General features: G+C 31.3%; 1 protein-coding gene across 2 annotated transcripts; it reads right to left on the reverse strand.

The window, feature by feature from the left end:
- Positions 1 to 29550: 29550 nt before the first annotated feature.
- Positions 29551 to 116389, reverse strand: LOC130443109 (homeobox protein Hox-C4a). 2 transcript variants are annotated; one of them, XM_056777578.1, is made up of 5 exons: positions 115097 to 116389; positions 83782 to 83814; positions 56363 to 56729; positions 49178 to 49408; positions 29551 to 29673 (listed from the first exon to the last, which is right to left on the reverse strand). In XM_056777578.1, the coding sequence occupies exons 1-4, from the start codon at positions 115818 to 115820 to the stop codon at positions 49180 to 49182; spliced, it is 1353 nt and encodes a 450-aa protein (XP_056633556.1). In that variant the 5' UTR covers positions 115821 to 116389; the 3' UTR covers positions 29551 to 29673; positions 49178 to 49179. The 2 variants fall into 2 exon arrangements, with proteins under 2 accessions (XP_056633556.1, XP_056633557.1); XM_056777579.1 differs by lacking the exon at positions 83782 to 83814.
- Between the last annotated feature and the right edge of the window lie 27790 nt (positions 116390 to 144179).

Consider the following 144179-nt stretch of genomic DNA (forward strand, 5'->3'; position numbering starts at 1 on the left):
CCTTCATTGTGTATCAGTTTTAATGCGACATTGAAAAACTATCCGTACAAAAGCCTATTTGTTCAACTGGTATTTTCAACCCTTACGTATTTAAAAGATCATGAAAAATGATCTGTTTCATAGAATCAGTAATTTCAAAAGGCCTACCTAAACCATTAAATTAGGTCATTGGGCATCACGTGCTCTTGAATATTTTTCGAATATTTTTTCAGAGCGTACCGATAAAATAATAAATTTAATGTTCATACTAAATATATGGTTTTGCAGACTATGTTATTTAGATATATATATATAGGAAATTAATAAAAATATTTAGATATACAGACAGAAGACGGGAAAATAGATGTAGTTTTATATAATTTTGAAGAAAATTAAAAAATAATAATCACTTGATGAACTAGTACTGATGAGAAAAAGAGTGACAAAAATACACAAAATAGATACTTAATAGATAAATACTTGAGATAAGAGCACAAACAAAAAAGGGACAGAATAAAAATTAAGGTGAAGCAAGCCGTAACCCTCAAAAAACAATTGAAAATATATATTGAAAAGAGAAGAGGGAAATTTAGATGGAATTTTTGTAATTTGAAATATGTGAAATTCGAAACTATTGAGCCCTATTTTTGGATATAGAGAGGATAGAAGTATTTAGTTAAAACCAATCGCATGAAATATATTTCAATCGTTGCATTTTGAGCCTAAAATGTTACATGTTATAAGATAAATTCTAACGTTTCGACTTTTCTTTAAGCCTCTATCAAAAGAAGTGACGTAAAATTAAGGACAGTCTGATGCATTTATATATCAAAAGGTCCAAGAAATAAAAAAAATTTATATACATATATATATATATATATGTATATATATATATATATATATATATATATATATATATATATATATATATATATATATATATATATTAAACTTGCCGGAGCTGCAATGGATATGTGTATTTATTATACTGAGGGGTACTGAACACACTGTTTACGCTACCACTACATCCACACTCACAATTAAATTGTGCGTTTAGATAACTAGTTATCGTCTTCATGGTTTTAAGGTACACCTTCAGTCTCTGAAATTGCGAGTAGTGATGTAATAGTAGTGAACTCAGTATGAATATCACCAACGGCTTCAAAAATTAGTAAACGCGGAGTAGGCTAACTTTAATTTTAATTTTATATTAACTGAAGATATACGGCGATCTTGGCTTCATTCTAATTGTTTTCTTTAATATATGAGTTTTAAGTGAACAAAAGTAAAAGAGAGTTATTTATTGAGTTTAGGTCTAACATTTTGGACATTTGTATTCAGTACTTCAATAGTAGTGCAACTGGTGTCGATATTGAGGAAAGGCATCGTAAGTGAATTTTCGGTCGTTCCAGTACAATATGGAAAATCTACAGGAGAAAAATATATTTTTTATAGAATAGATTCAAGAAAAAACTGAAGAAATTTAAATGTATTCCTTTTTCATCTATCACCATCAGGTACATTTATTAAATTTACATGAATGGGTAGGTATTGATTCTACGGAAGAATATTTTGTATCGATGTTGGTGATATATCTTCTTGTTCTTCTTCAACTGACCTTGGTGCTGTTTGGTTTTTCACTTCAGAAATGTTCCCTTTACGTCTGTTTTAAATACCACGATTCGTTTTAAGCCACGGTAATTGTTTCCTTTTGAGACATTTGAGAATTCACGAATTCAATGCTCATTAATTCCGACTACTTTTTTTTCTCATTATCAAAAAAGATTATATATTTGGTGGTCCAAGCAGGAAATATTTTTTGGATACCTGGTTGAATATATCAGGTATTATGAAAGAATTGGTCTGTTTTTGGTTTCATATGTATGAATTCAGAATTCATTATGAATCCAATAGGAGATTTTTAGTAAGTGACCACAACATACCCAAATTTGAAAAAATAATACAGAATGAATTGTTTTTAAAATAACTATTTATCATACAAATATCAATCATAAAAGGATAAGCGGTCAGCGAAGCTTGAAACAAATATATTTTATTCCTAAAAAATATGTACGTTAACATTTTTCTATTATATATTCATTGAAACATATTACTTAATAAAATACACAACATATAGAGACATCCATTTCTTCTAAGTGGGTGATGAGTTCTATCATTTGTAGTAATTACATTATTCTTGATCCGTTATTTTTACAGGAAGCTTTTTTTATTCCGAAGGCAATTTTTTTCAACTTTTTCGCAAACTGAAGGGATTGTTTGTTTTAGTTCTGTTTAGTTTTAAATAGACCTTTTTGGATCAAACATGAGAATATACGGTATCGGATCAATTGTGCGATAGAAACAGAATTTTCTTTTTCGCTGTTGTATCAGTTACAAATTATACATTAAGTTGTTTTACATGGATCTTCATGAGGAGCAATCGAAAAGTCATTTGTATGTTTGAGTACACAATATTTTCCAGTTTCCCACAATTAAATATGTTTCTAGGTATAAGGAGGACTCTACCGTTTTTCTTCCTCAACTAAATCAGTTTCACTTACAAGTCATCAATGTGAACAACTTTGACACCCTTTTTCAACTAAAAAAGATAATACGTTGTTCGAGATCCGTGTAAATGCTACAATCCATGAAGATATTATAATAGCAGATTGATAAGCCATAAGTTCAAACTTCTCACTTCTTGTCTCAATACATGCATGTATGAATATATCAGTAAAAATTAAATTGCCATTTTTTATCGCAACTTGTATACTTTATTTGCATTTTGGGCTACATTGAAAGGATAACGTTTTGTTTTTTATTTTGTATAAATATCAAAATCTTTTCGATGGTCGAAATTGATACAAAACGTAAGAATTTCGATAAAAATAATTAAAAAATCAAGAATATTTATTCAATATTAGTATTTAGTTTTTGATTTTATTTATTTCAGAAATGTTTATTTCAAAGATATCAAAATCCAGCTTTGATTTTTTGGTACGATGATCATCCTTTGTTATAATTGGTGCAATACTCATGACTATACAATGTTGAATAATGAAACTTGTATAAGTTACCAACAATAAGTAACATCTGAAATTGAGACCAAAGCGGCCACCGGAAATTAAAGCTCCGAAGTGACTTTCTGATTTCCGATTTATTTAACCCAGTCGAATAATCATTAAATGGAATTGATGTTTATTATACTATCATCGAACCAAATCTAAAATACTCGTCAATAATGTAATAACAAGAAGTAAACTTAGAAAATTTGCAGTACGTTCTTTAAATCATGTACATGAAAGATAATGAGAGTCTATTGAAGAATTATCAAATTATCTGATTGAAATATATCTGAAATGACAAAATGATTGTTTAACTATATATAGATATATGTAATACTAAAAAATCGATTTCATTATATATCAGTTATTTTAAGATCTCCAAATGGTACCAACAAAAAATCATCTTTTGTAATATTGATTATTTGGTAAGAACTCCATCCATGATGACATTTATGTTGTATATATTCATACGTCATTATAAAATATTCGATTTTACTGGCTGCACGCAGGAGTATCAGCCGATAGTTTCGTTTTACTGGGAATTTTATAGGGAAACAAGAAAATCTGAGAATCTGTGAAATTGTAATTGTTACTTCAAGCATATCTTTCCTAAGAGCTAAAGTAACTGGATTTGCTATTTAAGTATCCCCTAGAAGTATCGCTCATTGGACCACTGGACTAGATAAGCTTTAATTCTCGAAGATAAAGGGCTTCAGAATTTAGACAACTAATTTCAGAACGAACTAATTATTTATTTCTATATCCAGTCAAGTACCACGTTCTATACGCGATAACCCAGATATCCAATTAACGATGCCAATCATGATTTTGATTGCGTTAAGAATAAATTCACAAAAATGTGTTGATAATAAAGATAAGTTGATTATGTGTTATGTATCATCAGTGTCTTTTCACGGGTGGTGACTATAGGCACCAAGAAATCGCCCTGCAACAATTTTATACTATTACAACAAATTTCATTACACCATTACACCATTACACCATTATTGGTGTCATTTTTTAGGTATCATTATTATACGATTATAAGAGATTATGACATGAGAAACTATATTTTTTCTATGACCGTGCGCTTTAACCCACTTTTCCACATGCATTTTAGTTTTAAAAGTGTCACTTTCCCGCACTAGTGCGGAAAAGTGAAATTATGCAAATTTTGACCTACAACTATTGTTACTACAGGTAAATAAATATTTACGAAATAGTCCATCAAATAAAATTTAAACCTTCTCTAGCTTTTTGTAGCATTTTTAATTTTTTGAAAATATAAAATAATGAAGATATTTTTCATATAACCATGTACATTCTTCAAAGGAGTGTCACAAAAAAACTATCAAACCATCCGGGTTTGATATCAGTTGCTATGACAACCCAGGCGTGTAATTGTTACTAAAACGTCAAAGTTGTTCAAAACGTCTTGGAAGTGACCGAATAAGTACAACCTTCTTGTTAATTAAACCACATTAAACCGAATCCGATACAATAATATTAATGGATTCATCCGACGAAGAACTTCCCGAAGCCATTTTGAAGGCTGCAAATGAAGCTAGTTCCGAGCTGTTACCTGCCAAATCCAGACTAAGGTATGATAAGCAATACGACCATTTTGTTACATGGTGTAAGGGCCAAAACTTATAAGGAAGAGGTATTTCTGGCGTATTTTTCAGACCTAAGTAAGGTTTCGAAATCTAATACATTATGGTCCCGCTATTCGATGGTGAAAAGTTTAGTAAAAATAAAACAAAATTTGGATATAGGAAACTTCCATAAGCTAACGTCGTTTTTAAACAAAAAAATATTGATTCTCGAGCACAGAAAGCGCAAGTTTTTACCAAAGAAGAAATATCTTGGGTTATGCTAGCTCCCGATGAGGTATACCTGATGATTTTTGCACTGGCTGACGCTCTCCGCAGATCCGAGCTTATAAATATCACTGTCGACGACATTCAAAATAAAGGCAACCTAATTGTTGTGAAAGTTTCTGATTCCAAAAATCATTTGTCAAGATCATTTGTTTTATCTGAAGAAATAAATAATGGAACCTTTTTGACGCTGTACGCAGATTTGCGACCACCTACCACTCCACACCGCCGATTTTTTATTCATTATAAGAATGGAAAATGCTCAGTTGGCGTAAACACTTTTAGTAAGATGCCAGCAGAGATTGCTGCATATTTACGCCTACCTAATCCGGAACGTTATGAAGGACACAGTTTCAGACGTTCTTCGGCATCGTTCCTAACAGACTCCGGCGAAGAAATAACCAACCTAAAGCGCCTCGGTGGCTGGAAGTCTACTACAGTCGCTGAGGGCTATTTGGAGGACTCCGAGAATCAGAAGAAAAAAATATCAAATAAAATTCTCTGTACTAATCGAAGTCATCTACCTTCCAGTTGAAACCAAATAACTCCGCGTCGTTCGGAACAACTGCAGTCGCATGCGGGAAAGTATCACTTTCCGCACTTGTTATGAAAATAACTATTTTCCGACTTTTTCTACTCTCATATCTTATATATATATATATATATATATATATATATATATAGAACAGGTTTGACCTTGTAACAATTATTCATCCATCTGTCCATTCAGAAATTTAAATTCATGTTGTAGAAATTATTTTCGAATATATTAAATATCTAGTTGGAATAATAATATGTTGTGAGCAGAAGGTATAAGAAATTACTAACCGTGCGACAAGCTTGTTGGTGTTGTAGCAATCGCGTATAATTAATTATGTTTTAATGATCATGCCTTAGATTCCACGTTGCTGTAGTGTTATGCACCGTGTACGGTTCACAATTACGGCTACGAACATTATTTCATTAACAGAGTTAATTTATTCTGACTAATTTTTGAGAGACATGGAGTAGAATAGTTTTATACGCAGTATGGCTCAAATAATGGAAACTGTATGAAAGTAAGTGAAAAATGTATATTTGATTGAAGATATTCATTAACTATCTTCAGAAGGTATTTTAAATGAGAAGCTATTCTGCACTAGCAGACAAGATCATTCTATTTAAAAACTCCTGAAAATGGACAGGAACCAAGTAAAACAAAATCATTTACCAAAATTAATAGTACTACCAGATTAGATGCTTCAGTCAGTTGACAAAAATTGGATCAGAAATCACATAATACATAAAAAATTGTAAATAAGTTTTGTCTAAGGTATGCAAACGACAGGCCAAAATACGGTTGACAGATGATGTGAACATAATAATAATGAAACATGGAGCAGTTGATACTACTAGGTTTCTATTTACCAAAGATATGGAAAACCATGAGGTAAATTTGGTTTATAGGATTAAATGGAATATTCACGTTTTGAAAATCAGATAAATAGTGTCATGTATTTAACAAATGCAGAAAAATGTTTAACGATAATTGAATAATCAACCCTAAAATGGATATTTTATTGGACCAAGTTAAGTCAATTATAACCTACTGGTCCGTGCACGACAAGTGAGGTCTATAAGATTATTAACTACTACTCAAAGAGACCTTGCCTGTTTGTCACGATAGCAATAAAAATTATTATCACAACTCCAAGAAAGCCTTGCTTAATTTACCGCCTTCACTCATTTTTATATAATGTGAGGTCAAATATGCGATACAAAATCAACAACGCAACGTTTTGATTCAATAATAAATTCAGGTAAGCGAAAATGGCGGCGAGGAAAAAGAAACTTTTGATGTTACAATTTCCATCAGAGATTGTGATCCATCACTGAATATAGTTAATATATTACCAGCTCAATCATATGGTGTGCGACTGACTACCCGTCACAATATCTTTCAATTAGTAGCTTCATAAACAGGTAAACAGAACTAAATCCAGTAAATTTTTCAAACTCCAACTCCAAACTAGTATGGGATTCTGTGTCTACTTTTAACTCATTTGGTGACCTCATCGTGGTTGCCTAGATAGAGGGGCACGAGGATTATAGGGCCAAACACATAGTGTCAATAGCAGTCATTGGAACAGTAAATCACTAAAATCCTCAACTGAAGCGACCACTGATAGATGATTGGAGTATAGTTCTAGGTGAAGGTGGATGTGTTCACCAGGTCAAAGGCAGACTCAAAGTAAAGAGGTCAACATTGTTGTAAGTCTGTAAATATGGCGTTGTAAGTAGTTTACAATACGTGTGGTTTTCAATATAAGGCTTTGAAAATAGCAAGGAGCTATATGATATATTCTTTATTTAGATTGATATCCTTCATACGAAAAATAAATCTAGATCCAGTATACATAATACAACAACAACAGTATACATAATATAACAAATACGTTTCAAGTATTTACAAGATATACAAATAATGGTAAATCGATTTAATGGTGAATGCACCTGCTTTCGCCCACCATAATTTGTTATTGGTATGTATAAATCGATTATTTTAAATTGATAAGACATATTGATATAGTAGAAAAAACTGTCGCACATATTTTGTAATAATACGAAAGGTGCAGAATATATAGGTGTCAATATATTCACAGATCAATGACGATGATCTGACATAACACGTATTACAGTTTCTATGTACATGAGTAAAAGGATTACCAAGATTTGATGGAAACTACGTCGACATTACAGATAAAGTCCTAATTGTTTTAATAAGATGACAAATTGAAGTAAAATAGATGTTAGAAGTTAGAAGCAAGCAGATAAGTGGTATAGCGAGAAAACTTTTAACAATTGTGCTGGCAATATGATGTGTGGTGATTAAATAACCAAGCCGGTAGTGCTACAAAAGATTTGCTAATATGACAAATGTCAGCAACAAACCGCAAAACTTCTCTCTTCGGTAATATTTGTGGTTCAATTGTTGGAAAATTTTCCGTGAAAATTCTAAATATCAAAACAGAAATGAGTTGTTTCCTCAAATAAGTGTATGGTATTATTGCTGATACTGTAATAATTGATCGTACAATCCGAACCGTGGAAATGTGCGTTAACATTGAACTTTCAGAACATCTGCCCCAATTTTGTGCTGTGCGATTTCTATCCGCAAGGTAAAAGATGCATTGGAATGAATGAGATTTGAGTCTATTCAAACTGTAAGGGAAAAAGTGATCCGCGTTGTAAAAAAGCTAACAAAATAAGGCTTCCAGCACTGTTTAAACATTGGAGAGTTGTAGAGATATGGCATATATCGAATAAATGAATGAATGAATGGAAAGAAATAAAGTCAATATAGAAGATTTCTTAGAGTGTTTTATTATTTGCATAAGTACTATCTCAATGATAAAATATTCGGACTCTAAGAAAAACAGAACGTTTGGCGATGAGATTTATTAACAATATACACATACAATGGAAAGGAAAAAATTATTGGGAAAAAAATTCATGGTACGTGAAGTTCATCGATTTGGAAGAAAATAATAAACATTTTGATCCGTCTATTTCACATATGGGAAACCACCGGCCCGCGGGCCGGAGCCGGCCCCGTGTAAGATATGATCCGGCCCGCGAGACATTTTGGAAAAACCTAATTAAAAGAATATTACACTAAACTAAGTAATTATACTTATTACTAGTACATATATTTATACTAGTACATATCTTTAAAAGAAAACACTTGTTTGTGCTTTTTATCTTATCCGGCACCGGATATGATATGAATAGACAATAAAAATGTGGAGTCATCAATAGACTAATGAATCCCATAGCCTACACAAGTTTCCTTGTGTTTCCCTAGTTTACTCAAGGGAGTGACGGTGAGGCGGCAAACATCAAAACCTTCGATGTTTGCCGCCTCACTCTTTGATAATCACCGCCACTCGGCTTGCTCGATCAAATTCTTTGAAGTTTGCCGCCTCACGGGCTACACATCAAAAGATTTTATTTATTGCTTCTCGATTATTCTAAACTAGTTTATTCCATATTATTCCTTCATTTTGTCTATATAAGCGGGTGGATGGACCGAAAGTTAGTTCAGTTCTATTTGAGCTACCGAGGTGATAACTCAGACAAGCGATATCCTAGCGAACGGCTAGAGCCGTCAACTTGCTTTGTGAATTTGTGTGCATCTTGAGTGGTTACTAACTATAGTTTGTTATTAAGTTTATTGAACGAAAAGTAAAAAAAAATGATGTCTGGTGGAAAGAAACGAAAAGTAGATACAGAGGGTCGCCAGTTTCAAGAAAAATGGACTGAAGAATTCTTTTTTATCTTCCACAATGGTAAGCCTATTTGTTTGCTTTGTAATGAATCCATTTCAGTAATGAAAGAATTCAATATAAAGAGACATTACTCAACTAATCATGCTACACAGCACTCACTGACAGGACAATTAAGAACAGACAAAATCCAGAAGCTTAGAGCAAATATTGAAAAACAGCAACAAATGTTTCATAAACAAAGAACACAACTTGATAATGTTAACTTGATAATGCTAGTTTTATAGTTAGCTCAAAACTGGAAAAGGCATTAAAACCATTTGCCGAAGGAGAATTTATCAAGGAGTGTATGTTAGAAGCTTGCGGTGTTTTGTGTCCTGAAAAGAAAAATGAATTTGAAAAAATTAGTTTGTCAAGACTAACTGTTGTTCGACGTATAGAAATGATGGCTAATGATGTAAAAACAACATTGACTGACCGTATGGCTGGTTTTGAATCATTTTCCATAGCATTAGACGAGAGCACCAATTTGTCTGACACAGCTCAACTGGCTATATTTATACGAGGTGTTGATAAGGAGTTCACTGTTACTGAGGAATTGCTAGCTTTACAGCCGCTAAAAGCAACCACTACAGGAGAGGATATTTTTAATGAAGTTCAAAAGGTATTCTCAAGTTTTGGCCTGCCATGGTCAAAATTAATTGGAGTATACTCTGATGGTGCACCTTCTATGGTCGGCTTACGAAAAGGTTTCATCGGAATTTTGAATGAAAAAGCAACAGAATTAAATGTGCAAAAAGATGATTTGATAGATAGTCCTTCATTGCATTATCCACCAACAGAACTTGTGTTCTAAGTCCATTCGACTCCACAATGTTATGAATGTGGTAGTAAAAACCATCAATTTTATTCGATCCCGAGGGCTTAACCATCGTCAGTTCAAGACGTTTTTGGATGAAATATCAGCTGAATATAACGACGTAACATATTATTGTGAAGTCAGATGGATGAGCAAAGGAAAAATGTTGGTTTTACGAGCTTAGAAATGAGATAGCAGACTTTATGAAAATAAAAGATAAGCCACTATCTGAATTGAGTGACCCAAAATAGATATGTGATTTAGCATTTCTGGTCGATCTTACAGGCTATTTGAATGATTTAAATTTGAAACTTCAAAAAAACAAGGACAGTTAGTGAATGATTTGTACATTTGTAACAATTGCAAATGTAACTATTTAATTATAATGTTGTGCCATTTTTTAAAATTTCATTTTGTTATATTAATAAATACAATAATCACATTGTCAATATACACATACATGTCAATAATAAATACATAATACAATAATAACATTGTCGTATTATTTCATGTCTAATATCTATCGCAAAAAAATATTATCACTACTTTAAAATGCACTAAGTACTTTTAAACGCGGCCCGCGAATGTTTTGCACGCTAAAGTTTGGCCCTCAGCATGTCAAAGGTTGCCCATACCTGGTCTATTTGATATTCCATTATGGTTAGGTTAGGTTATTATTCTTTAGAGGCAGCAGCTTATCAAAAACAAAAACCATTTTCGCTCATTTCTAAAAGATTTCGGGTTGATTATAGAAAGAAATACCACTTGATTAAGTGGAAAAAGAAAGATAGAATTTGAGAAGGGTGCATATCCACGGATTGACAGGCAATCACCTCACAGACTCACTGGGGGTTAGATACGGACATTCGCTGAATTCTAATTCCCTGTAGAACGCAACTCCACTGCTCGTCGACCGAATCCAAATTTGCTACATTTATATGAAACAAAAAATGATTGTACAAGAGAGTCTCAGTAAGTACAAATGATAAAATTGTTTTTGTGTATCTTCATAATATAATTGAATTATATGTAAGTCATTACATGTGATTCCTCAGTACTCAATATTTAATAGTAGATGTCTACCCCTAAACAAGATTGGGATAAGACTATTCTGATTGGAGAAGAGATGGAAATTTATTGATAGAAATGGAGAAGGAGTATATGAGAAATTGGAAATGAATGAGGAACAGTGAAGTATACTTTTAAAATTGATACAAGTATTATCATATAATTATTAAGGGACCAGTTATTAAGATACCACTATACACTGCAGAATAAAATTGGGAATCATTTTCATTATCACTTAGATTATTTAAATTCGCAGAAACTTTTGATAAAGAGCTATCACGGATGTGAGTCCAGTAATTGGGAGTATTTCGTAAAATCACATTTAAATCGATGAATTAGTTGAGTAATAACGTATGAAATTAATACCTAGTATGCTTGATAAGATTCAGTTATTTGAAAATATTATATCAATTATGTTGTCCTCAATAGATGTAAGTGGGTATTTTCGTTACGTTATAATTTTTAACATCCGATACACTGTGATTTTTTTCTACGTAATTCCTGATACATTGCGTGATTTATATCCTTTGTTTTCTTATTTCTATTATAGTACAACATCTGGAGGCGAGTAAGGTGATTAATTTGTGAACAGTACTTATTGGTAATCAATACAATACAACAATACGTTTTATCCAAAAGTATGGAAACTGATATCAGTATTTTTGTGATGATAAAATATTAAATTCATATTGTTATCTAAGCTGTGAATGTTACCAAAATTTTCTCAGAAGTAACAATAATTAATAATATAAATAATAATTATTTCGAAAGATGAAAAATCTTCTGGAAAATAAGTCTATCTGGTACCAATGTTATAGAGCGGTACTCTTTACCGTTTATTAAATTTTATTTTCCACACACCTGACCTTAACGTGAGTTTGTGTTTCAAATAGAATATCATGTATGTTAACCAAACGTTAAAGTGGTTTCATTTTATTCATTTCATGAATATGATTAATACCAATATCATCTTTAGCTATTTTCAATGACTCCAAATACTACTAAGTATTGTTATAAATAATAAATATAATCCCTCTTCCTGGGAATATCATATTCCCGAAACGAATCTGATGCTGATAAAATTATCTAGAAGAACATCTAGTTCCTTACCTCAAAATTGCCTTGATAACTCCCCTCTACCTATTATGAGTCAGTGCAAAATCCTCGGTATGACTTTCCATTCTCGAATTATGGAATCACAATATCCATGATATGAAATGCATTTACCTAAAGAGGTTACGCATAATGAAAAATCTCAGCCAATTTCAATGAGTTCCAACGAAAATATAATGCCAAGAGTTATAGTTCTCCCACCCTTTCAGTTTGACTATGTTTGTTTTATCTATATGTCCGCTCCCAATTTTAAAACTGACTTATTGAACTCTGTTCACAACATTGCTCTTCGCCTTTGTATTGGTGCCTTCCACTTAAGTGAAGCTGCTAGTGTCAATGATAAAATTAATGAGCCACCACTATCCTTAAGACGTCAATATCTTCTCCTATCATATGTTGCTAAAGTATCTTCCAATCCTTCAAATCCTGTTCATCCGCTATTTACCACGTCCCTACCTACTAACTTCCAATCCATTATAAAAGTTTTCCTCTAATTGCTCACACATCTACTCAAAAATACCAACGTTACTTTGACCTTCTCTGAATCTTTGCCTTCTTTCATCCCTCCTCCCTCTTGGACCAAAAATAATCCCATAATAGACACATCATTTACCGTTTACAATAAACATAAATCCCCTATCGTAGAGAGAGCTTTTTTAGAAATTCTACGTAAATAATCCTTCGACTTAATTCTGTATACTGATGCCTCCAAAACTGAATCCGGTATTGGCTGCGCAGTCACTACAAACCACGGACTTATAAGTTCCTTCCGCGTAGCGACGTGTAGTGTTTACACTTGTGAACTATATAGTATACTTCAAGTTTTCAATCATTTATCTCTTCTCTCTTTCGTCTATAACAGGGATGGGGAAACTACGGCCCGCGGGCCATCTCCGGCCCGCAAAGCGTTGAAATCCGGCCCGCGACCAGCAAACAAAAATTGAGTACAATTTTATTTTTATCACAAATTACATTCTCATGAATTGGAAGTAAAGGCAGTACACGTTGGGCATGAAACCCGTAAGTCCGACTGTCGTCGAACGCACTACTCATTTGAGGCAACTATTTTGAACACCAGCAAATTGAAATTTTATAAGTCCTTATCTAGGACATAATACCCAAATATAGTTTCCCACGCCCAGAAAATAATGGCTATGTTTGGTACAAGCTATTTGTGCGAACAAACGTTTTCAATAATGAAAAAATTGTCTTCGTAATAGGCTTTCAGATGACCTCCTTTTTTCATTGTTAAACATTTCAGCATCACATATGGAGTCGGATTATGATGAAGTTATGCAGAAACAAAAACACTTCCACATGTCACAAAGACCAGCGCCCCTCAACCTTCTACTTCGCAGCTAATTAAAGTTCAATTAAATAAATGTATTTTTCAATATTGCACAATAAATTAGTATTTCAGAAAAATTATAGCCTTATTTTCATTTTAGTAAATAATGTAATTCCTCAACTTGGCCCGCCATATATTTCGTTAGCAAAAATTTGCACGCGAAGAAAAAAGTTTCCCCATCCCTGGTTTAACAGACAATTAAAACCATATTCACCGACCATCGCATAGTCCAAAGCATCTCATCTGGCTTCCATCGCACAGTGGAATCCCTGGAAATGAATCTGCAGATTGCCATACCAAAAAAGCCTCCTGAAAATCCAGTTCAGCTCGCCAATGATCTGAAAACTAACCTCAATAACCTTATCCAAGAATCTTGGAGAGCATTACACAACATCCACACATCTACTTTTCTCCTGCCCTTTAACTCTTTGAGGAGTAGAGAAATTGTGGCAATAAGACTCCGCATCAATCACACAAAACTTACTCACGACTATTTGATGTCGTCAGAAAGTCTTCCTATCTCTAAAGTTGTCACGTTCCTGTGTCTGTTGCATACCAACAGTTTGATCTAAAAACTAACCTTAAGGAGACACTCAACTGCCTGACAGAAATCGAAAAAGTATTATATTCGTATCTACTAACCAAAGATATAACTGATATTTTTATTTAAACTTAATTGAAAATTTGGAAATAATTATTATTATCTAAAAAGATTATCGGAAATTGATGATTACATAAGATAGAAAAAAGAATGTATTCATAAGAAATTTTAACACCATGTATTATTTAGTTTCTTTGCAGTGTTGCATTTCTTTCTGTTTATATAGATTGTTACTAACAGTTGGTCCGTTTTCATTATTTCGAAGTGTGCATTGAAAACATTTCAAGAAACGGCTGTGTATCAAAATATCTAAACTTTGAATGTCATCATATGTAACAAAAATTTAAACAGAATAAACATTAAGTAAGGAAAGTACTGTATTTTTATTAAGCTTGTCCAATTATATCAAAGTACGATTAAGTAAATCGAAACCATGGCTGGATTTCTGGTAGCTTATTTTGTAATGATTCTTCTTCTTCCTTTGCTCTAGATTGGCACCTCTTTCGTGGTGAACTTCTACTCTGTGTTCCAATTGCAGATTTATCCCTCCCTTTTTTCACAGGGCTTCATCGGTAATTCGAATTATATGTGTTGGTTACTTTGTTTCTTATACTGTGATACCCATTCGTTAATATTATCTACGGTACCTATATAATCGTATGATGTTTTCGCTTCCTTTTCGGTCTGGTAGTGTTTTTCCTATCTAAGAATTTTCATTTTTGTGGTCTCCAAATATTGTTTCTTTTTTGATGTTTCGTTGTATTATTTGACCTTTATGTGAGATTGAAGATATTTGATAATCTTTTGATTTTCATTTTCGACATAGCAAAAGATTTTGATCTGTCACCCATTTCGTAATCTTTGCCTAGCCGCACTTGTTTTGTGATTTCATCCATTATTATGTTAAATAATATGGTACCAATGAGTCTCCTTCCCTGATACCGCTATTGGATGGTATGGGTTTTAGTTTTATACCATTAACGTGAGTCTGAACTTGGATGTCTGAATATTTGTTTTCGATTATATTGATAGGTATGTTTCTATTGTTTACTAGGTGAATAACATCTTCCACTTTATTACGGTCAAAGGTTTTTGTAAGATCTATTAAGCATAGATATTCTGGTTTGTTATATTCTATGAATTTTCGTAGGATAAATAATGTATCTATGCAGGATTTTTCTAATCTAAATCCTTGCTCCTCATCTTCTAGTGTTGTGATCGAATTAATTTTGTTGGTGATAATTTTTTTAACGATTTTTCATGTTGTATCTACCAAACTTATCCCCCTGTAGATAGCTGGATCTTGTTTATTTCCATTTTTGAACATAAGTATAAGAGTATAATTTTCCTAAAAATAATTACTTACCAAGTATTTCATTTCTTGTCAGTTCTCGTGCATTACAAGTAACATCTTTTGTCTTGTTTTCGAAAGGATTACATGAGATGTCTGCTTCACCTAACCTCTCTTTCCTGTATTGCGCAATTTTTGTTCATTGTTGATCGCGATTTTCTTTAGAAATACGAAATTTTCTCACCTTTTCCGTGAGGTCGACGTTTTTCTTGTATTTTCCAGATTCTATTTCATTCATATGTTAGAAATTAAAACAAAGCACAAAACACGTGGTGGCACTGGTGATGGAGAGCACTCATCTGGACAGAAATTATTCATCATACTTATCAAGTTTTGGGAAACATTAAAATTTTTCCTACGCTTCAAAGTCTACAGTTGTCGCTGACTCCTAAATGTTACCGTACCAGCTAGTTGGGTATTGAATATCTTAATAGAATTCGTGATAACTCATTCATAAATGTTCTGATTGAGTTTTAATTCTTTAATTATAAACTTCTGTCTTATCATGTTAACTTAGAGCCTAACATTTATGGAGTGGAAAAAGATTCACACCAGTGAAACAAGAATAAAAATTTAGCTGAAAGAGTAAATTAATTGTCTGGCATATTTTATTTAGTCCACAATAACATTTAGAGATACTGTGGCGGTCAATAACAATTAGAAAATGTTATATATACATACTTTGAAAAATACTCATACCATGAAGAGAACTAGATCAAGCATCAGCTCTGACACCTCGAATAATATGAATAAAAATAACGAGCTTGCAGAATAATGTTTTGACTGTGTAAAAAATGATATCCTTAGACTTTCTTGACCACCCTATATGTTGCTTTCTTGTTTTGTTGTGAAATGTCGTTTCATATTATATTATTAAAAATAGAGAATGTTTGCATACAATCGATGAAATTAAAACAACTTTATTTATTCACAGTCAAGTTTCACAACACATTTGAAAAAGAGACTTAATTAGAAATTTTTTACACCCTTCAGAAATAAAAAATATTTAGTTCAGAGGACGAACATTTTTAAATGTTGATCAAACAAAAATTTTGAAAAATAAGGCAGCTACGCTGAAACCGTTGCGTCGTCCGGAAATTTGAAAAACCAACCCGACGTACTATGTAGAGATTTATTTTTTTATATCGATAATTTCATTTGAAAATCAAAATGGTTGTATTCTAAATACTCCAATACAATGTAAAAGTTCATTTTCGAATGAATAAAATATATATTCAAGTTTCAATAGTAAATAGCTGTGATGTGATTCCTTGACACGTTGATAATGCTTATTTTTAAGCTGGTCGGTGTCGGCCGTTAGCCGCCGGTCGGATTAGTCTTTGTATTCAATTTAGCGAAACCCCACTGTTCCGACCTGATTTTTGGGATTGAACGCATCGGTGAAATTCCTTGGTCAATCTTCGAAATTCCAAACGTCCAATCCCGAACTCCGTAAAATGGCTGATAACTGACAAGGAACCTATTAGGTGCAGAGTAAAAACAGGCCATGCCTCTCCTACCCGGCATGGCATATGTTATTATACCCACGTTCCTAACACTAAAGCAAAATATATCTTATACCTGGCTGTCAAAGTGGATGAGGATATTTCGACGTTTTCAGTTGATTTTTATTAAAGAGATCTAAAACGCCATTTCAAAGATAACGAAATACACTTCTTTTATATATAGGATTTCATAATTTAATCTCATCTTGATGAATGAGGATTATATATCAACCAATTTTTCATGTAAATTTCCGAAAAACTGTGAGTTATATATCTTATTGATGTGAATAGGGAAATTTTGATTCTAATGATTTCAACTATATAAATAATGATACATGAGTCCAATTATTAAAAACTTGATTGAATTATCTAGTTACAACTAATAATAATCAAAAAACGAGAAAAGTATAGATGATAGTGAAAATTAAATTAGTTATAGGATAGAGTTGTAAATATATTTTACCATTACTATAAAACAGGAAAAGTAGGCTTATTATTTTATTCAAAACTAAATTGGGACAGTAATATCTCGTTACTAATTTTGATATTTTCAAATTCAGTTAACAATCAATTATTGTAAATTTTCTACTGACAAAGATATTAGTGAAAATGGTGATGAATTATGTACACCTTTAGAAATAAGACAAGTAGCTAATCTTACTATACATAGTTTTTTGTCAGAAAATTCAGAAAGAAATGAAATATGAAGGTGAAAGAAACAATTCCAGGGGGATAATCCACAAAATTTTTATATGTTTATGGATATAATAATTAGGACTGACAGCGTGCTCCCAAATAACCGATTTCCATTGTGTTCCATATTTTTATAAGTTAGGTGCTCTTTAAAATGCATATTAACAAACCTCCTAGTCCGCTCAAAATTCTTCTTGTCACAATCATAACATCTACTTCCATAAAAGCCACCCTCATTAAAATCTATTACTTTATCATTGGGATTACCGAACTATTAATTTTATCTATGCAAACGTAAATTTGAAAATTGGATGTAGTATAGAGAATAAAAATATGCTTACTATTAAGAACACTGTTGACACTAGCATACTCACTGCTGATCTTGAGTTAACTTTTTGTTTTTGTTTCAGCTTTTCATTTAAATTCCAAGGAGTGGACAGATATGGGCATTGGAATCAACCAGGAAAAAGGAGGATTCGTTGCGTGGAGTAGGCAGATTGAGACCACGGAATCGGATCACTTTTTACCAATCAACGAATAACTTTACTCCTTCTCATCTCTTGATAATGGCTCCAAAATGGGAGTCGAAACGTCGAGAATTTTTAAAATTGTAGCGCGGTTTAACCCATGAACTTAGTTCTTTTGTTCATGGATACATGTGTTACAGCTAAAGCCGTATTGCTTTCGTATTCTCAGCTTCAGATTTGTAAGTTATAAAATGAATAAAACCAAAGAGCAATGGATTGAAACTCGTAAATTAATCGCAAGTTTTCTTTCTTCAATTCTTTGACTACAAAACGTCCATGGTGGCCTCTAAAACAAAACCACTGATAGTGTGAATTATCTTTGTCTAGACTTTTTTTTTACGATATAAAGTGAGGAAAACTATTGGAACAAGTTCAGTTGTGTCCAAAACGCAACACAGTAAGCTATAAAAATGTCACGCAGTTGCACAAATTCTCCTGATCAGTTTTGTTATGTGTGTGAAAAGTTCACAAGAGGTGGCCAAAAAAAGTCTATCACGTCGTAAATCGAATAATGTTAATTTAAATATTTCAAAATTAGAGTTTTAAATCAAGATAAATCGTGTACATATCTGCTGTACAAGTCTTCAAAATAGCCATTAACTGCCAACATCACCTCTTCATTGCTGGAAAATCTTTGACCACTGAGCAATTGTTTTGATTCTGGAAACTGAAAATAACTTGAGAGGGCTGAATTTGGTGAATAAAGTACGCAACTCTTCTATGTGCTTACCTTTTTCTGATTTTTTCTTCAAATGATTACAGTAGATTAGAACTTACCACTATAATATGTATTTAAAACCAAACACAAACAGACCTACTGTAACAGAAACTTTCAAGAATACGTTTTGATAAAAATATGATTACATAATGGTTTTAATACTTTGTATTCAAAATAAATATGTGAGTATTATTGTTAATATGCTAGAACGCATACGAAAGAATCCATAAATCCAACATAATGAAAAAGGTTTTCGGCTATTCCGGCTATTCGAACGAGTTGGAAAATATTTTTATCACCTACAATGTACACAGTTGTCCCTATTGATAATTTTTGCATTATTCAAAACAGTGAGTCGCTTTCTGTTATAAAAGAAACTTGAATTTTGTAGATTTTATCTCAAAGAATGGAAAAAAGTAGTTGTAGTGAAGAACACGACTTTAACTTCCTATAAGGCTGTTCCGTTCAGTTCGATAAAATGGAAGTGTCGAGCTTTTCGACCTGTTATTTATGAAACATTACATCAATGACTCTATATTTCATTCTTTTTACCGGAAGTTGACATAAATATGGTTTCAACATTTTGAGAGCGAAATACGATAATAAAATGATGAAAGTGGAAAGAATTATTGAAACGCGAGTCGATGGGTTTGATTTCTTCTCAGGTTCTTACTGTTCAACAGTTATTTATTATGTGTATATTCAGAATCAAACATGTAAGTGATATACATACAATTTTTCCCATTTATTAGCAAAATTAGTAATTCAATAATGACACTAATTTGAAAAAATATTTTCAAAAAATTTTTTATGTATATAACATACACATTGTGGGCGTTTGCTGTCGTCAATTATGTGCGCAAATTCGGGATTACTATGAAATACCAATCTATAGCTGAAGCTATATTAATTAGTAAGTAATTTGATATATCAGTAAAATTCTCTCAGCAAAAGCAAAATTTCTCTCCAATTCGACAAGCTGAACTCTCTATTTCTCAGCATATTAAAACTTAAAATGACGGATATACTCCGGGACGTGGAATACTGTCACTTCTACCAAGAAATTACTTATACAGCTTAATTCCTGCTTCGTCATTGTGAAGCTGACTAGTGATAGAGGTAGCACTCAGAAAAGAAAAGAGATTTATTGAGATTTTGGTGCTAGAATGGTGGTGCGGAATATCATAAGAGATATTCAGGTGGTAGAGGTATTTGGATAGCCTTATCACCCCTTATACAATCTCATTGATATTAGCAAGATTTTGAAGAAACCATTTCAGAATATACTCATTTTAACAATTCAAAACTACGTATACTGTCTTTCACTATTGATTTCCATGAATTAATAATTGACGACGTCTAGTCATGATAAATTCATTTCATCTCTTTAGTTTATTTATCAGATTTGTTTTGTAAATTTCTTTTTATATATATCAAGCGTTTAATACACAAGCAATTAATTTCATGCTTACTGTTGAATAATCAAATTATATGGACTATTATGTCTACATTAATTTCCAGCAACAACTGTTTAGAAGGACCGATTTACGATTTTCAACGTCTTCGTTGTTGGTATCTATAAAATAGTCATTTGTAATGATTACTAACATAATTATGTTCACAGTATCGTTTTTTTGGTGAATGACTATGCACAAAATCGTCCTGATGGATTCACTTTCAATATATAATATCTGCATAATTGTTTCAGAGTCGAGGATATTATCTTCTATGATTAATTCCATTTTAATGTGTTGTAAAAAACATTGTGTGTGCTACCAGTTATAGATTTGATTCATTGCGTTTATTTCACGAAGTAACGATAATGAATTCATCATACGAGTATGTTATATATTGTGAAGAATTTTGGGATTCTCTATATATTTTTGCGAAAATTATTTGACAAAAAAATGAGACATGGAGACCGTACTTTTGTTTTAATATCGTTAATATATTGAACTGACAGCTACACTTGTGGCGACCATACATTTAAAGTATATAATACAGGAACATTTTCATTCACGACACTTAATCCTTCGACACCTAGCTAACCGACACCGAATCCAGGAAATTCCAAGTTACCTTCTTTTGGGAATAACAAGTCACCATCTTTCATAATCTTCTTATTGTCCTGATAACATGCAATCAACTTAATCCTCTTCCATATACCAGGTACTTGGTTTAGTAAAAATGAACATACTTACACGTACGCAGAAGAGACGTTTTGAATTGAAGACGAGTTCACTTTCCCTCGAGACAGCGAAGCAAGCAGATCTCGAACACCTAGAGCGGAACTAAGCTGTTTCTAAAGATTCAACACGCGCGGCTTCGTTTAGTTTCTCGTTTTGTATATATTTTTGCGAATATTGTTTTTTTGGTATATTTGTATATATAGTAAGTTGTTATCTCAAAAATTTCAGATGCAATTTTAGATGAAGTTGGGTTAGAAAAAATGGGTAGTTTACTACTTCAATGGATATATTTAGACATTACATGATGCTGAAAATATGAAACTTCTTTCATATATTTTCCTGATTATTGTTTCCACAAAAACTTTCATCCTTAACGTGGAAAATAAAGGGACGAAAACTACGTTTAGTACTCTGGAGAACAAAGGATTATGAGCTTGCGACTATATTAAAGCACAGGTACCTGGAAGGGGTTCAAACTCTGTAATATTTTTGTCATTCCAACTAATACAATTTCTGTTTCTATGAAAGACTATCATGGAATATATAAACAACAATATAATTACAAACGAAGCTAGAGGATTTACAGCACCTATGCAGAAGAGAATTTTGTGTGTTGTGGGTTGTACCAAAGGGCTTTTACAAATAGAAAAGATTGTATAATGATATTCATATATACATCGTTGGAAAACTTACACTTACTTGTCTGTTTTTCAATATAGTTTTCATTTTTTTCGATACACAGTGCTCCAGCTTTTGTATTGTAGTTAGGAAAGTCTACCACCAATCTATTAAGAAAGCGTGTAACATCTACTCGGACTTCATCGTTGCTTTATCGAGAAGAAGCACCAGTCCCTCCCGTTAGTCGTCCTCTCCATTTTCATTTTGTTGTCATCCCATATTGCATGAGATCGATGACGAGTACCCCTTTCCGATCCCAAAATGCAGTCGGCTTAATTTTTGTTGCCGACTGCGTTGGTTTGAATCTGTTTGGTAGTAGTAAATCAGAGTGACACTAATGAAGGAATTTTTGTTTTGTTGCGGGGTTATAATGAAAGATCAACATTTTATCTCCTGTGACCTCATATTGTTGAAGGAACTTACGAGCCATTCAATGCGTTGCTACTTGTCTTCGTCAGTTGGCATCAAAGAATTTTGAACAGCGCCCTATTGATATGCACTTTTCACTATAAAATGTCGTACCTTCCTTACATGGAGAATACTTCTACCTCTGACGGCTTCCAAGCGAATACTGAGCGACGATCTGGAAACTGGACACAGCACTAATGTACGATTTAGCTTATCATCTTTCCTCGAGGTTGTAGCTAATTAGGAACCTTACTTTTTGTCATAACCCTTGTATTATTGACCCGAATATCGAACTAAATTGGGCTGGAAATTCCACTGGAATAAATGAGATTATTAGAAAATTTTATAAACAAACTTAAAATCCTTCATCATTTCAGGAAAATTGAATTCGCGTTCTGCCTAAATGAATCATTATTATCACTAAAAACGATCCCCTTTTGCAGTAATCTATGAATTTATCGATTTTTCCACTATATTTAAGATTTTGAGGAATCAAATTTATTGGAATGAAATAAAAAATAGCAATAAACCTATCACCTTTTTTATATATAATTGATATGTGGTTCAAAAATAGATCATTCATCTCTGAAACCTTTCGAATTAGGTACTTTCGAAAAAAATATTGGCAATCATCGGATCGTTTAGTTAAACTCAGAAAAAGGTAGTTTCGGTTTATAATGAGCAACAAGTCCATGAAATCACTTTGTATCAATTGAGAATCCGCAAAATTACAATATACGTACAAAATTTTAAACATTCAAATATTTATTTGATGTGAATATTAAATACTGAGTGCCTCAATAACCAAATTAAATCCCGCGGTTAAGAAAGATGACGGGCCTAATTTCATAAGCACAAATGTGTGCAAGATACAATTGGAAGCAGGTGTCTTTTTAAGCGACGAGTTGATAACAGAGGAGACTTCAGCAGGGATATATGCAATTGAGCCAGTGCTGGAAACAATCTTTAGATGACCATCCAAGGTACTGAAAGTCATTCCAATTCAAGACGAAATAAATCAGTTAAGGTTGATCATAGAGTTTATTACTAGCTACCTCAAGACATCATGCAAGATGCTGGATGTATAAAATAAAAAAGTGAAAAATAACTTTACGTATTGTTCAATTTCGCTCCTTTCCGGGATGTTCCGGAGAATATTCTGAGTAGTAGTACAGGAGACCACATCCAAACCAACGCCACAAATATAGTATATTGGCTTTTCAGAATTGTACATTATATCATGAACTATTCTTTAAAGGTAACCGACATAATGGTTGGATTGCTGAGCACCTAGCATAATCAAAATCAAATTCCAACTTGTCATCATCATTTTAACAACTTTATCCTTTACTTCTATTCAAAGCCAAATCTTTCAGATTCTTTCTTGTTATTTTAATTGAAATTGATTCATTTAAAGCATAGTTTTTTCCACTATAAAAACCTAATAGATCGTTTTCTGTTAGGTTAGGTTAGGTAAGGTTTCTGTTTTTCCTGTACTGTGGGATTCAGTGTATTGTATTGATTGATATAGCTTGGAATCGAATACATGGCAACTTAACTACATTGAATGTTCTGATTGGATAAATTAAACAAAAAAAAGATCATCAAATATGTCGTCTACGTAAAGTGGTAAAATTTATATGTATCAACCGTTATATCTGTCTACTGTTATCGTTGGTTAAAGTCTCTTCAATTGCAACTAAATTTTCAATAAGATATACAAGTAACGGTTCACTGAATAGATAACAAAACATACCCTTTGCTATTTAAACCATTTCGTTTCAAATCTCATTTGAACAAATTCCTGTCTATTCAATATTTCGCTACTTGTTTCTTTTAGAAGAAACCCCTTCGGACTTTTACCTATTCGCGAAAATAATCCTTTTAACTTCATCCTTTTTTCTCACAATAGCATTTTATTTGCGGTAGAAACTTCAAAAACCCAAAAACTTGTAATTTACATAGTTTACGGGACTTATATCTGTGAGTCGTCAAAAGCTGACTTCTGTGTCTCTGAGGGATCTTTCAACCCTTTCAGCGAAGTGGTCAGTACGGTCACTCCCCAATAATTGTGCAGACACAGTTGACTGTTGTGTTAATTGTTCTAAAGCCGAACTAAACCTCCCAAAGGATCACGATACTCGTCGTAAATTTGTCAAGTCGTTATTTACGATATTTTTTGTTATATGCCGTAAAATTATAATTTTGTATAGAAGCAAATATTTAGAATTTTATAGGTAGTACATAGATTTATCAAGTCAATTTTATATTCTACATTATGTCTATCTATATCTATAAAAAAATCAAGAAATATTCTAGGCTTATTATATATTACATAATACACTCTGTTCTTGATTTTTAACGCGCTCACTCCAATACCTGACAATATAAAATTAATATCCACCTCATTATGCATCGTCATAGTTTCGTAGGTGGAATATATAGATTTTATTTTGTTCTATATTTCAATTAATAAGCAAAAGCAGTATGTATACTTAACTCAAAGGTTCAATGTTCTGAACAAAATGAAATTTTGTGATTATTGATCATCATAGTTCTCTTTTATTCACATAGTTGCTCGCATCAGTTATTTTACCAATGAACTGAAATTTGATGAAAATGATTTAATAACCATATTGAGTTATCAAAATATACAGAGTGTTTCCGAATTATTCTATGTAATTATATAATGATTCTTTTCAATGGTATAATTGTCTCAGCCTATTGCCTTCGGATTTATCAAACCTAGAATTTGCTGAATGAAATTGAGTTTCTTTTAATTTCATGCATTGGTATTGTTTAACTCCTACGTTATCGGGAGCCTTGTGGGCCCTAATTGTTTAGAAAATCACTCCTGCGAGTCCTTAGTTGTGTTCACACTAGCTCTCTAGAATGCTTTGGGTGCCACTGGTTTGGAAGCAAGTCATCATTTAACTTACATTTTCTTTTCGATATTTCATTGACAAAGCTTCAAGTTTCATTACTTAAATTTGGAATTACTCAATTTTACTCTCTACTTTGTAGGTGTTTGGCTTGAGGTTTTTTGTGATAATAGAGAACAATTATAATTCTAAACTTTCGATGGAGTTGGCTCATAACTTTGTTCTTGAAAAAAAATTATAGTGGAATATGTATTAAAAACGAAAATGTCTTCTTAATTATAATTGCTTTTCCATTTCCAATGCATTGGAGTAAAATTAGGAGTGCATGAGTGCTTTTTATTAAGCAATACAGATTTGTGAAATTTACTTAGTGGGCAGAGCCCTCACCTTCTTTGGTTTGAAGATGTGAGTGTATAGTATATTCCAGTTTTATTTTGGTAATATGTTGAATATCGGGTTCAGCTTGAATTACAGGTGAGGATTTCAAAAAAATCCACAAAGATGTATGTTAACCGTATAATCAACCTAACGCAATAAAATGGCCATCGATTGGTAGCTCTGTCTTGTGTTGTGTGTTGGTGTCATCAACAGTTCCAGAAATTTCAACTGAATTGCTAATTCTAGTTACTGAGCATCTTGCAATTTATCAACCTTTATTTTCTCAGGTTGCAACCTTTAATAATATAGTAATCATAAACTTTCTTTTGTTATCACTGTTAACGTGATTATTTATAGTAGATAATAACAAGACATACTTGCCTGATTTTGGTACATATGATACCAAAACACAATTATTACGTCATAGGCAAACTTGCTTATAGTTCCTTATGTTCTTGGCGGAACATTTCTTTGAGTCGAGTATTTTTGGAGAAGTATGGATTTATTCTTTTGAATAGTACCGATGTCGATGTTTTTCCATAAAATTATTTACCAAAGAAGCTAACGTAAAATTCATGACATCATTTCCTAAGTTTTACTTTAGGCTTGTATTAGTCACTCTAAGCTGAGTCTCTCGCGCCGAAATTTTCGTCTTAAATCGGTATATACCTTGATATCTTTCTGGTATACATACGAGAGTTGCTACTTAAGCTTTGAGATATGGCAACACTCATGTGAATATGTCAAAACTGACATTGATATCAGAAAGTCTAGCATTTTTAATGGTAAACCTACCAAGAACGTGTTGTCGTCATACGAATCATACAAAAAATTTTCGACGTCAATTGAACCAACAGCAGTCTACCGATCAACTGATTTCGACTTTTGGTGATGAACCACCATCTCTAGCCACCGTTTTTCGCTGGTAATCCGAATTCAATCGTGGTTGCACTTCGCCATAACATCTTTTTAAATCAGCCAAGTAGTTCCACAAAAACTCTTATGTTTAATGGGAGCATAATCTCAAAAGCACAAGATTTTCATCGATTCTTACTTTTGATTGATGTATTCTTTATTATTTAATTTCCGATGTAAAACCTTTGGTATTTCAGTAGACTTTGGGCTTCTTTTCTCACATTTTTCACACTGGGTGGTGTAACTAGACTACATATTATGATTTTGACATTTATAGGTTTCTGTTCGAATCAAAAAATAGAATCCAGGAATTTCGTGGCCAAGAAAGGGTTGGTTTTACATTCAGATTGTTCAGACTGATTATTATCATGTATCGAAGAAATCTAATGGTTCTTCATGAGTCTCAATCTCCTGATACCATATCAGTAGCGTTTTCTCATTTTCTATTGTTTTACGATGAAACTTTTTATAAATAAATTAGAGTGCTAAAAATTTATATCAATATGCTGACTTTCCATTCAAATAATCTAGTTATCTAGAAGTATTTTGATAAAAAAATATGTGATTCAGTTAGAAATGCATCACTTCCATTCTTCATCACTTCGTTGCTTGTTATTTGAGCTTTCCTTAATTTTTTCTTGTCAGGTTCTGATTTTCTTCGTAATGAGGGCTTACAAAATGGAATTTCCTCATGAACTGATTGACATAATGTTTTGGTGTAATAAAGAGTATATTGTTTGAATGTTTTATATGGTTTCCTAATATATAAATTCGACCCATTGTCCTTTTTTTATTCTTTAGATTTTCTCCGTCAGTCAATTACTTAAAGTAGTAATTATTATATGTTATAGAAAAAATTACACCCCAGATATTCAAACAATATTGAAATTTTTTGCTTTTCGCAGAGTAAAGATACGGTATTAGTTGTTTTTGACGTTCACAGTGGGCCATCAGATCCTGTCTGCACATGCTGTAATCTCATTCTATTAAACAAAGTTAATTTAATATTTTCCAGTGACGGCCGCTGCATTTCTACCGAACTAAGACGGGCGGGAGACGCGGGTTCTGCCTACACGGCCCCAAACGTAATTGGTCGGCATGTACATATCAAAGAGAAAATATATTCTCCTCGACCCTAGCATGAAACCCGGACAGATCGAGCGGTCGGTCGATGGATAAAAAATAATATAAATTGCGTAGAAGTCGAATGAGAAAAGATTTTTTTATTTCTTGTGCTTAATCGAAAACATGGCTAGGTCCGAAGAATGGTTGTCTGGTTGGCTGAGGAATTCTATTACTAATGACGTTTTATCAGTAGAATTAAAAGAATACTGTGTCTACTGATACTCAAATTATAATGAACATCATTTATTATGTGTTAAACTTGAAACTTTATATCTAATAGCACAGCCTAACAATTCTACTACCATTTACTACTATTATCAATTTAGGTGGGAGGCGTAATAAAAAATACAATGAATGAATTTTTTAAACAGCAATTGGGTAATTTTCATGAAATATTGTAACTCCTCTCCTAGCAGTTTTTAGAATAAACCTAATCGACATGGGATGTTTTTTTTTTGTAAGAACATCATCAAGGCTGAAAATGTTGGTAATAACTTTGATATTGTAGGGGCATTTGTGAGGAATAAAAAATATATAGTATACATTCCCTCAGTGTGTCCCAATATCCAGATTAAAACATTGTCTAAAGTTTTTAAAAAATCTGTTTAGAACTATGACTTGTCTAATGTAAATACAACAAACTTTCAAAATTTCTCTGAATTTAGGATCATAAGTCATTAAATACTTGTCTAATGTTAACTTAATATTTATCCCACGAAAAATAATCATTCCGTCACAGCATTAGAAACAGTGGATTAGTAGTTATATTTTTGAGGATATTGGTAATACTTGCATTAGTTTTTTTAGTTGGTAGTAAGATTACTCGTTCGAATTGATGTTTGTTAGAGTAATTTTTGGAAGAAGGTTCTATTTTCTTAAAGATTATAATATTCTATTCAATGATTCCATTACAGTGAAAAATAAAAAAGGTAATTATAATATTTCAAATCTATTTTTTTCATGAAGTATGTTTTTAGAGGTAGTGTAGCGAACAGGTAGCTGATAAGGTAATGTTGCAAGATTGTTTTAGGTAATGATTTGTTTTCTCATACCCTCACCGTCATTCCATCATTTTGAATAAAACTGCTTATGCTGCATTTATTTTCATACTATTCAAACCTTGTTTTGTTTGAAAGAAACAGTAACAATTTTTAACGGTTTGTCAATTTAATGCTATAAACATTCAGTAAGACTATGTTCGTAGTATTCACGTTGAAAATCAATACAAAAGAACACACGAAATGAGTCAGTCAAGATTGTATTGAAATATTAATGAAATAATTTGAGAAGAAAGATACCTGACAAAAGAGCAACCGTTATCATCTTCAAAATAACCAGAACCCGCTTTTAGTTCTATATTTTCTCGTCTACATCGTCTCACTCATCAGTCGCATCATACGACTGACTCTTTCCTAAAATGCAGAATGTGTTGAAATAGGAACGTTTTTACACTAATCCAAACTTTGGGAATGTTGCAGCAGTTGCAGTTGAAGTTATTTCGAAAGAAGGCTTCTGAAAATGTTTGTATCAATAGATTCAGTACTAACTTGAAGATCTATAAATATTTGTTAGACAGAATGAGTGTTTTAGGAGCAATGCTGTCTGTAATGGGGGTTGTCAAGCAGCTGATCTGCGCTTTAAATAAGCTCAAACAATTTTCTCTATTTACAACAAGAAACATCTGCTAGATATGTAAAATCCGAACAAAATTCGAACTAAATAAAAAAATTGAGACCTTTTTGCCTCCTTTCTTCTGAATTGAAGATATACTCAACATTTCAATAATATAAAAGATTAATATCTCTATTACTGAGAAATCTTATGAAGAATTTTGAGCAATTCATATGAAATTGACAACTTTCATTTTTAAATCAACTGGTTTCTTTGTTATATGTTACACAAAATGAATACATTTCATATAACAACAAAAATATAAGTTATAGGAACATTTTAACGGTTAAAGTGCCAAATTTGTGAAATGAATCTAAATTTAGTTTTTGATTGCTTTATTCCATCATCAATATTTTCATATTTAACACAATATATGTACAAAGATAAAAATAATGAGGATACAAAATATATTTACAGAGTACATTAAATTTGCCGCATAATGTCCAATTGTGAAACTGGAACAAGTAAAGAATAAAAAGCTTGTTGTAACATGTGAGCGAACTTCTTATAAATAGTGAGAGAAGAACAAAATTTATGAACATCATAATCAGTTATAATCTCACTAAATAAGTACTAAAATAATCGATCTATTTCAAGTAACGAACGTAATCTGCTAAAAATGACCAAAGAGTAGTTTTAGTGGATTTTTAAGGATGTCCAGTTACGAGCGAAGAATAATATTCGATAATTTTTTTGGGCGAGGATTGGGAAGAAGTAGCACAATAATAAAAAAAGTACTCGAACTTACTATATATAAATATGTACCAAACAAAATAATTATTATATATTATACTTATATACAAAGCAGAAAACTAAACAAAGTCGTGCCTGCCATATCTCTAGGAGCTGCGTAGCTTCACTGAGAACTAGGCGAACGAGATTTGATTGCTTCGCTGTTCCGAGACAGAATTTACTTGCTAGAAATGTTACAAAAAGTTGTTGCAGTAGAGTTATGGCTGTTTGGGCTAGAGTATACATTATTAAGTAGGAGAATATAATATCATTTGTGTATTTGTTAGTTAAAAACCCGGATTGATGAATAAGTATTTTATATTTAAACAGAAATAATAAAAGCCTCTTTTTGACAAATCTTTCTGATGATATAGATAACGTGGGAAGAAGTGCAATTGGGCGATAATTCGATGATTGATTTTCATGTCATCCTATATGCAGAGGTATAATTATAACCGTCTTAAGGCAATTGGGAAAAGTGTCGTGTCTCTAGGAGTTGCGTAGCTCCACTGAGAACTAGAGATACGAGATCTGATGACTTTGCTGTTCCGAGACAGACTTTACTTGCTATTAAGACATTAAAAAAGTTATAAAAGAATGACTCTAGGAATTTCCAAAAGAAGGTAACTTGGAATACCCAGGGTCAGGTATCGGTTAGTCAAGGGTCGAACGATTAATGTTTTATAGAGAAAGATGTTCCGGGAAATGTGTACATGAATTAAATATTTCTAAATGCGAGGGCAAACGGCGTTACCGTTACATTTTCATTGCTCTGGTGATTATACAACGAAAGATTTTCAGACGTTTTCAGAAACTTCGGAAGGTACTATTGTCTAATTATGTTGTCAATTGAAAATCTGAAATTTTGACATTAATAGATAGTAATAACAAAAATATCTTTTTCACGAAATAGACAAATAATGGTGTCGATCAGAAAAAGACATATATAAGAAGAGCTGTCTCTGTGTATAAAATACTATTGCGAAACTTTAAGATGGCCCCAATGTATGGAAATTCGAAAATTTAGGATAGAGGCCTTAATAAATTAAAAAGCTTAAGAAGATGTGGGTTCAATTTTGATAATCTTTTTTTCAGTACATTATCTGTTCACCAACCGTTTTCTCTACTTTCTTATACTACTTTGATGAAGACACTTCCTTTTCAGATCAGCCCTAAATTGCTGGCGAGCGCTACTATGGAAAGTTATTAAACTATACTATTTTCTCTCGATTCCAGATGGATATGTTTTAAAGTTATATCCTAAGTATAATATACAGGTCTCCTCACCTCTACCCTCCAAATTTTAGATGCTCATATGGATAATGTTATGTGTGTAATAAGAATAATTAAAAAAAATGCTACTTACAAATTATTCACACGTATTTTAGCCTACAAACCTGATTAAAAGCCCCGCTGTGGGAACAAATATTTACTATGATTGAAAGTAGTCTCAGAATTTTTTCAGATCTTAACAGATACTATTGGATTTGTGTTTTGTCACAAACGGTCTTCCATACAGAAATTTATTTTGGATTACAAGATTATTATTCCCGTTAACAATTTTTTTTGAAATTAAAAGTCATACTATTTCCACAATTACTTTTGTCCAAGTAGGAATCCGCGAAAAAATGTTTACCCAAAGGTTATTGTGATCATTTTAATGCTTCTATCCAAGAAATTGAGACATTTGCTCAATTTCCAGGTAGATGTAGGTTATGACTAAATGGAAGAAAGTATCTAATAATGAATAAAATGATTAAATTTAATTTCAATTGTAATGGTTTATTTTTTTCAATTTAGAATATAAATAGTCACTCTAGGAAATATCGAATAATCCTTTCTGTAATATCTTCATAATTCAGTATAATGTCATTTAGTATCGTATTTTCAATTTTTAGATGTAATGCAGGTTTACTGATAAGTTGTTTAATGGATTTCAAATGAACTTAATAGGAAAAATGATTATTTTATTAAGCTTTCTTGATTTGGTAAAACACTATAATGGAATTTAATTTATCAATTTACATAAAAAATGTATTTATGGTCATTGAAACTCTTTTTAAATTGTTGAATATAAGTTTTTATCAAATCAAATGAGAAGTATTGATTATTATCTATTGGTGTACCTATAATTTGAAATGGAACTTTATTAAGGTGGTAAAGTGATTCATTGTGCTATCTGGTAGACTCGAAAACATTTTTGAAGTCCATCAGTTACAGATGAGCATTTATTTTTGCGAAGCTCTGCTAAAATTACCGGCATAAAGAAGATACTGTGTAAGTTAGCATTATGGAAGCGGATCATGAGTAGAAGTTATAGAATTTGATAAATTTTTGGCTAAATTTAAAGATTATTGAGGTTATCAGGTGAACTTAAGATTATGATCGACGAAGAAGGCTTATTTCTTAAATCATTCACAATGGACCATGTTTCTTTAGAAACATTACGAGAATTGACGAGTCTCCTATTATAATAAATATCTTTGGAACTTTTATTGTTTTATGAAACATTTTTCTGTATAGTTTCACGTAATTATTAAAGGAGACACTATCTGAGAATTTCCTTAGGTGAGATAAAGATCGCATATTCTTTGCAAATATACGTAAACCTTTAGTGAACCAGGGTTTATGCTGCTTATTTTTAATACGCCCGAGGAAAAAAGATTTGAATGCTAGACTACTTAGTGTTTCTATGAATCTAGAAAAAAAGAAGTCCACATCACTAGAGAGCATGTTACAGTCGGTTGTTTGACAACTGTGCTTAATGTTTTAAAAACTTTTTCCGAAAAGATACGGAATAATATACACATAAATATAGTCAATACAAGATATTTTTAATCTAATTAATGACAATATTACCTGACGGCGTGCCAATATCTTTTCTTAAACAACTTTTGTTTCAAAACAATAGATTACATATATGACACAAAATTTGTTCTATAATTTTCTATGAATCATTTAAAATGGCCAATTAATCTGAAAAAATTGTGTAGGTATATTTTGTATGTTTTTATAAATGAGCAGGGCCAACCCTAGGGTGTCGGCCACCCGCGTGCAAAATTCATTCAAACATCTAAAAATGAAAAGTCTAATTTTAATGAAAATTCAAATGAAATTTGGGAGTCTAGAGTTTATCTTCGAATCAGCCTGGTGATAATAGTGACAGTACAAAACAACAATACACACTCAGATTATACCATCCAATAACAACTTAAACATAAATTTCCGAATAGGAAAGTATTTAAATCAGTCCGTCTAAAAACACTACCTATACCTATGTAATAACTTTTCTGAATTACTGGGAAGCAAATTTGTCAATAACTTCTGTTAAATCTATTTTTTCAGAGAGTGTCGATAGACATGATGGCCGAATCTGTTAGCCTTTCTTGAATAATATTATTTTTTAGACGGTAGTAACCAATATTTAAGTTGGTTATTTTTCACATAGGAAAAAATCTTTGAATGGAGTTATTTCATATCTATGTCTTTCGTAGTAATTTCTTCCTCCTTAGTTAGTTAACATTTAATTCCATGCAAGCTTTTTAAGATTTCCATTAGAAATGTTATGAAATTGGTACAGAAAGTAACATATTTAATAGCATTCGTATAATGAGGTATATGTTCCATTTGTTGAGGAAATCGTGAGAACAAGAATAGCAAAATAGAAAGCTGGACTGAACTGCTGGAAGGAAATTGAAACTTGTTCATTACTGCCTTCATAATCAAATGAACTGTCCTTTTTCTTAAGCTTGGAAATGTGAAATTCGGGATCAATACCTAAATCTGTAGCAAGTTTTGTTGCTGTTTGATCAAATATTTGGAAAACGTCGTGATAGATTCGAAATACCGATTATTCTTCATCATCAATTTAGGATTTAAAGCCTGACGATAAACCTAATAAAAAAGCATGATGTCTGCTTTTTACATTTGAATTCGATAAAATTTTTGTCACGAATTGTGTAATAAAGTAGAGTGAAGGTCTTCCATTATCTGACTAATATTCATATGAATGAAATTTCTGTGAACTTAGTAGAAATAATCCTTAAGAGTAATATTCCAAAGGTCGGCTTGGTATAAAATCGCTATACTGAGTAAGTTACAAAATCCAAAATAATATCTATGCTTGCTTTTTTCCTTATATATATATATATATATATATATATATATATATATTTCATTAGTTACACATTTATGTAGTTGAAAAAAGGAACATAATATTAAGTTTACTAACTGGATGTCATATTAATTGAATTAAAATTTTACTTAATAAACTGATTTATATTAGGAGCGTTAGTAGATTTACACTGTTGTAACGTTGATAGCAGAACATTTGACTAAAACTATCGAACTGCAGCAGAAAATCTTGCTTTAGACTCCGTCCGATTCGGATCAGAGGTGTCTTCACCACTATATATAATAACTGGTTCATTATCTATATTTACAATATTTCATTCTCGAGTAAACCAGTATTCATCTATTTTTCTGTTATCTCTAGCACAATTATCCGAAACGTTCACACTACAATTTTCCAATACCTCTTTGTTGTCATCCATTTTGTAAATAATTCTCACGATGATGTATGTTTTAAGGTAAAACACTAAAGTGGTATTGCCAAGAGTCCTTTTACCGATGTAATCCATTTTGTAAATAATTCTCCGTTCATTTTACCATGGTAATCTGACGACGATTATTTAGAGGAAAACACTAAAGTGGAATTGCTACAAATCCTTTAAACTTCGTAATCTCCTGATGTATGTACGCTTTGAACATTATTTTACTGCCCAAGAATCAATTTATTTCCTTTCACATGTCTTCCAAATGTTACTTGTCTTGTGAAACTATGATCACAATTTTTCCTATATCTTCGAGAAAACATACTTTTTGGTTAGCAATATTTGTTATTTAAATTTTGAAAATTCTACAGAGATTTACGAATTATACAAAAAACATATAACTTCCCACTTTTTACGTATGTCTTGTGAAGTTCTTGTGAAGAAGACAATCGACTTTAGGTTATTATATTTGATGTCTTTTGATAGAAGCAGATAGTATGTAGAAAATATGTATTTAATATATTGTAGATTGAATCACATGATTGAAAACTTTTACTCTACACCCTCTTTTCAAGACATTTCTATCTTTTCCGGATATTTTCTGTGCTTTAAAATTATTCCATCTTTTTAAATAAAACGCGTCTTGATATTTTCATTAGAGCAAAGAGAAAGAACAATTTTCTTTACAGTACATAGATTGTCTCAATTAATCAAGCACTCTTTGGATATTTTTGTCTAAATACTAAATATTATAATTATCTCCTTCACATATTTCTTCGGATATTAAATTATGAAGTTCCGTTTTAACATTCGTTGACGGCTCACCGTTACTATTCTCACTCATTTGTCGATAACTGTGCTTCAAACATCTAATTATATAGAACGAAGAAATCAATTAGTATTCACATACAAAGAAAATTAGAAATCAATTTCCAGGTCTTCAAACATCAAGAATTGTTACTGAATTTGTTTATGTCAAAGGAATTAAGTTATGCGTATGACATAGACAAAAAGTATTTTTCTTAAACATAAAACTCGGAGATTTACTAACGATCGAATGTAGAATATCATACCCTATTTCGACGACTATGTTATACCCGGGTTGTTATGTATGTGCATTTCAACTCAACAAAATCATTCACAATGGTTGCCGGCCCTTCCGCTTGCCTGATTTCCCAGTCCCCGTCCTCACGGTCTGCCAGCCAGGCTATTTTCAAATCAGGGGGGTTGCTCTAAGCTCTCTCACCCTACTCATACTGCCAATCTAGGGGAATATGCTTCACTGAACTATTTTTACACAACAAGGACGCAATCTAAAATGGCGGTAGGTATGACGTTATGAACAAAGACGTTTTTTGTCATCGATGGCAATTTCATATCATCCATATCAAGAACGTACTTGGGGAGTGCTACGAGGGATAATATCCCTTTTAAAATGGGTATTAGTTCTTTATCTCAGATGTTATATTGATATTTTCATATTACTGTATCTTATATTTTTACGTCTCGACTTATGTTTATAAAAAAATAGTACAGATAAATATATCATTCTTTTAGAACTGTGAGCTTAAAATTTATTTGTTTGTCCAAGATAAGTTTTTCGTATAAATTGGTAGAAAATATATTCTGAAAATACAAACTTATTATAATACTATATATTCAACATGTGTTTGAAAATTTATAAGATGGATATGTTTAAACGAAATCAAATAATGAGAAACGTAAAAATCCATATATATTATTAAAATTGTTCACAACGCATATAAAATGCAAATTGATTTCAATTAAATTTTCAGATTTTCCAGTATAAACTGTATTCCCATATTTGACTGGTACCCACAAATTTAAATTCACCCTGTAACTCAATAATGTTGTAAAAGTTCTTAATGATATTTGACTATGTTCGATTTCTATATTTTTCCCATTTTTTCATAATGTTTGATGAAATGGTAAGGTTTTCCAATGAAAATGAAGTTTGAAGATATATTTGAGATATTAGTAATGAGAAATATATTCTTTAATTGAGAAATTTCATACACAAAATGAAAGAGAAGTCCACATATCGCTATATTATTGTTATTTAAGTATTTAAGTATTTAGTTTTCTTACATTTATTTTATTGAGTAAATATTTTTGATTTGCTATTGGACTTTCCTTGCTGCTTATTGTAATATTTATTGATGAACTACCTTTCCGCACATAACAAATTCGCTATTTTGATAAAAACGTCAAAATACATATAGGTATGGATGAAAAAATGTTTTCAAATTACAGGTTTGTTGTTAATACTTTCATGAACACATTTTTCGAAATATTCAAAATATTACAAGCTCAATTAATCAAATTAATGAATGTATATGTTACCTGCTGTTCAACAAACTAATTAGTAGAATACTGAAATTACGTACACATTTTTTCATGGCAATAATAGCTTGATATTCATACAGTGCAGAAACAAAAAGAACTCTTCTTACGTGAAACTAACAGTTTTTTACAATTGAGAAAGACAATAATTAGATTTATATACAGGTGTATCACGTGCCCTATTAGTGTTGTCCTTGTCGCTGAAGTATCTACATCGGCTCCAAATCTAGAGCTCTAATGTATTTCATGTCCAAAACATTTCGTAATGGTAGGCACTCTGCTACCAGACTACTTTGTGTTTCACCAAATACTTCAGTGTCAGTGTATGACGTAGTGAAATATTATAGTGTAGCATTTGAAGATATTGGTTGGTAGAAATCATTTCTAAACGTTTTTCTCATTTCTTCTACATCGTAGTTAAAGCCTTATCGATGCGCATTTTTTTGAAAATCACATCAACGTATAGATTCACTGAGGAGATGAGTACATAGCCAAAAGTGTCCACGCTCCTGGTTATCTCTGTCTCTCATTACCTCTATTTTCCTCTTTATACCACCAGGCTACAATATGGTGAGATCTATGCTGATCTTCATTCCACTAGTTTAGTACTTGCAGAAATATTGTACACAGACAAGTATTTTATCAAGTGTTTTCTTCTCGTGCTCATTTTGGTTTGCCAAATACTAATATAATTTTGGATCTCACTTGACAACGTTAATTCGTCAATTCGTTAATTTAGTTTGTTGTCAATATGAATTTAATCTCTTCCACTGTCCCATTTTTTGTGGAACAAAGGTTTATATAATAAAAAAAGTAATTAATCACCATTTTTCTCCATGGGCGCATTAAGTAAGAATTTCGTAAAAATATCCTTGAATGGATCAAGTTTGCATCCGTATAAAAATGTTGCAGACCCCAAATAATATGGGTGCTCTATACTTTTCACATTAATCTTCATTTCTATCTGACAGATTGTTAATTTAATGTAATTTTAGGTTAATACTTTCCATCCCTTAGTTGGTCGCATCTGGTTGCAAATTTCTAATTTAAAATGAATCAGGATAGGCTACGTAAAGTTGGAATATTATTTAATAATGTGACACAATAAACAAAGGGGAATTTATCATTTATACACTTGATAAAATCATCTTTCACCATAAAGTAGTCGAAATTTATCACATAATATTAATTTCAATTTCCTTTGATTAACTGATATTTTAATCATATTATTTGTTTCCATTCTAAAGACTTTTTTTCACATAGCTGATATTCCAATAACGATAACATATAGGACAGAAACCTAGAGAAGAAAAATCTAAAAGTAAATGTATAGAAGTCAAAAGTACAATATATAAGAGAAGAAGAATTAAAATTAAAATTAAAATTAAAAAATGGAACAAATCGAAATGATTGAATGATTAGGAGTGACAATACACAGAGAAATAACAGACGTCACGGAAATAATGAGAGAATATCTAATGCCTTGAAACTGTATCATACAATATCATAGTCATTCATCAAACAAAAAGAATCAACGGAAAAATTAAAATGACGCTATACAAAGACAGTATACCGTTCAATAATAATAACCTGTGGAAGTGAAACCTGGTAAATGAAAACCAGAACTAAAAACAATATACAAGGAATGGAGATGAAGTACGAAGTACTCGAAGAGAATAGAGGGAACATGACAGAATCAAAAACGAAATAGTGAGGAAAGAATTTATCGATTGCTGAAACGATAGAAAACAAAAAACTGAATTGGTTCTGATTCATGTCTAGAATAACAAATAGGAAACTAATAAAAGCTATATGAAAAGCACAATCAAATAAATGGAAAAAAATGTAAATCTGGAATCAAGAAATGGTGGCAAAAATAGGGAAAACATGAAGCAACGAAAATAGAGGTACAAGGTATTTCTATGAGTTCCATTGCATCTCTTTCAAGCAGAATGCCATACCGATATTTTGAGGTTAATGTTTGTTGTGCACACTTTCTTTCGAATGCCAGTTTGTTGGTTTTTCTCTTGCCATTTATTTGCTTGATGAGCTTGAAATAACGGAATTATTCAACTATCAAAATTTCTTTATCTTTTGAATCAAATTGATTGATATTTTTGTTTTTAAATTGCTCACGTATGCCCGTTACAACATTATGTTCAACATTTGAGATTGAAATTTTAAATAATTTGTTCCATATAAAGTTTGGTGTTACTCCCCGATATCAAATTGATTGATTAATATACAATTTATTATGTTAGGTTTCCTTTCTTTCTAGCATTTTTTCTTTCGAAATAAAATTATTGACGCTTGATTTAATGCTGACCTCCAATGAAGAAGAAAAAGACTTCATTTGGGAAAAACAAATACGAAAAATAAATGAAAAACAAGTTGAAACGGGATCATAAAACACAATTAAATGTGATATGTGAATATTGTATTCATATATGAGCTTGTACTGACGAATAACAGCATGTTAATTCTTTTCTTTAAAAAATTTATTGAAATCACCAAAAATAAAATTATACCCATACAAGTGATATACATATATTAAATATGAAATGTAAAAGGCTTAATATCAACCCTGTACTAGTGTTAAAGAAATTCATTTTAGAATCATAGTGCTCATTCCAATGAAATATTGTGGCTTAAGTTAGGTTTTGTTATCAAAATAGAATGTTAGGAACAAACAATAGAACCATTTTGAGTAAGTCTTTTAAGTTTAAAAACTACGTTAGGTATTTGAGTACCCTAAATTTAAAATTGTAACGTGAAATTAGTCACAAACGAAGAAACAACGCAGCAAAGTGAAGGGACGAATGTGAAAAATATTTGGTTTCCTCTTTGACAATCAACAATAATAATAAGAGTATCCAAATAGAATCAAACTGGCAAAGCAATTACAATAAAAGTTCTATCTTGAGAATTTCGCTTCAAACTTCTCATGCTTCATAAAAGCGTCGAAAGAAAGATGGTAAATGCACACTACTGTGAGAAGTCTACCCTTTAATTGTGAAATAAACTTTTCGCAAGTTGAATAAAGATTTTTTAAGATAGACGTGACGGATATGCTACTTAGAGATACTAAAATAAATAATACTATATAGCAATATACATAATGAACTTAACTAAAAATTTTAATAGTATTGTTCTTCATTTGAAATACATATCCACGAGCTGTTCTATTAATAATGAAGATTTAATTTGGATAAATCATGAAATTTAATTTGTAGTTTCAGTTTTTCGTCAACTAGTGACTGATTAATGAATTAGAATTTGTGAAAAACTGAAATATTTATGTCTAAACATCATTGTAAAATTAATTATAAGCCGTTGGGTTAGGTAGGAAGGTCTAGGTAGGAAAAAATAGAAGATCTACAAGTATACATATTTATTTCTAATATTCATATATACAATATCTATTTCTACATAACTTATAATTTCATATGATCACACTGGGTTTAAATAACCTCAAAAATACATGCACGATATCAAATAGGTAACAAAAAAATATATAGTACCATTGAAAAATATTGAAATTAACCAATTTACAAAATTAAATAAAATACCCTGAGAAATATACGAAATACGAATGTGAAATATATTTGTGAAACATTACTTGTTCTAGTCAACATTGCGTGATTGTGATTCAGGACATGTATTTCAGGTTGAAAAATTTTAACAAAAATAGGTAACAATAATATTAAATAAAACAAATATCCTTATTCAATATAAATGGCACTCTACAATGCAAAGGAAATCAAAGGATCCTATCTGATTCTATAACACCTAGTTATGAACGAATATAGAATATTATTTTTTAACGATTTTTTATCTGACAATATGTTTATTAATATCAGTGTACCAACTAAATGGACCATGATATTTTGTTGGTTCAATTATAATTACTACATAAATATTGAAAGCAACAAATATAAATAGTGCTTCACCACGACAAGAAAACTCGATAATTTATTAATGTCATATCTTGAAATCAGAATCAAAGACTGAACAATGATTTGTTTTTATTCTTTGATGAGTTATTTTTTGTTACTGTCCAGAATTCTCAACAGTTTTTTATTCGTACAAGTGTAGTGATGGTTGAGTTTTCGGCCTGGGCCAGTATTCTTAACTCTCACAAGCGACCGATCACCAGAGGGAGAGATTTGCTTGGAAGCGTTATAAAATTTTTAGATTCTCAAGTGCTCCTCCGCTCGCAAATTTGTAACACGAGCGACTAGTTACGACAACACCGATATATTAGCGTATTTTATGAAAATAGTTTCTAGTTGTGTACTTTCTAACCTAAAACCATTTTTTAATAGTAGCGTTTTATGAGCTCTGAAATATAGCAACATGAGGGCAGTCAATGGATAAAATTATCCCAGGGAGATACCCAAATAATCAAAACCAAATATAAAATAAATCAGTTCTTACTACTGTACTGTTGATTGGTTTTTCCAGATATATTCTTATTGTGTCAAAACAAAAGAGTCTTTGTATAACCGAAATATTTGTTTTATTGGTCATCACTGAGTTGTATTCAGAGGGTCTCTTAAAACAACTCATTGGAGTTATGCAACAATTTCTTTTGGTTCTCCTAGTTCTTTCAGCAGTCCAATAGACAGAATATCATCCACTACTACAATCTCTTATATTTGACTACAATTATAAATGATTTATATACAATTATAATGTTTAAAGCACTGTTGAAATAAAAATAATAAGTTAGAATTGTCTATTTACATGCGAATTGGAATGAAATAAAGCACTCCTCCTACTGCGAGGGAGGGCATGAGACTCGAGACAACAATGAATTTTGATCAACTCGCATTCAACGACATCGATATCGATCCAAGCGAGGACCTGGGAATACCGGCTCTAGTGTCCTGTGATCAGCAGTGTAAGCTATTTATGTTCTTAGGATTTTGTTTCGTTAAACGTTGATTAATTTCTATATGACTCTGATTATGAAATTACAATCTTTCAAATACTGAGACTGAATAGAAATCGTGAAAAGCTTATGACAATGTATAAAACTATGTTAGTGTAATGTGACATCGTAAAGAGACGAAAGTCGTGGCAAAACAACACTACCGAATAGTTTAAACTGTCAGTTCATTTTAGAGGATATACCAAAAAAATAGAAAAATTGTTGCAGATATGTCGAGGATTTAAAATTAATCGATTGAATTCACATGTCTATACAAAAAGTTACATTTCTTGATAAGTATATTTTAAAAATCGTTTTTTCCAATATTACTTGAATTGGATAACCACGAAATCTGTAGAACGCTTAAATATTTTAGGAGATGAAACCCTGGGCAATAGCTGTTGTGATGTAGTTCTCATTATGGTTTGCAGAATGGAAGCGCAGTAGCTTCATCTTCTTCTTAAAGTTCCATCTTCAGACGAAGGTTGGCGACCATCATGACTGTATGTATTTTATTCACAACTGCTCTAAAAAGTTGGTTTCATGTGCAGTTGAACCATTCTCTTAAGTTTCGCAGCCATGATATTCTTCGTCGTATTATACCTCTCTTTCCCTCTATCTATCTCTGCATAATCAATTTCTGTCAATGACATTCGTGATATTTTTCTCACTATCCAAATTTCAAAGGCTTCTTGATTTTTCATTATTGCTTTGCTTAAAATAGCTGCCTCTATTCGGTACAGAAGGATCGAGTATATGTAACATTTTATCATTCTCTTTATTCAAGTTTTTACATCGAAAGAAATTTTTCATTTTATAAAATTCACTGCGAGCAATTTCGATTCTTACTTTTATCTCTTCATTGCTGTCATTTCTCGGATTAATTCAAGTACCTATATATTTGTATTACTGTACTTCTTCAATCTGGTTATCAATAACAACTAGATCAATTGGAAATAATCGATTTCGTTAATCATATGTAGTTAACTGAAAAAGCTATCTACCTAGAAATGTCATCACTACAACGCACATAATATGTGGGTGGCAAAAAATTATAAAACAAAAAGCTACTAATCACCAATTTTGAAATTAATATGGAGCCGAAGCACATCTTAGTGGAAAAGTTATCTTCTGGGGTTTAATGAAAGAGCATGTTTTTCTGTCAATATAGTGGACAAATAACAACTGAGGTTTTGAATTATTTTCCTTTTACCCTATAGGTTGTAGGGGTGTTAATTTTAGTATTTAGCTAATTTCTTATATAAAGTGTGCAGTCATTTCTACTTTGCGTAAAATTTTTCGCTTCGACCCATGACCTTCCCTTCTTCTTTAAGATTTTTCCTATCGTGTTATCTTATGTTACTCGTGGTCTTCCCATTTTTCTTTTTCCTGGTATTTTACTTTACTACCAAATTTTCTTAACAAGCACAGTATTATCCATCCTTTGTTGGTGGCCACACAATACTAGTTGTTTCATTTCCATGCATTCTTTTAAATCATCTCTTGTATGCAAGTTTCTGAGTTTATCATTTCTAGTTTTCTAGTTACTCCTTTCACTATTCTAAGGTATTTAGTCTCTACTGTACTAATTTTACACTTATTTCTCTCTGTCAATAGCCAAGATTAACATACGTATGTGAAAACTGACCTGCAAATTCCTTTGAACACTATCATTATTTGTTTTGTGGAGATTTCTCCTTTTTATAAGCTCCTTGCTTAATACATATTATAGCCTATTCTATAGTTTAATTCTGTTCTTTTCTGCTCTTGTTCATAATTAGATTGCAGTAAATTAAATTTTTTTGAATTCTGAATTCTAAATAAAATGCTCAAAGTTTGACACTTCTCAAAGCTTTTTTGTCAAAATGTCAAATTATGATTTTCTGAATCTATCACAGGTTTATTTATATAGATATAAAATTTAAAAATTTGCCACTATAATTCATAGTTTTTCTATAACTTAAAATTTTCTCAGAAAAATATCTCCAACATTTATTTATATAAAAAATTCAGGAACCGTAAATACATTTTGTTATTAAAAATTTTTTAATCCGCATCTCCATAAAAACTAGAATAGTGATGGAAGACAAACAATGATAGATTAAACCAAAAATGTTACAATATAAATTTAATTGTAATGCCTAGAAAAGTTTGCAGATTGTTATGGATAAAAAACCACTCTAAATATTTTATGAGATGTACAGATTTCTTGGTTTAATATGAGAAAGAAATATTACAAAATATTGGGAAAACTGATTTTCTTTTGTACCTTTCAATGGCTATAACTTTTCGTGTATATATTTGCATTAAAATGGATAAGCGGATAATTTGTTACCCCAAAATATGTAATCAAATATGTGACATACCTTTTTGATATACCCTATATATATTGTCACTCATAAAATTAAATTAAAAAAGTCTTATTAAAAACATTGTTATATTGGGGCTTCATAGCTAGTTTTTTTAACTAAACTTTATCAAACGAATAAATATTGAAACCTGAATATCAATAAAACATTATTCAAATACTGGAATGAATAAATACATGACGATATAAATGGGAAGGAAACTCACCAAATCTTAATCGCGTTTGGCTTTAGGTGTACAATAGGTTTTATTCTTTATTCAACCATAAGATGTATCCTTCGATCTCCAATGTTTCTCAACATATTTTCATTTATATAAAAATAACACTCATTACAGAAAAAACACATAATACATCAGATTTATTGATAACAAAAATATCGAATTCTTGAATTATTCTGTAATTATGAATCTACTTAATAACTTTATATCCTGCTATTGAATTTTCAACAGTTGGTTCGAATTATTTTATGATCTCAATTAATTGAAAAAAGCACTTCTGTAGATTGACTCCAAATTGAAATAAAATAAGTCTTTCTCTTCCGGGCATTTACCAATTGTATCGAGATAAAATTATTAGAGTTCTTAAGCCTTAAGTTTTTAAAATATTTCGGTAACTATTGAATGGTTTCTAGAATGAGAGAAGTCATAACAGACCAAGAGTATCTCTAATATGAAGCAAGTAAATATAAGTGCTGGTCCCTTTGATCCACCTCTTACAACTTTCAATAAAAAATTGGCTATTTTTATTTTTCAATATAGTCTCCATTAAGGTTAATCCGCAATCCTAATCAATGTTCTCTTATGCAATAAAAATGTTTCAAATTTACAAACCACACTTCGCATAATTAATCACAAATATAACAATAACGTAGAAATAGAAGGTTGGAGGATTAAAACGGTGAGCAAGCAGAAATACCTTGGAAGAGAAATAGAAAATAGAGACAATGAAGACCCAAAGAATGCTAAGAGAATTATAAACGCTTCAAATACATATTATAGTATAGACAATTACTTGTTTAATAAAAAAAGTAGTCTCAAGAAATACAATACTAAATGTTTATTAAGCAATTTTTAGATCAATATTGGCTATGAAACATGGATTCTTATTAATAGAAAAAAGTGCATAGTAAGCTTCAGAGTTGAATTATCTTAGGCATGTGAAAGGTACTACAAAAAAGGATAGGTTAATATATAACGAAATATGAGAAGATCTCGAGAGATAGTTTAGTTGGTGAGGTCAATTACAAATAATAAAATATTCGAGACCAGTGGAGAAAGTACGGGAAGATAAAATAGACTAACAAAAGGAAGATATAAAGTTACATGGAACAAAGTAATTGATACAATAATTGAAAAAAAAGTACAGTATCGAAAGAAGTAAAAAGAACAGCAGTGAATAAAAAATAATGGTATGCTAAATGTAAATTAAGACGTATATCACAATATTTGACAGCTGGTAACCACTGGAGAAGAAATCTGTGGAACATGGAGAATTTTTAACTATTTTGAAGCCTGTCTGAGTTTTGGCGGCTATTACTATCGCAGAAATGTGACTGGGAGCCTTATCATAGGAAACACATCTGCCCAAATCCCCGTTGATTTTATTTTATCGCTTCACTTTATTTTGGGGTTAATTGATATAATAAGACCTGTAACGATGACTCACTCTTAGAGGTAATCTTCTAAAGTTACAAGCATATCAAAATAGGCATATCTTTCCTGCTGAAGGTTTAATTTTCAACGGAGAAGATTTATTCGTAGTAATATTGAAAAACTATGTTCTGTCCTATCAATACTTTTTTAATAGATGACTGTCAATATCTTTTCGATTTTGTTTGTGTGCATTTTATAACACTCATGGTTCCCAGACAATTTTTAGTGTTCAGTACGACAGTACGCAAGAATATACAATAATAAAAAATCAATACAGTACAATATGGGATAAAAAACCACCATAATATTGCAACAGGACTTCACGAAATGCTGCGATTGAACTATAGTAGCAAAAGCAAATCATCCGAATAAGACTTTTCTAGAGATTGAAAGGAAAAATATCCATTTTCCGAGTTCAATACAATAAGAAAAGAAGTAGTTAATAATGTGGACATGGAGAAGTACATATTAGAAAAGAAGCAGTTGTAATTATGAAAAGCAGGGGAGAAATTTATTGGGACGTAAATCATGCACATTGTTTGGAGTGGATGGAGTTGTAAGTCATGAGGAGCTGAGGAGGAGCTCTTCACAAAGTGATATGATTAAAATTTTAAACAGAATTTCATAAAGAATTGAATTTGAAAAGCTAGATAAAAAAAAGGAATCCAATAACAAATTACATGATCAATCAGAATTAAGAAAAGTTTTTTATAATAGAAGTATTGAAACAAGACAGTATCCATTGAATCAGTTATATGGTCGAAATATGTTCAAAAGAAATTATGTATTATGTAGTCTTTAGAGTTCGATAAAATATATTATAGAACACAATTTTAAGATAAAAATAATTCGAACAAACTTAATTATTCTTTGCGACACAATTATTGATGATTCATGTTATTAGATCGAATAATTTTTCATATTGTCAGTGAGTTATTTATAAATTAATTATTAATTAGATTTTGCATAATAGGAATAATTAATTGTTTTTATATTGTGATAGAATTATGCCGATTCAATCAAGGACAAATGCAAAATTATTGATTTCTCTAATTTATCTGCATCCAGTTGAAATATTACGGTATCAAACCAAACCGTTTTTAATTTCATTATCATGTGGATACCATAATGTTACGTGAAAGTTTGGAATAGCATTTATAACCATAAAAAATTTTACTATACCACTCCCTCTTTTTTCTATTACGTTTATGATTATAGAGTCAGAAATTATTTTAAAAACAAAAAAGTTACAAATAATGTAACTTATATAGAAAATTTCATCCACTTTCTACCCTTGGTTTCTAGGCGGGGGTATATAAATCCCAATATATTTGATTCTGGATGAAAAAGGAAACTTGAGCAGTGAGTGCATCAAATTTTATTGATAGATTTACATTTAACATTCATTGAAAGTCATGTTTTAGATTAAACTGAAGCATAAAATGAGTTTAATCCTAAGCAATGCTTCGGCAGTGAAATAATGAATATTTTGTCCCAGGCTTTCAGTTTTAACATTTCTGTTAAGTTTGAAAAGCAATGTCAAGGTGAGAGATGAAAGTTAGTATGAATTTATAAAAATAGAGAATGTTTATTACCTCGGTATTGTGATCAATAATAGAGGAGACAGAGAAGAAAAATAATTCATACAATCAGACAGGTAAAAGTTAGTAAACGGTATAATGGCATGATATCAAAACGAGCAATAACTGAACAGCTCAGAGACGAAGATGTTGTAAAAAATCTATAACATACAATATAATGCTATAATGATCCTGGTGGTAGAAAAAGAAGCGGCAAAGCATAGTAGAAGTTAGAAACTGGCAGAAAAAGTCAGGAAATAGGAGGTTGTGGCGAGAAATAAACGAATAGGTATAGATGGTGACTGATCCATCCCAACAAAAGGAATTGTGGACTTTACTTAACACTAAATATTATTTGACTTGGTACTGTCGGTGAAATATTCTTTTCTCGGCTATTTTACATAAAGATGTCTGTACATGAAGATCTACATATCAATGATTTTATTGGCTGATAATCATGCTATGCCTAGAGAACCAAATGAAAAGTTTTTATACAAATAGAAATACCAATCATATTACTTATATTTTGTCCAAAAGAATTTGGAAGATGACTTTGGTAAAATTATAGAATTATAGAATAGGAAATGATGAACCGATGTGAAGTATGACTATCCATCCATCTTATTAAATGAAAATAATTTAACAGGCATTTTAATCTTTTCTCAAATCAGGAAAACCTACAGTGGATATGTCCTGTTAATGAACAGCGTCCACGCTAATTAAATGTACGGACAATTATCATTAACAACACAGTTATTATTAACAAGAGAGTAGGCCTACACATAACGGCTACTTGAAATATTTAAGATTTTTGCTCCACCTATAATTATGACATAGTGTGAAGTAGTAACAGATATCCTCAGTGAAAAATTAAGGTCTCAACAGGACGACGCTTTCTAACATTTTGATAAAATTTTACATAGTAATATCTCGATGAAATATTTACAAGACATTAGATTAGACATTCCGCTACAGAATGGCCAATAATTTTCCCAGACTTATGGCTATTAGATGCATTTCTTTCGGTATATCTTAAAGAGTTTGGACTTTTTAAAATAGAACGGCTAATATGGGAAATATAAGGAACAGGAGTAGAGTGGACTCAAATAACATACCGGCCGAGACTTTTTGGATTTACATACCATCGCCTTGTAAGCCATCAAATACAGTTTAAATATCTACAATTTTTATTATTATCATCAAAAACCCTAAAGAAGTATTTGTTACATTTTTTCGTGTTAGAGGAAGTTTTTATTTTCCCAATAACTACATATTATGTGGACAAAATCCCGCCAAAAATCACACATTCACGATCGGGTTGTAGCGAAATCAAATGATACAGACCGCGAAAGACAGTATTGAGATGATATTAATTTATCTTTTAATATGACACACTTTAATGCTTAATTTGAAGAAGTTGAACCAATTATATATTTGATTTTTATTGGAAACCTTGTAAATAAATGACCATTTGACACACCTCTTATCCCCATTAAATGGTAAATATCTTTTAATATAAATTGTAGTATATTAATAGTACCCACGTATCGAAAATAGCTCTAAATAATATCTAACAAAATTCGAATTTTTAAGTTCATTGAGCAAATTCCAAATTGAGTATAGATTATTAAGTAAATGTATCTGTTCATGCAATATTTTTTAATATTATATAATGAAAGATGTTTATTCGAATTTCATTATAATATATAATCACAGTTAAATATTGCCCAATTATGCAAAATTTCTTTAATGTCTACACATTGAGCTTTCTACTCACTTTTAGAGAGCAGTGAGTCCGTAATCAGATTTTATAACAGGCTGCGGCGTACCGGGAACGCCACATCCCGGCGATGACGGGAGAGGTGTGAGCGAGGATCCTAACGAGCCAATATGCATACTGGGATCGTTGTGTAACATGCCATGGTGTAGGGCGGGATGTCCGTGAGAAATCTGATGTTGACCAGTCAGAGACATATCCAGCATGTTTTCACCAAGGCCGTCTAAATCCCTGGAATTCGAAGAGATATGATATGTAATGTAAATAAATTTTTCAACAATTAGAATACTCTCATTGAATATAATTTGGAAGAACCACTATAAACAAACAAGAATTTTTGAAAATGATGCTTTACATGGGATTATATACATAATATGAACACAATATCAAACTAAACATTCAATAATTCATATAGTCAAGTAAATCTGGATTGTATTTTTAAATTGTTAAAACAGTGTCTGTATTTTTTAGCATTCATATACTATTTTTTTAACCCAACCTCTTTAATAGAAATATCTGTTTCAAGTCTTCGACAAAGTTTCTAAGAAAGGCATTTAGACATAAACTCTTTTAGATAAGTTAATTCAAAAATGTATGTATGATTTGATAAAAATATTGGGCAACACAACATAAATTGATTAGATTAACCATACCAATACTAATATACAAAATTTTTATCAATTATGACTCCATAGCTTATGCGTCTACTAGAAAAAATGGTTTAAAATACCATACTACATCCCTACTACACTACCAAGCTTTAGGCTTGTTTAAAACATTCCCTAATTCTAGCATCTGTAATATTTCATTTGGAGCACCGTTCAGTCGTAGAGGTTCTAAGGTTCCAATTTCACGACTCTATCCATTAATGTTCAAAAACCAATTTCTTATACTTATTATCTCCAATAATACGAAGAAATTTGGGGTTTATTGGTAGTTTCTGTAATTTTTTCTACATTATTGATTTATTAGTTTTCACACTCATATAATTATTAATGTATTCCTTAGAAAGAACTGTTTAGTTACACCACGACAAAGCACCTGCTTATTTGTCCACTATTCTTGCAGAAAAATTAGCCAAATTGCTTAATTATCAATTATCTTATCCTCCATAATCACCTGATTTGGCTCCCTCCGATTACTTTCTGGTTCCAAATTTAAAAATGGTTTGGTGGAAAGCAATTTCAGAGTAACTAATGGCAAAGACAAGTGTATATTTTATGTAAGTTATTTTAGATTATTTAGAAAAATAAAAAGAGTTTTTAAGATGGAGTAACTCAACTGCAAAGAGTAAAACATGGAAACTACCGTAAGTAGCTGAGTAGTTGGAGAGAGATAGAGTCAGACAGAGAAAGAGAGAGAGAGATAAGCTTTATTGTCACATAATTTTAAATTACATAATATAAAAATACAAAATAATGATTGAATTCAATAGTAGTAATTATAATGTATATAATATTTTACATCACAAATTGAATTATGCCAGTCTCTAGAGTCTATGGTAAATTGTATTCAGCCACAGAATAATAAGATCCTTCAAGCAGAAATGCCTTTGTCAAACTTATCAAAAGTTTTTGCCTTTTTTTTTCAGAAGGTAGCTGATTGACTAATTTTTTCGCACTGAAGATAATGAAATTTTTCTACAGATCAGAAGTAGGTATAGTAAGGTAAATATTCAATTTCTTTCTTCCACTGGGGTAGGTATGCATGAGTCTCTCAGTTGAGTTGTGGATGTGTTTACGAACCAAACAAACAGATTCTAAACTGAAGAGAGCGGGGAGAGTTAGAATTTAGTGTTTTTTAAAATAGAATTCGCAATGTGCTCTACTACTAAAACCCTAAATATAATGAATAGCTCTTTTTTGTAATTTGAAGATAGAATCGAAGAGGTACAAACTACAAGACCCCCAGAAAGGCAAACCATACCGAAGATGCCATTCTAATAACGAGTAGTAAGTTGCTAAAGCAGTACGAGAATCGAGCTGTTCAGACACAGACTTAATGGCAAAGCAAGCATAGGTTAATTTTTTAGTTTTAGAGGTTTTAAATTTTTTTTATACGATAAAGCTAAAGTTTTCTCAGTATTTAAACAGAGACCGTTTGCGTCAGACCAGGACTTAATAGTGATGAGATCATTGCCCATGGATCACTCCAGGTTACACTGGTGTCATCTTCGAATAAAGTGATTTGACCATTGATCCGTAGGTCTGTGAGATCATTGATGAAAATAAAAAAAAGAACTGGACCCAAAACTGAACCCTGAGGCCCACGAATGACAATTACCAATTTACTACATTCAAGGTAAGATACAAATCATTTTAATGGAATACCTCGGATGCTATAATATTCTAGTTTTTTAATCAGAATTTTATGATCAATATTCTTACTAACGTTCACAAAATAAGTTCGTCTGGGTCGAGATCTTACGATAAAATTTTTAGCTCTCGAGATTACGATTTTAGAAATAGATTTGCTCCTTATTTTTGATAGTTTTTTGACACAATACTCTATAGTTATTAATACAATTGAGTATGTGAGGATTATCTGTGAAACAGTCGGCGCTGCAAAAGTGCGTTTTGCGGGAAATTTGTACATTTATGTTACAAACTCCGCTATATTAAACAACATTAGTCTTACAACATATTTTGTTTCCAATAGATACCCTTTTATTATTTTCATTGCCAAAAGAAAGGGGATAAAACAATATAGAGTTGAGACACAATTACAAATAAAAACCCAGTCAATGAAATACCAAATGCAATAGGAAAAAGTGGTTTATAAATTGGAATAGATGATACCATACCAATTTTCTATTAAATGTAATATTATCTTTAACCATCTACAGGAACAGAATAATATTGATGAGTACTTAATTTTTGTTTGTAGTATTTTTTACAATATAAGAAAACGAATTTAGTACCGAAATCTATATAAAATTCGATAAGACCCATAAGTCGTAAGTTTATAGCTATTTATTGGGAGGGCATTGTGCAGAGTTTTGATATTATAATTATTATAATACTTGGAATTTTACTTATATTTTAAGAGAAATTCGTATTTTATAAAATTGATTTTAATACAGGGTATATTTGGTTTACATTGTTGTCCCATTGTTAAGTTTGAAATTTTAATATGGTGGAACTATTGAATTTCAATCCTAAATCGACTATGATACACAATATATTAAAACATAAATACATTTATAACATTTCATTTATTACTTTATACCATCTAGTTAAATTTCTATGTATCTTGCTAATCAATAATAAGTTTAATACTGGCTCTGAACTATTTATATTTGTGTACATACATCTATATGTGTTCTCAATTTTCACAGTTTGGCAATTATTCAGCGGTGTCATTTTTAACTTCGTCTTTATCAACCCGATCACACTACCGTTTAGGGTAGGTATATTATTGTGAGCATTGACTTTAATTTATGCCATATAATCTTTATCAGAAAACTGAAACTTGGATCTTTATCACTATACGGCTATTCGGTGGTATATACAGCATTAATTCATTTTGAAATCAATCTTCGAAAACTACGGTTGTTGGATTGCAGTGTTAATCCAAGCTGGAAACCGAAATATTCTTGGCTGCTAGCAACAGATGTTCTGGCATATATCCCTCTGACCTCGCATGTAGAATAGTTATTTTCCCAAATTTATTAGACGGAGCTTTCGGGAAACATTTCGTTGAACCATTAACCCATCTTTTACTGAATGTCTTTTTCGAGATATTTTCGCAAACGCTTGTACAGTAGAACTTGCCTTTCATCTATTGATTTGAATAAAATACAAAGCGACATATGTTAAGCCACATAGTTAAAATGGAACAATGAATCTCTCTATCAGTTTCCTGGATCAGCCTCCTTGAAAGTGACAGTTTGCACTTTTTGTTTTGCTTACATTCCATGAATATATATCATGGATAAACCATTTTTCGTAAGTTTTCGTGTTTTTTCGTGCTTTTTAAGAGCTATAGAATTATTTCTCTCTCTAGGGGAATTATAACCTTGTCGTTGGTGAGAGGGATCAGCAACGACAGCGGTAGTGAAGCTAAGAAGATTCCCACGTAACGTCTGTTCCTACATTGGGCGGTTACAAACAGGGTCTGATCCAGAGTAGGCGGCCGATACACGAACCAATATTTGGCATAAAGAAGGCAAAGGAAAACCGCCATTATTATTATTTCCAAGACAATAACATGAGTACATTTGATTTAATATATTCTAGAGGTATAAATATTTCTCCATTCGGATTTCCGGTGAGAACGGCTTTAAATGTATCAAGTACAAATGTTGGACATTCTGGGCGTTGCTGAATCCTGGTGGCATAATATGGGAGAGTGCGGAAATGGAGTATTCTCCTACTCTGGCTATGACGATTCAAAATACAGAAAAAGTGTGGGAATTGTTGTAACAAAAGAGCTACTGCTTGATTGAAACTCAAAGCTAGGCCAACCAATTTTAACATAATACAGGTACACGAGCCAACCACGGATTCATGGTGAAATCCAAGAACTGCTGAAATTGACTGAAAAGAAAGAGTTTAACAGAGTCATGGGCGACTTCACCAAAGGGGGAAATGGTTGATCTGAAGAAATAGTTGGACCTTATGGTCTCGGAAAAAGGAATGAGATAGATGATCGTTTGTTTCAATTCTTCCAAGAAGAAAGTATGAAAATCACAAATAGATGGTTTTGGCTTCACCGCCATCGCCCTTGATTTCGTATTGCACAATTGCAATGCAATACGAAAGTAAATAAACTTCATCCTCATCAACCGAAGATTCCGCTCGATCATCAAGAGAGCCAGTACATATCCTGGGGCAGATGTAGCTTCTGACCACATACTATTGATGGCCATCAAGAAAATTTCTTTAGTCAAAGAAAGTCAACCACACAGCGACGGGTGGCATTGAAAAAATTAAGGGATTCAGCAGAAATGTCAAATGAGATTAACACAAAAATTCAAACAATAACACCAAATACTGAAGAAAACCTAGCAGACTCTTGGCAAAAAATAATGGACAGTGTAAAAAGCTCAATGCAAAATAAATTAGATTATAAAACAAAGAACAAAAAGCAAAAATGAATGACTGATAAAATCTTATTGTTGATGGATGAACATAGAAAGTACAAGAACGAAACAGATGGCAACACGTACAAAGATATTCAAATACTTATAAGATCAAAGATTATAATAGCAAAAAACGAATGGCTTAAACAAGAATGCTCGGTAATAGAACAAATGCAAAATCAACATGACCATTTTAATTTACACAAAAAGCTAACAACCAGTTAGTCCTCGACAGCAAAGAGAAGATCAATGTTTAGGAAAAATATATAGAAAAACTTTTTGAAGACGATAGCCCCCCAGTTGATACCATTACCTCTCTAACTGGTTAGGTTAGATCACTAAAGGGGAGATTGAAAAACTATACGTAATTCAAAAAAGAATATCTAAAGCGGCTGGTCCAGATAAAATTCCTTCAGAAATTCTCAAACTCCTCGATGAGAGAGGCATAACAGCACTGCATAAAGTATTTATCATCATATATGAGACAGATCACTACCCCAGTCAATGGTTAGGTACTACTTTTATCCCCTTGCCTAAGAAGACAAATGCAAGAGGATACGAAGACCATAGACTATTAGCCTGATGAGCCATACGCTAAAAATATTTCCTAAAATCATACACCAAAGATTATTCCTAAAATGTGAAAGAGACATAAGCGACTTGAAATTTGGGTTTGGCAAGGGCTAGGCATAAGAGAGGCAATAGTTGCAATACAAGTGTTTGTCTAGAACTGCTATCACCAGAGAAAGGACGTTTGCCTCTGTTTCATATATTTTGAAAAGGCATTCGATCGCGTACAGCATCACAAACTAATGTAGCTCCTTAAAAGGCTCGATATAGATCAGAAAGACATCCATTGAAAACCTATACCTGAACCAAACAGCGCAAATAAAACTAGGCAACAATACGAAAAAAAAAAACAAAATCTTTGATTATTTCAAGAAACATAAATATAAACGCCACCAAAACATTTACCGCAATGCCCTTAGAGAGGGTGCATAAATTCAAATATCTGGGAATCAGGCTTTTTGTAGATTGGGAATCAGACAAAGAAATAAAATGTCGCATTGAACAAGCCCTACAGACATTCTTGAGGTTTCGAAGAGTGCTTACTTGTCCCGATTTTGATCTTAACCTACGACTGAGGTTCGTGAAGTGCTACGTTTGGTCGGTGTTTCTCTACGGCATGGAAGGCTGGAGATTGAAGACGACTGCGATTAACAAGTTGGAGGATTTCGAGATGTGGCTGCACCACAGAATCCTCAAGGTGCCTTGGAAGGTTAGATTGAACAACGAAGAAATTTGCAACTACTGACAGAAAGTAAAATTGAAGGAAAGAGAGGGATCGGAAGGAAGAAAATATCTTGGCGGCGAACCATCAGGCAGTGGACAGGACTACATGATATACAATTCTTAATACACACCGCAAGAAATGGAGAAGCGAGGTAAAATGTTATCGCGAACATACATTATTGGAAATGCATTGAAAGAAGAAAGAAGGTCGAATTATTAATGATGAAGTATGTTTCATTTGCCTCACTCTACTAACTTTAAGTAAACACTTTTAACTATCATTTTTCTCTGAACGGCCAAACAGTTGCTCTGAATGGTAGACATTTTATAAGACAATATCGAAACATCGAGCTTTGTAATACACGCTGTATCATGGCTCGAAATGATCTGATACGGACAAAGGCGTTGGAACCGTACATAATCCGACCTTGTAAGTCTATTGCATCTCGTATATTAACTGGAGACTAGTCACATTCTGGTTATAATTCATTGCTTCACTTTTCGATAAAATTTGTTTAATGAAGAATTGGATTGGTTAATGTATTTTCTTATAACTTGAGATTGACCGATTGCACGTTGTTTATAAATTTGTTTTTGATTTTTTTCAATAATTTCAAATACTTGAAACTGACTTATACTTTATCGTTTTTATCGCACAATCCATACAAAGACAAATATATTTAAAGCAAAAATAGAACTGTGACAATAAATCAGAGTGTACAGCTTTAGTGCGTTTTTTCTATTTAATGGACTTTTTACTTAGCTCGAAAAGTAAAGCATCTTTTATCGTTTAGCAGTGATGCACTGACCTGTTGTTGTTTTTCCGTTTATCATTGTTATTTCCCGGAGTGCTGTTTTGTGTTTTCCCTCGAACTTTACCCCCAGATTTAGCGCCAGACCCCGTCGTGGTTGTTGTCACCCCGGCAGGATTCGTTTTCCTCCTAACATTTTTTGTGTTCGGTAATTTGTTATCCTTTTTCCACTTCATTCGACGATTTTGGAACCAAATTTTGATTTGTCGTTCAGAAAGGACTAGCGTATGAGCGATTTCTATACGCCTTCGCCTCGTCAGGTATCGGTTGTAATGGAATTCTTTTTCTAATTCTAAGATTTGGTGGCGGGTGTAAGCGGTTCGTTGGCGTTTTGGTTCCATACCGGGTGCGAACGCTCCCGTTGCTGCAACAATACAAATATAGATTAGTTGATTAGAAATTAAATTCATATAGCTATTATTATGAACTTTCTGGTTATTATGCATAATACCCAGCTATAAATAAATTTGTTGCTTGCCCGTAGAGTTTCAGTTTTCTATTACCTATTCCTATCCAATTAACGTATAAAATCACTACAACACATCTTTTGTCGAAATATATGAATATTTTCAATATAATAAATTTAGCAAATAGGCTGTTTAATATCCTAACAGAAATTATCAATAGACATCTAAATGGAGAACCAATACCGCAAACGTGGAAAGAAGGATGGATCACGTCCATATACAAGAAAGGAAATAAGGAAGACTGCAATAATTATAGGGGCATTACAGTGACTAGTACGCTCAGTAGGTTATACGGAAAAATAATAAAGGAGATCATTTGTGAAGAATATCACCCATACGAATCCGAGGAACAAAACGGCTTCAGAGCAGGTCGATCGACGATAGGTAGTATTTTCTGTCTATCACAAATAATCGAAAAGAGAACCGTAAGATCACAAGAAGTGCACCTACTATTGGTAGACTTGAAGAAAGCGTATGACACAGTACCTGTCTCAAAATTATGGGAGGTTCTGGAAAGAACGAGCATAAATACCACTCTAATAAAGGCTATAAAAGAACTATACAGAGACACAACAGCAAAAATAAAAATAGGTAACAAGGTGACAGACGGCTTCAAAACAACCAAAGGCTTGCGACAAGGATGTTGTTTATCCCCAACTCTGTTCAACATATACATAGATGAAGCCCTAAGAGTTTGGAAAAAAAAATGTAAAGGAATGGGACTAACTATTGGGGAGAGCACCTTGTATACACTGCACTATGCCGATGACCAGGTAGTGGTAGCACAGGAAAAAGAAGATCTGGAGTACATGTCTAGAAAACTTATAGAAGAATACCAAAAGTGGGGTCTACAGGTTAACACGGAGAAGACACAATACATATGTATAGGATCAGAAGATTCACCTGGGAATTTAGATCTAGAGGGAAAAATAATTAAAAACTGTAAGGAATGCATATACCTAGGTGTAAAACTAACAACAACAGGACGAAACGAGGAAACAATTAGGGACAGAATAACCAAAGGAAGAAAAGTAATAAGAGCCCTGAACTCAGTGCTGTGGCAAAAGAATATTAGACCAGAAACAAAAAAGAGAATATACAACGCCATTTTACAACCAATAATTACATATAGCTCCGAGGTTTGGCAACTTACAGAAAAGCAAAAAAATAACTTAAATGCAGTGGAAATGGATTTCTGGAGGAGAGCAGCAAGAATATCTAGAACGGAACATATAAGAAACGAGGAAATAAGAAGACAATTGAAAGTAGAAAGAACTTTAGTAGAAGATATAGAAAAGAAACAGTTGATTTGGTACGGACACGTTAAGAGAATGGGAAGAGAACGACTACCAAGAATAATATTAGAATGGACCCCCAAAGAAAAAAGAAAGAGGGGAAGACCACCTAGAACATGGCTACAAGGAATCACTAGAGCAATGTCCGAAAGGAACCTAGCAGTCGACGACTGGCAAGATAGACAGGCCTGGAGATTAGGAACCCAAAGGCGTATAACGCTATAAAAGGGGATATATATATATATAAATTTATTTCATGTTCTCAAGTCATGTATCACTTTCTGAATATCTCTCTTGTATGCAAATATCAAAAAATCATAGTTTTTATAAAAATTTTCGAAATAGCGCCTACAACAAGTGGACGTCTATAGTTTCTAGAGAATACGTGTAACTATATATAAATTAGAATGTATTTCCTCATGTTTTACAATACAAGCCGTTATATTTGATTGTCACGACCTCCCTAGTTGTGAGAACTATAGAAACGTTGTACGTAACGTCAAATACCAATTTTAATATGAACTGTTGTATTGAGCAAATATTATTATTAATTTATCTATTTGGCAGAAAAGTACGAATATTTATTGCAGTAATATATACTAAAAGGGCTTTTGTGTCCCATAATATACAGCAAATTCTTTATATACAAGGTTATCGGAAAACTTTTGGATCTCAAGATGTCAGTACTTATCTATATTATATACAGTGCTTTTCAGATAAAAGTATCCACCTTTAATAACTTTTGTAATACTGGTATTTAGAAAAAATCCAAAAACACGTCAATTTATGTTGGAAGGGGCAAGCATTATGGCTTATTTAAACTTACTGGAAAAGCCACCCCCTCACCCCTAGCAGCATCCCCTTTATTTTTTTAAATTACTTTACATATTTTTTATGTAAAATTTGGATACTCCTCTTTGAGCTGATTACAAAAATGTATAATACTTGTAGGTTAAAGTGGTTAGTTTATGAGATAAACAATTTTTCTTTTAAGAGCACAAATTTTACTTATTATTTACTTTCACCTTATTTACCTGTACTAAAATGGGTTGTACAACAGTTCAAACTCTTTAATCTTTTTAACTGTGCTATTTATTATGAAGTTACAATAAGTGTTCAAAATGAGTACCATTCACTTCCATACAATGGTATAATCTATTTTGAAATGCCTCTCTGACATTGCTTAATACGGCTGGATTTAATTGTCGACATTTATTTTCTATCCTCTCTCGTAAATCATCCAGAGATTCTGGTTGGGTAGCATAAACTTTTGTTTTTAAATACCCCCATAAAAAGAAGTCTAGGGGTGTTAAATCCGGTGACCTAGGTGGCCACTCCATCATCTGCCCCCTTCTACCTATCCAACGAGTGGGGAATGTTTCGTTTAAAAATTGTCGGACCGGCATAGCATAGTGTGGGGGAGCTCCGTCTTGTTGAAATACCAGTAAATCTTCGGAAAGGTTATCATTATTTTCTATTATTGTTGTAATACGTGGGTCAACCCCTTCCCTGAGTAACTCAAGATATGATTCACCATTTAAATTTCCGTTGATGAAGAAAGGTCCGACAATGTGGTCACCTAGGATACCACACCAAACGTTTAACTTTTGGGGATGTTGTGTATGGAATTCACGCATAATATGTGGATCACTTTCAGCCCAATATCTACAATTATGCCTACTTACTAAGCCATTTAATGACCATGAGAATTCATCAGAAAAGCAAATATTGTTTAACAATTGTGGATTGTTATTGATAATTTGCGTCATTGATTCGCAAAACTCTAGACGACGATCAAAATCATCTTCATTCAACTCGTGCACCAACTTAACTTTGTATGGGTGGTACTTGAATTTATGTAGAACTCGGAAAACTGTAGAAGATGAAACACCGATCGCTCTACTTATTGTTGACAACGATTGGGGTTGTTGAGCCTCTAAGCTGACTTGCCCTAAAATTGCCACTTGGATTTCTTCGTTATTTACGAGTCCCTCTCGCTTATGCACTTTATTGCAAACAGACCCTGTTGTGGTAAATTTCTCCATCAGTTGAATTACATACTTATGATTTGCATTTCTTCCGTCATGTAATTCGTTAAATATTCTAGCAGCAGCTCTAGCACAATTATTATTTTGGTAGTATAAACCTACAATTTCAATTCTTTCTTGCAAAGAGTAAACCATTTCAGAGAAACAAAATAAATAATGTATCAAATTACACTATCAATAGTGACTACAAATTCTAGTTGACAATGTCAAACTTTTATAAAAAGTAGAGTTTTTTGTTGTTTGGATTTTTTCAACTAGAATAAATAGCACAGTTAAAAAGATTAAAGAGTTTGAACTGTTGTACAACCCATTTTAGTACAGGCAAATAAGGTGAAAGTAAATAATAAGTAAAATTTGTGCTCTTAGAAGAAAAATTGTTTATCTCATAAACTAACCACTTTAACCTACAAGTATTATACATTTTTGAAATCAGCTCAAAGAGGAGTATCCAAATTTTACATAAAACATATGAAAAGTAATTTAAAAAAATAAAGGGGATGCTGCTAGGGGTGAGGGGGTGGCTTTTCCAGTAAGTTTAAATCAGCCATAATGCTTGCCCCTTCCAACATAAATTGACGTGTTTTTGGATTTTTTCTAAATACCAGTATTACAAAAGTTATTAAAGGTGGATACTTTTATCCTAAAAGCACTGTACATATACGTGCGTGCGTTTTGGGATTTACAGTAAAGTTCAGTATACTTTTTATATAACAATCATATAAGGGAGTCGTAGTGAAAATTTTTCTGCAAAGTAGACAATTCGCATATGTAAATGAAACAGGAGCTAGACACTACAGAGAAGCAGCATCGTCTTTCCCGACCGTAAGATTTTGGGCAGACTTTTTCAGATCTGCGAAACCATCAATATCAATATTGAAATTAAAGAGATGGAAGAGGTTATCGGATTATCAATATAAAGCATTTGCCATAAAGTGACTGGAGTATTATGCATACGTGAGCTATCCGCATATTGGTTTGCGATTTAACCGTATCAGTTAGATTCTTCACGTCAATTCATAACTCTAGATGAAATCTGGGCCCACTACTTCACTTCTGTAAATAGAAAAACCGTCAATGTAGTTGGCAGGTTGCAAATGCCGATACTTCTCTAAAAAAGGCAAAGACGGTTTCATCGACCAGAAAACTGATTACGACCATTTCTTGGGAATCATCGTATTGAGAGATTTCAAATAGCCATTTTAGTCATATTATAACAGGAAAACTGCAGCGCAGTTATGTATGAATCAGAATTAGTTTGGTTCAGTAAACTATCATCTCAAAGATGAACTCTTCACTAGTAGACCAAACTTTGGAAAAGCCGATTAAATGATTCAAGAAATCGAAGTAGACCGATACATTTAATGCTGCCACATCGCTATGAAAACACCACAGAAAAATTGGAATCATTTACGTAAGATTGAAAATCAAAAGACTCTCAATCATTATAATCATTTTGAATGGACCGAGCTTCCATTTATCTATACTTACTTGCTGGAATGAGTCATTTTTAAAGTTAATGAAAATTGGTTTACATATGATAATATGAAAAAGATTCTCAAACAGCTGAGAAAGTATTTAAGTGAAGGAAGATGCTTATTATTTGGAAGATTATTGGGAATCATGTGTTTAGGATGATAAGCAAATCAGTGGACTAATCGGTTTCACGAATCTCACGCTACAGTTCTATCAATCAACTAATCTATCAAGTAGGTCTGAACATATTGAGCAGAATATACAAAGTAATGAACAAACAAATTTCTATTATTGATAAAAATCGAATAAATTATTTTACTATACATCCTCTTAACTATAGGTTTTTCTTCATTCTTCCTTCTCACACATTTCACTGCAAGCTCCTCTGGTATTTGCAAATAAGTACTTCATATTTGGTTATACCTGATTTAATAATTATATTCCATAGCAAGATAAAAAATAAAAGTAGCATTATCTTTAAATTCCAATTAATAAGAATCTTTTTCAGGCACTAGTTTTTGTTAGTTTCATATACAGTAAGTGCAATATTATCAATATTTTCCACGACCTGAGCCGATATAATTTCCATCATTAGAGCTACGCTTCACTCCTTACTTAAACTCTGATAGTGCAAAAGTTTTCTATAAAGAGTAATCAGTCATTGTATTAGAGTATATTAAATATCGCTCCTGATTGTATTTGTATCATGGCGCATCCCTTACTTCCTTGATAAAGGACAAGAAAGAAAATAAAATACTTCTTACATTTTACTCTATAATTCGTTTATTTCCATGGAAATCACATAAAGAGCAAATTTTATGATATCCTATCCAAAACTCATTACTTAATGTTCACTGATACACAATACTAAAATACACTCGAATACCCTGGCCCCTGATTATTGGTGAAACCTTCTCACATATGCTAATAAATAAATGTTTATCAACAAATCCTTTCCAAATATCAAATAACAAGTTTATGTGAGAAAAAAAATGATTTATGGAGATGTAAAAGTATATATTTATAGATTTATCACAGAGTAGTTTCCGTTATAGACAGACATACGAAAAAATTTAGATCTTTCCTAACTTCATGATTCTTTAAAAACCAGTTATCCTTTATCTACATATTTCAAGAACCTAAATAACTATTGCTCAACTCAATATACTAACATGATTCCAATACCAATAAATTCTAAAAGTATCATCAATTGATACGCTGTCTTCCGACGACACTGGTCGGTAATAACGAGATCAAAAAACACACAACGTTTATATTGCCCAAACGATGATTGTGCACTTTAATGATGTAAACAACAATTGCACCGACATTTTTAGTCTAGGTCAAACCAAGGTCAGTAACAATATTTGGTGTGGTCTGGGTTCTTCTGGCTTCACGATCCTTAGAATTGAAAAAAAAAATGTCAAGATTATATGGTTCATTGAGCGGTGTTGGTTATACCTACTTTATAGTTGATTATAAATAATAAAAGGCGATGAATATCTGAATAGGTCGAAGAATTGATGATGCAAATCGTGATTTTTGTTATTGAAATAATAGGGTCAAGTACAAATTGTTGTTTACCGCATAGTTACGCCAATGAGCAAGAAATGTCAGTTTTTTCAAGCAACAAAAGTGAGGAATGAAGCGAATAACTACAAAAATGATATTTAATCCGATTTACACGATTATGGTATTTGGAAAAATATAGTTTTAAGTAATAATATTTGATACAAGTCACAGTTCAATAAATTTTTTTCATCATGCGATAAAGAAGATTTGAATAGAAAACCATTTTCAGAGATGAAATTTTATGTGAATATCTCCAAAGAATTGAATCTGAACATAGTTTGAAGAAAATATTGATATTTTATCTTAATGCTATTTATAATTATGATAATAGTTGGAAATAATTTATTTTATTAAAAGAAACTTAACAAGAAATTTCTCTTTGCAAACAATAAAACAACTTTTTGAATTTTTTTGTGATGAATCTAAGGCAGAGTTTTATATGGATATTCTAAATGAAATAGTTATCAGGGAAATAATAGCTGAAGGGGATATTCAAATTTCGTCTTTTGGCTTCTCAATATCCGTGGGTGTCCCATTCGCCAATGTAACACCAATTAAATGATTTTTTAAAAAATGAAACAATATTTTTTAATAGCAAAAATTAGAAAATAATTTTCATGGTATTTCATATGAAGGTAGAGTGGTTTGTGACAGATATTTTTTGAACGCGAAAAAGTTTTGACGTCCATTTTATGTTGATAGAGTCATTATGAAATTGTCTTAGGAAATATCCAATCTTCTGTTACATTGCGTATAATGTATTCTGTCATTTTCTTAGTTTTTTTAACTTATCCAAGAAGTGAGTAAATTGCACGCCTATGTACTACTTTTCTTTGTTGAGATAAGTGATCCTTAAGCTCCCATTTCTGAAAATATTGTGTTTTTTTTTCGATTACGAAGTCAAGAAATGCGCATATCTAAGCGCATTCATTGACAATCACAAAGCACTTTCAGAAATCTGGGATAAAAAACCTGGGAAAAACATTATTCTTGTATAGAACATCATGTTTTCTGTTGAATTTAATGATAAGTTGAATCCTTGAAATTGTCAATATTGGTTGGATGAGAGTCTACGTTGACAGTCACGAACAAAGAAAAAATATTTTTAGAAAATTAAGTTATTAGATGGATTTCTCCGAAGAAACTGTCAATATTCAAAATTATTGCAGGACTAATTAGTTATCTCACTTATTTTCCAAACTCAAACTGCGCCACTGTCGATAGATAAGTAGAAAGGGATCTCAGTCCTATTATTTTCGTTTCATGGATATACTTGAAACACCGGAGCTTTTAGATGAAACCAAGCAAAAGCTAGAGAGCTGGAAGAACGAGTAAGATATGAGTGTATGTCAATTCTCCTCAAGTCATTAGATAATTTAAAACGAATGTCAGTCACATTGAAGATGTTGCCAAATAGTTGAGAAATAACATTAAGCGTTTTTCTCATTCAAAATAATCAAATTCAATTATATGATTACTTGTATTTCAAAATTTGTTACTTTCATTAGCTTTCAGTTAGTAAGGGATGAAAATTTGATATTTATCAGTTAAATACAACTTTACACAAGATCCTGATCAGGATCATGCCATGAATCTATAAACTAAATGAATTACCCTCGGTCCTTGATAAGTGTAAGAAATTTCAAATAAATCCCACGTTTGAAGTGCTCAAAAATCCACCGTGAAGATTCCGTTATATACATACTTACAAAGCATATACTCGTATACCAAGGTTATATGATCGTGTTTGAGGTGGCTTTAGTAAATCTCTTATAATTAATGATATAATCATAAATGTATCCAGTATATAATATACTGTCATATGATTTGACTTTTGAATAGCATCCCCGATAGTAGATGATTTGATATCTCATTATAGTATTTGTCTTGTTTTTAGTTCAAAATCTATTCATCTCTTCCATCCAAACAAAAATATATATTTTTTGTTGTTTTCAACGTAAACGTTCCCTCATTGTTTTGGTTTCCTTCAAGCATGAGCAATGATATGAAAATTATATAGCATCTCCATTGTAATTTTGAGTTCCATAATACCAAAAATTTATACATTATATTCTAAGTGGAAATGTATTCGAATCGGGAATGCGAAATCCAAACGTTTCAATAATAAATATGTATTTTGGTCATGAAATAAACTTATATAATATTCTGTCCATCACTTAAATCACAGAAATTGCTCAGATAGTTTCCACTTTGTTATCAATTAAACAATAGTGGAGATAAGGAATAACTTAATTTTAACGCCGAAAAATGATAATATGACTGCCGCTTCGATAAAACATAAATTTTTAAGCAATACATAAGTAAGGGCCATATCATTCGCCGAAGGAATATCTTTCTAATAATTAACTACAATAGTTTCGAATTCTCTATCAAATTTCTTATTTTTCCGTTCAGACAAAACTCCAGCTCTAGCCAGCCAGATGCACCTTTTTTCATTTTTCAAATTTTTAAATTTCTGCTCATTTCCTTTATTTTGTTTTAATCCTTTTTGGAATAGAAAAGACAGCTCGGTATTTGGATAGCTAGAAGAAATATTTTGTTTCTTTAATTGGGCTCCGTATTTTACAAATGATAAGTTATGGAGAGAATATTAAAAAAAATCATAAAATTTTTTTCCTCTGTAATGAAAAAATCGCTTTTCAACTGATTTTAGACATTCTTTTAAAACACGTTACAATATCATGATTTACTGTAGCTTTCACTTTGTCAGAACAATTGTTGCGCTATTCTTTTTGTACTACCAGTGCTGCACCAAGCAAATTCAGAATGATTTAAAGACACTGCAGCTTATAATTAGTTATTTCAAAAATAGTACAACTACTCTGACAATAAGAAGAGGCGTGGCCTACTTTACGGGTTCGTTTTTTTCATAAAATTAATAAGTAATAAAGTAAATTTGAATTTTGTGCAGATGCCAAGTTTTGATAATTGCCAGATTGAGTAACTTACGTCTTTCCTTATGAGTAACACTGTCAAAGTATATTATATGCTTGAAACCAAAATTCACATTACTTTGATGGATCTGTAACTTTTTGATCACATCTTTCATACATACTTTTCAAATATCTCTCCATTCAGGCTATCTCTAGTATTCCCACAAGCAATCCGATAAGAAATGTGACGGAAATGTAGCAAACTCACATACGTATTCGATTTTCTAAGACGCTATTATAATTTGTGACAATTTGGCTTCGGTTATATCAACAGCTCTTGTTGTTCAGGTTACTGTTGTACCCCTGTACTCTTCAAATAATTATTTAAACATTATATAAAATAAATAAAGAAGTATAGAAACAATTAATTGATCACTATTGATCAGAAATTCTATAAAGAATCTCTAATACACCACAAAACAAAGTAAAAGTTATTAATTTACTATTCTACATATGATAATATCCATTTCATTAAAATTTTCTATTCCGCATCTGTATGGTAATAAAATGTTTGAACTGGTTTGAACTTTGTTTACATAATAACTCAATTAAAATGTTTTTACAGAGATCATTAGACACATATATTATATCGTATCCCGTTTGACAATATCACTTTCCATAGTAATCATGTTCAAATTACAAGCATTAATTGCACATAGCATTAGATATACCGTATATGGAAAGTGCATATAGATAACGTCTGTGTTTTCAAAATGTAACGACCTTGTTAATGAAAATTACCTGCGATTTATACTAACAAAAAGTTGTTTTTAAAGTAGGAATACTTGTTAGCATCCATTCTAGTAACCCAGAGAACTTGAACTATTTATTCCATTAATTCGGTGAGTCATTGTTGAATTTGATAATAATATTTCAAGCAAAAAAGGCGAGTCATTTACAACGGTCCGGATTAAAATGAAATTTGTTGTGTATAAAAGATTTGATGTGAAATAGCACAAATTATTTTAAGAGCTTCTTTTTCAACTTTTTTATTTGAATAAGACTATACTATACTATTCTCATTTTTTTCTTTTAAACTATTCCATTTATGTTAATAATTCAATTAAATTTCAAAAAATAAATCTGATTCAATATTTTAGTTCATGCTATTCTTAAAATGAAAATATCCATGTATGATATAAAAGAGTTTCAGCTATTTTCGCTGAAAGATGCAACTCCTATTGACCGAAAACAAATTTAAAAGTAAACAAAAGTTGGTAGATAATAGTCCACGGGTACTAAAGATGACGATAATATCTGAATATTGAATGGCAAGGGCTATTAATACTAATGTGAAAAATAGCAATACGGATGCTAATAACGTTACCATCATAAAGTTTGATATTTTCAAATGATGAACTTACTCAGAATGTGCTATGTGGTTAGGTTGACTTAGGTTATATTTTGAAAAACAATAAAGCCATATCTAATTATAAATATTTGGATTGATTTGGCTATTTCAAAACTTCAATAGCAGCCCTCGTATACTCTTATATTATTAGGTAGAGTTTTTGTATAGACCTTATTAATATTTAAAATAATTATGCAATACCTAAAACCAAGCATAACTTCATAAAAGTTTTGACTTAGTTGAAACTAAGCACTTAAGAGAGTTCCCGATTCCAAACACTGAAGTCTAGATTCTACTAAAACATCCAACCAGGTAAAAATTTAGCCGTGGATACACCAGCTCCCGAACCCGAAGATTCACGAACTCCTAATTCAAAAGACTCCCATATCTTTTGAACCAAGAGATTCACCAAGTTCTTTCAATGACGTGACATCGACAAACCTGTGTCGATGTCATAGGTTGCATCTTCTTTATGCTTAAGTCTATCTGATTTTAAAAAAGGCAAGAGCTCAAAGAAAAAAAATCGTGTTGACAAGTGTTCGATAATTCTGATGCAGACTTTCATTCGGATGATGTTAAGGCTGAGTTTGCTTCCTTTACTGTTTTAAAGAAATGCTCAATAAGTTAATAGAAGTTTTTTATCATAATTAATGAATATTGGACTCAATTCTGTGTTTTATACATAAAAAATAATACATATTCTCTTTTATGTTTGTACAAGTTCTCATTTTATCTAAATCCGGGCTAATATGGACACAGTACTGCTTGAACCTATAACGTATTTTATAAAAGTGCCTAAGTAGCCCCAAATCTGGGGTAACTTGGCCACCCTATCAACATTTTTTATTCTTGAAAACTATTCAAATCTAATTTTTGTGTATGATAGACGATGCCCTCTAGTCATGTTGTAAATCAATTTTTCTCAAGATATTCTGCCAACCACTTTTTGAGTTATTTTAAGAAATGTCTCAAAAAGTTGCTGAACTGAAAGTGACCTTAGTCTATTTTTTGAATCAAATTCTGCATTTAGATCAAATAATTAAGGTACGCTAAATCTTATCATACTAATTGATGATCTTCGACAAGAAAGTTTTTGCAAATTCATTGTAACAAATTATTACCATACAAATCACAAAATCGGAACAAGATAATGTAGATTTTAAGGGCAATTGCGTAAACCAAAAAACTAGATATTCATAATAACATTTAGTCACCTCGCATCTTTCTAATCAAATAATAAATACATAGTGATTTTGCTATTTATATTGATGTTGAATTTATGTTATTTTAGTCAACATTTTTTGTAAAAAGAATAGGTGCACTAATTATACTTATAAATTTCATCAATATATTATTTCTTAGACCTTTTGATATATTAATGCATCTAAATGTTCTTGATTTTAGATCTCTTCTAAAAATTCTCTTTTTCGTGCATTAGATTCCGGATATTTCATGGTTCGTTAATGCAGTTCTATTTTTCTTATCGTATTGATGACCTCTTAGTCTATTTTCTAAATACTGAGATGTTTGCCCAATGTAGACAGCGTCACAATTTGTACAAGGTACCTGTTTTGTTTTTTGGTGTTTTAGATTTGGATTTAGTGAAATATTTGGATAATGCAAAATGTAATAAGTAATAGAACTGCATTAACGAACCATGAAATATAAAAAAAAAACATAAATTCAATTATAAAGATTCAAAAATTCTTGAAACGGAATCTAATACACGAAAAAGAGAATTTTTAGAAATAGTTCATATTCATAAGAACGAAAAAGCTATAAATGATTAAAAAGATCTAAATAATTGAAATAAAATTTATAGCTCTATTTTGTAAATTGTGATAAATTTAATATATTTGAGATGTGGAAATCAAGAAAAAAATAATTTTTCTTATTGGAAAAAAGTTCTAAGTTGATTTTATCCTTATTTTGATATTCATGATGAAGGTGATCTATAGATCAATATAAATAAGCAAATTGTCAGTGTCAATATCATATTTTGATAAAAACTAAAAGAAAAGTCGAAACGTCAAAATTTATCTTTCTTTTAAAAACTACCAAAAAAAACTAATTTTAAAACAGAAGAGACCTAAAATCAAGAACATTTAGATGCATTAATATTATACTTATATATTATAATTGTTTCTTTAATAATGTCTCTAATTAATCACAATCAATAATAAACTGCTTAAATCTATAGTTACATAAAAATCATATGACATGGCTGAGAACATCATTAGATAATGCTTTAATAGTCACTATATTTATACTGTCTTAAGAAATTGAATGTTTGTATTTTCAGTTACAAAATAGACAAGGCGTTCTTCACTTCTTTTTCATTGTGTACAAGCGATCTCATATGGTTTTATAATTATATTTTCCAGTTTGTTCTATGATTTCCTCAATGTTATCTCAGAATATTTCGTACCATTTTATCTACATAAGTATATTTGTTCTCATCTCATTATTATCACCACACATTCACATACTATTCGTTTAACAATATAATTATTTATTCTTGTTTCCATTATTCATATTCACATATTTAAGTTCAGGAAACTGCATAATATAATAAACGTCATTCCACTGTGAACTTTTATTTGAATTTATTCTATTTGAATATCGATTGATTTATAACAATTTTTGCTAGCCACAACAGAACAGGAATTTAACCGCATCGCAGTAAATGTATTAAATTGTCTATTTTTGAACAATGATAGAGAAGTAGTTAAATCATTAGATACATCGTACATTTTTTCTTTGTTATTTGACATCGAAGCGGCAATCTGAATTTCCCGCATTCATTTCCTTTTTTATTTTATTGTGCTTCAGAGCGTTTTCATTCTTTTGTGAAGCTCTCCAATCACTCATGCGTAAACTACAATTTTATCAATAACGTCATGACAACTTCACCATAAATTTCTTCGAAGACTAATCGATAACATATCTTATCTTTACTATTCAAGTTTCAACTTGATGTTTTCACTCAATAGTTTGATGTTCCAATTTGAAAAAAGACTATCATTGTATAAAAACAAGGAAGTTAATAATTTACGGTGCTTTCTCTTTCAAAATAGATAATAATATATTCTTGTGAAACTTCACATATTTAATGATTGATATTAGTCAAAAAAAATTTGGGATTGAGTTTCACGACAAGGGAATATTCCACGCGAGTTTAATAATAGTATTTGTAACTTTTCGGTATTCTCCTCCACGGTATTATATTTAATTTTTTCCTAATTTGAGATTCTGTGATTGGTCTGATTTAAAGTATTGTAACGTAAGTTATAAATAAACAACTCTAAAATCCTTGAAACTCTCTTGTTAAGTAGTTTCATTTTCATTGTACGCAAAGAGCAAAATCACGACAAATTCGTCCAAAAATTGGATGGAATTATGATAATAATTAATTAATTCAATATTTAGCCTTATCCTATCAGAATATTTCTTCAAAATCGTTTGAGATAATCTTTTAAATTTCATAACTTAAGAACAAGATTTTCTCCTATTTCCCTTGGTCACAACATCACGCATAAACGGTTGGACCGATTTTACTATTTTTACTATTTTTTGTTGTTGTATTGGTTACTGGCAGGAGGAAGTTCTTATCAAAGAAAAAAATTAAAAAATATTATATATAATAATATTAGAAAATTTAAATATACTTTTTTCAGAATACTAACTACTAATCTGACCTTAGCGCTTTGGACAATCCATGGTGCAAATATAATCAAAGAGGATGTAAAAAAACTGAATATCGTCTAAAATGAAGGCTGCGATCGGAGTTATTTTATTGATAAAAACTACAAGTAAAATGATTGATTTATTATTTCCTACAAAAAGGATATAAGAAAACTTAATTTCTTAGTGTACAATACGGTTAGTTCGGAACAATTACACCTAATATCAAAAGTTCAATTTAATATGGAGTTTTGATAAGATTGGATAGACTAACATGAACGTTACTAACATAACAAGTGATATACTCGTTTATAAAGAAGAATACTATAGTTTTCTTTAATTTACAGTTGAATTTCCGTTTGTGAATATGCGAGCAATTAGACGTAAAAACTTATGTCGTAGAATCCGCAATGCTGCAAATCAAAGATATACAAGCTAGAGCAACGCAAACAGCTGTTTGAAATTGAACGGAATCGATAGAATCGAAATCAACAACATAGAAATGTTGCGATTAACCCCTATCGAGCTGCATTCAATTATAACGTGGAAATAGAGTACAGCTCACATCAAATCGTTGCTATTGGACCAATGAACTATGTATTCCAATATTGCAAGGCATTTAAGTTTAAAACTGAAGCACATGGATTGTGTTGCGCGAGCGCTCAAGTCAAATGAATGTCATTGGTATCGTCACCAGAACCATTACATTCATTGGTTTCCGTAAATGGTCCAGATTCTAAACACTTTTTGACTCATATTCAGCAATACAATAATTGTTTTAAAATGTCGTCATTTGGTGCATAAAAGTTATTCAAGAAAATTGTATGCCAACTTTCAATATTCAGTGTTAAATATATCATTTAACAGGTTACTAATTGCCCAGTGGGTGTGTGTGTGTGTGTGTGGTGTGTGTGTGTGTGGTATGTGTGTGTGTATTTGTAAACCTCTCATAACTTTTGAACGACTTGACCGATTTCCTCGCGATTGACGCCATTCGAAAAAGCTTGACCAAATTTAGATTTTGAATACAATATATACCGATTCGCACCGATAGATTTTGAGAAATATGAAAATTTTTTTTTGGAATATCTTTTAAAGGGCTTTACCGATCGATTCAAAAGCCAATTCGAATTCAATATTCAACGTTATACAGGACAAGTCGAGTCAGCTAGTCCTAAATAAAGTGATATAAGTAATTTCAAATAATCTCATTAGGATAGTAGCAAAATTGTTAGGTAAACATAACGTAGAAAAGAGCTGAAATGAATTTTAGAATTTTATAGCAAACGTAAGCTGAGAGATAGAGATAAACTTATTATAGAACAATAATAACAAAGCAGGCACAAATACTAGTTTAGTAACTAAGAAAATAAATAATAATGCTTTATATAAATTATGAGGAAAATATACGTTGAGTCGGGATTTATGCGAAATTGATGAATTATGAAATTGTAAGGATAGAAAAGGGATAGAAAACACATATTTACAGTAGTAGATGATTCACTGCGAATAACGAGAGAGTAAGTAGAGAAAGACGGACGTATAATAGGTCTATACACGTGCGCAAGGGATCCTGGCCACCCCAACTATGAACTAGAAGAGATATACCAAAAAAAGACCAGGTTAGTCCGAAATTATTTATTGAAAAAAAATAAAGAGGATTGTGAAGAAATAGTAGAAGAAACTAAGTTCAAGATTCATAAAATCAGGAAAAACCTATATTTTTTTCAATACAATTTACTGGATCGATAATTTAACCTCTTGAGGTGCAATTATAAATCGCAAGGGACAATATAGTCATGTATATGCGAATAATAAATTGATTATCACTATTTCCTTTTCCCATTTCCATGTTTCTTACCACCTAGGACCCGCCACTGAAGATTACGATGCATATAAGAGCACGTACATCAAAACCGCGGCCTGTTTGTACACATTCATTTGCGCCTATTTATTGCCTCTACTCACAAACCAACCGAAAACTACTTCAACAATGATTTCATTTTATTTGTTAACTCCCTAATTAGATGTTTATTCAGTAATGTTTATTTATCCGCTACTATTGTGATTCCATTATAACAAAGTGTTACTTTAATTCCTTTAACAGTGAAGGTGCCGAATGCCAAGTCAATTTTTTAAAATTCATTAATAGAGAGTGACCAAGCAATATTTTACAGCTGCAGTTTGTTTGATCCATGCAGGTAAGAGTTTTTGCTTGTAATGTAATTTCCCTTATTGCAAGGCATTTAGGTAGGTAATGGTGGTTCAAATTGGGACGTCCTGCGTTTAATAAAATTGATAAACAACTTTAATTAGTTAGAAGGGTTCAGACTAGACCCCTGTAGTAGTAAGCTCACCTGTAATCTGTTAAAGTATTCTTTTAATGCTACCATACATGTTAATATAATAAAACTGATCGCATAAATTGATTATGATTATTATTATGAACCTCTAATAAACAATTAGTAATATAAAGAAAGATATGGTTTAGCGAAAATTGATTCAGAAAAACATTAGTAATCTTTTTCATGAGGATTCACTTCAAAAATGTAAGTCTATGTTTTGGATACTAATAATTCTATTAATTCTACAAATATTGAAGACATTGTTACTTTTAGTTAAACACTGTTCTCTTTTTGGAAGTCCCCATACCAACTAAACTGGAATTTTTGGAACCGATGGCGATACTCATGCTAGACAAACTATTCACGCTACCACTACACCAATACTCAAAATTACACTGTTTGACGGGCGTTTCGATAACCAAGTTCTCATCTTCAGAGACCAATAAACCTTCTCCGATGAAAATTATTTCAGCGTGAAAACTCTTGGCGGGAATCTCCACATTTATTCCTTATTTACTAAAGTATACAGTGGGCTATGAGGAATAGGGCCCTTTGTCCATTTCATAAGTGAACTTTATAGATGGATATTTTGAATTTAGTTCAAAAATGAAATCTTCCACATTTGCTCTTCTTTGTATTGCGAATATATCATCCGCATACCCTGAAAAATACTGAAAGTCTTGACTAATTTCCTTTTCTAATTGACTGATAAACAGTTCAGCTATAAACAGTGATAGGCAATTGCCCATAGTTCCTTCATTTTGTTTGTAGAAATCGTTTTTGCAACGGAAATGGAGAAATGTCTATACGAAACCATCTTTTTGCAAAATCAAAATGAAAAACAAGAAAAATTTTCTCTGGTACTTTTTAATTTTCAATCCTGTTTATAAAATGGAATTAGAAGGAATTTTTAACAGAGTGCTATATATATTGGTTCATAAATCCAACCATACGTTGAAACAATTTTTGTGTAATCCTAAGGATGAAATACCAAATTTGGAAAATTTGGATATATTTTTCGCGAGAGAAGATTCATTGGTGAGAAAATAGGTAAGTCAACAGGTTTTACTTTACCTTCAGTTTCTGAAGACGATAACTTAGTTAAAGAAACGCGCGATGACTGTGTACTTGTAGGTGTTGGTGTAGTGATAGTGTAAACAGTGTGTTCAGTAGTCCTCATACCATCCACGAAATGATTTTGCATGTTATATGAGAGCACAAAGATGGTTGAATCAGATGAAACGTTGAAAGAAATTAAGAATACCGAGGATGATAGTGTAGGTAAACCCTATCAGGAAAAAACGTAAGAGTCCAAAGCGGAGCTGAAACCAAAAATGAAGATTTACAAGACTTAAAAAGCGCAAATGGAAACGAGAAAAGGGTGATGGAGAAGAACAATTTTCATAAATTCATTGTCTTTGAGGTACAGCATCAGAGGTAATATTTGTTAATTGCAATTTTACAAAAATTCTTCTTCATCATAATCTTCTCTAAAAATCGGTATTATTCTTTTTCATATTTATTTTCAACGGTTTCATTTTGATGATTCCAAATTTAGTTCCTTACTAACAAATGTAATGTGTTTTTAATGAATACCCATCTCGATTTCTGTATAACAGATTGAAGTCGTAAGTTTGATATTGATAGTACTCAGAGTCCCATATGACCGCCAGTTATATTCCAAAACAGCTGCAATGCGTTCATCCGGAAAAAGAATTTGCACTAAGTACCTAGAATTCATTATACGTCATAATTTACTTTCATTTCCAACTTACTTTATATACACATACATAAATTAACAAAAATATTGAAGCAACATAAACAATATCAGCTATATTGGAATATACTCATAAATATACGACTCATAAGTAGAAAATCTGGAGAATAAATTATTATAGCAGCAATTACTTACGCTGCATCTACTTATAATAGCTTCATGTGTTGAGAAAATTTTGAGCCCGGGTTCTGCTTGTCAATCTGCTACAATACCCGCTTTAGTAAGATCGTGTTTTGTTTTAAAATTGTCTGTCTATCTATTATAATAAAATAATAACTTTAAAGATCATTTATAAAAGTTATGAGCGATTTACATTTCCATAAATATCTGTAATAAGAACCACTACAGACAAATTAAGGAAGACAGATAGGAAAGGAAGAAACTAAGAAGAATCTAGGCAGGAAAAACACAAAGAGAATCAGAGAAAAACTTATAGAGGATTGGAAAAATATAAAGAACAAATAGTAAATAATTGTTTTTATCAAGAGCGAAGAAAACACTGGAAAATGTTGAGATCGGATGACAGAAATAATGCTAGAGAGAAATCCGATAGACAAAAACAGATACAAGACGGTGAGGAAAAGATAGTACCACAGTATTATAAGAAACATTAAAATGTAATATTAACAGTTTGAAAGAAAACGCTGCGAACAGGAAAGTATGGAGAAACAAAATATGGACAATTTTTTCAAATTAGTAAACTTTTTAGTAGATAGAGTTATGCATATATAATAATATATAAATATGTACGAAAAAATGTAAAACGTGTTAGATCAAACAGGGCATTAATATTAATTGTTTACTAGAAATAGAAAATCGTATTTCTATGGCGTTATTAAATTCACACAGTTGCGGAGCTCATTACCAAAATTATTCTTGGAGATATTGGTCATAACTCTGGCTCAAAGATTCACAATTTTCAACGAAAAACCTGAAACTCACCTTTACCTAAATAGGCTCTTCAAAAACAGTTGATGATCAAAGTCAACGTCATGGTTTTCTTCGATTAAATGTTTCATAAAATTGGCATTTCATGATAGTTATCATTTTTTACTGAAATAATTTTTAGTTTAACCTCGATCAGACTACAAAACTGTGTAGATAATGCTAAGTATTTTTTAGGGGTTGAGAGAAATTCTAGTTTTGGAGTTTTGAATTTGATTTTGATAGATAAAAAGTAATTTATTTCTGAATTCATAGTTCCATTTAAAAACCGATTTCATTCTTCTTCCAATACAACCATTTTGGAAAGTATGTTATTGGTCCAATTTTTGATTAACATTTTTTTACCTGCCCAGCACCTGTCAGTATTCTTCTTTGTTAACTGAAAAAGGTGTGACTCACTTTTTTTATCACAATGAGTAATTCTATCTGTTTTTCTTGTATTTAAATGGAATTATTTAAAGCAAACGTTATAAAAATTGGGAAATAATAATCATTTTGTACCGATACATAAATTTGGTAGATAAAATAATTTAGAAATAATCATAGTATTTCTCATACGATTTTTCACTATAAACTATCAAAAAATATGTTACTGTGCTTTGATTATAAAGCGACCTTATCATTTAAATACAACAATACAGAAAAAACGATTAAGGTAAAGATTTATAATGATAATTACCCAGCATAGCAAAATAATGGAGGATAAGATTATTCTCTCTGATACGAGAATAGTTATAAGAGGACACACTGGTCAAAATGGCGCAATTGTACGTCAAAAACAAAAGAAACTTATCAAATAGTGAAGAAACATAGTACTATAGTGTTTCTAGTATGTAATAGATTGCCAAATTATGAAAATACGAAAGTACTACCAGAAAAATACAAGTACCCAAAGAAGAGTGGTCGAAAAAGCGTGCGTATACATTCATAATTAAAGAAACCAAATAATAACCAAAAATCATTACATTTTACAAAATATTTAAATAAATGAGGTAGACACTCCTAAGAAAACTGATTCACTATATGGAAGAAATAAAAAGGAAACGAAGGGAAAGGTCTAGAGGATAAGAAAGGAACGTAAAAGCATGGGAAAAATGCCTAATCTTACCAAATATTGAAGAATATAGTGCAAATGAACTCTGATATCTTACAAGTTGTAATTGTATACAATATGTCTTTATTTTTCGAAAAAAAATTCTTCATAAAAATTTTCTATAGGAAATACAAACATGAGATATCAATTTTTCCCAATTTTATTTGAGGTTTTTCAAAACGTGTGAATGTAACTTAATATTTGAAAATATCAGAAACTTGTTATTAAAGAATATTAATTAAAAATGAAATCTTCGGTCAAGTAACGAAATAAATTATTTTGTAATAAATACAAGGTCCTGATATTTTACATATCCTTCTATGTTTTGTCTTCCTATTCAATTTGACGATAGTGATACTCATCCTCCATTATTAGTACGGTAATTGGAGGAAGTTGAGGATAGCCTCGTCTTTTGATGAAATTACTATCCCTTTTACTATAGCAGTTCATTTAGGGCAATGTCCATTTGTCTTTAATTTGAAAATTTTGAAAATAGCGAAAATATGCTTTGGTAACAATATTTGAACAAAATCAATCACTTACCAGTACGAGTAGGTTTCGACGAGAGCCATACAATTTCATATACTTCTATAATATTTTTATAAAGTTCAAACTTTCAAAGAGTTTCAAATTGTCACTTTCATCAACACAAGAAATGTCACACGAGTCTACAAAGGGTTATACGATTGATACGATTTTAAGTTGCATGTGAATTAGTGGTACTTAATTGAGTAGCATAGTCCAAAACATAGAAGTTATATTAAAAATGTATAAATTTTTGTTACTACATAATTGTAACTAATATTTTCAACATATTATACGCTAACGGAAAAAGGGTAATGTAGGTAAAAATGTTTGAAAGTCTTGTCAGTTATGAATTTTATTCTTAACAAGGCAGGAACGTCATTATAACTTAATGTACAACCTTCACGTTTACAATCCTACGATTTATAATTCTACCATACAGATATATAATTATAGTAGGGGCATTTATACTAACCCGTTGTTAATATCAATCCTTCATACACGGTTTGCGTGCACCTGATTGTCGCTTTGACAATCAACAGTTCACAGTCAACCAATGTTAATTATTTTCTTGGTTTTTAAAAAACCATCAATAATCTACTAGAAGCAGTCACGGTTGCTATATTGATTTATTTTTAGGACCACCGATTATATTATGAGTCATGTTATTTGAAACTTACGATTTAGGAAAGATTATTGCAATCGATCAACGCATTTTTTGTTTTGTAATCATTCATAGATAATATATGAGCTTGAAATCAATAAACTGTTTATATGATTAAATGAGAGATTCTCAAAAACTTACTATACTGTGAACAGAAATTATTTGTACAGCATAATAAAAGATCTTGGTATTCCAAAAGAGCTAATAAGTCTTACTAAGATAGCACCCGAAAATACAAAAACGAAAATAAAAGCAAACCAAAAATATCGAAATGTATTCAGACCAATTCAGGACTAAAACAGGCAGATTCGCTATGCACTAAGCGGTTTGAATAGAACGGGGAAACTAAAAACAAGAACAACGCAACTACAGGCATACACAGACCATGTAGTAGTCCTTTCATTATCGGAAAACAAGCTTAAGAAAATTTGCAGAGTCGTCATAGAAACGCCTGAGACATTTAATTTACGACTCAACGATCATAAATCTTCATACAAAAAGAGAAGTTGGATATATGGGAGAGAAAAATACTCAGGAGGTTACTAGGAGGTTAATGAAATACAGAATTAATTTTGAGAAGCATAACTAAGCAAAATAATAAGATCCAAAAGAATAGAGTGGCTGGGGCACATACCTACAGAGAATGCTAGATTTTAGAGAAACACGCAAATGATGTACAAGGAATAACAAGAGAAAGGAGAAGACCAAGGAATATATGGTACGTCGAGGTGAAGGAAGAATATAAATATATAAACAAATGTTTATTTCTAATGAAGAATATAAAATGAAGGATTATTTCTTAGAAATAATATCTTTTAAGTGATGAGTATAATGCCGCTATCATTACTGAAACCTGTCCCTTAAAACAGTTCGACACACATCACGGGACATGCCATCCATTTCCTGACGAAATTCTCTCTAAAAATTGAATTATTCACATATATTCGTGATTTTCATAAAAATCTATAAAAAGAAATTGTAACGTGCCATTCGGCTTTTTACGTTTTTCTTCATATATTTTGAATATTTCTTTGTTCACTGAGTGAGGTTCAGTAGTCACTTGTTTTTGACCCCCCACTCCACTCGAAAAATCAATTAATCCTCGGAAAGTATTCGAAATCGTCCTCTAACTATCTACACTCAAGTTCTCAAATCAAAATATATTTCAGCAAATTTGTTTGTTTGCTTTATATTCTCAAATTCTGCCAACGCGAGTCCTGAATCTCTGTTAGAGAGAAATTCAAGGCTGACGTTGGAATTATATTCATGTTAGCGGATAGCTATTCTTTGCCATCCCTCTAATCCCCGGCAAGATCAATTGTCTAATAAGTTGTGCCGTCTTACTGCATTCATGTTCTATTGTTATAAACCTTAAAATGATGATGAAACCAATCTCGTAACATTTACAAATATTCTGTTACTGATTCGACGCGTGGATTTTCAAAAAAGTACAGGATAGTTATGCCTTTTCAGGATATTGCTACCAAAATGATCAGATTTGAACAATTTGAATGTCTTTGATGTTTTAATTTAAGATCTTTGCTACTCCAAAATCTGCATTATCTTTAGATCACATGACCATTTAAATGAAAGAAGGCTTCATCGGAGCAAAAAATATTCTTAAATTTATCAAATCGCTCCAACATCTTATCGACAAAGATTTTTCTTAATATTGCATTTACTATATATTAAAAGAATGCAGTTTCAAGTCTAGCTTCAGTATCAAACGTAAGTTGTTGGGTTTATCGCTAAAGCATCTGAACGCTTGCACGTAGATAATCTTAGATAATCTCGCATTGATACAAGTGGCTTGGTTAGTTCGCTTCTTTCGCCCCGTGATCGCAGTGTTTTATTTTTTTATTAATATTCATGTCGGTAAGAATTTATGGCATATCTTGTATAAGTGTCTATGTTACATTTTTGTTTAATTATTTTTGTTCGTAGCAGTCCTAATTTTTCGTTTCGGTTTATAAGCAACTTCCTTGTACTAAACTGAAAGCTATGTTCACTATTATCCGTATCACACCACGAAAATATATGGAAAACTCTAGCGTTGTATAATGGTATTTTAGTTCCTATTATCTAAATTTGAATTTAAACGCTGATCTATACTATCAGGTCTAATTTAATATTGTGCAAAATTATTGGCTTTTAAATATAGAAATTATTTAAATGGAATATCAATAAATTTCATAATTTCTCAAACCCTGTAATTTGATCAATTAGTTTGAATTTATGTTATATACCTATTTCGATGTCCTATGGAACATATTGAAAAGAAGTTTTCCAGTTACTTGAGAAGCTGCAGCAACTCCCATTCTGCAAGAAAGCGACATCTCCTTCTCAAGAGACTTAATAGTAGGAGAAAAAAGACAAAGTCTTAAGAAAAGAGAAAGAAGATGAAGAAGTCTTCTCCACCTTGTTCTTTGATTGATAATAAATAGTATTTTCAACAATTTGTGACTACCAATATTTTATTACTACTTGACAAGCCATAATAGCAATATTTACATATTTACCTATTCATTTATTCGATCAAATTTGAGCTAAATTGTTACTTTAAAAAGAATTCGAATCGTAAAAAAGGAATGCCGTTTTCAATCGTATCAAAATTTAGATGATGATCCTCTGAATGCTAAGAGGTAGAATACTAACTGGAACAAGATTTTCATCAATTATTCTGAGTACAATTATCAAAATCGAAACCTATAAAGTGCCTCTAAAAATCAATGTTGAAACCCTGTTCAGCATCCCGACTAGAATTTTTTCCTCAGTTCCTCGGAACATCATAATGACCCTATCAGGTTGGAACAAGGATAATCTTATTAGGGCAAACCTAACGATGTTCACATTAGGAGGTCATCAGGATAACCCTATTTAAAATAAATTAGTTTTCATCAGGTTTCCCTGATCATATACTTATAAGGAGCCTCTCAAGATCATTTTACTGAAAAGAAAAATATTTCTTATCAGTTTAATCAGGTTATTCTGACGTGGTCTACACTAGGATCACATTAGGTAGACTCGATTGAACATAAATTATTTTCCATACAAGGAATCTCTCAGGTTTACCTTACTCGGAAAATAATATTTTTTAAAGATATTTGCATTATAAGTGAGTTTTTCCCGAGTAATACTATTATCAAATCCCTCATTTTAAATAATCTAATGACAACCTTCTAACTCTTATGAATTTCAATATAACAGTACTCTCATTTTACTTTTAGAAATTGCTTATTCATTTGGCTGTTGAAATGGATATTAAACTGAAATGTAAACTACTCCAAGAGAGGCAGTTTGTCAATAATATAAAGATATGTTGATATCAATCGAAATCAGATCTAACTCTTTGAGTCAATAGAAATTTCTGAATATAGTTAACATCATAATATATCGCTTTCATTATTTTATCAGTGTTTATAATGGATCTAGCGAACGTTCTCTTTCATTGATTTAGATCAATTTGTATGACATTGATACTGTAAAATGTTGTAGTTGCTAATAATTTACCTATTTATTTGATAGTGCGAGTGTTTTGATAAAAATGTGTTGTGTTTGCAAGTTTTTTCTATAATATAACAGAAAACCAAGTTAATTTTATACCAAGAAAATGCTAAACCTTATATTAATAAGTAGGTCTTTAAACTATTATATACTTATCCATGTGATGGACATGTATCGGAAATGTGGAGATCTTGGAAAATATTGAAAAAAAAACTTCAAGTGTACTGATTTACAAATAATAATTCAAGTGTAGTGATCAAGAAAGGGTTTGTTGAAACAAGTGATATGTTATTTAGCATTTCTTGTAATATGAAAGTTTCTATGATTAATAGAGTATTCTAAGAAAAAATCTTTGCTTGTATGAACCTCTTATTTCCATATAGACCAAAAGGAAAATCTAATCCTGACCCATAACTCACCAGGTTGCGGAATTACCTGATAAGGTTCTTATCAGGTCATCACAAAAGTTCTAGTAGTTGAATGTTGAAGAAAATCCTGTTAGTCCTCTTTGCAACGTATCAGTCACACAATATTTTAAAAAATGTTGTAAAATACCATACAAAATGCAAAACCTACACAATCTTAGGGAATATGCACTCAATTTTTTCAAATGTTAGTGAGTTACTATGGAATTGGTGTTGTTTTCTGACGAGCTTAAGTACATTTAACATTCGCAATTACAACAAATGTGTGGGCTGGATTTATAGTAATGCAATAAGCTCATTTGGTGAATGCCAAAGATGGTCGGCCAAGTCAAAATTCGGTCATTTCAATCTCTACGAACTCTATCTATCGAAACCATCAATATAAGATATGCTAAGACCGGAAGTGATCACAAATTTAAGTTAAAGCATTTACAGCACAATGGAAAAATAAATAGGGGAGATGTTTAAGTCCCCCACAATATGTCCGAAGAGGAGAAAGCCAATCAATCCATAACATACAACATGTCTTCAATCGACAAGTTTACGACGATTGTCAACAGAAAAGGCGATATTCTATAACAATCGTAAACCGTACGTAATTTTTTAAAATTTTAATGTCTGAAATGCCATCTCGAGATATTTCACTCAAAAATAGTGTTTTTATTAGTCCGCTATTGAAATTTTGTACATTTAATTATATATTTATTAAATCATCAAAAATAAAACTCAAATATTTATTCATTTTAATTCAGTTTCAAAAAGCAGTTCCTCATTTAGATAAGATAGATCTTCCACATTATTTTAGATTTTAATGTCTATAAAACAGTAACTTGAAATTTAAATTCCATATAGAAAAGTTTATCTCGTATAAATGAATTTGGCAACCAATAATCTTGAGAGAATTATCAGCTTGGTACTGGAATAAATATGACACAATTAAAACATGGAAGGGATAAACGCACCTTGAAGTGAAATTGAGATCAGAAGAAGTATGTTCCATGGAAAGGCAAATAAGGAGAAGGTAATGTTTGATATAAATTTGAATTAAATATTGTACAAATAACTTATTGATAATAATTATCGTCATATATTATTTTTTGTTGAGTTAAAAGTGTCTAGTAAATAAAAATATATTCTGAATTACAGTAACATTGTAACCAATCTATACACCAACAATTATCTTCATTGTTTACTGACTATGACGACCGTGTTTAATTAAATTAATTCAACGAAAAAAAAAGTGATACAAAACAACCAAACAATGGAAGGTTACTGAATGTATAAAATGACTTACTTCTATTGGATGCTAATTCTCTCGCATTTGCAACTGTAAAAATGAAAATAATTATTATATAATGTACAAACGTATTTCAAATGTTACGTATGCTATTATGCGGCATTTGACTATTCAAGATATAAGCCGGTAAGATGATAGATGAAGGTATGATCGATGACAAGCATATATTTGAATATTTTAATTCATTTAAAATTATTTGAACGTGGTAGAACACGACGTATTAAGTACGAATTATGAGAGATAGAAGTCTTGGTGTTTTATATACTCGTTTGGTCAAAATAGGAATATCATCATAACCACATACAACAAACAAGAAAAATTAGAGGACATATAAGAGGTTTGGCTATTAAATAACGAGACTGCGCGACTAGAGGGCGCCCTAGACGTATCAATCTCAAATTTATTGTTAAATTGAAAAAAACTCCGAACGAATGCTATGAATGGTTACAAGAGGCATATGGGGACAATTCCCTATATCGTGGGCGTGTTTATGAGTGGTGTAAGCGCTTCAGTGGGGGCTGACAAAGAAAATCAAAATTCAAGGCAAAATTGATCGTTTTTTTCGACATTAACGGTATCGTGACGACTGAATGGGTTCCAGAGGGTCAGACTTACTATTTGTCAGTTTTGGCAACTCTGCGAGAACGAGTTCGTAAAAAACGCCACTAGTTGTGGAATAACAACTCGTGGATTTTGCACCAGGACAACGCACCTGTCCATAACGCTTCCTGTATTTAGCCAGTAAGCGCACTCCAGTACTCGAACACTCGTCCGTGCTCACCAGATGTGACACTGTGCGACTTTTTTTGTTTCCAAAGATCAAATCTGCTTTGGAAGGGACCCCATTTGAGTCGATGAAAGCGGGAAAGCAAAAAGAGCAGAGCTCACAAAGGCACTCGCCAGAGAAGACTACCACCAACAAAATCTTTACTTTGAGAGTTTGAGATAACGGTAATTTCTAGAATGCTTAATATATTATTGAAAGAGCACATGTTCAATGAAATAATGTCTGACATAATTTTACTTTTTGAAAATTCTCAAAAAATCTAGTTTTCTCTCAGAAAAGTGCCTTTTATGTGGTAAATAGAAGAGAAAGGTATTGAGATCAGCTGTTTCCAATCAAAATTTAGATCCCTAGGTCCATAGATTAACTATAATTATTTTTTATGTTTATTTGATAAATCAATAACTAATATTTGTGGCAAAGACTGCCATAAAAGAACAAAGTAGTACTCAATCAACATTTAGATCCCTAGGTGTATAGATTAACCATAATATTTTTGTTTTATTTTTATTTTTTATGTTTATTTCATAAATCAAAGACTCATATTTGTAGGAAAGGCTGCCTTAGAGAAATAAAGTAGTACCCATAACGATATAACATGACATTTTCATACTTTTGAAGAAGGTGACGTCGCAAGGCGTTTGTTTTTTTTTGAAGGGAAGCCAATTTTACTAACATAAATTGTCACTCAACAATTATTTACAATAGAAATGCGTTTACAACAAATGGTGTTCCATCTTCCCAAAAGTGTGGATACTGTATCGAAGGCATTACGTAATTAAAGCAAGAAATTGAAACAATTGAATGTTTTATATGTCGTGTCACACTAGCTAGTAATTATGGGATTTCATAATAGTAATATGAATACCAATAATCCGTTTGGTTGGAAACTGTTGGATTGGTAAATCTCCAGATCAATACAATAATTTTTCCTATAAGGAAACTTATTTACAACTGATCTCAAAATTTGTTTTATGGATATGGATGTTGATTTTAAACAACTTTTCTCAATAATTTTTTATGCATTTCCGGTACATAATTTTCTCGCAAATTTTCTAAGCTTACTTTCAAAACAAGTTATGATGAAAATCAATTGTCAAGCATAGGTGTATATAGAAAAAACAACTAGAACCGTGAAGGTTTTATTTACCACAAAAAACGTTTCAACTTTTCGGGGACACATTCTATATTTTACAGAAGTGGTAAATACGTGTCCTTAAGGCTAGTAATAAATAGAGAGCACAGTTGCAGAAGAGATTGAAGCTGGTATTGTGAAGGAACTTTAGAACAAATACGATTTGTAGTAGAAAAATTTTTAATACAATAAACTGATCCATTATAATCGTTGTCTACGACTATGAAGTATAGAAACAAACTAGTCGAGCTACGAACTTAATATCGTATGAATTAGTGAAACATGCAACAAGAACTGTATATTAATGATAAATATATTTTGTGTTCAGAGATGTCAGAATCGATACAAATATCAACACTATTAGGATATAAATACTCGAAATATAAATATTGATATTATGTGATCAAGAATGTCTTGGTGCACATTACAGATAGAATAGATGAAACACACAACAAACTGCAAACGCGCCTAGATTGTTTGGAGAGTCTTTTTGTGGATTCTAGGGTTTTTTGATCCACTTACAAAGGGGTTAGCACTACTTCTTCGAAGGTCATAAGTCTTTTGAGGCCACAATAAGGATCTTTTCCAAAATCTATATTTATTGCGTCTTCTTCCTTTTTAAATAGCTTGATTCACTCTGGTGGCCTGGTAGATAGGTTGAGGCTACTTCATTGCTGTTAGCTAGTACTTCTAGAGTTTTTTACACACTTACGTTAGCTTGGACGTTCACTCAAAACACTTCTGAGCAAAAATGTTTTTTGCTACCAACTTTACCTGAGAAAAAGTGAGTGATTTTCTAAGTGGCACAGGTGGATCTACATCTAGCCTACATCAGTACTAGTTCTGATTTTAGGATGTCAGACTATCTGTTAAGAAATTTGTGGAAAATAATCAAGTGACAACACCCAGTTCAGTTCAGAACGTCTACAATATGAGAAATTCTCATTTCTTATCTCTTGTTTCTTTATTTAATTGCTCAGAATATCATCACATTGTTTGTCAAAATATTTTCCATTCAGATTAACACACTTTTCTATATATAAACTTATTTTCGATGCATTTTCTCTTTCCGGCTGAAGTATCTCACAAATATGCCAAAAACGGGTTTCTCTGGTGTGTGAAATCGTTAATAATGCATTTTTCCCTTTTAAGAAACCTATGGAAAGTTAGTAGTAACTGAAGTTTTCCGAATTTCTCCAGTGACTTATGCCAAACAAATAGTTATCGACCATTCAAAGTTAACCGTTCATATTATCTAGTGCAACTGTTGCAGCACGACTGATAATACCGACAATACCGAAAAAAGTAGAAATATCTTCTCCAATATCAAATGATCATGTCATCTTGTTGATACAAGTTATTCGAATGTCCAAATATGTCCAAATATTTGAATGGGCCTACAGATTTCGTCCTGGAGTGCAAATCAGACTTTTCAAATGCGAACAACAATAATCTCAATAAAATGATAAAATTTTCTGTTAAGCAAATAAATTCTAATCCAGTCTTAAAAGTTTCCGAACTCAACCTGAAGTTGTGAGTTGGGAAATATAGTTTCACTAGAATTTCAACAATGCTTAGTTTCTGTTTGCCAATAGTATGAGTTAGCTGTTGTTATAAATATTTTTCTGAAAAACCGAGAAAATTGAGTATGAAGCTGACATTAAGTATTTGTTTTTAAAGGCAATACGCCTACGCATGTATTCTCATGTGTACGGAGACTCTGTCCCATCATTTGCGATCATGAAATTTTGGGCAACTAGATTTAAACGTGTCCAAAAACTGCGATAATTAGCTACTACTAAGTTGGAATTTCTGGAACCGTTGGTGATATTCATACTGAATACATTGTTTACACGCGTCGCACAATGTAATTGTGTGTGTTGGTTTAGTGGAGGTGTATATAGTATATTCAGTAACCTGCTACTAGTTTGCGACTACTACTTGCTAGTGGATTTTAGAAATACTCATAGAAAACCCTGGGAGTAGCTTAATTATATGTTGGTTGCATGATAATTTTGAGTGAACCGATAGAAACAGATGAAATGGAACACTTCAAAGCAGATGGAGATTTTTAAACTTAAAGAATGGACTTTTGTGACTAGTTCTAAATGGGTAATAATCGAAAATAGAAATGGAATTACGAACCACAATAACTCACACACAATTCACCACAGAACTTTTTAAGTCAATTTCTTGGAAAATATTTTTTATTGTGCGTTGGAGATTCATAATATTATGTTGTTATAATCAAGCATCGAATCAATTAAAATTACGAGCCAACTAACCTCAAAAAAAATTTAGTTTAATTTGGATATTTCGCTTATATGTATTCATAAGAATGAAGGAAATTTCGAATTTCATCGTAGCAAATACTATATATTTGTACATTATTCGTACATAATTTTTCTACCGAAGAATATGAATATTGGTTACTCACTTATTTTCAGAATTCTCACAATTAAAAATTTTTGAATAAGAGAGAAAATGCATATCGTGAGAATATGCTTCCAAGCAAAAGTGATAAAGTGAAAAAAAATTTCAAATATTATGGAGTCACTATAATAATTTTGTTGTAATACATAAAAAATTTTGGAGAATGTTAAAAATCTTTTTAAGGGATCTACAGATTTCGTAATCTTGAGTGAAAGAAAACCACATGTCTATTTTCATTATAAATTCTTAAAAAGTCCATGAAATATTTGAAAAAATTCCATTTTCATTTTCTAGTTGCTAGAAGTTTTCATTTTGTGCACATTTGCATTGAGGTAAGTTATTTTCGACTTAATATGTGGTTCATTTTCAATTTACCACAACCTGGTATATATTGTATTGAATGTGTGTACTAAAACAAAAGCATTTCAATAACCGTTCCTTATAATTTATTTATTGGTATGGATCGCCTCAATTATCTCGGAAACGGCTTGTACGATTTTTAACTTTGTTATTTCAAATTGATCAACCTGTATATTTTTTTTTTTTGGAAATCCTTAAGAAATTGATTTTTTTTTCATGTATTATTCTCTACACCTAAATGCCATAATTTCGGAGTAACAGCTACATTTACAGTATCTTCACCAAAGTTACAATAAATATTGTACATTTAGATGGTTACGATTGAATAAACTCGTTTAATTTTAATATTCTTTGAAAATTTATGTGCTAATACAAATCTTGTAACATGGTCTAGTGTCAGTAAGTTAGTAAAAAGTTTAACGACACTGGTGCAGTAAAATATTTATCCAAATCAGGGCGCAGAAAACCTTCAATAACTGAAGACAAAAGTTTGTGTCATGTTAGAAGTAGATCCACATTTGCGAAGTAGAAAAATTACGAATTTCAGAAAACATAGAGTAAAGGTGATAACAGAGGATGCTCAAAATGTTGCCCATTTACTTTAATACAACAAGCCGTACGATTTTTATAACTTTGCAATACATTTTACAACATCCTTGACTGCTCAATTCTTCTTATCTCTGAGGTAATCCCATCTTTTAATTCCTGATTATATATTGGAAGGTTTTGTTTTATAAACGATGTTTTCAAGTGACCCCACAGGAAATAGTCCAAAGGATTCATGTCGGGTAATCGCGGGGGGCACTCGATAAAACCTCGTCTTTCAATCCATCCTCTAGGAAACAAGTTATTTAGGTATTGCCTCACCACACACGCATAGTAAGGTGGGGCACCATCTTTTTTTAGCCAAATATTATCGTTTGGGATATTGTTATTGTCTGAAAATTTCTAATAATGGAGCTTTTTTGTCATTGTCATTGAACATACTTACTTGGATTTGGAAATATCCGAGCCAACTCAGATATAATACTATTTGCCAATAAATCTTAATACGCCGGACCATCAATGAAAAAGCCCATACATTATTTTTTTTTGGGATATTAGGATTGGGATATTTTTGAATAATACCAGCCATATCACAAGACTCTTGCACACAAAAATTTATAAAAATCGTACAAGCCGTTTCCGAGATAATTGAGGCGTTCCATACATAAAACTCACTCTGTATAATGTAGTGCTTTGCTAGATCTATTATGAAAAGTTGCAAAAATTATGAATGAGTCAGATTTTTTCTCTTAGGAAAATTATTCATCTTCTGTTATTTATTGATTTCTAAGCCGTGTATAAGTTTAAGGGTAAGATTTTGCAGAAAATAAAAAATAACGGTCATCTACTAATTAAGCAAATTACATAAATAATCGTTTCCTTCTCTTATATTAGTGATGTAATAGTGATTCGAAACACAACTGGTCTTTAATTATATCATGAATTAGAATACCAATACTAATCACTTAAAGCAAGCCTTTGCAAAGAAGGATAGGTTATTATAATGTAAATTAATCGGTTCGTATTGTAAAGTTTGTATGGAAGAACTTTAATCGGAAATAAGATATCAAAATGAATTTTAATGTCTACATGCAAATTTCGCGTGTAATGTATTCTTGCAATGTTATTTTTATGCAGATTGCATACATGGTCTGTAAATTGAAACAAAAAAGGAACTTTATTGTGTATAATTAAGTTGTTTGACTTGTTTGACTTCTTCGTATTCTCAAAAAAATTGAGTATTCAATCCCGGAGAAATGTGATTGTGTTTATTAGGTTTTGAAATAAGAACCATGAGTCTACTATAGTTTTCGGTTGCTGAAAATTTAATACATCAATAAAATGTAAGTTTTCAAAATCGCCAGGAAAAAAATAAACAAATTTATTGAATTTCTCAGACTTTTTGATATATTAATGCTTCTAAATGCTCTTGATTTTAGGTCACTTCTGTTTTAAAATTAGTTTTTGTCATTTTTGAAAGATTGTTAAAAAAATTGACATTTTGACTTTTAAGTCTTCGTCAAAATTAATTATTTTTACCAAATTAACCAAATTTCATATATATTTTGTGAAGACTGAAGTTAAGTCGAAACGTCAATTTTTCATCAATCTTTCAAAAATAATTAAAACTAATTTTAAATCAGAAGAGACCTAAAATCAAGAACATTTAGTAAATAAATTATTCACTGTCTTAAGATTCAATATGTATCCTTCTCGCGTTATGTTATCATAAACCTTCTTCTGCCTCTGGTTTCTCTAGTTTGCCAATTCTCGCAATATTATCAATTCCCTCCTTTTGTAAGCTCTAATAACTCAGAATTTAATATTTACACTCCCTTCACTTCCAGAATTTACAATGCTCATTATTTGTTGCTTATATAAACCTTTTTAAAATTAAGTCGATATATTATGGGCATCATGTAACAAAGAAACGTCCATTCATAATGCAGTAATCAAAAAAAAAGTCCAGATAAATTTATGAAGCTATATTTAAAAATTCCAAGGATTACCACTCTCAGCTAACCTAATCTCTGTATATCTCTCCAATGTCAATGATAGAAGACTATGCGATGAAAAATCAATATTTCATAAATACGGAAAGCACTCATGCCAAATTAAGAGATGAAAAATAATGTTTCTCCCCCTATAATAACATCTAACAATCCGTCAGTCCACGTGGACTTGATGATCATCATCTCCACCAATGAAAGCATCGAATCGTAAACATAAATGCATTTCTATTGGCCGAAGCTGCCGTATATTTACAATTTCCTAGAGAAATATTCCTGCCAGACAGTCTGCGATAAGCCGTGGTGTCATTTGGTGGGATTCATTTAATTCGTAAATTTCTTTAAATAAATAGAAATATGATGTTCTTTAGACCATGAGCAAATGAAGACAATAAAATTGCACAGTGTAGTGAGAATAAAGGCAGGTATGAATTTAGATGTACAAACACAGCAAGGTATCATAATATAATCGAATGTTTGAAAAAGGAAAATATTCAGCATTCTGATAATGCAATCATAATAAGAATTGCTGATTTAACTAGAGTGAATAAATTTTCCATTTATCGAGTGCTCACGACAGGGGTTGCTGTGGATCATAGGCAGAACCGAAAAATATGTAAAGAAAAACTGAAATCATTGACAAAGCTACTCAAGTTTTTATACGTCGGACAATTTATAGTTTATATAAGGAGAACAGGGTTGCGAAATTAGAAGTAATACAGCAAAAGGTAGCAGATTATCCAGAATACAATTATACCAGTTTAGAAACATTGTTTTGTCAGCATGTGTCACCAAAAACTGAATAAACGGATGGCAATAACAGAATCGTCAAAGATTGTTCGATGTCGACAAGAATATTTGCGTCAGATAAAAGATTACAGAAGTTCTAGTATACACATAATAATTCTAGAGAAAAATTGCTTTTTGAACGGGCCATGTTCTAAAAGGAACCCATGCTAAAATCGTTATGGACAACGCATCTTACCCCTCACGGCAACTATTTAAGATTCCAAATAATAGTAGTAACAAAGGTAAAATTTTAGCATTTATGTCTAAAAAAAAATATTCCTATTCCTGACAGCGATCGTAAGAAAGGACCAACAAATAAAGAATAGCTTACTATTACTATTATTAAAGATCCACAGTTAGAGAATATTTTTTATATTGACAAGCTGTGCAAAGAACAGGATCACACTCTTCTCAGACTACTTACTATTGCTTATTTAACCCTATAGTTTATATGGGCAAACGTAAAATCAGAGTTACAAAAATGTAATCAGTCTCCAGAACTGAGTAAAGACGTTGTAGAATTCATAAAGAATGTTCTAGTAGCAGACTACCAAAAGCTTTGGAAAAACTGTGTTGAAAATGTTATCAAAGTAGAAGATGAGTATGTGGATTCTGACTACCATGCTTATATATAAAGATACTCTGGAACTGAAATGTTTCTCTTCTTTCGTTTTATATGCAAAGAATTAATTTTCCCTCATAGTTTTTGCTTTGTAATTTCATTATCCAGAAAAAAAAGAATTTGGTGCAAAAAGGGCTCAGTTCACGTCTGGTACCTACCCTGTTTAAACCAAACGCCCTTACAGGTGGTTACATTTTACTCGTCTATTCACGTTTTATAATTTACTATTTAGTTGTAGCAAGTGAAAGAGATATAATAATGATTTTTTTCAAGTAGGACTACAATTAAGTGCATCTGTCTAAATACCGGCGTATAATGCCGTCCAATTTATACGATTCGATTGCCTTTTAACGAATACTTTCTCGCAAAGATGTGGATAGTTTTAAAAGTGTTTATGAAAATAATAAATTTATAAAATGAGGTATCTAAGGGTTCTAAACTGGTTTTTATAATCTGCAATTGATAATGGAAGAACTATACCTATACTGTTTTTACGTTTAATCCTGATGACATATAATACTGATATGTTCATTGTTTTATCGAGGTTAATTGATATAACAAGAATTTATGATGTAGAAACAAGGTCAAGGTAGTCAAATTTAATACGTATGGTAATCGCTAATCTGTCTCGTGACTACGAGCCATCTCGGAATTTTATCACTTTTTTAAATAATCTATGCAGTGTTTTAAGATTGGATTGTCACTGCTTCTTGTTTCTGTATTTGAAACAAAAGATAACTTAACAATTTAGAGGCATCGATTTGCATAATTCTACGTTCTTGTATTCCTATTTCTTAGTATAAACTGTGTTTTAGTGTATCTATTTCATGAAATAGAATACTTGAAATATGAAAATTGAACAAGAAAGAAAAATATACACTTAAACTTATCGTTATAGCATCTAAATTAAAAATTCTTGTTTGAATCTACAATACACCAAGAATAAATATTAGGTAACCTTAGTAATATTCAGTTATCAATCATTTGTTTCATATTTGATAGAGAATTGTATAACACAATTTTTATAAAGTTCGTTATTTTTTATGAGAGGTTGAGAAATCAGACGAATAAATGTATCCATAGTTACACTAGCAGTATGAATGTGATAACTATGATAAACTACTTAACGGTCTATATTTAATTTTTGAATAAGAAATCTTCACAAGAAGTCTATGTTATTCAAATAAGTATGTGCTATTATTATCATTAAATTTTTGCTATTTGGATAATTTTATAATTTGATTGGTGTAGAGCTTATGTAGTATGATGATAAAAACTTGATGAAATGATCTCCTTTATGGGACTAGTACCGGTTATAATTTTCACAAAATTGATTTTTTTTTTCGAATCCTTCCACTTACAAAAAACATCTTTTCTTTTCTTCAGTCAGAATGTTGATCGCTGGCAGTCCAGATAGTACTTTTGTGGCTAGGTAGCTATTGATAATTTTCTCTTTTCTAATACATAGGTATTCAGTTTTAGCCATATTTATTTCAAATATCTATACTTCGCATTCCATTTTTAGCCCAAGGTCTTATTTTTCAGTCCAAAAATGATTGTTTGCAGTGGATACAATAAATTTTCTTCTACTAGTATAACTATCCTTCCATGTTTCTTATCTCAATTCTATGGTAAAAAGTGTGGGCGATATACTGCATAATTGTTGTATCATGAAGTTACTAGTTTTTAATTTGAAATTCTATGAATGGAAGTTCGTTATAAGTTTGCTTGAATTACTAGGTGGAGAAAACTCGCAATAATTTTTCAGTTATTTAATTTGAATTAGTTAGCAAAGCAGAACCAGGATGTATGTCATAAACCTAAAATTCCTTCCTCTCTCTTATTTCCTAAAATAAAGAACAAATCTAAACATACAAAACAATCACATATTATAAAACTCTCATATCATGTTTAAGTTGTACTAAAAATTATATAGGAATCACTACACAAGATTTAGAAATCAGAAAAAAATGTTTACTATCAAATTTGATTTCAGAAACATAAAAATCTTATGAAATATATCAAAATTAGCAATCGAAGGATTTTTATAAAACAAAATATACTTTCAATTATTGGTTAACAAAATTAAGTTTATAAAAATTTATTCTAATAATTATTTCAAGATACCTCGAATTTCATTAAAATTTCTAAAGCAACTATACTGATTTCAATATAATTTTCACTCAAATGTTTATTTGAGGATTTTGTTGCAATTACAAAATAGTTTTAATCCAAGTATGTGCATTTTAATCATAATTTTGTTATTACAATGAAATATATCGTTTACAAAATACTCCGAGCTAGAGGCGAAATGTTAAAATAGATTTGCAAATAAATATATTCTAATTCTGCTCAATCTACGAACCAATATAAATATTGTGTCCAGAAACTCTATAATATAGGAAGAATGCAAATATTAAATCTGGAATTTCTTACTTTTTCCCAAGAAAAAACTTTACTTTGAAGTTAACTCATTATTTCCATTCTAATGTCTAGGTCATATCGTTTTTTTGTTGTGTGTAACATCTATAATTATTGTCCTAAACAATATTGTGATGAAAAAGTACTTATTTCAACTTTACCTATAAGTCGTTAATAAAATTCTGTCATACCATCAATATTTTTTGTAATTAATTTCAAGTGAAATTGCCACTGACCGTATCTCTAATGATTTATAGTATCTAAAATAAACGTTTCATGTTTGTGACTGGTAAAATCTATTAATTGCTATTTTATGCAATCAATTAGTACATTGTCACATTAACATCATTTGAATGTGGGTACTACAATTGTTATGACACTTTGACGATATTATTACTATTAATGATACCTATCATCTTTGATCACGTACTAAGTTCAACTACAAAATTGAATCCAATGATGTACGGAACAATCAAAAATAATAAATTAAAAAAATTATTTTTTATGCTAATAGTCTATGATAAGTAAAATATTAAGCTCTGGGATTAAGTATTTTTTAGCGTTAGAAAATTAATGGAGATCAAATTCTGCAATGTCATCACTTGTTTTATGATATACGAGTAATTATTATGTAAGATAGAGAACATCGCTAAAAAAATAATAATTTTTTGCACATGGCATTTACTCAATATATTATGAACATACAAGGAAAAATATATAAAAAATGTAATTCAGCATCGAAAATGTATTATTTTGAAAAAACAATTTTCACGTCCAATTATTGTCATTACGTTTTATCGTTATGGATTATTTTGTTACTTATATTTGTAAAGCCGTATGAGTATCTATTATCTGTATTCATACATTCCAATTTCTTCATTGAATCAGAACAAAAAGTAACACAACTCATTAACTTTTGAGATCCCAATGACTTAAGACATTCAACAAAGTATCATCATCATCATGGTTAAAACAATTCATTCATTCGTTGGCATATTCCGTAAATTTAAACGAAAATTTTGGACTGCGTTTAAATAATCTAAACTTGAACTGAATAAATGGATTTCAAACGGAAAGTTATTGGAGACTTCAGAATGGTGTGCTTATTATCAGAATGCTAGACATATAAACGGAACACTTTTAAAATATGGCAGAGTACGTATTTAATTATATTTTCTAAATTATATATTCGAACATTATGAATTTTTGATGGATGATAACGTATGTCCAAGTAGTATGTTTGATGGAATAAATAGTTCTACACTACTATCTGAAGACTAGGGCAGCTCATGCCCAATGGTTAACAATCCGTAATATTTACAGGGACAGCCAGTACAATCTAAAATTAGCAAAAAGGAACTCTCAATAATTTTTTTAACTGAAAAGTAATCTTCATTCCAAGATTCTGCCTTATAGCATCACAATGGAAGTTTATTCTATCGATCATTTCGTTCCTTGTATTTACCAGTATTGCATATATCAAGCTCTTGAAATATCCCGGAAAAATTAATCCATTATATTCAATGCATGAAAATTGACCTCCTCATTCAATCCACATCCTAGAAATGATGTTTCTTACATGATTTTAATTTTAAATATTGTTGACAAAAAAATATGGACCTACTAAATTAATACGCACTAATCCTGTTTACACATTAACACAAAATCGATGCTGATTCTTTGTTCGAATTAATACAACCGTCTCGTGTGAAACCAGCTTCAACAGTAAACAGTACTTTTCCAACAACTATAATATCAACCCGTTGTTTATCTAGAAATCAACGAGAGTAGGCCAGTCTTGCTGCATAATCCTCTATTTCCACGTCATGCACTCTCTGGATGTGAAAGGGGTGAAGAAGCTGCTCCTAGAGAATCTTATGAATAGTTGTCGTTGTTGCGTTAAATTGTTATGACATTTTGCTTACGCTAGTTTTGGGATCAGAAATGATTGATTGTGTTTTAAACCTCCTGTAAGTGTTTCCAATAAATAATAAAAATTTATAATAATTTTTTTCAGAATGTCTCTTTATGGCGAATGTCTTCCTCGGCATGTACAACAATCTAGAAATCTACATATCTCCTAAACAATAAATTTTATCGAATTCAACAAAGATTACCTTTCTGTTGGTTAGAAAGTTCATGTTTGCTATCTTTAGATTGTACAAGTTGTCCCTGTAAAACTTTGAAGGCTTACAACTCAAAAATGAAAAATTTTTTTGTATGTAAGGGCATTAGTTTCACCGTCATCTAGTCACTGCCATTACAACAGAGAATTTGAACAAAAAACTAGTGTAGGAACCAACTCGTGATTTCCTCCATTATATTATGTTACCCCTTAAATAGAATCAAATTTCTCGATGGTTATTGATGTTTTTGCCTATGATGTTTTATCAACATTGGAAGATTTAATAAAAATTTATTCATGAAATTATTTTTATTCCCAAACTCTACAATCACAATTATCTTCCACCAAGTTTCCGTCGCACCTAATAATAATAATAATCAGTTTATTCTATTCCTCTTATATATTTTGTAATTATGTATTAGTTATAATTTGAATACTACTTTATCAGTATTAGTTTTTTTTCGATTAATAACTATCCATCATTCGAAATAATTCTGTCTTTTCTTTTGCTACCAGAGTTAATAAGGTTATGCCAACTACAATTAATGAATTTCAGGCAATAGTTGAATGGATAGACGGTACAAAAGGGCGTATAATTTATTTGGTGTGACATTTATTTTATTTATATGCCTACTTTTGCTACTGAATTAAATACTATACGAATAAATGTGATCATATCTATTAAAAATGTTGTATAACAATTATCACCGTTGGATACTCGTATTATCAATCATTTATAAAAATGTTAATGGTGACACACTTATCTCATGTAACCGTGTTTGGGAGTGCAATGTGTTATTAATTAACGTTGTAATTATTACATAGAAATATGTTGAAATTAAGTACCATTTTAATGGATAATATTCAGAGAATATTAATTAATCATGCTTGGTCACTATTATAATGGACAGTGGGACATTATTTGACTATATTCTTAGTAAACTACAAAGTATTTCTAACTGAAGTTATATATAATTAAGTGAGAAGAATATTTCACATATCATAAATTTTGCAGAGTTCTCTATTCCACGCATTTACGGTATAGTGATGAGGAACATCTAGCAGCTTCAGATTTTAATGGGATTTTTAGTCAATGGCTCTGATGGTGTAACACATAAAAATTTGAAAATTTCAACAGGCAGCTCCAGAGTTGGAACTAATAGAGCTTTTTCTGAATTCTCTCAATGACAGATTTTCACAATAGTTAAAATTCAGTTTTTACAATTCTATGTAGACAAGATTCATCCTAAAAGTATGAAGTCTACCTCCATATGTACTTATTAGTATTACTCTTTATTGTCTCGTATATCACATCAGTCAGAGTAGTAACTCAATAACACGCTGCAATGTTTCCATTTCTTTCGAAAGTCTTGGAGTTTAATTTTTGAAATTGACTCCAGTACATTCTTTGTATTAGTTTTAATTGTCTCCTTGTCGTCGACGCGATGTTCTGAGAGGTATTTTTGATCTAGCTACTTCTGTATTCTACGGAGCAGTCTCATACTTAGGCAACCCAATTAGACCATTCGAAAGCTGTCACGTAATTTTTTCAATACTTCAACGTAGTATTCTTTAGAGGTCATGTAACACCTAAGAGCATGTTCATGGTGTACAATTCCAATCAAAGATAACAGTCAAAATTGTCTTCACTTTGCTCTAACACCGTGAAGAATGTCGCTCTATTTCTGGATCATAGCAATAAACCCATGGAACAAAACTTGATGCAAACTCGTTTAACTAATACTATCAAAACAAGATCAAAATATCAATACACGCTATTCTCGAAGTAATACCATACATCAAAGAGTTCGAGAATGCTTATTAGACCCGTGCTCCGCGGACAACGCTCAAAAGTTTTGACATGAAGGTGGGAATGATACTTTTGAAACAAACATAGTCCAAACAATATACACCAGGTGCTTTCGGATGGTATATCAATTGATAACAAAAATTTTATTATTGTGTCAGCCGTTTTACTAGTTTTACATACTTGGGTGGTTCTTAAGCCCGCTAGTGTTCAAACAATTTTGAGTATAACATTTTTGTTTCACGCTGTACGTTTATATGGAAATGTCCTTTAGACGCAACTCTTGTTCCATTTTCTTTTTTAAACAACTTTGCAGTAGCTAAATATATTCAAAGATGATATAACTATTTAAAAAAATTAGCAATAATAATTGAATCGCCTACATAGGATGCTTTCATGATAATAATCACGGCAACGAATAACATATTATGGATAAAAAGACATCTATTTAGAATTATTTAAAGGTTTTTTAAATTAATTTTATCAATTGTTTTAAAATTATATTAGGGATATATATGGATAATTTGATGAGATTGGGTTGTATTTAGAACTTAGAATATAATGATAAGAGATTATTCTTAGTTTGAACAATTATTTTCAGTTAACTTTATTTCAGCTTGCCAGTATTTGAACAAGTGCTTCCAATCAAATAAATAAAACCTATTCTCTATTAAACCTGCTGGAGAAATTTGAAAAACGGAGCTCTATCAAAAACTAAACAAGCAAACTCACACAAGACCAGTTGTGCGATCAAAACCGTACAATTCTCCATGAAGCTTGTACTCTTGTTTCCTTTCCAGTGTTGAAAAATCAGACACATTGAAGCGACTTATTATCAAAACATTTTGCTTTTTGTTTATGCTTAAAATCCCCAGTTATTTTGTTTGTTCTCTACTATTACTAAGAATGAGAAGGCTTCCTTCGTCAATCTCGCCCCAGCTTAATTGCAAGAATTGTAAGTTTCTAGCACTAGGAATTTCTTCGACTATTAATAAGAGCTCAAAGATGTGCTTCATAGTTTCCTTCGGAGTGGCAACACAATTAGAATGACATTAAATGGCTCCGATCCAGTTATTAGAAAATTATATCAATAAATTGTTAATGGATCCTACCGGCCTTTCGCTAGCCAGGCCATTGAATGCCTTGTAGAATTTCAGAATAAGATTTGATTTGGCAATCATTTTTAATTATGACAATAGTACCGTCTACGCAGATGTGTGACTTCAAGTGGTTGTTTAGTTTTTGCAGCAAGCTGAGCCGTGGTCGGTGTAGCCATTAGTGCGGTCTGTATAACATAAGTTTACCTTTCTCAGAGCAAGTTGTGTACTCTAGTCCACAGTAACAGAAAATATTAATAATGTATAATAATTTCCTACTTATTTTTTGAAGAAGCTTGTTTAGATTAACGCCATATGTTTGAAATAAAATTTTTCCGTTCAACAGGAACATAAATCTTTTTATGAAGTGACTTCTTTACAAGATTCCTAATCTTGCCAAATTTTCCCAAAACCTCAATTATATAAAATAATGTTGGGTATTTTAAATAAAATAATTTCAAAATCTTTCTATAATTAGAGCTGATCTCAATAATTATATTCGGACCAGAATATGAGTATCAGTTCTACTTGGATTACGTACACATAATTTCAATACATTTCGAAATTGTAGTAATTTCAGATAAATAACGATATTAGACTCACTTATATTAGTACGAATTTGTTTTGACAGCCTGCTTCGAGCGTACTTTCATTTTCAGACATTATCTTTTCACATTATAAAGTTCGTCTTTTATGATGATCACGAAAAACGTTTTATTGCAATTTAAAAACTATGCAATATGAATTCTCTTATTCTTCTTTACTTTGCTTAATACAATACATTATTTCGTCGTTAAGTTATCTTCATCTAAATCGTGATATGCTTATGTAAGTTTGCAAGAGTACATTTACAGTATCAGTAATTTCGATTCATTTCAGTAACGGTTTCTGTTGTTTGTTACTAATATATTTTAAAATCAATAGAGTATTGAAATTTATTTATTAAATATGAGACAATTCATGCATAGTATGGAGTGTCTAACTCTTATAGATAAATATTTATAATCGTGCAAGTTTTACAAACCTATCTAAAACTCTTATTTGGGCTCCTTACTGGATCTAACTGGATCCAGGTGTGGAGATAAAACGCAAAATAGCAATAACTGAGGTTATTTTCATAAACATGAGAAAAGTTCTCTATAACTACAACTTTATATTTATATTTGGATTGAGACAGAACTGTAAGTACTATATTTAGAAAATTCTTTCGAATGGAGTTAAAGCAAGAACATTTTCACATTATCAAGTCAAGTCATACTATTTCAATTGTGTAATGATGCACTTCACATCATTTCATAATTTTCTCATCTTATTTTGGCTATAAACTTTTATACCTAAAATTTTCAAGTAAAGAAATTTGGGTGTGTTCTTTCTTACACGAAGTTCGATTATATATACTCGTTTTATTTTTCATTTTTAATTCGAGTAGCTTTCATCACTCTACAGTTGCAATATGGATCAATATCTCCGTAGGGTTGAACGACATAATGCAGTTTCAGTTTTTAAAAGCAGTAGGAAATATTGTAGGGGCACTAGAGTGGAAGTACGATTGACAAGATAATGAATCTTCATGAAAGGCTTCTAAATAGGATTTATATACAGATTTTCTGCCAGTTCTTTGTTTATTGTCACATTTTTCATATGTAACCAACAAAAATTACAAAAAAATTGATGTACTTTGAACTCGTTAGTAATAGTAGCAGACGAACGTGATAATGAGTCTTTCACGGGTTAGAGAACCCAATGAATTATGGATTTCTGTGTAAATTTTCTGATAAAAGATCTTGAGCAGATACATAGTTCAAACATTTTTTTTAATTTTGGTTCACGATTCACTTTTTCACTGTCAATGTTTTTCAGTAAAATAACAAGATTTGGGAACGGTATTCAGTAAATCTGCTAATAAAACATATTTTATGAGCAAGTTAACTGGGCGGAATTAGCCGTGTGGCACAAATGGCTTGAACCCGATTCTCATTGAAAAGTGTCGTTATAAATTTTAACTTAAACTTTCACTATGTTCATCCATTAATATTGATTTTGCTTGGTTATTTTTCTATATTATCTTTCTATACTTAAGAGCAAATATAAGATCATATTTGCTTATATATTTTCTCATAAATACATAAACACCTACCCTAAAAAATGTCTCTGTGCAACTCACAATCAGCTCGTATTTTGATATATTTGATATGTATCATGAGCTATATCTGTTTTTTAAGGAGACTGGAAATATCGATATATTTTTGAATAAAGATTCATTTTAATTTGATACTATTAACCCAGCGATGTTCAACCTCCTCTAACTCGTCTGAAAACTACATTTTCTCTAAGTCTGCTGTCATCACTTTCGTCACCTGCTCATTCGATTTGAACTTCTGCCCGGTGAGTGAATTTTCAGAATTGGTAATACTTGTACAGAGCCAAATCTGAAGAATACTGTGAATTGGAGAGCAATTCGATCAATTTGGCTCTTGCGAAGGCGGAGGGGCACGTTCGGGTGAATTCTACTTGGTCCCGGTGTACCAGTAGATCTATGTTTCGTCAAAAGCGCAAAAATATCTTCGAATTGTGATTAGACGGCATCACACATTGCTCGGAAGTGGTTTTCCAGCAAACGCTACACATAACATGCCGACAGTTTTCTTCTTCCGAAAATTTCATGCAAAATATAATTGATGCTATTTTTGTCTCAGCTACCTTGCTAAGATCGACAGTCTGTTATTACGTGATAGTTTTTTGACAAATTATCCACCTTGGTGGCCGTTTTCTGGGTTGAAGTTATTTAAACCAATTTTTAACCGTCGCCATATACCATCCAAATGCACTTTGATTTTTCTATACGATGTCCCTTCCAAAAACGAGTATAGAATTTTCGACGGATGTTGTCTTTTCTCCATTTTTGTGAAATTTGTAAACACTATCGCTTCCATTGGACAAAATAAAACTACGAGTCTGATCTAGTTGTTTCCAGTTAGCTAATACCAATAAAAAAACAACCACTAATTGAATAAACTTATTGCTCAATATTCGAGTAAACTGTTTTTAGTCTCACCAATATATTTGTGTTGACCAAACTACCATGATTTGAGAGAATATATGTCTCGAAAAAAAATAAACGATATCTTTTCCATTAAAAGTTAATTAATTAAGAATTATTCAGAAAAACACAAATTGTTCATTTCCTATTATCAGTAAAGATGTCGATTATATCTAGAACAAAATTGTACACTATACAAGCGTCAAATGTATTATGAGTTCCTTAATTACTTTAAATAATGTTATTGATTTGTTTGTTCATTCTGTCAGATAAGAAATTGTTAGGAAAGCATTCATGAGAGATCTTGGTAATGCTGTAAGGCTTTTCCCACTATTTTTGAGAAGAGTTATATTTTACAAAATCATGTGCACATCAAATACTTAAGGATAGCAGACTTAGTTAACTGGAGAACACACATTTTCAAAAAGCGTCAACAATATGGCAAGAAACCTAATGGTACTACACATTCGGCGAAGGCTAAAAAGATATTACACATTTGACTAACCTTAGATTTTCGAACTATTGGACTTGAAAAGTCTCAAAAATTTAGTAATAAGCTCATCATTGTCCTCAATACCCAAATGAATAATTCATGTTAAATTGTGAATAAGAGGAAATCCTCTCTGGACGATTTCCTACATGTCTTGTTGATTGTAACAACCAATTTGCTTAATCTGATTACTTCAAAGATTGCAAATGAAAAGGGTGATTAAAAAAAATTGAAACCGTTATGAATGATTTTGTTTTCTGGGCATGTAAGTTTTCTGAAGATATGACGCCATCTATGCTTTCAATCCAAATATTAAACATAAAATGAATACCAGTTTTAAGTAGAAAGAAGATTGCATATATTATATCTATTTATATCTATTTTTCAAAATAATTGTTTATTGTACAACTCAGAAAAACGGAGGAGAAATTTGTAAATCTTACACTTTATTTCATATCAAAACTCTTTTTTAAGATAAAGTTCTTTGAAGTAAAATTATAATTCAAGATCCATATTTAGAAAGAGTTGTTATTTTTAATTTTTTCCCAATTTATAATTTGTTTTATAAATTGGATAGAAAACAATAAAGATGTGGAATGTAATACAATTCATAATAAATGCATGAAATAACCACCTCTAGCCAAAATACTTTAACGTAGTCTACGTATCATGTATTGCCATACACTTTCAAAGATTTGAGATGCATTTCTTATTGTGTCACACGCTATTTGAATACTGTAATCTCATTAAGAGGAATCATAGGAATTTAAATTTAACTTTGAAGATCGAGGAGGCCAATGCTGGAGCCCTCCTTAATCAACGGTTGGAATATGTTGCATCTAAATTTTGCCTAACAGTTCGACTTAAATGTACTGGAGTACTAATGTGCATGAACCACATGTTTTATCTGATGATAATTGCGATGTCTTAAAGTTTAGAGAGATCATTTTCGAAAAAATTGGTGTAAGAAATTCCATTTAATGGCCGTGGCAGAAAATATAGCCCGATTAAGTTATTGCTTACAATACCAATTCATACGTTTACTGAAAAACCATTTTGATAATGGATATTCTCATCTGCCCATACGTGAAAATTTATAATAGATAACCGTTCACAAAATATAGCTTGCCAAGAAAAATCTCTAGAAAAAGACCTGGAGCCCATTGGATGAGGTAGGAATATGGATGAATGGCTTATATTTAGGATGTTGGCAATTTTTCTAGTGCTGCTTACTTCAATTTTATTATAGGAGAGGTCGAAGTTGTATTAATTGGCGTACTCAGGTTCTAGTGGCTAGAGACTGAATCGATTTTGCTGTACTCATACGAGCAAACATCTCACGAATTTTGTTGCATGAGTTTAGAAACACCCTGTATTAATTAACAATTTTGGTATGGATTTCTTTATAACTCCAACACATTTTGAAATGCTAATCAAAGTCGAAGTTGTATTCATTGTTGTACTCAGGTTCTAGTAGTGCTAAAGATTGAATCGATTTTGCTGTACTTGGATATTTCCTTTATATTAGCCATAGAGCCTATCTATATAAGAATTAGCACACTGCTGTGTTTTCAACTCTTAAGGCATTTCAGGGCTAAAAGACCTGCTACTCCATTATTTAAAAAAAATTGCATTATCTAAAAGAATTGCAGACGATCTTTGGAAACAGTGGCTTGTATATAAAAGTAGTAATTGTCAGGTATTTTACTTAACCTTCAGCCATGGTTCAAAATTTATTTCTTTTCCACGGGCTATTTTGTACATTTGTCATTTTAGTAATTTAAACAAAGTTCTTCTGGTCTGTACATGATCGAAGCTAAGCATAATTTTGTTTATTTGATAGAATGCTCCTGTAGTTGTAAAATTGCACACAATTTTGGTTATAATATCTAGTAATCTAATCAAAACAGGCGAAGTATTCATCTATTCTAACATCATCTATTCATCAAGTTCATCTTGTAGAAATTGTTGTATTTCTTAAGGAATTGCGGTTTTTCACTATTTTTATTCCAAACATTTGATTATGTTTCCATATCTTGATATATCTATCAATACAGTTTTTAATCATTGTGGTACTCCTCAGTATTGAGTACCATAATATTGATGGTTTGGATTTTCTGGATAACTCTTTAAAATAAACTAAGAAAGTATTTTAAGAAAAAGAATGCACCTCAACTAGCATTCGACAGTTCATGAAATTAGTTGTATTATAATAACAATGAAAAAATATCTATTAGTGTAATGGCGAATATATCGGGGAAATTCTCCATTTTGTACTTATGGAAAGGTATCTTATAGCATCCGTTGAAAAAATGGAGTAAAATTGATTGATTAATGATATAGTGCGTTTATTTCACTCGCAAATTTTGTCTTAACATCATATTTTCTATACTTAGTAGTTCGTTTTCTAAATAAGTATATGATTTTTACCAATTAACTTCATGTTCTAAAGTCAGTCAAAATGAAACCCACTCGTTAATGATTGTGTCATTGGTGTTCAAGCTTTTTATTGAATATATAACAAATTATTGATAAACTTTTAATATATATAACGGCTGTTTAATAGTAATGAACACGGTAGTTAGACTCGAAATGTATTAAGCGAATTAGTATTTTGTGCTGAGTCACAGCTAATAGAATAATGTCATTGAACGATTAAAAAATATAAAATTGAGTCAAGCTTATTCATATTTTTTCAAAAGAAATTTTTCCAAATACATCAATTTCATGAATTTGCTTGTTGCCGATTATTCAGGGCATTAATCTCAATTTCTAATAACTTTTTTAACTCAATTTTTTGGTTTGAGCTTAGTTTGAATTCAATACCATAAAAATTCTGGGAAGAATTTGCTTTTGCGCATTGAAAAGGAGACATCTCAAAAATACTTGTTTTGAGAAAGTAGCTATCAAAAATTTTGCAATATTTTGATGGTAGTATTTATAGAAGAGCTTGTGTAATCAAACCATATTTTTTTTTCAGAAAATAAGTTTATGTTTTCTATACAATGAATGAATGAATGAACAAAAATGAATATCTGAGATCCATAAACTCATAAAATGAGCTGCGCTGTCTTAGTTAAAACAGCCTTGGTAAAAAAAGGGGGGCAACGACTGCATACCTTGGACCAGAGCCCTACTGTGGCCTCACCATATGCATCATCAATAACTGAACATATGACTAAAAAATCGGAGGAAGTCTTACTGGAGAAACATTCCAGGTCTAAAATCATTTAAAAGATATATTTACTGACAGGTCACTACCCCGTTAAATACCCCCTTAACACGATATGCAGAGGACGTCAACTGCAGATTCTGCGAACACGTGCTACCAAAAATGTTGACAAGAGTTTTATAAGCTACTTGAATAAGACTAGTACGTTTGTACACTACAACTTTTACCAAGTTTTAATTGTTTTCGAAGTAGATGGGTGTTTGTTTTTATCCCAGAAAAGCATTTTGTACCGGCATATTATTTTACTATTTAGACTAAAATTTCAAATAATATTTATAAAATAACAAAATTAGTTCGTATTCTGGCTTTGTTGAAAATCTCTATTAAAGTTTTGAAGAAAATTAACAAATGTCGCTTACTTCGTAATTTTCGCGAATAGAATAAATAGTCCGTATGACATTCCATCTTAGTATGTCTAAGAACTAAAAATTTATGATTTATCATTGAAATAGTGCTGGATCAGATTTATAAATATTATGACAACATGGGAATTATTATTCTGATCTCCGCAGATATCAGAATCTAGTATGGCCTCCCTCATATCATCATCCAATCACGATAGCTTCCTATATAAACAAAAGACAATTTGGTTAGCACCTCTGCCAAATGTAGCTGCTTGCCACATGTAGCATATAGTTGCCTTTCACAAACACTCATGCAAGGTCACATTATAGGTCCAAAGTTGTCGCTTATAAAATGCTACTGATGTACTTATGTAAATTAGGAATAGGTAGACATTGCTATTAATCGAAAGTATACACTGCTTTGGTTTTATCTACACTAGCTTCATCCTTATCTATTGTTTTGTTATCTTAAGCAGATTTGGCAATCCCTTGATGTCTCTTCTGTTCTTTTTTTATTTCGAATCTTTCGGTCTTATTTTTTCAATATACTATCATCATTGCTAATGAGTATACAAAGATTGTAAAATGCGTAAATTGCTTACGTTAATCGAGTTCATCTTAGCTCGAAAATTAAAGTATAAAAAAAACTATTGTATTTATCTACTTAACCTCCTATATACAAAACATATAGTATGAGAAATGAGTTATCACGACATATCTCTACTCTTCCATATATAAATTGAATAAGTTTTTTTGCACTATTGATTTTGTAGCACTTTCTGTTGGATGTACAGTTGCCTCCGTTTGCTCAGCTTTACATCACTGATAAAGTGTAATGTCGAATTTATGTTAGTTTCGATTTATTTAGACTTGTCCCCATACGCAAGTGCCAATTTTACTATCACTATCCTGCCTCATTACTCTGGAACTTTTGGAATGTTTTTTCCTTCATACAACTCGTAAATATCGAAGGAACTCTCAAGCCCATCGGAATAGTCGAGATGGAATTGCACAAAGCACAAACATTTCGAGTTTTTTTTGGCATGTTTCAAAACATTATAGAAATTAGTATATGATTATTTGAAGTTACTAATGATATTTTTATCTAAAATACTGAAACAAGAAGTTATTTTCACAAAAATCATATTAGAAGATACAGCTAACGTACTTCGTAACATCAATTACGATAACTACTATCAAAAACCCTATCTAACAATAATAAATTTTATTTTGGACATAATAACTTCAGTAGCTCTTTAGTGCTATATTTTCCAGTGAAAAACCGATGCTTATACTATAATTTTAATAGCTTCTGTTACTATTGAAAGTTATAGAGGTACAAAACATATAACATATAAAAATCTAAATTTGAAATACTTGATGTGGAAAGTGATAATAATGGTATATCAAATATTTGAAGAAACTCAAAAAACAATATCCACTCTATATATCAAGTAATAATGAAAGCCTTAAGTATACCATATTCTTTATTTTCATTAGTAGGCTGAATATTGAGAATTCTGCAATTATTTCACATATCTGTTGCTCGAAGCAAGTCACAAAATAAACTTCTGTGTCGAAATCTCGAACTGATCTCTTTTGCCCAGGGTCTTTACCAACTCGTTTATGGGCATGTGCATGAGTGGATATTTCTTGAACGGCATGGGTTTCTTGACAGTTTTTCTCATTTTACATATAATAAGTGACAGGTGAATTGACATTATGACTGATCCAGAAATAGATCGCATTACAAGCACAGACAAGATAAAAAAGTACGTCAAGTTCGGAGCGAAGTAAATACATTGTTAAACTCTTAATTAATTCTAAAGGTATTTTACATCAGAAAGGTTATTAAAAAAATGTTACGTTTGAATAGTTTTGCTTTACCACCTGAAAAAAATATCTAACAAAGCACCAAGTGGTACATCTTCTCCAGCTTTTGCACAGATTCGAATAGCTCCCTGTGCTGAAAACACCGCTCAAAAGACAATGATTTGATAATCAAGACACGGTTAAGTAATGCAAAAAATAAAATATCAATTACAAAATTTTATTTCCTCAACTACTTCGGGAAGCTGGAACACCGCTCTATCAATTGTAAGCAAGTTTCAACTACTTTGATATTTCTAATAAAAAAATCTCAAAGATATTCTTTCAAGATATTCAAACATTCAATTGGATTTTTAAAGCGAGCAAGTTTTTGGTCAAAATCAAGCAATCGACGTACTCATCTTGCAAGTATCTTTGTCATATACGAATTCCATTTTAAATGTTGAATACTACTGACAATTGACATCAGAAGCGTGGCGAAAATTAAAAATCTAATAATCGTAGCGAAAGTGTTGTCAACCTTCGGAAAGTTACTTTTCCGTCAAATAGCCCTCGTATATTATATATCAGGGAAAAAAGTTATCTAAAAAATGAAGTAGCTCTCAATATCTGGCCGATCTGAAAATATTACATTTCAAAAATATTCCAGATATCGCAAAACCATATAGAATATGAATCATATTTTTAACTATCTCTATTTGTAGTCTAATCCGATTTTGCATCCAGACATCTTAGGGTCATATTCTGATATCAATCATGTGAAGTTTAACGATATTTTCAATATGGTATAATACACTGAAATTTGTATTTATAGCTCCAAATAAAATTCCTTTTTTCTATTGTATCATGTGTGTTCTTTTTAGATGTCTTCGGATCTTCACAAAATTGATAGCTAGTGATTTGTCTCTTGGCCCCTTGAAATAGATTGTTGAGCCACAACAGTCAAACAGCGTTATTTTTAACACTACTAAAACGTTATTCGGCATATTTAACAGCCACTTAAAGAGGTCCCTTAGTTTATTTGTGACAATAGGATGTTTATTTGATAGATGTAAACAGTGCTTCGAAGGTCACCGTCTGTACTAGGTTACAAATCGCAGCCATTAACCAAATAAAAGGTTATAAATTGGTGATGCTTAAAGCATTGTGTTCAACAAGAGTCTGCGTTTAGAATAATCGATTGCTGAACGGCGTATTTGAAGTTTAGATTTTTGAGAAGAAAAATTTCTTTCTAAATATTTTTAGACTGGGTTTAGGCATAGTGATAAATTAGATATATTTATATTCTTTTTAAAATCTTCTTGGGTGTTTTTTCCAACCACTAAATTTATAATACGAAAATATTCAGAAATGATGATAGATTAGTGCAATAGTGGACCAGAATATATTGGAATATTCTAATTAAAAAAAATTCACTTCATCGTACTGGATTAGTTTGAAAATGTGATACATTTCGCTTTAGTTACTGTTTTGCATGAGCCACGTAGCGGCGAGTGCTGAAACGTATCGAGTGCAAAATACACTTTCTAACGAGTTGTGTACATTATTTTCCCTATGACTCCAAAAAAAGTATTTTTAAATAAGAAATTCAATTAAACAATTGAGAAGTGAAAGGTATTTCAACACATGTGCTGAAAAGTGTATAAACACATGTTAATAAATCCTACAAAATATTTTTTATTTTGCAATAGTAATTTTCATTAAACTACTTTATACATTATCTAGTAATAGTGATAACACTTAATTTTAACGTTTAAATTATCTTGCAGACACTAGTATGTATTTGAACACAAATCACAACTTTCAATTTTTATTGTAAACACTAAAATAACCTTAAAAAAATCTTATTATCTATTTTATCATTCTTCTTAAATTTAGCCTTTTGCTCATCGTTCGAGACCATATATATTACATTAGAAAAAGAAGCATTTCAATACATGTATGTTTTGTTATTTTTTTGTACATGTGTGAAATAAGTTACTTTCTTATGTAAAAATAAGTGTGCAATCTATCATTTTCAAAAGTGACCGTAGAAATATGAATTTTTTGATCATTTTCCCTATGTAATACATCATTTAAATGATTAGAATTTGCTTTTTAAGTTGTAAAAAAGTTAAAGTTAAATAGAATAATTCTGGTCAAGATACAAACAAAGTTACTGCTCAATTTCCCATACAAATTGCACATTCTATATGAAAAATATCAGTCTGCTCCGTTGTTGACGCCTGTCAAGGAATCTAGCCAAAGTACGTAAAAGTGCCTTCAGTGTAGGCTGTACAAATTTGCTCACAAATGACTGTTGTTCACCAGAAACTGAACTTAAATTTTATTTTGATCCATTTTAAGTGTTTTAAGGTTGAAAAATGTTTGAGCTGTTTAAGTATCCAAAATTTCACATACAAATTGTGTCGCGATATTACGACGATTAACAAACAATGGAGCTACGTGAAAAAATAATAGTAATATTTTGAAATGTGGTAAATGTGGAGTTTCTATATTTGGTTGAGAAAACCAAACATATGGTCCTGAAAAGTAAGATATGTAAAAAATATATTATGAAAATATTGTAGTGCTATTATGAAACAACAAATTAATGTTGACAATACATTTATTGAGCACTTTTTTAACAAGAAGCACAATTTAAATTATACGTGAAGGGCCATTTTCTACAATTGTGCGTAATTTTTTACTTAACGCGTTGCATCAAATACTAAACGATGTCGATTTCGTGAATTTTCTTAAATATTCTACGTCGAAGCTGTTGCTCATTTTTGGCTTATCACATACTTTTCTAATCAATTTCGCCCAAAATTCTTCAATGGGATAAGCTAGGTAAACATTTGAAGAATGAATTTCTTTCGTGAGACTCTAATCCTCTAATCCTGAGGCTAGATTGGGCCAAAATATTATTTTGCCATTGGAATTAATGAAATGAACTAATTTTGAAAGATATATCTCTGTATAAATGTGTACAACCAACGCCTCACCTCTGACATTCCCGACATAAGGACTGTTCAAATTTCTTTTTGTATTTGTATATCACGTCATTACAAACATTTTTCTATGGCACTGGAATAAAATCCATCATTGCTTTTAATTTTTGAATGTGATAATGTGAAATATTTTTCGTCATAAAGATACACATGACAAATCTTATTTTAAATCTGGTTGGAAGACTGAACCCATATTATGGCGATAGGCTGAAAATCCTACTATTAAACAGACTGAACAAATAACTTCAATTCCATATGCTGCCATTACTTGCGTTGTAAATTTATTCTAACCGTAATAAAAGTTGAGGACACACTAAATTGGATTTATAAAACTTGACAAGAATGTTTACGAAGTATAAAGACATACCGCAAAAATTTGTTTAGAGAAGAGTTGGTCTGTTGTCTGATGTATACCACTTAGTAAAATATGGCACGGTTGATGATTCTAAAAATTGTGTTGTGTCTTAAATACATCTTGCTCAAAAGGAAAAACCGAAGTTTAGTTGGCAATGGGTAGCACACGTAAAGCACAGATGAATGGTTAGATAAAGAAACGTTGAAAAACAAAGTGGAGCATAGAAAGACCCCGAGGAGTATGATATATTAAATTTTTTATGTGGCTAAAAAGGATTCAAAGAGAATCTATTAAACAGTCCAGTTGATTACAGATTGGTCGATAGAAATCTGAAGAGATAAGAGTAGAATCTATTCAGCCATTCCAGATGTCATATTATGACAATTATGGAAAATTTTACAAGGAATGATCTTGATGAATCTATGAAGAAAATGAAGAAACTTTAAAACTAAATCATGAAGATCAAGTTCTTCATGAATAGCACAGGTAGGTATAATCATATCTTAAAAGGTACTGTTTTTCTGGTTCTAACTTTTGCAAAAGAAAACTTGGCATTTTTGATAACCATGGAGAAGAAAAGAAATTATTTTTGAAAAAAGTTAATTGAATCGGCAGACTTCATTAAATATATATTTAGAATACAAATTCAACTTGGTTAACCCTTTTAAATGTGCGTTCTTTCAAATGCGGGTCTATTCAATAGAAATAATGATATTGAGATAATAATGGTAGCAGTTGAACATTAATCAGAAGAAAAATATGGTCTAATGGTAGGCCTACAGGGAACATAATTTTTTCCAGAAACAAACGAAAGCAAACCAGTAGAGGGATCACAACAAACAGTTCAGCACAGCCAAGACAAATTTTATAGGTAATATTCAATAATTCCGAAATTAGCGGAATGAAAACATGTTTCGTATTTAATTAATTTTCTCCAACTATGAAAATATATTGACAGCATCTTAACAATTATTGATAATAATACAATAAATTACACAAAACCTTCAGATCTTTGAAGACTAAGAACTTTTTTGTAGTAAAATGAATATTCACAAGGCAATATTGGCCAAAATTTGCAATCCATATTTTTATTGTGCTCCAAACAAACGGTATAAAGGCTAGGAAGAGCTGAAGCACCGCCTTACAATACTGATGTTGTTGAGGATAAAGATAACTTTTGTCAAATAAATTGTTCTAAAGGGATGAGGTGAATAGAAAATGTAGAAATATTGAAAAGTAGGTATATAATATGAAAAATTGTATGATATTGTCAGGGAAACCGACAGAATCGTGACAAATAATAAAGAAAACAATACACATTAAGTTAGAGATCTTCTAAAAGCGTTTGACAGTATTTCATGATAAGAAAACTGAGAAATCCACATTAATATAAAGTCTGAATTCAATTAAAAGATAATATTAAAGCATTTATGAAACAATAAACAAAGACCGAAGAAGGGTAAAATGAGAATGATAATAGATAATGTATTCAAAGAAGTATAAACAAAGGTTCAGCAACTACAAAGAGAATATAGGAATACTGAAGTAGTGTAAATTTGTGATAGATAACGAAAATGAATCCCTTCAAAACAAAAATAATGGTAGTAAGGAAATAAGATGGAAACCATTGAATAGAAATAAACTAAATCCAATGCAGAATCTGCAAAAATGAAATTAGTTAAAATATTATGCATTGAAATGGTAAGAAAATGTATATATTATTAAATCGTTTTGATACTAAACTAAAAGCTACAGGAATTGCGAAAAATCCCAATTTTCACGTGAAAATTAAAGTCATTTTAATCAAGTAATGTGAGTAAAATCAGCATTTTACTGAAAATAGTATATCAGGTACAAACAATACATTTGTTTCAAGTATGTGTTTCAAAATTGTGTCGCGAAATGGCGGACTCTCACGAACAAACAAACAAACAATGAAGCAAAGCGGGTAAAAGAATGTAATAACAACTTACAATGGATAGCAATAAAACGGCAAAATGATTTGCTAAGATAGAAAAGAAACATAAATAAAAGTGGTTACATAATGCTAATAAATAATTAACTGATTGTCCGCAATTTTTTGTAGTACCTGCACAATGGAGGTCATCTAAAAATCAGGATAAGGACAAAAGAATACAAGAGAATGAAACATAGACATATTTCTGTGCCTCAAGATTGCTGCATAACTATTTTAATTATATCGTCGTAAAATTTTCACTAATAATCTAATAGAATATATTTCTAAATAATAGTACTCGACCGTGCAAATTTGTGCTTGTATAGTCTTTTTCAGTACTGTCAAAATATAAGTGTTTCATATTCATACCTAATTTGAAACTCGAATTTTCCATTCATCAAGCTAGTAAAAAAATATAGAAAACTAGAGCTTAGCGAAAGTATAATAGAAAAAAATGCAAGCAAAATAGTTCTGAAATCGCTCTTTCAAAAGTAGAAATACTCAATTTGAATGCTTGCATAATTATTGAAGAGATTTCCCAATAATCTTGAGATGTGCTATATCTAGAAAATTAAGAATTATAGAGATCATACTGATACAATACTCAATTATGAAAAAAAAGTTTATCACGTGAAGTAGTATATACTTGGAAGAATATCGATTTCAAAATAGCATTTTGAATTGTAGATGAAGTGAAAGGTGATAAAAAAGTGTCTAGAAGATATATGGCACGAAGAAGGAATGGTGATTGAGAACAATGTTTCAAACCAATTCATATAGATACATATCTACACTGTTCATAAATTTGCATATCATTCCTTGTAGAAAACCGAAAACAATGCTTTGAAAAAATAAAGTTCAATTAACAGTATATGTACATTATTGTTTATAAATTTTTACTGACTATTTACAATTAGAAATTTCATATTTTTTATTTACTTACAAGCTCCAGCGACATGAACCTTTTTCATCCAGGGATATATCGGTCTATCACCGTCTCCGTCGTCGTCCTCTTCCTCGTCATTATTTGTCGAACTGCCCTGATCGTCAATATCGTCAGGTTCGTCAGACACATTATCCTCTAATCTTAGTCCTAATTCCTGCAATGAATGTCCAGGGGGAGAACCCCTTGATTCTTGTCCATGTCCTACCGATGCAGGACTGCACACACTAGAGTTCACATCACTGGGTTGCGTAACATTTGTCGTAATGTCCGAAATATTTTGTAAAATGTTCGTGGAATTCGGGGGTTGATTGAGACTATTTGGTATTGATCCACAATTAACGAGATTTTGTTGAGTTTCGTGTAGTTGTATGGGCGGTCGAATTTGATGGGAATGTATAGGTGGCGCATGATGTAATTGATGATGATAATAGTTACCATAAGTACCGTATCCAGCGCCAGATAAGGGCATTCCGCTCGATCCGTAAGATGTAGCTTGATGATGGTTGTGATACCCATATTGCAGATGATGCTGAGGCTGATTTAAATGATGGTTACCAAAAAAATTATCCGTAGGTGAAGGTATGTAACTATTCTGACTGTATTCTTCACTTGGTGGAAATTTAGGATCAACTACAACACCACCAGATATATGCTGGGCTTGTTGATAACTCGACGGTAAAGCTCCAGAAACGGGGTTCATTAAAAACGAACTCATGATCATTAATTTTTCTGAAGCTCTACGGTAAAATCTCTATAAGTTTCGCCAGAGTTTACGGTGGGGACTTATAACGTACTAGGTATTACATTGGAGTTCTTTTTTCCAATCCCCTACTATATGTTTGTCTCTCTTACACCGAGCACTGTTAACGCCCACAGAGAAGAATTAACTAACCACGTGACGAACGGAAGGCCAATAGCAGTTCGTGACGTCACTCTTCATGATGGATGACGGCTGGCTGGCGCCTGAGTGGGAAAGGCCCCAACACGCGGGAGTTACTAACAATGTTTTATGTTTTATACACTTTGCTGTTTACAAGTCTTTAAACAATAAATTTAATATTAAATATATACATTAAATTAAAAATGTTTTTATCTGTAACCACATTAAATTTTACATACGTGTCGACACAAAATTTTACTTTACTGGTACTGGAAATTAATGTTTAACAAAATATTCACCTTAACGTTAATTATATTGCCGCACACAACTAAGTATATGAAATGACAATGAAACTCCGTTTTATGCAATAGTTCTCAGTAACCGCTCTGGTCGAGTGTTTCAATTGAACTGAAGTAGAGGTAGAGATATAAAGAAGGATTGGATTAGGAAACACTTAACTCCTCCCACTTTATTTTGTTGGCACTTATCGAGGCAGTTTTACCTTTCTCTTACACAGCGGCCTTCTTTTTGATCTCGTGGGAGAAACAGAGAACGAAAAAATGCTCTTTACTTCTTTTCCGATGTAAGTCTCTCGGGAGTTTTTGATCTTTTGATGAAAAAGTAGCCGATGTATAGGTAAGGATTAATTGAAAAGAAAAAGAGTTATTGAAGAAGTGAATGTATCTGTCGTTGAAGTAGATTTTTAGATGGTTTTAACGAGAACAGATAACGAAAATAGTGCATCAAATCAATTTTTAATCACAAAAAAATAATATTACGTCGTGATAATACCAATTATATAATAATTTGTACTTCAAGGAAATCTTGAGTATTTCATACGAGACTAGAACTAAATAAATTGAATAACATTCGATTTCGACTAGTTTCAGTGTATCTTCTTGTTGAGAATCGTTCTTATAAGTTATAAAATAGTATTAACTGGAATTGACTTCAGCATGGTTTATTACTTACTATTTGCTTTTGATTATTTCCCACTGTTTCCTCCCTCTAGATTTCTGCAAAATCATACATTAATCGTTTGATTCTTCTCACCAAACTGATCAACTTGCTGTTTAAAAAAAAATTTGTCCATTTAGGTACATTGTCGTTTTGTATATTTTGTACATGATGATGGCACGACCATTATTCATATCTGCTATCTGTTAATTTCTTTTTCGACACAATTTTTCTTCCAAATGTAAAACTTCGTAAATACCTCTTCGTAAGGTCCTGAAATAATGAATTAAGAACTCTTTGTAGGAATATACTCGTTTCAAATCTCTTCCACATTTTAGCAATGTCCAAAAATTTTTCAAATGTGGTAGGTAAATACATTTTTATGATGCGAAATTATTATATATATATATATATATATATATATATATATATACAGGGTGATTCTAGATTCTAGACCTTAAAATATGACGATTCTGCTAAACATGCCTTATGCAAATATTGCTAGTTTCCGAGATACAGGGTGTTCAAAGTTTAAATTTTGATTTAGTTACTAGTTACACTTGTTTGTGTTAATTGAATCAAAGTAAACTTTTTTTTTGGCTAAACTTACAACTAAAATAATAAAAAAATATTAAAAAGCGTTAAATTCCACAAAAAAAAGATACTCTCCTTCTATTCGTGTAACTCAATCGGTTATCAAGTTATTTGCTTCTAAAAAGTTGAATTTTTTCATAAAAAAATTTTATTATTCCTTAAATATGTAACAATAACAAATTTGTAAACAAAAATTAAAAACTTCGAAGCAAATGCTCAAAATAGCCACCATTTACTTCAATACACTTTATGATCGGCTTTCGTAAAGATCTCTTAATATCAAATAATACTTGTCTATTATTTTTAATCACATTCACGGCTTCTTCTATTTTCCGTCGCAGTTGTGGAAGAGAAGTAGTTTTTTCTTTGTAAACTAATGCCTTCATTTGCGACTAAATTGAAAAATCCGAAGGACCTAAATCAGGGCCTCTTGGTGGACAAGCAAACTCACATCCACGACCAATCCATCGATGCGGAAACTGTTCGCTTAAGTATTGACGAACTTGTTCTTGAAGAAAATATTAACAAAGAGGTCCATTTAAATTGATTGGCAAAAGGACCTATTAAATACCCACATATTACAGCACACCAAATGTTAAACTTAAACTCGTGCTGAAAATGTGTTTCCCTCATAGCATGTGGATTTTCAGAATCCCACAAATGATTATTTTTATAATTAAATATACCTCGTCTGGTAAATGTTGCCTCATCGGTAAAAAGAATTGTATCCTGAAAATCTGGGTAGATATTTTGTTTATCTTGCAAAAAATGGGCAAATTGTAGACGCTTTTAGAAGCAAATAACTCGATAATCGATTGAGTTGAACGAATCAAAGAAGAGTAACTTTCTTTGTGGAGTTTAACGCTTTTTAATATTTTTTATTATTTTAGATGTAAGTTTAGCCCAAAAAAAGTTTACTTTCATTTAATTAACACAAACAAGTGTAACTAGCGCCCTCTATTAGCAATTTCAAATTGGAGTGCAAATTATGATTCCTCATGTCAAAAAATGTAAAATTGCCAATTTTCAAAGAGAAATTGTGGAAACATAAAAAATTATTGCCAAAATCAAAATTTAAACTTTGAAAACCCCGTATCTCGGAAACTAGCAATATTTGCATACGGCATGTTGAGCAGATTCATCATATTTTGAGGTTTAGAATCTACAGTTCAGAGATTGGACATTCTTAATGAATCACCCTGTATATATAATAATTTCGCATCAAAAAAATGTATTTACCTACTACATTTGAAAAATTTTTGGACATTGCTAAAATGTGGAAGAGATTTGAAACGAGTATATTCCTACAAAATATGAGTTCTTAATTCATTATTTCAGGACCTTACGAAGAGGTATTTACGAAATTTTACATTTGGAAGAAAAATTGTGTCGAAAGAGAAATTAACAGATAGCAGATATAAACAATGATCGCGCCATCATCATGTACAAAATAAACAAAACGACAATGTACCTAAATGGACAAAAATTTTTTTTTAAACAGTTAGTTTATCGACTTGGTAAGAAGAATCAATCATCCTGTATATATGACAACCGCACTCAGGGTGGAATGGCAAAACATGATATTACATGGATTTTCATTGACTGTGATACTGAATGAATCTTTCTAAATTGTAATATGCGTGTTCCATATTTATTTTCTTCCAAACTTAAACATATACCATACTTACGTCAATAAAATAGTAATAAAAGTGTTTATATAATAGATAATAACCTTATTTATTTTTTAACAAAACATCAATTATTGAAATATTTGACGGTTTAAAATCCATTTGATGAACCAGGAACTTTAGTGACAACTTCAATTCTTTCTCTTGAGTTTTGTAATGGCTTATCACTATTTGCTTGGCAGTAGTTAGTAATAATTGAACTTGAAACCTCAAGATTAAATGTAGGGTTTCATTAATTCATAAGTATATGCGCATTTCTCAATAACTTTTCGGAATTGTCCAAAAACTGATCCTCGAGTAATTGATCAAACTCCGCTATTAATTCTAACTCTTAAGAAACATCTTTTGGAATGTGATCTTGATAAACTATTTTTTCTACTCTTCCACTCTTCCAGTCATTATTGGTTTGGCGATCTAGCAGGCGATCTAGTACGTCCATTCTCCCAAATAATCTTTTACCTAACTGATCATTCAGCCAATCAACAATCTTTTGTGTAGAATGCGCATGGCAGTCGTCATACTGAAAGAAATGAGTCTCTCTAATATTCAAAAGAAGATCGTCAATAAATATTCGTCAGGATTTGAAGTAAGCTGATTCAACATGCATTTGATAAAACAAGGTCCCTTGATTCTGAGCCCTCATGACACGGTACACTATACATTCACTTTTTTGAAATAATTCCTCCAATATCAATAGTTCTGCAAAATGGAACACCGTTTATGGAAAGAGTCAGAAAAATATTAAGTAAGTATTAATTCATGAAATTTTTTTTTCTGAAAATAGCTCCCCAAAAGACCTTCTTCTAAAGTGTAACAAATTTAGACTCTGTACGGATATAGTCTGTTTGGTATAAATTTTCTTCAAATATGTTTCATTTATGTTTGTTTCTGATAAAATTCCCAAGTCATATTATGGTATCTGCATATATATATAATGTAAAGCACCTAACGTACCTGCATCTGTTTCATCATAATAATTTGTTTGTTTCTTCTTATAATGAATGGTCACTTCTGGAAAAAATATCTTCATCAAACACCAAGAAGTGCTTTGTTTGTTGAAGTATTTGAATACCTTTCATTGAACTAAGCATTTAGCTACATTCATTGATCTTTCCCGTTTTAATACTAAGTATTTAATTTTGAAGTTTGTTATAGGGAGTCACTTTACTTATCTGAGGACACAATATATGTCACTAAGTAAATTGTTTTAATAAAAAGCAATCAATACAAACGTGTATAAATCTTATTTTTTTATAAGTATAGATTGACATTATAATGTTTTGTAGACAAAAACTAAATAAAAACTAATAATATGCGAAACTATTCTAAATAATAAACGACGTTAGGACATTTTTTCTTAATAATAAATCAATCAAACAATATAACATACATTAGAAATTTTCAAAGATGATAATATAGAGAATAGCACTTTTCACTTGAAAATCCAATGAATGAGCTTGGTGTTTGTTATATGTAATAAACGACCAGGAGCTCATTTATTTATAATTATTTTTGAATGGTAAATATTTTATTTCCTTATAGTCTAGCCCCGAAATAAACTATTGTATTTGATGCTTCAGTTTCTAATAGGATAATACACAATCTTCATATTAGATTACTCGTTTTTTCTGTTCCATTATCAAAATTTACATGTTTACGCTTTCATATCTGTAAATACTACAATTCATATTTGATCAGCATAATATTCTTAAATTCAACGGCAAAATGATCCATTCCCACACACAAGCAATCAATAGTGATAATTTAAACAAAATAGTAAATTCTACTGGAGGAATTATTTCGTAAATTGTTAATTAAGCTACATTATGTTAATAAACTTTGAAACTGTGTTTGGATAGAATAATGTAAACTGAAATTTTTTTTCATTCATAGTTCGCATAGTAATTAATATTATAGATATGGTTCATTTCCAAATTTATGCTAAGAAGGATAGTTTCAAAATTCATGGAAAAGATTCGTGATCTCTGGAAATTAGTTTATACAATTGAGCTTGATGTATTTTCATAATGTTAGTTAAGCTGAAAGAGGGTTTACACCGTCTTTATTTTACAAAGAATGCTTGCACTCTAATTAGTAACGCGATTAAGAAATATAATTTTCTGTTACCGTATTAATAAGTAACACCTGAAAATTATATATCGAATTGGGGTTCTTAGGTTATGAGAAAAGAGCTAATTATAATAATAGTTGATGTATTATTTCTGAAATAAAAACCCAAATTTGGCTCATATGAGAACAGTGGGTTACAAGTTACAAAGTTTGAATGAGTCTAAAAGGAAAGTGGATGACATTGTCATTGACATTATCATTTCAATGAAACAAATAAAAGAGTACTTGATACAATATCTTTTAGAAGCTTCTGAATGACGTTAGCGACACCAAAATCATCCAGTTCAATCATCCAATCAAGCCAGCAGAATTAGGCTAAATTAACACATCAAATTCTGCAAATCTGCCCTGTGATTTTTGTGAAATTACCATTTTTCTGCTAAATATAAGATGGCTAAAACTACTGATCAGCTCAAATTATAATACAACTTCAATTTTCTTACACAGTTGAAAAATTTATCATATTGAGGTGTACCTGATGCTTCTTTGAATATAAATATCTCTTTGATGGTAATTATAATTTTTATTTTTCAATAAAAATGTTTGACGATGTATAAAAGATGTAATTTGAGCTACCATAGTAACATTGGATGGATGTTACTAGTTAGGCCGTTTACATTTAAGTCCATTGCTTGAAATAAATCGAAAAAGTTTTTAGTTTAGGGTAAGGGTAGATTTTAAAGTCAAATATAAAACTGAAATCCCTCATAACAATATCATCATACCTAAAACATAATAATTTGTTTGAAAAAGGTTATTGTGTTTGGTATATTTACTAAATTGTTTCGGCTTAAAACTTGGAACTACTACAGAAGTTTTCAACGGTGTGTGATCTGTTTTCGTTTATGTCGATCCCTGATCTAGAACATCTGTCCAGAGTTACTTTGGACTCATTTAGAGTTCCTCTATACATAAATAACGTAAATAAGTTATGACATGCTTCGATTAGAAGTACGAGGGATGACTAAAAAGTTTCATTCCTAATAAGAAAGGAAAAAGACCTCTTCTCTCATTAATCATATACATTCATTCAATAAAGTCCTGGTATTCTAGGTAATTAGTCTAATGACTATACCCAAAAAACTGTCGCTATCATGTATCCGGCTGATAAATCCGCCATTTCCTCTTTCGAAACAGGATCGCTGTTACAATTGACTGATTTTTTATCTGTCTGTTCCATGAATGTAGTGATTCGTACAGGTTTAATAGCTAGTGATAAATCCCTGCAAAAAACTGACTTATTTTGCCCAAACGGCGTCAATAAGGCCTGGAAAATTTTCATTCGTATGTGCTTTTGGCCCAAACTTATCCAAAATTGTCCAGTACCATTTGGTACACTTTTCCGATGATATTGCTGGTTATCGCAGTTTTAGGCCATCCCGAATGCTCGTCGTGAGTCAAGCTGACACGGTAACGACTGAATTCAGCTTGAATTTTCCCATTTTCGAAAAATCTTCTCAACTACTCAATTACACAATTGTTAAACAGAAACTAAGCCTCTAAAATGGTTGAAATTATTGTGAGAATATTTTAACGTATGTACAAATAAGTATACTTCTCAGCTTATACTAACGTGTTTAGGTTAGAGTCGGAAGCTTCTTAGGCAACCCTCTTATACAGGGTATACCGTTACTCCAACATAATCTATCACTATATGTTCATAAATATTGCCAGCTGACATTTCATCATTTCGTTTGGTTGGCATCTCCAAAAGTTGCATGTTATTTCTGACAGACAGAGTTGGCGAAACATCAGGTAGTGATAGCTATTTTCGAGGATTCAACGACCTGATAGCGCAAGAAGTACTTATGCTGCCTTAATTCTACTAATGTACGTCTGTCCACCATGCTGTGAAGTAATTTTCTAAATATATGCTTATTTTCCACAATACTAATCGTTCTTTTGTTGGTCGTTTTTGAGGCTACTTTTGGCTCAATCAATTTTCCATAGTTTTATATTCTTTCAAATCGTAGTTTCCATAATGATGTCAGAAGTACCTCATCAAAAGTTTTTTATGATCATCATAAGATTTGTTATTCTCTTGTTTTCAGTCAACAAAGCTAAATTTTAAAAAAATTATAGCAGCTTTGAAACTAATAAACGAAGATTATGTAGTGATTGTATTTTTTTTAGTCCTCTGTAACATACAAATTGACTTAATAGACAATAAGTACTTGCTATTTTAATTAAAGATGGCAATTGAGAAGTGTCCTCCACTGAAGATCTTCTTTTTACGCGCACTTAGAAAGTTTTTATGACAACATGGACTATAACTTAAACTTCTGTTCATGGCTCCATCTCCGACCGAAGACACTAGAAGGTCTCTTTCGATGAATTGAGGCATGTACAACGGGGCGTTTACAATAGTTCAAAGGGCATTGCTCTAAAACCTTTGGAGAATTTCAATGTTGGAGTTACTACCAGTACCATAGAGCTGAATCTCATAGGTTCATATGGGTTTTGAAATTACCATATAGAAGAGCCAATTAGTGCTTTTCTTTGGATTTGAAACCGAGTTGTTTGTTAGGATATGCTTTCTCCATGCTAATCTCCTATCTATACACATACCCAGATAATTTGTTCCATTTTCTTATTTTATTTTCATTTTATTTTATTATTTCTTATTTATTCATTTAGAATTAAATTTCCACATGTTCATCCAGATTTGAATTTCACTTAAGCTCTCTTGTAAATTCTTCGATGCTGTTTAGTACACCTAAGTTGATTGGATGTCATCCCGTATGTTTATCTTGACATTTACAAAGAAATGTATATACTTCAAAAATGATTTTAATATCAAGCGAAAATGAAAAGTGAGTTTATTCTTGTATTTTGGACTTGAATTTGATAACTTTTGTAAAACGTAAATATACACACGGTATTTTTTTAAAGTTTTTTTCAGAGCAACAGTGCACCCTGAAAAGTTAACTTTACTCTGTAAACACGCTGTTTAGTTTGCTGAAAAATACCGGAAAAAATATAATAGAATTTTCTATAAGTCAAACAACTAACTGCAAATTTTATTTTAAAGAATCACCAGGAATAAGTTGAATCTTCTTTAATGATACATTAACCTATTGAATTTGTCAACATAGCCACCAATGTTGAGTTTTAGTAGCGTTAAACAATATCGATCTACTTCAAAGACAGTAAACATACAAAAAAACATGTCAGCTTCAATGACTATTATGAAACCTCTTACTACTCAAAGTAGGTAAATACAAATATAAAACTAACATTATCGTATCGTAATTCTGGCTAAAAGTAACTATCAGAGGGTGATAATTTAGTTAATTATTTCCTTTCAAATCATGTACCAAGCCAATAAATGTTTTCAATACAACGAAATCAGAACGAGGCATAGATATACGTTATCAATATCTGTGATGTGCTACGTCAGTGGTGTCAGGAACCTTTCATAATTTCGCTCACCTGCATGACTAAACACATTTCGTTGTGAAACATATACATTTCAGTTGCAAGAAAGTGACTTGCACGACTCTCTGGGGATCCATAACGTTTTTCAAGAGAAGTCTCTGTAGATCAATATCGACAGTAGGAGAAATTTTGCTTGGAAATATTTATTGTGGTTTGTTTGCGAATATATCTGATCGATCAAAAATGTCATAATATTTTTTTTAACTTCTAAATCAATTATCAACAGTTTTCTGATGGATTCGCCTGTAAATGTGTTCAAATAGTTAAATATTGTGATTACTTACAAAAAAGAACATTGACAGATCAGTTTCCAAACTGAAGTGACTTTGTATTCTTGAGTATTTATCAATAGTTATATATTATTTTGGAGTCATTGTGTATGTATAAATTATATGTACTTTGAATTTAGAGCTTGGTTATGAGTATCTATATATTTTTAAAATATGAATACCACTATAATACTTTTAGATAAAAGTGAAAAGCTATCTATAAATACAATATACATTATTACTGCAATTGATTGTTGGAAGTAAAAACTTCACAGAACGATAAAACACTACAATTTGATATGAAGTTTGTATGGAATAAATTCAATTTTAGCGTTATTATGTTCTATATGAAAAATACCTGAAATAGGTCGATTTTTATTTATAAATTGACAACTTATAGTTTATTAAGCAATTAAATTAAATATTCAAAATAACCATCATTCACTTTTTGAAAACAACGATTTTGGAATTCTCGTACAATATTTTGTATGACCTCAGGGGTTATTTTATTAACTTCTTCCGTTACCCGTTAACTTTTAAATCAGGAAATATTATCTGGTCTATTGAAATATACTTTAGAAATACAGGTACTTTCGTATCTGTTCTGCTAAACATCAGGAAAAGTATGCTGTTGTCATTTAGGTATTTAAAGTTACTAAAAGACGTCCGTATAATATTTGTGCGCGTATTAAATTTGCGAGGCTCGAGGCTCCCATCCAAAGTCCTAAAAAAGTTTTTTAGAGGGCACAGTTAATAGCAAGATTTTTCTCAATAGGTGTATTAAAAGATGTGGAACGATCGAATGGTCTGCTAGATCCCCCGATTGGACTCCTCTCGATTACTACTTATGAGATTATTTGAACTTTAACATATATTTTAATAGACCAGACAATATTGCTGATTTAAAAGTTGTACGAGAATTCCGAAATCGCGTCGGTTATAGTCAAGAAGTAAGTGGTTGCCATTATAAACATTTAATTTAATTGTGAAATACACTGGAAAATACATTCTAAATGTTATGTGACATTATTCTCTCTATTGTACGTTAAGTTTTGTGATAGACATTATCAAAATTTTACATCTTAAAAATTTATTCTTTTAATTATGAATGCACTAAATTTGAAATACTTGATATTGCTGTACAAAGGACTAAAATCCCTTTCCAACAAGGTGCCACATGACCCACTTTCTTATTTGAAATTTTCAAAGGTGTGCTTATAATTCAGAAGGGGTGCTGGAGGGGGGTAATATTTTCATACTGTAAATTGTCAATTTGAAAATAAAAATTGACATATTTCTGATGTTTTCCACATAGTACATAATAACGCTAAAATTGAATTTATTAGATACATATGAACCGCATTGTATAGTTTCAATCATATCATAGCACAGTTTGTATAGCAAAGTTCTCGATTCATGATTCATACTGTATTATCTTAATGATCACAATGTTCCAGTTGGACTACCCAAAGCTACAACAAATAGAAATAAGATATCATAAAAGTTAATGGGCCAAGGTATTAACCAAAAATTTTGAGCCTCAGTCTATTACAATTTGAATATAATATTTTTATCATCACTCATTTCAAATGGATATAATACTTTTTAACGAGAGACTGCAATGAAATTTCTATCTACGGTTAGGTTCAATACACAATATTAGAAATAGCGAAAGAAAAAAATGACTCTTCCAAACCTAAGAAATATCTTGAAGCATCTTCAGTCGCGTGTATGTAGTTGAATTTCGACGGAAACTCATAGTAGAGAGAAACCTACAAATCGAAGATCCGAACAAAAAATATGGCGTTAAAAGAAGAAAAGGAAAAGCTGAGTAAGTGGAAAAAAGGAAGCCAGAAATGATTTAAGTAGCTCACGTGAATACAATACAAACGTAAATGAAGTTTGGCTTATGAGAGGGTCATTTAAATATCAACGATATAATACTGAAAATGGTACATGCATCAGTATGGTATTGCGAAAGAATATATTAAGTCGCATAAAATACATGAAATTGTTTAGAACAAAATAAAACCTTCGTTCATCTAAAATTCATTGGATATAATATAGGAGTGTCAAATATTCTACAGTGCATAACACAAATGAAAGAACAAAAACACAAAATGGCATTTTTAGCAAATCCACCAGTTCACCTATAAGTAAGGGTGAAGTGGAGAATGCACTTCAGGTGAAATGGTGAACTTACCCATATATCACATGCGTAATCATATTTCAAACGGTTTTTCTACGGCTAAAGTTGTAACTTATACTTTTTAAGCCAACTGTACTGTTCACAGCACCTTACATACCAGCACTCTCATCCTGGTCGTCATCATCATCGTCTTCCATGCATATAAATAACTTTTACATAGAGAAAACACTTCATATGCAATGCGTTGCGTATGAAGATTCTCTCGCCGTATCAACCGTGCCCGAATACATCCTATCTCCCATTTATTACGAGTGATATTATGAATAGCATGGCAAAAAATTCGAGATAAACGGTCTAAGAAGACAGAACATAAAGAAAGATGTCTTATAAAAATTATCGAGCTTCTAAAATTGTTTTCTAATAAATATTTATGGGTTTCAAGAAGAGGCTGATTTTTATAATCTGCAGATCATAAATTGTGGATATCCCATATGTGTAATACTTCTATATGGACAGTTTCTATAACTGTCTCGTCTAAGGAGGACATAATGGCATGGTTTTGTGAACGCCTAATGTGACTAATAATTGCACTAGTCTGTCAGATACCGAAAAATACAGCACAAGAGTACTTTCCATTTGCTTATTTCTTTTATTTGTTTTTGAGATTTTACAATTTTTCACATAATTTATGTCTTCGTATTACAACACTATTTTTATTGTGAAAATTCCTCGTATTATACGTAAAGTTACACACATTCAGAAAAAGATATATTGCTTTACCTGATTCAAAGATCCCTTTTTAAAATATAGGGAGTGGTTTGGTTCAAATAATACTCAGATTAGTCCATCCTCTTCGCTTACATCAATATCAAATTACGTAGATGTTTCATTTCTGTCAAAGACGTATGTTTACTTAGGCTAAAAATCATTGAGATTACTGCCAATAGTACCAACCATTAATAACTTCAAAATCTAGTTGGGTGTATTATCTTTTTTCCATTTATTTTAGGGTACGAATTTTAATAAGACAGCACCGGTATTGAATGAAAAGACACCGTATGTTTTGGAAAACGTAACTCTGTTTTGTTATTAATGATGTTCTCTAGAAGTTGACATTCAGAAGGAATATTGTTGACGAATGTTCTGGATTTCGTCCAAAGGAATTTTTCTTGAATTAATTAGTCACATCAACGAACTTCAAATATGTCTGTTAAGCTTGAAGTTAAATAAAGCTTGTCATCTGCAGACCACCGTTAAACTTTTTATAGCGAAACTTGAAGATTTAGATTTTCTCTTCCGTCTATTGAATTTCGCTATATATGAGATATATATGTTAGGCCAAAGTAATGAATCCAGATATTATATAAAATATCCAGCCAATATTTATAATGTCTACTCAATTTAGACAAAGTGATAAATGACACAAAATTAATCCTATTTTATACACTTTTATACTTGAAAAAAAGTAATATAACAAGGTGCAGATAAAGATTATGAAAATTTATCCCAATCTGCCTTATTATATTGTAAAAATTATACTAACCTTGTCATATAGAGTAATGTAAATTTGTAAAGTAAGTTTAAACCTAACTGTCCATGAAAAATAAAACAGCAGATATTAATACAAGTATTTGGTAACACCTTTTAAAGATTAGATAAAATATTTAAAATCAACTGACATGATTTATCCACAATAATAATAACTATTTAATCCTACAAGTAAGGCTCTAGTGACCTTTTGAGTTACACTTTGACTTTTTACCTATTAGAAATGCATGCTGGAATCATGGGCCATCAAGATGTCAGTCTTTTTTTGCACATTCTCTGATTGTTGAAATCTTTGTTTTGAGGAAAGATATCAACTGTAATAAACGTTTCTATGCAGATTTCTGATTTCTTGCATGAAGTGGATTTAGAATGTCCTATAACAGCTATTATGTTTCTATCATCTGCTTTTCCATCATCAGGAATGACCACTGCTGTATTAGCAGCAGGATATTTTAGCGAAGATAGAGCTAACATTTTATCTGCTTAGATTGTCGAACTAATTTTCAGATATCTCAAGTTTCTTCTGATCGACAGGAATAATCGAAATGCGTTTCTGTCAGCTCATTTAATATTTTATTTTGGGAATCAGTGTTTGAAATTGTAGAATCACTTTGTATTTCTTCCCCGTGATTCATCACAGTGTCGGTAATATTGGGCTCGGATTCTAACTATTCTTCTATAAACAGTTCAACTAGCGCATCTTTAGGAAGACTATTCAATCCAACCTTAGCTTTAAAGCCAAAAATTGGATACGAATTATTCCTGTGTGATTTGTTCTGCGTTTCATAAATTGAATAAAATGTTATCCTTCTGACCATTTCGCCGTCTTGTTAGATTCCAGCTAAGTACAAATCATTTACCCACCGTCTAGGTTGGCTCTTTCAACAGAGTGATTGGGAGTGTCAAAGCTTACCATATACGATTTTTATTTCTGGCTAAAGCGCACAGACTTCTTTGACCACTTCAAATTCCCTCCCATTATTACTTTGCAAAACACTAGACAGGCGCTCCGAATGTAGTAAAAATATCTAGTAAATGATGCGCTACCTTTTCTTCTCGCTTGCTTTTTAAGGACAGCAGATGCTGTGATCTTGATACATCATGATAAATTCATAGTCACCATCAGCTTGTGGCTGCATAACTCTTAGATCAGTTTGGCATCTCGTTACTATCAGTTTCGCTATCAGTTTTACAATAAGGCCTTTTTTGGCAAACTTTATTCCTTACAAGATTCACATACCCTGGGACGAATTCAGTAGTTACATTTTTATATCTTAATTTCAATTCTCTCACTCTAACTCTACCACCATAACCAATACTAATATGACATCAAATCTCCAGGTGTTTTCTCACTAATCTTTCTTCAATCGTTTTAGTTTTATAATTAAAGACAAATATTGATCATTTGTAAACAAATGCCTATTTCCTCTTTTACTTGCAATAAGAACGGTGATTGTTTGAAAGAAACGTTTTGCTGGTAAAGGGAGGAATTTTAAAGAAGTGACTGTCATAGAATAAGAAGAAGGGGCCATCTTCTACCACGCCATTTTTAAAATTCCCTAATTGCACTTCGAATTGGTACAACAACCACCTTTGTCACCAGATCTGGCCCCTAATTACTTTAGCCCGCTTGTAACCTTTACGTTTCATATGCTGGAGAAGTATTCTCATGGGACGAGGATGTTACCACATTTGTAAATTTCTGTTTAAAATATGTTAATATAATGATTATGGAACAAAAAGAATTTGTTACGCCAGACACTTTTCAGACAAATCTCGCAATTTCATAACAATCTGGAATTGATAGAATGAAATAAGTACCATTCCAAAATGAGATCTCATTATTTTATTCTAAAAGTGTTTTTTTATATTCGTTTATAAGTCATTGAAAAAACTTTTCAGACAATCTGGTATATGTTGATATCGCAAGGTTTAAATTCGTGTTAAAATATTCCAAATCCTTTTGAAAATAAAAAATCTGTGTTTATTAACCGTAAACTCAATTTTCTTGTTCTTCTACACCATCAGGTAGAAATATGAAATAAATAATTTATGGTCTTCGTAAACGTGCAGCGAAGACCACAACAAGCAATCACTGTTGTTGCATATATACTATTTACAGAAGTCAAAGGGTTATATTGCATTTCTATAATGATTTATTATCATATTAGTTCCGGCTTTAGATGAATATTGGTCAGAGTTTATTTTTCGAAGAACTTCAATATTTAACTGTAATTTATTGTGTTAACTTCAATTCGCCAATATTGACAAGCGACAATTACATTCTGATAAGAAATTGATTCTCTCGTAATATTTGATGAAATAAAGTGAAATTAAAATAGACATGGTTTTTCGTTATCACATACCTAGTAAGATTATTATTGAATTGTTTTCTTTAGTTATTTACTACCAGAAGATTGGAGTAAGTTTGAGAAAATTACGTTAAATACTTTCTTCACCATATCATCAAAAATCGAATTTTTCAAGATAATTCAGCGCAGAAATTTGAGAAATATTATTTTATACAAGTGGATCATTTAAATTGTTTTCGATTGCGTATGTGGGTGTGGGGACAAAAAATCCATACAAAGTGTTTGTTTTAATTTAATTAATTGCAAATAACTCCTTAATATAATGGGTACTATACTATAATCACACATTTTATATAACTGAATCAGCATCCAGTAGGTTCGCTTTTCTAATTTTCTCTTTTTAAATGTTGCATTAAAGTATGAAACATTAGTTTTGGCGTTAGCCGAAGTTTGCTCAAAATTTTTAATTCTTCATGTGTAGTTGCTTCCCTAACTTTATATTACACGTCTTGTTTCAAACTTAGTGAAAAACGTACAATTGGCCTCTGTTGAGACACATTAGAAACATTCCTAGACTTCTAAATAAAGGGAATATTCAATTCTCCGAAAGCTCCCACAACGTCCTTTGGTTAATGAGCTGTTACCATATCTGGTCAAGACATAAAATTTCCTTCGGGATGCTCTATTTTATAAACAGAAGTACCTGGCACAAGAAAAAAATGAAATATCTTCAATTTTTCAAGTTCGATACCGTTTTTATAATTAGGAATGTGAAGCTCCTCAAAATAGTCATTAACTGCCGACATTACCTCTTCATTATTGAAAAATCTTTGACCAGCAAACCATTTTTTCTTGTCTGTGAACAGAAAATAACCCTACGGGACTAAACCTGGCGTATAGGGTGCATAATGTTGTAATTAAAACTTTAATTCATTAATTTTGGCCATTGCAATAACGTATGTGTGAGATGGTGCATTGTCTTGATGAAACAACACTTTCTTCTTAGCCAAATGTGAACGCTTTTGCATGATTTCTTCGCTCAAACATTGCAAAAGTTCGTTTCAGTTAGTTTTATTTTTTTCTTGGTTATAGTCAATGAAAATTATACATCCAAGGAAACCGATGACCTTGACTGCAGATGACTTTGCCTTCTTTGGAGCCAGTTTCTATTTTGGTTCAATTTGTTGCTTCTCAGAATATGTGTGCCGATTTTCTTGAGTTTTCTTCTGTTTCATTAGAATGGTTTTACATACTTCTAATCGATTTTGAATTTTCTGCGAAATTTTAGCAAACTGACTCCAAGTTATCCGTGTGCTGTTCCAACCAAAAGCTTCTCTCTTCTTTTTTGACATTTTCATCTGCATTTCTGCCTGGTTTTAACTTTTATTCAATTGAAATATCTATATCAACAGGCTGGCTGATATCGTGAATTGTTGGTCTGTTTATTTCAATTCTTATAACGTGATAAACCGTAGAAGTTTTCTTCATTTATTAAAGTTATAAAAGTTTATAAAACGTAATTATTTTACATTTTTAGTCAACGTTTACGTCACTTGCTAAGCTATCTGAAAATGTACGGATAAATCGTCCTCACATTTCTACGAAAGAATATCTCTAGATCTCAATTATGTTGATACAAGCATAGTTAACTCAAACTAATAGGTCACATACAGTGCGGTCGTAAAGTATGGAATAAATTCAATAATTTCTAATCCAAGAGATATTTTCAAAAACCCTCGGACACGTCAATTTTATTTTTCGACGAGGATTTTTTTGAAGAAAAAATTAATATACAGGGTGTTCTCAAAAAAGCTGGGCAGGTAGCAACTTTGTTTTTTTAAATAGACAACCCCAATTTTTTTTTACATTTTCGGATTCCTTGTAAAAGTCTAAGCATTTTTCATGTAACACTTCCTATACCTATCTTTAACCGTTTTGAAATTAGAGCGTGTTAAAAAAAATTCGCTTCGATATTACATTTATGTCAAAGTAGGCCATGAGCAGCTGCAAACAATAGAAAAATTTATACGAAATTAATAGAATCCACGGGTTTTCAGGTAACATTTTTTTAAAATTACGATTTTTACACGACATTTTAACTCTAATACCTAGTTTACATAATTTGATTTTAACAAATGTTGAAAATTTCTTCCATTTGTTAACTGGCAATAAACTAACCGATTAATAAATTCATTCTGGACACTATTAATGACTTGTGGTTTGATACGTCGCATTTCTTAAGTAATACGATTTTTTAATTCTTTCATATCTGCAGGCTTTGTTTTAAAAACTTTTCATTTTATGTAACCCCACAGAAAAAAGTCTAAAGGGGTTAAGTCCGGGGACCTTGGAGCCCATTCGATCGCCCCACTTCTTCCAATCTACCTATTCGGCAAAATTTGATCTAAATATGCGCGAACTTGTGCATGGTAATGTGGCGGGGCGCCATCCTGTTTGGAACCAAATGTTTACATTAGGTAAATCCTCTCCCGGATATAACGTTGCTAGGGCTGGTAGAACATCGTTATGTAAAAGCTGCAAATACCTTTCACCAGTTAAACTTTCTTCAATGAAAAAGGGCTCTACAATACTGTTTCCTACAATACCCGCCCATACGTTAATTTTTTCGCTATACTGAGTATGGCCTTCGCGCATCCAATGCGTATTTACGTCCGCCCAATAACGGTAGTTTTGCGTTATTTAATTCTGAGTCCAGTTCTCTAGTTGTAACATGAGGCCGTTATTGGACAATTAATAAAACATCCAATTGTGTTTATTCTGAGACAGATGGTCTACCAGAATTTGGAGCATCTCCTACATGACCAATTTCTCGAAATTTTTTTTCAATCTTACTTACTGTTGATTGCGAAATTGGAGTCCGATCGGGATATTTTTGGTTAAATAACTCGCATACTTCCTGTTGCGTTCTGATTCTATTCCCATAGCCAATCATGATTAAAACTTCTATCCTTTGCGTCTCAGTAAGCCGCATCTTGATAATAAAATTAATTATAAAAATGTTTTTCAAAAAGAAAAAACTATTGCGACCATGCAAAAAGATACTTTGATAGATATTTAGAAATCGAAAAACACTTTAGGCAATATCGAATTGAAAGCAAAATGAAATAAAGTGCTGTTTTGTGTCAAAAAGTCATAGCCTACTTATAATTTAATAGTAAATTGTTCATTCCTCTAATTTCAAAACGGTTAAAGATAGGTATAGGAAGTGTTACATGAAAAATGCTTAGAATTTTACAAGGAATCCGAAAATGTAAAAAAAATTGGGGGTGTCTATTTAAAAAAACAAAGTTGCTACCTGCCCAGCTTTTTTGAGAACACCCTGAATATTAATTTTTTCTTCAAAAAAATCCTCGTCGAAAAATAAAATTGAAGTGTCCGAGGGTTTTTGAAAATATCTTTTGGATTAGAAATTATTGAATTTATTCCATACTTTACGACCGCACTGTAGAATGAAGGGAAACATAGTAACTAGAGCTATTTGACTTTTGAAAACTATGAAAATTACAACAAACAGAAAGTAGCATAACCATAAAATAGCATACATGGTAGTCGAAGCTAAGAAAACATACAGATCTCGGCTATCAATTGGAAATTGGCAGCAAAGAAAACCAGAATCAAATTTTTAAGAAAGGGTGACAAATAGCTACGAAATGGAAAAACAGCTGGGAGGGAGACACCAAAATAATCAACATTGCTTGAAATACGACAAAGATACCAAAAGACTTGAAAATAGCATTAATAATACTGGAGATATCAAAACATGTAACAATTTCAGAGTAATAATATTCTTTTGTACATAGATGAAAGTGTATGAAAAAATTTCAGACAACAAATGAACACAAAGCGGATTCCTCAAAGGCAAAAATATACATTTCATAGATAAAGCTTCCCGTCCGTATTATTTGCATTTATTAATATAAATGCTTTTGACGACAAACAAATATGGGGAAGTTTGGTAAGAGCAGAAATAGATGTCAACTGACTTAATGAAATATCATCCTGAGCCTATATAAAAGAAATATCAAACTCGTGAACACAGTAAAAACTTAATATTTGAGGCTTTTCCAGCCAGAGAAGGAGTAAGACTATGTGCTGGCTTGAGTCTATTGCCCATATTATGGTTAATATGATAAATATATGTTCAACCAAATCAAAGAAGGTGTGCTATGTAAATAAGTATTGAACTGGTGAGCATATTTAAATATTCCGATACATTGGTACAGAAATAGAAAAAAACATACATTGACAAATCTTTGATTAGTGTATATATTACAAGCTGGAGAAATAAAATATATCATGTATATGAGAGGTTAACAAATGTCCAAATAGAACAATATTCTATTATATCATAGAATAAAAACGGTTAAGTTGAAGGGATCATTTTCAATTGGTAATTGGTAGTATATGTTAATCAATATCGAAATCCAAAAATGATACTCCCTGAAATGGCGATGTTAACACAACGCGTATCACAAGTTTGTAAATAAGATTCGGTTACCGTAGACAGTGAATCTCATCATTTGTCTAAAGTTATTGGATAGAGTGGTGTAGTGCCAAAGCATACAAATTCCTCTTTAAACAGTCCAAACAAACTTCGTTTCTGATCCAACAAAAGAAAAAGACGAAAGATGTGGTTACAATCTGTTCTCGATCGTTAAGCACACTTAATAATACACTTTTGAATAAAAATTATCAATTTATTATTTTTTCCGATTGAATATTCTTCATAACTTATCTATTTTATATGCATTTGTAACTGCTTGAAAAAGCTAATTACTTCATTGATACCAAGATTTCAGGAGTAAACTCGAAAGATGATTGACTGTAACACAACTACAAACCAAGTAAAATAGGACTTCACTTATCATAAAATTAACAAAAGCGTTTATTTCCAACAATTTTCTAGTCGTTAGAAGTTTTAGTTTAGCACAGTAAATGCGAAATGTGCATGGCCACGTATGTTAATTGCCAAGCTATTACACGTTAAAAGCGGAAGCACGTTCTAGAAAACAAGTATTAAAATATTCAACAACGCATCGCAAAACTGTTAAAAACAAAACTTAGTCTACTCCTTAGAACCAAACATCATTTATCAAAAATGTCGTGTGGTCCGGTGACTCCCACCATATTGAATATCGGGCACAACTGACATTTACAAATGAATAATAATTGTGTTCTTTTACTTTCAACAATGCTCTGATGCGGCTTAATGCAGCTAGTAGGCTCTGTTATTCAACCAGAGGTCCGTTCGTCGTTTGTTACCGACATACATGTCTTTCAATATGGGATATCCAAAGTTGAATGATTCTTTATAGAGAATATCTATGAAAATTCCACATAAAATTGAAGAGAAAATTAATTTTAGACAAATACATGTCAATCTTTTATTTAGGAAAGACATTATGGTCAAAATATTAGTTAAGTTATCATTTACATAGTGCAAAGAATGTCTTTGGACTAATCTAAAATGAATCAGGTATATATACCTTTCGGAAAAAATTTTGATAAGATAATTTATAGTGTACGATAGCTACACGTATTTTAGGATTATTGCTTTCTTGTGCTGATAATTTGAATTACCATAATTATAGACATCAATTGAAAATGCTCAGATACTCCAGATGATGCTGCACAAGATAGCAAATGGTTGCTACCTACACAGATAAGACTAAATAATGCAGATGGCAGTCTGACATGATAATGTAATAGACAACGAACTAATGGAATGAGACAAACACGGATATTTTAACTAGAATATATTAATTAATATCACCGTAGTTCTTGGTTAGATGGAGATGACAGAATATGGAGATTTGGTGGTAAGGCTGCGGGAGTCCCATATATCCATCAGCGTTCCTGATGGAATCCATTACTTCTTAAAAAAATAGAGCATTGAAAGGTTTCGTTATAAATAATATGGAAAATTATTTCATCAAAAACAAAATAAATATATATCATAAAATTTCATTTGATAACTGGGAACAATTCTTGTAGCCTTCATTCGAAATGGCCTTCAAGTCAAAAGGATATGTATAGATAGAAAGGCTTTCAGCAGCCTTAAAAACTCCTCGTAATGACGCGTATCCGCTAGGTCTATTTATTTACACATCGTATCACAAATATTTCTGTGGTCCTCGGTAAAGTTCATTTTTCCCTCTAAGCGTACTATGCCCTTACGATCGAACATAATTAGAACTTTTAGTTGGCGTTGTTCAAGATTCATATTTCACGATAGACTCTGTGAATATTATCTTAGTGAAACGGTAAAGACAAGCCGGAACGGCTTTGAATTTGTTAGTGCTTGTATCGACACAAGAGGTTTTAATATATACTCGTTGAAACATATAGAGCATAATTGCTGCTATAAAAATATTTTTATTCTTTTATCATTCCTAGTCGTCTTTTGTGTTTTGTATTTGCAAGCAATCCAATGAAAGTATAATGTGTAATGCATAAAAATTTTCCTGTGACACCAAAATACAACACAGTAATAAGTAGAGGTAATTATCAATTAGAAAGCCATCATATTAATTATAAAGTAAATATTTGTATTAACCGAATAAATATAACTGTTTCCTTATAAGTAAACTTGTTAGATAATTTGAATCTGTTTACTTCTACGTTTCTCTGCTTATTAGAAAAAGATGGAAACGTCGACAGATTACATGTAGATGATTTATAGGAAGATGATGCATTAAAGCTCATATCATTTTCATGACAGCATGAAGTGCAATTTTTTTAAGCTCGCGATTTTCAATCACTTCTTCGAGTATTGTGACGTTGATCAATTGTCAATAATATGTAATTCCTACGTGAAGAATTGTTGAGTTTTTTTTTTCATGATTAAAATTTATTCCATTGAATTGTTGAGGTTTTTAACTGATAAGTATTCATATTCCATTCCACGTCTAAAAACTAAAAGTTTTTCCAAATTCTTAAAAATGATTGTGCAGATGAAGATATGTTCAGAACCATTATACATCAACAGAGTCAAATTAAAGCATGTTTCACAGGTAGTTGAGGTTAGATATTTTTAGTTATAATTTTTGTTAGAAGTTATTTCTATTAAAAGCTGCAATGATTAGTAAATGAATAAAATTTCTTCCGCAATACACTAGGTAATGCTTTATTCGGTGAGGTGCTAGTAACTGATCGTACCATGCGTAATTGGTTTGAACGTTTGTAAATTTGTTTGTAAAAAATTTGCATTGCTTCGATCGGTTTCTCGCTGAACTGTTCGAAAGAAAGCTGCATATAAAAAAATTGATATTTTGTTGGATTCCAGTATGACAAGCCACACACATATATAAACTTGCACCCTCCGGATATTGTTTCGTCTGTTTTGTTGGTAAACCTGTCTGTATGGTTAAACGTACGTCATATCGCTAATATTTTTGCCACTAAACTGCACAAATTCCATATCGGAAACAAACAAATATCAAAGTTAATAATAGTTCATGTCCTTGAATAACAACGATTAGAAATCAAAAAATTTATTCAAAATGTAAGTAAGGAAGTACAACAATCATATGATACATCATTGAATCTACGGTACAATGGTGTGGTGGAAATCTAAGAAAAAAGAGCAGACAAGAGGAATCTCTCGAAAGTATGATGATAGCTGTACTTGAAATCACCGGTGCTGTGAGAAACACAGTACATATAACAATAGAGTCAATCCCAAAACTGCAACCTAAAAAAATATTTATAAAAAGATGGTGTTTGTTGAGAAATGACAACCTTTGAAAGTAAAAGAATTATGAACATACAACTATAGGTGTGGGGTAAAAAAATCCGTGCAAACAGTTTGTTTCAATTTTATTATTTACACTTCACTCTAAGAAACAATGCTGACTACACTATACTAATTATAATTATATAAATATACACATTTTATATAACTGAATCAGCACTCAGTTTCTTCCTGAACCGCCCAAACAAACTGTTGCATTAAATTATGAATTACTGAATCTGGCATTTGCCGGAGTTTGTTCAAAATTAATTTTCCTAATTCTTCGTGTGTAGTTGATTCCTAACCATCGGAATATACGTCTCGCTTAACAATTCCCAAAAACGTTTGTTGAAGTTGAAGCACATTAGGAACATTCGTAAACTTCTCAATAAACGGATTATTCAACTCTGCAAAAGCTCCCACAACGTCCTTTGCGTAATGAGCTGTCACCATATCTAGCAAAAACACAAAATTTCCATCAGGATGATTTTTTTTATGAACTGCATTAATCTAGAACATAATCTTTTCCATATATTTTGGAGGTTATAGAATTTCCAGAACAAATTTATGCTGAAGAAAGACTACGAGAAGATATCGCCAACTATACAAATTGTTTTCTGTTTTTTGAAAAACACTTCAAAATTTACTTCTTCGCCTTTCTGACAATAATTTTTATTATTCGAGGTTTCAGTCTCATAAAAAGTGAAATATGTATGACTTGAGGTCAACAATGATTTTGAGAGCGAAAGTTCATTGTAACTGAGTCTTCTCAGAATATTTGAGTACCGATTTTCTTGATTTTTTAAATACATTCTGTTTTTAGAGCGTCGCGTCGTTTACACATTTTTCATGGATTTTGTATTTTCAGCCCAATTTTCGCAAATTGACTCCCAGTGTTCCGAACAAAAGCTTGTCTTCTTTTTTTTTACTTGGCAATTATTTGAGGACGTTGGTTTGCTTTTAGATTTTCCATACTCGAAACTAAACTTCTGACATAGACATTTGCCAATTGTCCTAGTACGAGAAAAAATTAAGAACATTCTTAGTCAACACTTACTTCTATTGATGTCTATAAATGTACGGATTCTTGTCCCCACACCATTAATCTGCAAAAAATATGTAATATAGGAAGAAAATGATGAAGTATATTATCTCTGACCCTGCTATATCCACTAAAACGCATTTTAAAAATATGTTATATATAAATATAATAAATGCTACGAGACTGTTACGAGAATGTGGTGAATCAAGCAGAAGTACAATCTACACTGATAGCCAGGCAACCTTTCAAACAACAGCATCAAGAACAATAGAATCAAAAGTGGTAAGGAATTGACACGAGACACTCTCCTACATTAGTGATATTGAAGTAAGAAGGGACATCTGGCAGATAGGATTACAAAAAATGGATCGAGTAGAGAAGATGCTGTATAGACAGAAACAATACTATCACCGAAGAGATTGTTAATAGATGCTGTGCTAACAATGGAGAGAAAATAAAAAAGAACATATAAACCCTCCATCAAAAGGATCATTGGAGTGATTTAGAGACATTGTACTGTTGATATAGATAATTATTGCAAAGAGTGTAACAAAGACAATCCTAACGAAAGAACGATGTCAATGCTGGAGGACGATACAGTAGATTGTATCGAAGGAATAGCAGAATTAAAAATTGGAAGAGTAAAAAACGTCATTCTGTATTGGCAAAGATTTTGAATTAACTGTTTGGAAAAGTTTGAAAATTAACTGTAAAAGAGAAAAAGTTCCAAATTGTGGAAAAAATAAAGCCTAAAGCCTCCCAGCGAGTCACGAGCTATTTAAGTCAAGATTGCACCAACGTGATCTAAAGACCACTTGACATGTTGCAAGACAACTTACATGCTGTTTTTTGTATTGCATAGTACAGATAAATTTTGTACGTTGGACATAATGCAAGTCTCTTGCCATTGCATCTTAGCGCTTGACATGAGGCAACACAACATTCAATGCAATACCGATTGTTTCTGTCATTTATATACTCGGTGTGAATTTTACATTGCTGAAGACACAATTTTTTGTCATTGGGACCCCGAAATCAACTGTGTGGATGTTTTAATACAAATAAAATCCAACAGAATTTTTGTCAGAAGGCTCACATTTCCTTTGGCTTTGGCAACTGTGATGTTATAGTAACGTGTCAATTTCTTTTGATATTAAACCATTTGTTAGCTAAAAATCATTAAAAAAATCTTTTTTTCTACAATGCATTTGCTCCCATTTTTATTGCGTGCAAGTTGCAATTCTAGGGAGAAATAAATTTCTGAACTGCTGATATCACGTATCTCGCTAATAATTCCAGGAGTTTTCTAACTGTTCCTATATCCATTCTCAAAGAATTTTTTTATATTTTCTCGACTTATTCTATAGCTAAAATCATTTCCTCAACCAGGGTCATCTTCGCCTGGGTACTCTTTTCTGAATATCGGACTCCAAAAGCAAGGCAGTAGCAGATATAATTACTACTAGTGATGTACGGACCACTTTTTGATTGTTTACTCTATCTAGTGAAATATTAAATAAAAATTGAGGTTGGAAAATTGTTTACTCCTGGAATTTTGATTAGTGGTATCTATAATGTAATGGCAAGATAATTGCGAAATGTCAAGCGACGTTTATGCAATATTTTGCATGTTCAAGTCAAGCGGCCTTAACGTCAAGTGAGGTTCATACAACAATTTATATTTGACACCACATTTCTTCGAACATCTAAGCTAAACATGAGCTTGAAATGTTCAGTGAGATCACTGAACTACTAAAAGCAAACCTCATCTAACACCTACCAAAATACTTTCAAAGCTAGCAAATATGATGAGGACAAGAAAAATGGTTGTGAATTTTATTTATTTATTATATCTATTTTCTTGAAGAATGTGTGGATACTATACATTAATTTATGAACACCCTTTTGTTATTTCTAATTTCCATTGTGACACTACCCTCATCATATAATGTAAGTAATAAACAAGATTCTCACATTATTTCAATTTGCTTGTATAAAGACTCACCCGTTATGAAACTATCAGTTTAATATGAAAGCGCACAATGACGATGTACTATTAATGAAAATTTTCATAAAACTTATTTTCGATAGAATCACAATGCAATTTCGCATCGAACCCCACTCAGTTCACGTTATTGATATTCAGCCGGGTAAAAAACCTTATTCAAATATGGCTGTAATCTTTTTGAAATTGAAAATTGAACGCTTAATGCAAGCTGATTTTATCATGTTTTCACAATATGTCGTATCGATCATTCAAAAATGAATTCGAAAAGTGAACCGAAAATAATATTTACGAAAAATCTTTTCAATAGTCTCTTTAATCTACATAATATTGATTTTAACTAAAAATAACAGAACAGGAGCAATTTTATCCGCATAAATTTATTTTCCGAATGCTTTCGAAGTAACCCGATCAAATTTAATTTCAATACATATTGAATTAAAAATAATAATGACAAAGATGGAATTCACACCCAAACAAAAACTGATTCTATAGAGTATTCCACAAATTTCAAAAAAGTGTTTTAAATGATGTATATAACTCTAATTTGACATGCAAAATTATAAAAATATTTTTTTTTATTGTCATATTCAAAATCATATCTAAACTTTCGGTTTAAACTTCCCGTTGAAACGCCCCACATAGGGAAAAATGGAAATCATTTGTGCCAAAATCGTAAATCTCAGGAACGGCTTGACTTGAGAATTTGAAATTTTTAGAGCAGATAGCTTATGTAATTAGGAATACGAGAAAAATACTCCGATTACTTCAAGGTCATGTTTTGACCTTGAAAAAAATCTTACATCTTATATCTTACTTAAAGAAAACACTTTATCGACTACAACTTGACAGCAAGAAAATAGAATTTGACTACTAATGCTTGACCTCGTTCTTAACAAAATCAACTACAATTTTTCGCATGACAGAAGATTTTTTTGTTTACCAATGTAATAAGTATTATCAGTGCACAACAAATTTAATTGCTGTATGTTTGAATATTTATTTTGAGTACATATGAGATAAAAGAACTCGACTTTACTCAATAGAAAAGAAATATATTAAGTAGTGAAAACGTAGCCTACTCTGTCCAAGTTTAATTCGAGATAGTGAATATAAATATGATAACATTATTTCCCCAAATTTTGAGTCTGTCACAAAAATTGATCAAGCAAAAACATAACCTGTAAAATTGAGTCGTGGATATAAATTGATCAACTAATTTTCTTATCAATCATAATCAAGTCAGTGGAGCGAATTTCTTGGTTAAATTGCTCCAAAAGTTTCGGGAAGTTTTATCTTCAGGAAGGGTGTTTCTATTCTGGTATCGGAACATCTCATTCACTTCTCAAATTTCTCCTTGTCAGTTTTATGTTAGAGATGAGCGTGTAGTAGCTGTTATTTTTTTATATTGTCCGATATTAAAAGTCTCCTTGGTAATACTTCATCATATTTTATCTTAAAATAATGGGTTATAATATCCCAAAAGCTTCAGAACTTTTCATTTTCTCAATAATGTCTCTATCCTTCTTTAAATACGTTTCTTGATATTCAGATAACATATAGATGGCTCCAATCTAGTCATTTATTATTTGCTTTTAAGTGTTCCAAGATACTCAGCGCGAAGTGTCTCTATTTACTAATTGATTAATACCTAAAGAACAATTTGAGAATAAGTATATTGGGAAAGATTTTGCTTAATATTATTTCTAATAGGCGCGCTGGACCGTGACCTATAGAGCTTTTAATAAGCGGAAATCATATAGACTAAGAAGCATCTTTTCTTTACCTATTGCTGATTTTACAAACATAATATTGTACCCGATAAGTAATTCTCGAAAAATTTTTGAAACGAACCAGTATTATAAGAATTATACAGATGAAAACCTCCTAAATGCAATAGAGACAGTGAGAACCGACAAGTCCAAAAAATTAACCGCAGAAACCTTTAAGGTCCCCGAGAAATTCTACAGAGGAAGCTTCTGATCATCGAAGAGTTCTGTTGGACGACAAAGAGGATTTCATTACGGATAATCTTAAAATTGCTATACATTGGGTATTTTTTAATTAATTAGATGATATGTGAGAACGCTAAAATAAATTGATAAACAAGAAGCAACTGTTAAATTATCCAAATTATCCAAAAATATCTTCCCAGGAGATGATTTTCTTGATAGTTTCATTTTAATACAACTGGCATTCAATATCAAAAAATCTATAGCGTCCTTTTACAGCCAACGCTACGCTGTATGTCATGCCGGTCAATGAAAGCCAAGTGGGGACAAATTTTAGACATCTGGAGAAAGGAAAGTCCATAT

This window comes from Diorhabda sublineata, chromosome 4 (genome assembly GCF_026230105.1).
Source record: "Diorhabda sublineata isolate icDioSubl1.1 chromosome 4, icDioSubl1.1, whole genome shotgun sequence".
In the NCBI taxonomy this organism is placed as follows: Eukaryota; Metazoa; Arthropoda; class Insecta; order Coleoptera; family Chrysomelidae; genus Diorhabda; species Diorhabda sublineata.

Bases quoted from the DNA above. Each gene is read 5' to 3' on its own strand.
- LOC130443109 (XM_056777578.1), bottom strand. From the start codon at position 115,820: ATGATCATGAGTTCGTTTTTAATGAACCCCGTTTCTGGAGCTTTACCG. The intron at 56,730-83,781 runs GTAAGTCATTTT...GTATTGTTGCAG, and splicing joins AGAATTAGCATCCAATAGAA to CAACGGGAGCGTTCGCACCC. The intron at 49,409-56,362 runs GTCAGTGCATCA...TTCGAATTCCAG, and splicing joins AAACGGAAAAACAACAACAG to GGATTTAGACGGCCTTGGTG.